Source organism: Manacus candei, unplaced genomic scaffold (assembly GCF_025592945.1).
Source record: "Manacus candei isolate 608988 ecotype Guabito, Panama unplaced genomic scaffold, ASM2559294v1 h1tg000049l, whole genome shotgun sequence".
Classification (NCBI taxonomy): domain Eukaryota; kingdom Metazoa; phylum Chordata; class Aves; order Passeriformes; family Pipridae; genus Manacus; species Manacus candei.
In genome coordinates, this window is record NW_026138097.1 from 7,103,742 (window position 1) to 7,247,920 (window position 144,179).

Below are 144,179 nucleotides of genomic sequence, written 5' to 3' on the forward strand. Positions count from 1 at the left end.
AATCTCAAAGGCATGACTCCAGCAAGGCTATTTAGTCAAATAGTACCAGATGGATGTGTGAGATTCACCTTCTGCTTTGATTATGAATGAAAGTAGTCACTTAGGAGTTTGCTGAAGCCTATTTTGCCTGAAGAAGTCTGGTCAAGTTGGGGTTAATGTAGCCGTGCTTGGGTCTGCTGTGCTTTGAGGGAGGGATGTGTGGAAATGAGAAGGAAAGGAAGCTCAGAGGAAGCCAGATAGCAAAATGACTGAAGTATTTTGCTTGGATGAATTCAGTCTGTGACCAGACATTTTGCTTTGGTACAAAATGCCATGGTCTCCAGGAGACACTGTGAATTTGTGACTGAGTTTTCAGTATTTTCCTCTTTCCAGGAGCCTCACCAACAACACAGCTCATGCTGTCCACATAAGGCATAAATATCACTATTTCCACCCTCCAGAGTGGGAAGCAGAGAAAGAGCCCTTTGACTGACCTCTGAAGAGCAGACTGTATCTGGGTTTGGATGGGCTTGGAGCATCTGCCTCTCCTTAAATGGCAAGGAGTTGGGTAGCAGCCCCAGGGAAGCCAGGTGTGATGGACTGAGCAGGGAGTGGCACCTCATACTCACAGGAAGACAAACCCAATGCAGAGCAAGGTCTTCTTTCAACAAAGGCTTTAATACATATTTGACTCCTTCTTGAGGAAGTTTGGAGAGGTGTTTAAATGCTCATGTAAACTCTGTGGTAGGCATGCTTATATACTTTCCAACTTGCCTTTTGTTCTGAAAAATCAAATCAGATCAGGTTTTCTCCTTTCTGTATGATTTGGCCCATCAGGTGTCAGATGTTGGTACATACAGATGCACCACCTGATGAGGTGACTAGAAACCCAAACCTGTGTACAGCCCAGCTTTGACTAAGCTGACATCCTCCTGCTGCCCCCTTCTCCTTTGGGGTAGAGCAGCAAGGGGATTCAGGGAGCAGGACATATCATACAGATCAGATCCATCAATCACATGTGTGGGCCAGTGGTAAGCCATCCCCTTTCTGCCAGCCTATGGGCAGCCGTCCCTTTGCAGGGCTACCAAAGCCTCCAGCCTAACAAAAATGTCTCTTCTATCTACCACATTGAAGACCAGAGATCCAAAGCCTATCCTTTGCAACCCACATATTTCAGAAATGGTTCCAGGGAGAGCAAAAGAAACTGCTGTCCAAGCAATATATACAGATGCAAGTACTTAGTTGCATGATTAATAAGGCAGTTTGTTTCACCACTTAAAATTCATCCAGAGGGCTCTTTTTAATAGTCAGAATCATCCCTGGCAAAGGTATTTTTGAACATACCTATTAAGACTATGCTCCAAGTTCAGAGTGTTCTGGCTTTTTGGTTTTGCTTTGTTTTCAAAAAGGGTTGATGAAAACCATTTTCTTAAACTGACAGCAACAACCATAACACACGTACAGAAACAAGATAGCAGTCTCATACAGGAAATATTTCTGCTTTCATTTTTATTTTATGAATACATATACAAGAGATGCATAATTTTCCATTATCCAGGCTTAAAAGTAACAGGTTGGGGTCTGTCTTTTTCTTTTTTCCTTTCCAAAAATAGCTTAAAGAGGAAAATAAAAATAAGAATGAAGAAGGTGCAACATAGCCAAACCATACAGTTGAAAAGTTTGCTGAAATTACTGCTGAAACATGAACACGTGGAGGATGTGCCTCTATGTGTGTGTATTGTCCTGTATGGTTAAAGCCTCACCCAAGGTATTTATGTATATGAATAAAAAAAATGCTTTGGCATAACCAGAGATTCCTCCATGCACAGTTTATTGACATTTCTGAAATACTGAGAGAATTAAATCTGAGGATTATATCATATATAATTTTCTCTTCTTGGCAGCAACGTCTTTAAATGCAGTGGAGAAATGAAGAAGAGTCTGTTGACAAGAGACTTTGCTTTCATTCTATTAGCAGAATGCAATCAGCTTCATAGAGAAGACATGGAGAGATAGATATATGTATATAATCTAAAAATGCTTATTTTTTATGAGAAAGGAAGATTTTCCAAGATAACATAAAATGAACCACTCTAAGACTAGCTTCCAGCAAAACATGTTGCTTTATTAGTTCTATTTTCTAGCTACAAGTCAAGCTGACATCTGTCAAGCTTTTTAATTTTTCATATGGCAGTCTATAAGAAACGTTTCATGCAACGTCTACAATGCTAAATACAGGGTAAATAACTGGGATTAAACAAGTGAGGAATACAGACTATCGTAAGGACCAATAACAGCATATTATGTACATATAGCCATATTATATTCTCATGTCTTCACAGTAATGTGCAAATGTGACAAATATGGCTTTCATTTTTTTCCCCCTATAGAAAGTAAGACATAATTTTACAGAATAATGTTTTAAAACGCTTAGGAGGATTTCACTTTTTTGTGAAACCTGTTCAGTCTTCATTGCATCAGGGTTAAGGAGCCACCGCAGCTCGGGGGTGTAGTTCAGGTGTATTTCCAGGAGGGGGCACAGATTCCTAAGGCACAATATTAACGTTAAACATTTTTAATTTAAAGTCATGCTATTTTATTTTAGTTTTGTTTTTTATTTTTTTTGGTTATATGAAATAATAGGTTGCTACTAGTTATATAATAAGCAGTTGATTGTAAAAAATACAATGTTAAAGGCTACACTACATGCCTACCTGTAGCTCCAGAAATATTAGCTAATCTGAAAACACACTATACAGTGCCGCATATTAAACCTCGGTGGTTTTTTGGTAATATCCTTTTTCATACATGTAGCAGAGAGTTATAAGGCTTCTGCGGAATAATAACATTATAACTGAACAAATATTTTACACTCTTCCATAATGGTATTTACAGTTACTATAATTCATATTTCAACATTTGGTAAATAACATGTATCTTGTATGCATTCTTCTTGCCTATCTAAAGTGCTTGCTTAAATGCGTGAGGAAAGAAAATGCATACCTGCTTTAGGTGCAACAAACCCTCAAAAAAAGTAGCTGAAATATCTGTTGTGGATTTGAAATGCATTCTCAGAAATTGAAATTATTGCTAAATTCAGTGCCCTTATCAGGCAATCATCTATATTATTTGTCATATATAAATATATGCATATATACTAGTATGTATGTACATGCATACACATTCATCTATCATGTAAAAGATAGATATCAATTTTTTGTCCATCAACCTTTTTTATTTTGTGCTATTCAACTCACTTGTGCTATGACAGAAGCTCGATAAAAATCAAAATCTTACCATGCTACTACTAACAACCCTATGATTCATTAGCACTTAAGAAAGACAATATGCAAAAAAAAGCTGAGATGATGACGAATCAGGAGGCTTTTGAAATGCACTGAGAATAAGGCAATAGGCTGTACATTACAGCAGAGGAAAAGCTGAAGAAATTCTGGAATTCATAAACGTGTCTTACTGGAGTTGGGATTGCTCTCCCTACTCTGCTGCAGAGTCCTACTTTTTTTTCCAATATCACTCTCAGGAATTCAAGCTCTACAGTTTCTGCACCTACCAACACTTTTAATGGTAGCAAATTCAAAGCTTATTAAAAATGCCCTGATGCCACAACCTGGTAAAATAAGGCACTTCCAGGGCTGTATTCCAGCGGTGCCATGCCAAAAAGATCAGCACTGGGAAGAAGCTCTCAGATTTTGCTGAGTTTCCTAGTTTTGTCCCATGAAATGCGCCATCTTGGAGCGTACTCCTTCTTCTCTCTTTTGAGATGATTTTCTTTAAAAAAGCTGTTTCATCAGTTGAAGCTGAGGAGCTACTTCTTTGTAAGCAAGAGGTAAATCTTCAGTTCCAGACATTCAGTAAGGTGGAAGGTCAGAGTGGTACCAGGCAACGTCTTCATTTTATTCGGTATTTCTCTACTCGAGCTGACACACCAGGCCAAGTCAAAAGTCTGTATTTCATGCTAAGCCCATATTGAAAGCTATGAATGGACATTGGTACTGGAAAGGTCATTCCTTATAATTTCATTTACTGCAAAGAGAGAAGACAAGAGAAAAGGAATCAATTAACATCCCACTGCTGCAGGCAGGTCTCTTCAGTACACAGCCCCCTCGAACTCGCACTCGTTCCTTGACAGTTTCAGTACAGCTCTGAACAGTGTGTAACAACATGAGGTAGCTTGTACAGGCTGATCACAGTGCAAAACCAGCAGGATTAACCAAGGTTATTAACATGCTAAATACCATGTAAAACCAGCCATCACAAGAACAGCAGCATCCTGGACCCTTGATTGCATCAGACATACTTCACATTTCAAATCACTTACAGATAAAACATTTCATTTGCTCTAGAATTGGCTCAGAAATGTAAAACCAAGAGAACAACAGAAGATCTTAGAATTATCTACTCCTTCCATAAAAAGAGCCATTCGGAAAGTATGTTAGCCATGGTAGGTACTGGTGTCAGAAGGCTGCCAATCACCGAACCTGGCTATGTACAGCTGCAATGCCTATATAGAATACAACTTCACATGCTGATTTTTTCCACCGTGGGTTGATTTAGGAAAAAAAAAAAACAAAAGAAGAGAGGAAACTGCTGCATGCTTGCCCATTCCCTGGAGCTGGTTACATGTTTAAATATATACCCTCCTTTCGTGGTGACCAACACACGTGGACATGCACACTTCACTTCTATCCACACAAACAGACAAGAGGGATAAACAAAACTCTCGGCAAGAGTCAGAGGAAAGAATAAACAAGGTCTGCTATCTCAGCATCAGCCAGTCAGACTGCATCTCCACTGATAAAGTGTTTTTTTCCTTATTCACAAGTTCTTCTTTCAATCTTTTCCCCCTCCCCTGAAGATCATCAAGCAATACAGTTTCCCACACTCCAATTATGTCCATGTGATTTTTGGCAGATGGACAGGAAATGACTGAACCTGGCAAAGGTCATCGACAGTGGACTACACAACATCCCTTTTATTTCCACTCCACCTCCCTACAGCAACTGCCACCACCTGATTTACACAGTGATAGACAAAATGCCATCACTGCTTCTGAGCTTCCCTAACATTGCTGGGAGTGGGAAACACATGCCCACGTCATGGAAGCACCATGGAAAAGCCCGCATTTTCCTTTCCTTGTGGGCTGCTGTTCACAGCAATCCAGATAACTTCATATGTTTACTGGAAAAGACCAAAACCTGTCTAAACCCAACTTCCTGAACCAGTCAGTTGGGTTCTTTGGGTGTTGGGGTTTATGACTTGGTCAGTTTTTATGACTTGTTTTTTTGTTTTGTTTGTTGTTCTTGTTGTCATTTTGGTTTGGGTTTTTTTACATGCAGACCTATTGCCCATATGTAATTAGTAATTGTAGCACATGAATCAGTCAATTTGTGTTACAGGTCCTAGTCACCAAACCCAAATATACCAATGGATATGCACACCATTCTTTGGAAAGGAAATATCAATTTCATCTATAACTACCTATTTACAGAAGAAAACTAAGAGAAATGTAAACGAGCTGTGAAGACAAAGCAGTTCCTTCACTTGAGAGTGCCGAGGAGTTAATCTTCAATATTACCAAACAGCAAACACAAATTCAAACAGCAAGCCCTGCACTGTGGCAAAGACTGCTCTGCATGCATCCAAACACAGCAAGAAGTGCCATCCTATTCACTTGTGTCAAGACTTCGTACAGCTTTTGGGACTGAGTCTTTGCTTTCAACGTAAACAACAGAGTTCTGTGGGATGATTCTTCCATGATGCTTTTGTAAAGATAGTTTCTGTGATAAACTTCTCAAAGCAATATTGGGTATGCAGCAAAACCACATAGCAACCTTGGTGTTGAATGTGACAATGAAAAAAAATCCTCATGTGGGCCAGGCAGTGTCACAGTTTTGCTAAATTACCCTCAAAGTTTCTGTTACAGCAAATAAAATCAAGATACTAGCAAGGCTATTGTCATTCTTTGTACAGTTGGTTAGTGCTTAGAAACATTAAATAATGAGTCTTTATGGTGCTTCTGTAAAATGTGAACATACACCGGTATCTCACAGATGGGGACAGGAAAGTGGAAACATGAAGGACCTCCCCATCTCAGTCGGGATTAGCACTAAGGCATCTTGAATCTCAGACTAATGCTACAACATATGCTTGATTCTTTCAGTAAAACTTTCAAAAGCAAGAGCCTGCCCATGCTTTTCCCTATTAGAGCATCTGGTAAAGATATTTTGGAAGCAACTTGATGACATGAGAGTCTAAGAGCCACAGGTTCATCTCCAAAATCATCTTAGAAACTTACAGGCTGCCCTTTCCAATCACGCTAGGTGCCCTCAGCTGATCCTCTGTCACTCAAGTGCTGTAGGACACATGACTTATCCTAGATATGACGTGACTTTTCCTTTCAGCTGAGAGCCCACCTGCCTTGGCTCAGGCCATGAGACCATGACACTCCTTCAGTCACACTCTCTCCAACTCTCAGCAGCCAAATCAGTCTGTCTCCAGCTGAAGTCACTTGTAATTTTGTTATCGACTTACACCACTTTATTTCTTGTTTTTATTATATATAGAATATATATAATATATACATATTATATATAGTATTTATTATATTTTATTATATTTATTTATTTATTTTAAAATATATTTCTATATTTTTTAATACACACACACACATATATATATAACTTTCTCAACAGAGGTGGATTTCTGCTACCTTGATGAGTAAGTCTGGTGTCCTCCTGTAACAACATTTGACAGTTGTTCAACAACAGTCACTAGACAATGTCTGCACGGACTTGGGAGACAACAGAACCTCAACCCAATTGTACCCATTGCCACTGGATCTCACAATCAAAAACACCAAGAGGACATTCAACATCTCTCATCCACAGTGGTACATGGACAGCATGGCTCAGACATGGACCTCTTTATTTCACTGTTGCTTGTTCCCTTTTAGCCATCGCAATGTCAAAAATGCAAAAAATTCCCAATAATGCAGTGGAAAAAACCTGCAGAGAGGGACAAGGGTGCATGCAAAAGGCCCAGGTGGGGCAATACGTGATCTGGCAGCGCAGCCGATCTTGCAGAGAGCACTAAACGCGAGAGCTGAAAGGGGAAGTGTGCTGAGAGTGGGCTTTCCCTCACTGCCCACCAAGGCACCTGAGGTTGGAAGGAAAACCCTCTAGTGGGTGGGAACAGGGGAAAACCAGGAGGCAAGTGCACATGAAGTGGGCTGGGTGATGCTTGCTGGGCTCAGCTAGAAGGATGCTCCCTGCCACCTCCAACTGCATGGTCCAGCACTCCCATGAAGGATCTCTCAACATTTTTTATTTTTAATTTCTGGAAAGTTTGCTTCTTTTAATACTCCAAAACATATTAATATTTTTCTTGCATGTTAGGAAATGTTTTATTTTGCATCAAATGGAATGTCTTGGAATGTTTTGTTTGCCCCCAAACTGATTTTTTTTTTCTTTTCTTAGGAAGATATTAATATTCTTGTTGTAGGTTGACCCAAGATTGTCCTTCCCAACAGTAACTCAAACATTCTGTTACTGAAGTATGGTTCTGCTAATGCATCATCTTTGTGATGCCCATCCACACTAGTGTCAAAACTACCACAATGGCCAGTAGTCAGTTCTTTGGGAAAGAGTTTAGGAACCAGTACACCTCCAGTGATGCTTTGTCTGGTACACCTTTACTCTGCTGGGGGTCTTCGTGAGCCAGAGGAGGTCTGCATTCTTGTTTCTAGTGAACGTTGATGAACTTTCTTTCATGAAGTTTTCTAATAACCTTCTGAACTTGTTTTGGTCTTTAAGGTTTCCTACAGCAATGGCTTCCACAGTTTATGGGTGGAAAAAGTGGATGGTGGAAAAAGTATGGTGGTTTTTTTGTTTTAAATTTGTTTCTTGTTAATTTATTTTATGTGTCACGTGAATGAGCTGACTGTTCCCTGTTCACTATCTCCTTTGCCATCTATTCCACTCCTTCCCTTTGGTATCCTCAGGGCTCCACTTGGTCCTGTAGGACCACTGGAAAACTTCCCAGAGAAGTAAGATATACCATTTGTGTAGATAAAAATAACTGGCATTTTTCTCTTAGTTTTCACCTTTCTAACAAAATATTTATTATATACTTAAGGAGATTCAGCCGTTTGCTGTCTTGAATGCTCAAGTTCTGACTTCTTAACCTGTTACTATTACAAGAAGATTGTGTGTGCTCCACAGAACAGCAGTATTCAATGCAAGCAGTATTTTGGCCTGGGTTTGAGTTTCATTCCTAAAGCAAATGCTGTTCTTTGACTCTGCTGCTGCTTGGATATGCATCCATTCATCTCTGTAGTACCATTCCAGGAGTAGCTGGGTTTTGAATAAGCACAGCATTCTTCAAAGGAAGATTGCAAAGCCTCTACACTCATTTTTAAAACAACGTAACCTGAGTACTTGAAAAGACCCATTTTATAAACAGGACAGATGAGATCCAACTAATTACCTGGCTTGTTGTAGGCCCTACATACAGCTTAGCAGCAGATCTGGAATAGCATGCAAGATGTTTAATCTTCAATGCCTAGAGTAGCACAACACTTCCCTTACAGCAATAGGTTGATCCCTATCAGATCAAACAGCTGAGTACTAAAATTTACAGTGCCTTTGTCATCAGATTTTTTTTTTTCACTGTTTTTCTGCTGGCTTTGGGGTGGGAGGCCACTGTCGCTTTCATAGCTAACACCTACAGTTCCCCACAATGCCTTCTCTCAACTGGTATTTTCCATTGTCATGTTCAGCTTTTCCACTGACAGAAAAGTCAAAAAATAATAATGCTGAGAAATGCAGGTAACACGTGACCTCTCTACCTGTCAAGGCTTCTGAAAGAGGAACCTTTCCTTTGCTAAACAGCAGATGCCACGGTAGCAGGATGTGGTGAGCTGTTACACCACATTTTAGTTTAATAAGTAGTTTTTTTCTCCTTGTATTTAATTTTGCTTTGAAATGCCCTTGCAGTGGAATCTTTTGCCTTACTAATTAGCAAAATCAGTGTCTTACCGATGCAACAGTTTGGGTTTCTGCACGGAACAGGACAACCAGATATATCTGAACAAATGTGGGTTCCAAATATAGATGTGAACTTCATAGGAAATGGAATATTTTTAACATTTAGTGGCTGTACACAGATTCCATCAACTGGCAAAACTTTAAATTTCTGCAGATTTCGGCTTTTCTTGCATCCGACTACTAATATGGATAACAATGTGGCTTTATTATTTATATTTATTATTAATAAAATACCTGTTCTTCTAAGACAAAGTTCTGCCTTCCAGCTCAGAGACTGATCCCTCTCAGATCAGAGAAATTACAAGGTCAGTGGTGCAGAGAGTAGGGAGAGGGCACATGCATGGGGTTTCTCCAACTGGGGAGCTTTTTGGAGATACAAATAAGAGAGATTGGAAGACTTCATACTCCTAAAGATGAATGTTACCAAGAGTCTGAAAAAATGGAATGTGGATGAAAACCATGGTCAAACCCACAACTGTAAAGAACTGAGTCTGCAGTTTTGTGGGGGAATGATATCAATTTGAAAACATCCCATCTCTGTTCACTTTGTAAGCAGTAACATTGTCTCCAGTTTCTGGCTGGGTTAAGCTGCTGTCTCCTCACACATCACATACCAAAGGCTGTGGAAGTCAAAGAGCATCCTTCCAATGACTTCAATCCACTTCAACAGGGACCCAGAAAGGCTGACCAGCAGAACTCTGGGCTGTATTTACTGCTGCGCCCCTTTACCACTGCACGCTTCTCCTCTGCAAGAGAGCTTTGTGGGTCTCCACTCTGTAAGGGGTGTGACAGAGTTGAAGCAAAAGGGCACTGAGAGGTTATGCACTGAGCTGACACCACGTGATTCACACGTCCCCGTTCCCCTGTAAATAGCGATGGTTTCAACTCAGTTCCTTCAGGATGGTTTTTGGTTTCCTTACCAATAGGAAGTGCCACATGATATGTCCCAAGACATCAAGGCATTCAGGGTCACATCAAGTTTCTATCCACAGTTGACTAACCAACTTCATGTCCACCTGTGTCCACTGGGGACCACTGCCTCCACCATGGAGCAGAACTGAAGATGGAAGTTGAGATGCCGTAACACTCTCTTGACGAAAATGAACAAAAGCAACCTGCTCTGACTGGTTCACGTGGCTTGGAAAATACAAGTAATACCAGCTGCACCTTTCAAGCTACATGTGTGGAAAGCCTGCGGTAAACTATGCTCAGATTTGGCCGCGTCTGGGCAATAACGCTTCATCTCTCAGATAAGTGTAACTGCTCAAGCAGTGCAGTGCCATGCTTGGATACTCTGTTTGGACCATGTTTGACATTGGTCAGACTGCACACCTTCTGTGTCACAACCTCCAGAAGGTTTGTGGAAGCTTTGAGTAACCTCCAGAAAGAGTAGCAGTCCTGAAAGCAAAACTGCCTCGGTTTGGCTCATCATTTTTGCCTTCTGGCAGAATTCACTAGCTCAGGTCGAGCCTTACATGGGTACAACTACAGTGATATCCAGGTCAGGGATCTTGCTACATAGCTCATTACACAGCGTGGATGTACCCACAAGTGCTCTAAATTTCTGCTGTCACTATTCAACATATGAACAGAGACAGGGACACAGAGCTCTGGAGTGAGCATATGAATTTGATGCTGAATCCATGCTACCTGTAGTAATGCTTTGTAGCATGATGTTCACTTTGCTGTCTATAATTACTGCCCTGAGACTTTTGCACCAGCTATGATGCCATATCTTGCTCCATCAGGCTCTTGTATGCGCTTCATTTCAGATGAAATGCCACGTGTTAGCCTCACTGAAGAGGAATTCAAAGTTGCAAGTGAATGCAGAGGAAGCAGAACAGGAGGAAAAAAAATGTTTTTCTTATCTCCATGGTCAGATTTTATTTTAAGAGAAAAATTACTAAATATAGACATATATAGAGCAAGTAAAGAAATTAGGCTCCTGGTATAAACTCCATCCCATGATTAAAATCCTACAGTTTTTATCAGGGTATCTATTTCCTCACTATTAATAGGCATCATTCCTTTCTGGCATATGAAAACTGCAACAAACAACATAGAATTATGACTCAAATCACTGAAAAAAGTAGAGTTGTCTTTTTCAAAGCTAGTAAGTATTGTCCTATGAGTAAGATAAAACATCAGAAAATGGTGATACAAATTCCTGAGGTGCCAGACTGTAATGCAAAACTATAGATTGCATTAAAGCTTACTGAGTTAAAAACCAAACAAAACAAGTCTCATGAAGCAATGGAAAATGTAACTTCACATGTTGCATAAAGAAGTCAGATCTTGTATTACCTCAGGTATCCTGGATGTGTTTAAATCTTAAACTTATTTTTGTCTGTTTAATCATAATAAGCCACCACCACAGGGCATGCTATTTTTGGAGACAGAGAATAGGACAGTGGAGCAAGTGAGTGACAACAACTAGCAGGTTTTAATAAAACATGATCCTCCCATAAGAACGTCGGTTTGGCGCGATGGATGGTATTGTTGTGCATGACAGCCATTAACATGGAGTCATTTTCCTACCTGCTTTACCCTCTGCCTTATTTAGCTCAATAACCCCAACTAACCCAAAATCTCCCACAGCGGCTGTGCTGAGGAGGGCTAATGGGAAAGGTTCCTTGAAGTGCGATGACAGCACTGTGCGGCAGCAATTTAACTGGGGCTCTTGACTAGGTGCCCAGACTAAATGAGTCCCATCCTATCACTCCAAAACTCCTGGGTTTGGATTTTTTTTATCCTTCCCATATGCAGCCCTGGAAAAGCCCTGTGTCTCTTGCTCTGCAAAGACTTAGGGATGAATTCCCTGGTTGCTGGAAATTAATGCAGGAAATCAGCGGAGCCACAGTGATTCCCAACACACTGGGGTCTAAACTTTAGCTTGTTTCTACTCTCAATCTGAGGCCAACCTTGCCTGGAGCGACGGGGATTTGGGCTGCGCAGAGGCTGCAGGATCTGCCCTGGTATGATGCAAGCCATGTTTGACACACGCATACACATACGTGTGAGGATAAGGCTGGGCAAAGGACAAATAAAACACATTTTAACCAAAATGACGTGTTTACATTCTTAAGAGCATCTGTAAGGGAAACAAAACAGACATATTTTATGTTTTACACAAAATTCCCAGATGACAGACAAACTACACAAATGTTACCTAAGGCAACCAAAACCTGAGGTCGGCACTGCTGGAAGCTTTGTGGGCACCAGTCAGGAAGGAGTAAGGAAGACCATGCACCGCTTTACCAGAGATACCAGAAATCTACCTCTGCCATAAGCACTACAGTAATGCAAAATGATGCTGGTTAAGAGTTCTACTTTTCAGTCTAATGACCAACAGTGAAATAGTGCTGTCAGACCCCAGTATTCAGAACTTATGAATCATGCCCTGAAGCATGATGAGACTGGATTCAAAACTGAAATAAATTTAAAGCAATTCTGCATTTGCCTATATTTTAGCCTCCAGATGACTCTGGCAGCATTTCTTAAATCCTGAATATAACCAAAATGAAACTTCCTCTTTTTCCTTTTTACTCTCATATTCCTGATCCCATCCCTCAAGGTTTGCTGTACCTCACAACCAGTAGTCAGCTACAGGATGGACAACACTTGAGACATGAGGGCCTCAAAGCATCCTATGGTTAGAAGAGCAAGGTTAAAGCCCATAGGATGACCCAAAGGGCTGGCAGCTCCCCATATTTACAGGCAGTGAATGGGAGAGGGGAGTAAATCTGGACCATGTTGCAAAGCTCTGAGCCTGACACTGAAGGCTGCTACTTGGGGACTTCATACCCTGCCAAAGGAGCATCCCATGTGTACACATCCAGCCAAGCACCAGTGATTTCTGTGGGCAGCTGACACCAACCTTTAGCATCTCACACAGCAATCTGTATCAGGTCAGGCCTTTCCACATAACACAGGAAGGGCTTTCTCCATATGCTGGAAAAGTGACAGATTAGCTTTAGAAAAAAAAAATATTCTGGGGGTACAGGAGGGAAGAAAACAGAGCAAGGGAGGGTCCATAATCTCCATAGCATACTGATTTCAGAGTTTAAAAAAAAGCCAAATGAGACTGAATTTCTTTATCGATTATACAATTATTAATCTTTTTAGGAGCTTTTCCAACATTGCACATAATGAGCAATTCATCAAAGTATATTAGGTGCCACAGAAGTTGCATTCAATATAAAGGGGTCATTAAGTTTCTTGTAATTGCACATTACTGAAGCTTTCGTTAGTTCTAAATCAAATCAATAGGATGTGCACGTATGCTCTTTAATTGACTTTATGTAATAATAGTGTGGCCCCTAGTGATCATCTGGAATCCTCCAAAATGAGCCACCTTGCACTGCTGTTCATAAAAAAACAGCTCGTGTGCAGCTGGGCATATCAAATAAAGCAACAGAATAACAAATAGGGGAAAGAAAAAAAACACCTTGGGTCACACTGCAGTATTTGCTGAGTGCTCTTTTCTTTCCATGACAGAGAACAGCCAAGCGACTCAACTCTTCTACTCAACCAGCTTCAAAGTCTGATGGACTTTAGCAGGAGTAACATGGCCTCAACACTGGAAGTGTCATGAAAACAAGGTTAAAACAGGTTCTATCTGATCTGAGCAAGAAGGGTTTGGTTTTGGTTTAGTGGTGTTTTTTTTGTAAATGGACCCTACTTGCCCTATTATCATCACCATCATCAACACCTCTTTCCTTTATAAACCTTTTCATCAGCAAAGTGTGTGCTAAACAAAAAAAAATCACTGCTATTATTCACACCACCTAGCAAAGAGGGCACTGAAGCAGGAACAACACTAGGATACTGCTGCCTATACCATAGAATATGTGCCTATGAGCTGCTTCAGGAAGCAACCACTGTTGGGCCACATCCACACTTAGGCTGTGGTGAAGGTTGAGCCTTGTTTGGTAACCTCTGATTCACAGGGGTTTTGCTCAGGCAGATAAAATGATGGTCATAAGATGACTCAGTGAGTGGCCACATGCTGCTGGATGGAAGACAAAGGCTAGGTGGAGCTAATAAAATTTTTATGTGTTTGATAAGGGAAAAGAAATCCACCTATGAGCTTGCTGGGGACTAGGCTGGGAAAGGTCACGCTAGCTGGAGGAAATCCTTAGGTGATGGAACACAGCTGCTAATCTTCAGCAGTGGGCACAGATGAAGGGCTGGCTCTGGGAATCTGAACTGGCAGCTGCAAACAGCCTGCAAAAAACCAGATGCAATAAAAAAAAAATCATGCAATAAATTTGCTTGTGGCATGATAACCTGGTCACCACCATAATGTGAGCTGTACGTAATGCCACAGGAGTTCATTTTAACCATGGTAGCATCTGTTGCTTGGAAGAACACTGCAGTTCAAAGAGGAATGCATGTCCTCTCTGCCACGGCTCCTTGGACAAGAGCACTGGCAGTGGTTAATGACATTCTTGCACTGGTTTTGCACCACACTAACTAGGTAAAGACCTTTTTATAACACAACTCTCATCCAGTTTGGCTGGGAAGGTTTGAACCAAAGGCTGATTTACTGGACCCACACTGGAGACATACCAATGCAACCTGGGCCATGGTGGGGAAACCACCAGGTGGGTGTTAGTAGGTGCTGTAACCAGTGCAGAGATGTGGATGTGAAAGCCACTGTGTCCAGACAGTTGCTGGACTCCAGTACTCCTCAGATGCTAAAATCGCCTATAGCAAGCATCTCAAATTATAGCAGCTGGAAGAATACTCTTATTTGTACATGGTCCCAGTGCGACAGAGCTGCAAACACAGCAAAATGTCTCTTCCTCTTTTCCACTCTCCCACATGCTGTGTCTAGCTGCAGAACGGCTCAAGCTTAGGCTGGACTGACAGAACAATGTCAACAGTAAAACACCAGATACAGTTGCAAGAATTCAGTAAGAATCACAGCCAGGCTCTCAGGGAAGACAAAACCTTCCTCCTTGCAGCTCAGTGCTTGACACAAGAACCCTGCTGAATCTCAGTGCTCTTGACTAGAGAGGAAATTTATTCCACCTCAAGAATGAAGCCTGTAAACCTGCTGCCAGCACTAGAGAACAAGGAAAAAGGCACTTGAGAGCAGGCATGCAACACTCATCTCTCAAACACACTTAAGGACCTGAAATTTTATTCAAAATGTTTGCATTACACTTCCCAAACAACCACTTGCAATGTGCAACAGGCTTCTTTTCTGCCTCTTTTGAGTACCCGGACTCCAAACAGCTCAATAGCTGAGAAATGACAGGGTGCTTCCATGGCCCAGGTTGTGAATCTTGCAGCACATCCAAACTCTAGTAGGAGTTGGCCTGGACTTTTGAGAGGTGCTCTGGGCAACAAAATGAGTGGAAGAACTTTAACAGTAATTCAAGAAGAGCTTTAAAAAATTTATTAATGCTACAATGAAGAAAAATTGGCTGCTTATATGAGATTCAGCCAGTTCAAGTCAGCCAATTCAGACCAGGAGGTGAATGCATGGAACCCAACACAAGGAGCTTTGGAAAATCCACACAACTACACATTGCTTAAAGGGGCAGGCAGCTCCCTGCTGCCCGGGGAGATCAGCCAGAACATGTACACCCCAGGACCTAGCTGTGGGCATGCAGATGTGCAATATCCTGCTCTATCTTCAGAAGCATCCTTGTGACAGGAGCAACCCAGCAAGGGTCAGCTCTTGCTGAAGATCCTGTCAGAGTCTTGCTGAAGACCCTGTAAACCCAATGCTTTTCAGGTTGAGGCTTTAGGGACATCAAAGACATTCCAATGATGGGATAAAAGAAAAAAACAAAGGTTTTGATGAAAGGCTGTGCAAGTTGATCGTTGTTTGCTCCACACAACAGCCCTTCTTGTGCAACCACACCTTCTGTAAAACATAGTTCCATGAAACAAATTATTATCTCCAGTAGCTTCCGTCTACACAAATTTCTGAAATACCTTCATTCCAAACTGTTTTGAGAGGAAACATTAAAAAGAATGGAAACCTGGCAATTAATCAGATGGAAACCTTTGTTTCCACTTTACAGAATAGGAAAAAAAGAAGAGAGAATTATAAAAAGAATACCCAACATTAACACTGAGTAGGGAAATGAAAGATAAGAAGAGGCCAGGAACTGGGAACACTGGTGCACTGCATGCATTTACCTGCATTTGGACGTGGTTCTAAAGGGTGGGTCAGATCTGTGTTTGCCATTCTCGTTCAAACCCACATAAACACCTAGCTAGGAGCTGGGTTTTGACAGATGAAAATCCTATTTTCTTTAAAACTCACAAAATAAAAACCTTGAAAATTTTTTTTGAAGTATGGATGAAAGTCTCTCCTGGTCAAGACACAGAGCAAATATTTACAGGTGCTGGGGAGACACCATTTCCTCTCTTTAGGCTTCAACCCAGTGTCTGCTACATAATTTCATCCATTCAATGAATTTTTTTTTCCAGACATCTGCCAAGAGGAAATAACTTTGCTGTATTGGGAGTCTGGGAATCCTAGAAAACAATCTTAAATCCATAAAATAATTGAAGTGCAGTTTTACTGAGCTGTTCAGTTCGATTCTGATTTTTACTACAATGTCAACAAGAGTTTAATTTGTTTTAAAGTTTAGGTTCTTAAATCTGAGTGATATACGGTAGTTTACAGCTTGCTGGCAACAGCTACTGTGGAAAAAAAAATGAAAAGTGCATATAAAGGCAGTTCTAAGTTTGACATTGTGAAAGCAGGGAGCAGTGCCAAGAGCAGCAAACAGCATGGCTTTCCCAATCCTGGCTGGCTTTAGGGACTGCTTGCTATTGACATCAGTCGCTATGGGATACATTTCCCTGCTCTAACAAATCTCATCTGGAGCCTGTAATTAAAAAAGAAATGTCTCAAAGTGTAATTTCTTTCCCTAAAACATTTACAGATGTTAACTAGATTGCTAAGAGTGTGAGATGTCTGTGGGTGAACATCTTCCTCCTTATCTGTTGTGTCAAAGAGGAAGATTTCTTACCTAAAACCAATTCTAAAGGTAGTATCTTTGCTGTGTACATCTTTGTGTATGGGGATGGTGGTGGTTTTTTTCTAAACTGCTTGCCAAACTGAAAGGTTTGGAGGTGTTTTTATAATTTCTTATTTTTATCTTTTCTTTCAGAAGTCACCTCCAGAGTCAGCCTGATTTTAAAAGTACTCAAAGGGACTAAAAATGTCTTTCCTGAGCAGATGAAGAAGTATCCCATCTGAGCTGTAAAATTATAATAAAAATAATAGTTGTAGTAAAAAAACTAATAATAATAGTAGTAGTGATGTAAGTTTCCTGCTCCAGTGACTTTCCACCAGTGTCTTTGGCTGGCATCCTTTGCTAAGTGCTGCTAAAAGCATTTACAGGAGCCGCCGGACGACCAGGGAAGCTGATCTGCTTTAGGTGTACACCAGACATGAGAGGGGAGAACGTGACAAAGGGATGGGTTTTTAGAAAAGCATGTCCCTTGGGAGACAAAAAGAAGTTTTCTCGGTTGTTGAGGGAAGGTGCTGGCCCCAGCTGTGCCTTGCCAGCAGCATGGAACCCTGCTCCCAGCCAAGCACTCCCTGACTACATGGTCATGTCGAGCAACTCCCCAGTACCCTGCAGGAGGTGATGGCTGAAACTCTCCTTCCTGACACACACAGCCCAGGGCCCTTCCCTCCGCCAACACCCTCTCTCTCCCTTTTCATTCCCTTTTTTTCAACCAGCTTTGATTGGAGCCAGAGCCTGGAGTAAATCAGAGGAATTTCTAGATTTTTCTGAGTGCTGTGAGCTCTTGCTGTTTTCCGGTACCTACTTCCTGCCATATCTAAAATAACAGCAGCTGCAGGGGCCTGATAGAGAAGAGCTCCAGGGGAGAAATTCTCACAAATGGGGTGGGAAAGAAAAAAAAAATAAAAAAAAGACAGTTATTAGGGAGACGATAACACAGAGAGCCAGCATCAGATTCATTGTTGGAGTTGATAGCACCACAGGCTGTGGATGTTGTTGTCAGAAGAAAACAAATCCTGTAAAATGGCCACGAGAATGATAAGTCTCCATGTTTGCTGGGATAACAGAAGTAGCTTTACAGTACTTGTCCTATTGTACGGAGTATCGTGCCTCGATTAGCTAATGTCTCTGAGGGCCAGATAAGCAACGATGAATGTTCTGACCTAGAAGCTTTCATGCTTTCTCTTTGTCATGGCTATCTATGGAGAGCCGCAACAGAAATCTTTGCACACATAAAGAAGGCCTGCTCTTTTGAGAAAAACATCACAGAGAGTGGAAAATTGTTGAATTACCTTGTTTTCTGTGGAGAACGTATGGTGCAGTGTTGTCATTGTCTCATTACAGACCACACAAGTACAGCAACTCAAGACTTCCAAAATGGACATGGTGCATTCACACAAAATATACTTATGTGCAAGAACACATTGAGATCTCTTTGAGATTCCTTGAAACTAACACAAATATTGCTTTAAATATCAGCACACCCCAACAACCAAAGTGAGGGTTCTTAAAATGCCACCAGTCAGTCACACTACTTGCACAGTACAGGCAGCATTTCAGATTATTGTATGTGCCATTAACCTTAACATAATAATGTAATAGAATCTTCCACAGTTACTTTGGGAACTATAAATTGTGTCTGCATCAACTTTTGGGCCCTGAAATTTCCACCCAGTATTAAGAGATTTTCATGTATTATTTGTTTTCAACATAGGACTTTTTTAAAGAGCATTAAATGATTGTGAGATGAAGGCTATCATGATTGTGAGTTGGAGTTTGATCCGAAGAACACAGAAGGCAACAGAAGAATTCCTACTTGCTTCAATGGGCTTTGCATCAAGTTCTTATGAAACACAGGCAGATATGTAAAAGTGGTCTACAAATGCACAATGTACTGGTCTGATGACTTGGCAGAAAAAAATCAGTCACTGCATTGTAAACATCCTATTTTGCTCATTATTCCCAAAAGATCATTTGAAATGTTTTAATGTTGACATGCAAAAAAGGCAAATAGATCTGCTCTCTTATTTTGCCTGAATTTTGGAGCATGCAAGACTTCTCTGATGTCAGCAGACTTACTTCTTATTTCGATCACTCAAAGAGGACAAGCATGTTTCTGTGTTTACTTCAGTATGTTGGTTTGAGTGCATATGCATGTGAGTGCATTTTGATCCTAGAGCTCCATCCCCTTTCTAGGGAACAGTGGAAAACCATACACAGGGGTTTAGTAGCAGCACGTGGTTTTTCTTTTCTAGATTTTAAACCGTTTCTGTAGGCCTAAAAATCCTTGCTTTGCTTCAGTACACAGCTGAGGTGCCAATTTTTAATTGTTAAAACAAAATTATGTTAAGCTACTTGGTTCTTCATATTCCCAAAAGAGGCTCCTTAAAACATGAACCATTTTTGGTTCATGTTCAAGTGATGACACAAATTGACCAAGTTTAGATAGACTAGACAATATTCTAGTCTAAACTCATAAAACCAAAACTAATTAAAACAATTTTTTCACAAAAATATCACCCTTGACAATACAAAGAAAGTGAATTTGTATTCCTGCAAAAGTAGAAGTAGTTAGAAATCATGAGGTATTGTCTAATCTCGTTTTAAGCACTGTTATGGCTGTGCTGACATATGCTCATGGAGTAGTACATTTATGGTAAACTGGTAAAGGAATTTGGGAGTAGGATTAATGAACTTTCCTTTCACACCAGACTAGATCAGATCTCAGGAGATCAATCTGCCATAATTCCCAGCTTTTGTACAAGAAAGGCGAGCATAGTGAAGGTCAGAGACAGACTAAAGTGCAGCATGGCAATTATTTACTGACATGAGACTGGAAAGAATATCACATGGAGCACAACTTGGACTTCAGACATGTAGGAAAGAATGGTTCATTTTATGCCACTAATCATAGCCAGGGATTAAGATATTTTGGAAAAGCCCTATAATTTCTCATTCTGCAAACCAGGATTTCATTACTGGTAAATCAGGAAATTTATGAAGTCCATTCATACAAATTAATTTCCTTTCCTGATTTCCATTGGCATGTGAGATACAGATACATAATAGAAATAAAAGTCTGTAAAGGAAAAGATACACAGAAACGTCTGTTAGCACTTAGAAGTGGGGTAATCTCAAGGAAGGGTGTAGTTAGAAGGATCATCACTGCATCTAGTACATTCAATCTTAAATAAATTGGTTTTGGGTCTGAACAGGTAGAAATCAGTGCAGTTGCACTACATCTAGATGAATCTATATTGACTTACTATAGTTGTCTCTATCAAGAATAACCTCAAGGTCTCCCACCCTAAGATTTTTGTTGTGCAGTAGCAGTGTAAAATCTAGATGTCTTTCCCATATTATAAGGAATATTCCCACCTAGACAACTTAACAAAGAATTCTTACAGCCATCTTAGTGTCACAAGTTATGGGGGTTTCCCCGTTAAGTGGTGCTTCCCCTTGATGAAAGTTTTTCATACGAAATGTAAATCTCTCTTCAGACAACTTTCTGAACACTGACATTTTTCCAAAAATAGGCACAAAGAGGTGGTGACCATATCCCTCAGGGGACCATGCACGACAGAAAGCATGATACAGCCTCATCTGGCATCACAAGCATCTGCCAGCTCCTCCCTGAAATGAGGTCTTGACTAACAGTAAAGAAATTGTGTTGGTCATTGCAGAAATCTAGATTTCATCATCAGAGAAACCATAAATATAGCCCTGAAATATTAGGTATATATCTGGCTGATTTCTGGCTGGCTGACCAAACATTTTTAGGGTCACAACACCTAACATGAGACACAGAAAGTCCTCTATCTGACCACCTTCCTCACTAAAATAAAGACAGACAGCAAGTTTGCTTCAAATTCCAAAACCAGATTATTTTTTCCGAATATTCACCTAACAACCAAAGAAATGGTCCACCCATTTGTAGATTTCTTGGTAGGAAATCTGGCATCTCTACCAAAGTCTGCTCACTTTTTGTACTCTCCTCTGTGCTGAGTGTTGAATCCAAAATATTCCTTATAATAATAAAATCTACCCCACAGTTTGCTCATGGTACTGTTATGCAAGGCCTTGGTTCCGACAAACTAGTTCATGGGAGCAGAAGGTGCTCTGGTTTAAGATGGTGATATTCCCTGTAACAGAATTCAGTGGAAGGGAAAGAATTAGGGAGGAGTTTTCTTTTTCACTTTAGCAAAGGATTTTTTTTTCAAAAGTGATTTTGGTCTGGAAACACTTAAAATTTTTGATGAGACACCATTCAGTCCAGGTGCTTTTCCTAAGATAATATTAAATATAGCTTTGGAAACTTCAGCAGATGTTCCAATTTCTCCTAGTTCAAAATTTTTTTTCTACTACTCTGCCTTTATGTAAATAGCTGACTCTAATTGATTCTTTAATACAGTGATTCATAATCTGTTGTGAATCTTCTGTTAATTTACTTGCAAGTCTGTTAATATTTCCCCCGGTTTAACACATCCTGTTTTAGAACATCCATCAAAGTTGATGGGAAAAATTTTCATGGCATTTGGATCACATCCTAAATGTAACATGAATGCCATCTTTCGAGAGTTGCAAAGTAAAGGGATTTCCTGTTTTATTCTTCAATTGTATAACCTTAAAAGCGAGCTTTTACAAAGCCTCCTCTGCCTTGTCAAGGTCTGATCACTTCTACTCCTTCTAGCACTACTTTTTCTGGGTAGTTTCCAACTGGGGAAAAGTCAATGGATAATACATTCTTATTTTTCTCATTTTTACTGAATGCCCTCTTACACTGTGAGTCTTAAAACTGATATGAAAATTCTCAGGAAGTTCAGGTGATGGGACTGTACTTATTTAGAGAGCACTTCCTACCCCCTTAATTTCCATATTATTTCTGAGGGTTTTTTGGGCTCCCTACAGGAGCTTTCTCCACCCGGTGGTAGCACTGAAACCCTTTCTTCATCTCTTAGAAAACTTGTCAATACAACACAGAAATAAGTTATGGGGTTATTTGAGGCCCCAGTGGAGCTGGGTCACCAAAACTTCCCATCTGCAGGCAATGCAGACACCTCACTGCAGATCGATACAGACAGACGGGTTCCTCTACACTCTCTCTTCATATCTATGTAAATTTAATGATCACATTGCTCATTTTATAATCTCATCTAATTTTTCTCTATACTTAAATTATTTTGGGGCAAAGTGAGGTATTCTTTAGGCACACTTTTCCATGGCAGTCAAATCCTGGGCTATTACTAATCATTTGTACCATTTTACCTTTAGACAAACTCCTCTCACAGTCACGCTCATCCTTTCCTCTCTTCTTTCAGAATTCATCTTTGCTTATCATTTTTTCCCTTTTTTTTCTTTTTTTATGGGGATGCTATATTTAACCTTTCTCTCATTTCTCTTTTTCTCAAGCCTTCTCTCACTCTAATTACACCACCAGGTAGTTTCACAGCCATACTCGAAGTCTGAAACTTTAAAATGCTTGCTAACTGTGCTACAGCTTCATGAGAAAGCTTCTATTTTATTTTTTTTAGTAAGTTTCCTAAATAGAATATATGTATATACACACATGCACTTGCCTGTACTTGTCACAAAGGGCCCCAAACCTTCAAATGTGCTGAATCCTCTACAGGGAGCAGCCCCATGCAGAACCCCTGTTTTGACTGAGGGTCCTGAAGTCCTGCAACACAGATCTGCCTCTGCCAGCAAACACAGACCAACTCAGCTGAGGGCTTCAGCTATCTCTGGACTTGTAAATTAGCGACTAAAATACTGCAAGAAGATGCTTTTGCATTAGCATGTCTTTCTGACAAACGTTTCCTTGATTTCAGCACTGCTGGTTCCTCTTTAAGACTATAGTTTACCATTGAAATAGCGTGAAAGGTAAGTCTAAACCCTCTAAACCGAGAGGTGATGGGCACCTTTATCTCTACAACTCTGACTATGTGCTGAACAGGGCAGAAATCAGCAGTCTGTCTGGTAATAATGGAGGTTGACAGGTTCCTATCAAGTGGTGATCTGACACAGTTCATCCAGTGAGTCTGTGGTTTAAATAGACTACAGTGTGCTTGTCTGACCTGTAAAGGTCCAGCATGGGTTTCCAGAAACAGTGAGAGAGTTCCTGGAAAGTTCTCTGAAGCAACCATTGCCACCATATTGGCCCGCTGATGCAAAAAGCAGTCTTCTCTCTGTGGTTGATGGCACTTTCTGCCCTTTTTCTTTTGTAATGAGTTGTTCCCTCATCCTAACATACTCTCTATGTGGAAGAAAAAAAACAAGAAGAAAATCCCTGAGAACTATTTCAAAGTAGAGCTCAGGGTCTGGAGTAGAGCAGCTATCTCCATCTCTGGTGGCCCTTCCAGAGAGATCTTGTGTACTGCCTGGCTGAGGTACAACTTGCCAGAACTTGGACCCATTATAACTCTCTGCAAAACCACAACTTGCATTGCATCAATTCTAGCAACATCAGGAAACTGTAGCCTTTGACCGCTGCGGCCCACGGACACCTCTCTATTGTGTGGTGCCATGGTTAATAGTCAATGAGCCAGGGAATTTTCTCAGAAGAAAGAAAACAAACAGGAGTGTGTAACTGAAAAAAATCCAGACCAGTTTCTCTGCTAACCTCTTTTAATATGACGATTTCACACACAGTCACTTTAGACTGAGAAGAACATTTGAACCTCCCAGTACTACTGACCCAGAGACATTACTGTAAGGAGAAGATGCCTGGAGAAGCTGTTAATGCCTTATGCAGATGCTCTGAGTTGAAAGCCCTCGAGTCAATAGCTGAGTACAAGTGCAGCGTGGAGCTTGGTGGAACACAGAGTCATCACAGGGAAAAAAAAGAAGCCAACTAATAGCGAAGAGATTACCAGTTGCTTCAGTCTTCCAAATGAATAACTGGATAGCAAAAGCTGGGATGCCAGCATCAGTGACAACCACAGCTCAAAGATGTGCAGCAGCATGGAACCAGTTTTCAGAGCTGCAATGGGTATTTCGGTTCAGAAACTAACTGTGCACAACACAGCATCCACAGGATGGGCTTCTCCACCTGACATCATGTTTCTAAAAGCTTCTACTCAGCACACACCAGAAAAGTCAGTCATGAGTAGAAGAGACTTAGATCACTTTTGCCCGTGACAACTACAAGGATGCAAAAGAATTAGAATACTAAATCTTACAGCTCATTTCATATATAGCTTATTTCATGCACACTATATATGCATATGGATTTGCTTATACAGGATAGAAATAAAGGTTAAAATAAATATTCTTCAGGTTTTTATTTTTGGAGGATTCTCTTGTGACCCAAAATAGCATTTTTTCTACTTCTTAAGTAATTTGCAGAAGATTTTGCTTATGAGGTGGCAATGAAACATATTTTCCCTGAAGTATTAGAAAAAGAACTGACTGCTGTTCCCAGACTATCAAAATGGATTTGTAATATCTATAGCAATACCTATTCTGCAATCCCAACGATATCACAAGAGTTATGAAATGGAACAAATCTTCACCTCTAGCTCCCACAGAAATCTAACATCAAGAGCAATCTTTAAAGCACAGATATAAAACATCAAATCTTGTCTTCTGCGCTCTCATATGGCTGCAGATGGGTCAAAATTAAGTAAAAAAATAATGTTTTAGTTGTGCAGAGGAAAGGCAAGTAAGGAATGTTCTTGTGCACACATGATGCTTGGATAACATGAGCTGTAACTACATAAGGACCAAAGAATTTAATCCCTTAATTATGGACTTTGATAGCCTATAGCATTGCTTTTTCAAGACTGTTCAAGTGCTCATATTGCAATTTACTTGTTCAGGAACAATGCAGCTTGGGAGTTTTGACACACTTGTAGCACCATCTCACTTGGCTTTCTGCTGTTTGCCATGCAGTAGGCTTCATAGCGTGCAAAATGTAGAAGACCTACTGACAAAGTGAGGCCTGTAAAGTAGGTAGAGGGCTGGTCCAGCTCCCCAGTTTGCTGACAAACCCAGCCAGCCTAGCCAATGAAGAATAGGACCATAGTTTTCCTACTGTACTTCTTACTCACCAATTGTTCCCAGGTATTTTCAATGCCCAGACTTTGCAGACTTCCTCAGTGACAGAGGAGGAGGGGAACATTTTGAGGGTCTGCTTTTTTTCATAAGATTCCTCCCTGCCTGGAGATAAGCCTATTGTGGAAAGCCTGTGCCCCCTTTGGTTGCAATCAGCATTAGCTCCTCAGAGAGGAGGAAAGACCTGGAGCCAGGTTATCAAGCAGCCTGCTCTCAGCAGCAATGGTCAAGACACTATCAGGCCCCTGACCAAGCCCCCAGATGTCCAGCAGACACAGATGAAACAGTGGTGCCGTGCAGAAATCTGCTAGGGAAAACTCCCTCTCTGCCTATCAGGGACCAGGTTTCCATGAATGCAGCTATTATGTGCACTTTAACTACCAGCCACACGCTTGGTCCCGTTCCCAACGAACCCAGAGGGAATGGTGTTATTGACTTAAGTGGGAGCAGAGAGGCAGGCTCTCCACAGCTTGGGGATCCAGGAGCTTGCCAGTGCCTCACCAAGAGTGCCATCTGTGAAGTCAGGGAGTCTGCTCATGAGAGTGCTTCCTCTGACACGTATGTGTTTGCTGGCAGCTTGCTCTAGCCCAGCTCTGCCGAGACGCAGTGGGGGTCTGTGTGATATTGTGCTCCCTTGAGAAGAGGAGTCTGCTACCACAACTTCCCCAGCAGCGTTTTGCCAGAACGGGTTCAGGACACAGGAGCATGGAGGCCGACCAGGAGGCACAAGGCCACACCTGACCACCTAACATTGCTCAGCTCAGCAGAAACAATTCAAACAAACAACATATTCCTAAAATATTTTGCATCGGGACAAAGCTTTCTCACGAAGCTTCTGCAAGCCATGTATTTTCCTTGGCACTGCTCCAGGCTTAAAAGCAGATGTAAATGTTGCCAAGGCTCAGATACAGCAACTTCTTCTCTCCCAACCACCAGAGGAAACTTACAGAAAATAACCAACAGAACCTTTACCATTTGAAATAGCAACGCCAACAGCCATTAATATGGAAATAGAAGAATGAATCGGGCATGGGAGTCAGTAGAGACTTCTTCCCAGCGAACTGCACAGCCACCAGCAGGGCTGCCGTGCCAAGCAGCTCTTGGCTGTAAAGAGGGGGAGCAACACAGCTTCATCTGAGCACTTAATGACTCCAAATGTTAACACGAAGGTGTGGGTGCAAATGCACAAAAAAGCAAATCTGTTTGTTCAGCACTAAAAATATTGCTTTCTGCAGCTTTCCCGTTGCTTGGCCAGCTTCCTGCTCCCTCTGCCAGTGTCTGCCATCACTGAATGGGGCTGGAGCCACCCAAGACTTCTCCGAAGGGACCGGACACTTCCTTGAAAGTCTGAGACTCCCTGGAAATCTAAGTGCTGATGTTGAAAGAAAGCAAAGTTCCCTACTGTATTTCACAGCATATCGCAGCTAAGAGGTAGGCAGGTCTGCCCTAAGAGCAGCTGCACACCTGGGGCTGGAGAAAACCAGGAGGAACACCTAGTCTGGTCATCTGCGCTTCTGGGGGCTTTCTTCTGGTGGGCCTCCTGGGAGACCCAATTCATCAAACCCACTAGAAACAGCAAAACACTATCCCCATGGGTGTGTGGTTTCGTGTAACAGGATACCCCTCCAACTCAGACACGCAAGTCCGCTGAAGGTCTGACTTGAACGCATTACTTCAGCCCTCCCGTACTCATCGCCTACAACCCAAGCCCCAAATGTTAACGACTCAGCATGTTTTATCACAGTAGCATGTACACTTTCAATCATCATTAGAGACGAGGAGGGTCTAGGCTCAGGCACTGTGCCAGGTTAAGCAAAACTTTCCATGAGGAAAGCTATTTGTTTTCTCCCAGAGCTGCGAGGCTTGGCCAAGAGGGAGGGAGGGAAAAGCTTGCCCAAGCCAGACCAAAGTGTAGACAGTGTTACTGGGCTTTGCAGACTACCTGCGTGTTGTTCTAATGACATTTGGACTACTGGAAATCACTGAGTGAACTCAGGAGTTTTCAAAGGCATAATTGTGGCAGAAGCAGACTAAACTTAGTGCCTCAAGAGCCAATTGCTTTAATCATGAAGCTGAGATGTATGAAAAAGGATACATTTCAGCAAAAGAATAATTCTGTCTGCTATGGTTCCTGTTCAAATAAACTATATCACCAAACCACGTGCATTTCCAGAATATAGAGGAGTAAAAAAAGAACATATGGTTTAGAGGCAAAAAAACTTTCATATATACTGCATAGGAGATATATGGACTTGTCAGACATCTAACAGTTCAACGCTGTAAGCAATTCATGGGAATGACATTAGCAATAGCTCATATTACATCCAGGAGTTACAGCTTTTACTGCAAAAGTTATTTTTAAAAGAGTCATGTTTAAAATGAAATGGCTGGCAGGGCTGCAGCTTTCAGTAACACTTTACCTGTGGTTTTGCCACTTTTACATACTTATTGGGGGCTTAGTGCTCCCAATTTACCTTTTCAGAGTAAAATAAAAGTCGCAATGAGTGCATTCATTGGCACAGTGCTATAAAACTCACAGCTGTGCAAAGACAATCACAAGAACAAAAGCCTCCTTGTTTTAAAAAAGATGATTATGTGGTTCTGATACTTTTTCTTAGCCACATATCCAAACATCAGATACCTTTGTTTATGACCTGTGTATTTTCATCTTACTACACAAAGATTTATAGATCCAATCAAGTCAAGATCAGGATAGAGACCTTTATGAAAGCATTCATGTGGAGAGGAGGAGGTTGAATTAATATACAAAACTTCAGACAGGAGATCTGTCATTCAGATATTGTTATTTCACTTCTGGCTCCTACACAGGACTCAGGACGTTCTGGAGAACATTTTTTTCAACAGCATGTGGAACCTTGGTCCCATGGCCAGCAATGGGAGCATGATGGTGATTTCAACAAAGTTGGGACTGCATCTCAGAAGGCGATATTACAACCCAGGAAAAGCTTGAAGAAGCTGAGATCTTCAGCTTCAGTACTCAAGCCCACCTTAAAGAATTCTCCAGGATGCTGCTTTGCTTTAATTTAAAAACTGCTTTTGTGAAGTTTTGTGCACTGATATAACAAATGGGATTACACATTTACAATACACCTTGAAATCTGCTGAAAATGTAAGTCACACATTTTTTCCTGTGCTTCCCCCTTGCTTTTTGAAAATAATTTCATTTTCATCTGTAATAAAAACTACATTCTTTGATGTGTCTAACAGCAGGAAATAATTTCACAACTGAGTATCATTCTGCTGCAGGAAAAATATCCAATAGCTATTGGGAGTGCCAGTTAAAAACTGAAAAATGTTTCTTGGCATTAGCATGCTTAATTGACCTCTCTCCATTCTGGTGAAAGGAAAGATTTGGACCTCAGTTCTGTGTTCCACTCAGGCTACACTAGGTACAGGAAAGGGAAATGGGTATAAGGAAGGTGATTTCAAGTCACCTTCAGCATCTCCTGTTGTAAGCCCGGCCAGTTCCCAGAAGCCTGAACATCCGGAAAGCTGTGTGAACTTCCAATCTACTGCCTCTGGCTGGGGGTTTCTTCTACCACTAAGAAAAGCAATGCTAATCCACTTCATGCCCCAAAGGGGCTCTACAGCACAGCAGATACATCAGTACATCAAATAAAATGTTTTCTCTTAAAAGCAATTACAGCATGGACTTGTACTGAAGAAGTCCCTCAAACCTGCCTGCCTAATGATTTTCCATGAGCTCCACCACCCTAGCATCCCACACTACTCCCAGGTTAGCTCTGAAACAGAAATGTCACTTAACCTTCACTGTCTAAGGCAGGGGTGGAATACACACACAGAGACATTGTCACCCTTGGCATCATCTACCAGGGTGCCCCAGTGTCCTGCAGGTTTCTGCAAGAGCTCCTGGCACAGAGGACAGGAGACACTTCCTCTCCCACTGCAAAGGACCATGGGCTCTTGCAGAGGACTAAAACAGGCATAAATGTCACCATTTCAACCACTTTTAATCAGATTTTCCCGTGAAAGCAGCAAAGGCAGTCAGCCATAATCTTTGCTAGGAGGTTGAACTCAAAATTATTTGAAATGGGTGCTGCTATACAAGCCAGATACCTTTCAGTATCAAGAGCATAGCCATAATATATCAGGTATCACTTTATGGTGTGAGTTTTAAATATGTTCTGTATGTGGAATCATATATTCACATACTGAAAGGGACAGCACATTTAATGAGTAGCCCAGGTGGCTACTGTGGATTTCGATTTAAAACAAATTGCCAAGACCGAAACTTATTTGTCATAATGGAAGTCACCTCGTGGGCTCCCTTTATATCACTTCAGCTGCCCACCATTACCAAAGCAGAAAAATGTCATATAAAGGATATTTATCTATATAAATTCATTGACTCCTCTTTTCCATCTATACTTTGCAGTGTAGATGGTCTATATTTGGACATACTCCAAAACAAAAGGAATGAATATTTCTTTGAACCCATAAGCTGAAACCAAAAAAATTTCTGTTTATACCTGGTCCAAAAATGCTATGCATATATTAGATGCATAAATCAAACCTCCTTAAAGTGGTAAACAAGCAGCCAAAATTTTATGAAATATCATCTGGGAAAACCAGCTGGGTATTTTATTTGTCTGGCAGTCCCATAAGTATGTTAGATGTCTATACCTCACACTTCTCAAATACTTTTAGGTAAAACTGGATGTATAAATAGCTACCAGCACTCTATTGAAAAAAAAAAAAAAAAAGAGGAACCCTCCTTACTCATGGATATGATATTCTGGATTCGTGGATTTGATATTCTGGTTTTCAGAATACAGCCATAAGGTACTACAGATATCTCTCCTCCAACAAGAAAAACACTTAGAGGTGGATATGATACCAGTAATAAACAATGGTGATGGCTTAAAAGTTTCTATTTTAAAAAAAAATCAGGCACATGAAAGACTAGTTGCTCCCATTTGGCATGAGCCACTTGCCAAAACCCATTGTCCCTTATTCCACAGTTATAGCCAGAGGTCTGAATGAAACAGTGCCAGGCACAAAGTCATTGCATATGTGCTTCCATGCCCATCTCAGTGAGCAGCACCTCCTGGGATACCAGGAGCAATTACTGGTGGTTTCCAGGCAGTCACTGTAGTAGCCAAACTGCCCTTTGAGACTGTGCCATGGAGCCCTTCCGTAACTGACAGGTGAGCATGAGAAGGGGATTTTTAACTGAGACAGGATGAACTGATTAGATAGTTGCTGGGGAGATAAGATCACATCAGATGTGTGGCTTCAACTCACACTTACTCTGGCCTATGGGTGGGCTGCTGCCAGCGGGAGCGGTCCTGTGGCACCCCTCAACTCACAGCGCCAGACTTCCTGCCCCTCTCGAGGGCTGGACCCAGTGCTTGGACAAAGGGCATGTGGTCCCATGAGCTGACCCAAGAGAAAATTATGTGAGTTTTGCTATTTTGGGCAGGCTAATTTTTCATTAGCCTGCTCTGCTGCTCCATAATCAATTGATATGACTCAAAGGAAGCAGCAAGAACATGTGACTGAGAGCAAGATGGATTGAGGCTACCCTTTTCACTGGAGCCTGCAGTTACATCAGATTAAACGGAATGTGAAACCAATGTCTGCAGTGGTGGTGAAAAGGCTGCCTTCATGAAATGCATATAGCATAGACCCAAGTAGGCTTCCAGCCTGAGCCACAGTTTTGTGCTCCTGTGCTAGGCATCTGTGGCATGACGGAGCTCTGAATGGTTTGAACAGGGTGGCTTGGCCACAACAAGTCCAACATGACATGCTTCCTGCCTTTAGCCCCTCTGCCACATACTTTCTCTCTTAACTGCCCAGACACTGAGACAAATATAAAGATGATAGCAGTCCACTCTAGATTACTACAAGGGCTTCATTTTGTCAACACAAAACATGGAGTGGATGACCCTTCCTTTCAGGTAGTGTGATAAGGTTCAGATATGAAAGGGCAACTTACGTGGGTGACACTCCATCAGTGTGAACCCTAAGACAAACCTAAATATCAGTTTAGCCATTTCTGATCAACCCCTTTAGAGGAAATTGGTGGTATATAATTTCTGGAAGTTCAAAAGGTTGGTTTTTTTCCTATTATATTCTGTTACCAGGACTGTTATATTTATGAATTCTTTCTTGGCCTATAGTTCTTGTAGAACAATTTTGATAGCCTGCTGGATGCCAAAGGGAAGTATATATCTGGATCTGGCTAGCTGAAGAGATCTCCAAAGTCAACCTCAAGTTTCAGGGCAGATGTACAAGGTACCTTCTACAATTACTTCTGATCATCTGTTAGAGGACTGGTGTGTATGTGTGTCCAGAAGAGGGGACAGAAGAGAGATGAGGTTAAAGGTTAAATTATTTATGCTTTGTCAGAGAGAATGAACGCTGCTGAAAAAAAACTAAAACCTCTCAGAACATATGGTAGCCAGTTCCTCTGTTCCTCCAGGAGAAACCTCAAGTAGACATGGCTAAGGAGCTTCATTCACCCTTCATCCGTGAGATGCAGTCCCATCTCTTGGAGAGACAAGCCAAAGGCAACTTTCGTGGTTCTGTCAGAGGAGTGGTTGCTGAATTTTTGAGAGGTAAGGCAGGAAGACTGCCCATTTCTCATGCTTTTCTAGAAAGACAGCTATAAACTTGGTTTATATTTTATCTGAATTCTCCTCCTTCCATATACAACTTCTGTTTTCTCTCAAAACCTAAATCTGGCCATGGCTTTTTGTTTTGGTTTGCATACATTTCTCACTTAGTTTGTTGAAATCTTACTTCTTACAGCTGAAATCTTACTTCTTACAGCACAGACAAGTGGTAAAAACGTCTGCTATATGAAAAAAACCTTGTCACAAAAATGTGTTGTGCATAATTTTAGTGAACTAAATTTCTGATTAGGAAAAATTCCTTAGACCTATCATGTAACCAATAATAACTTCTGTTAAGAAAAATAATTTTTCTAGAGTTGAAAAGCAAAGGGCTGCTATTCAGGCTCCAAAATATTAAGTTGCAATCCTAATTCAGTGAGTAGCATGCTGTTTAAAATAGAATGACAAAATGTCCTTTTTAAAAAAAAACAGTGCAATGAATTGTCTTTAAATTCTCCCTCGAGGACAATCATGTTCAGATGTTCCTTGGCACCAATTAGTTTCAATGCAGCCACTTAAGAGGCATCTCTTCTTCAAACAGAATGGTATGTTACATAAAGTTATGTGGCTACTGGAAGGGAACTCACATACTGCATTAAGGTGAAGGACCAGAATACTATTGGGATGCTTAGCAGCAAATGCTAAATCACAGTTCAGTGAGGTCACATAATCAAATTCCATATTATCCCTTTTATTACATTCAACTAATAAATCTTTGGAAACTAGAGTGTGACAAGTTTATCACAGTATTTTAGCTTTTTGGTGGTGCACGGAGACTATATATACATACAGAATCTTACGAAAGAAAAAAAAATCATCAGCAAGGCCATAAGAAGAATGGCAAAAAACCAGTCTTAATGCCAGATGCAAACAGACTGAAAAGTTATGCTGAAAGATGTGCCTCCATTTTCAATTTGAACCTTCTCAACTGAAGTAGAGCAGTTTATCATTTAGTTCCAGTGAACAGATTTGCACATCAGACATTTCACTGCATTACGAATGGGACAATGTTAAATATGTTTTCACTGCAGCTCCACAGGTCACTGGTGTGGGCATAAGCCAAGAACATACAGTTACGGTTATTACAACATAGCTGTCGGTCATGCAGCTAGCTCTATGCTAACTAACAGCATTTAATGCTTAGATAATGTGGTTTCATTATTGCAAATGGAATGAGAGGGCCCTTTCCTGTATAGAGACAGTCCAAGCGAAAGTCCGCACCATTCCACCAGGCTGTTAATTGAACTTTTTTTCCACCAGGATTCAAAAGAAGGAGGGGGTTAAGGGAACTCACTGATAAGAGCAACATGGTGAATGCAAACCTATGCTGCGGAAGACTTACCATCATCCAGGTACATCTGGTCCAATTCCTCAGGTTCTCGCTTGATCGTTACAGGAATAGGGGCCAAATTATGATTACTTTCCTCATGCAACTCTGGCAATGACAGTGGTTGGGTTGTTGGAGACTCATTTCTGTGAACCTTCGGCAGTTGCTGCTGCTGTTGACCCATTATGGATGAGTGAGTTGGACTGCAGGACTGCAAATAGGTTGGCTCTTGGGTAACAGATGGAACTGGAGAAGAGGGACTGTTGGGATAGAGTGTTTGTTGATAACCAAGGGGACAGCTACTGCTCAGATGTTGACTCACCTGCGGCTGCAGCATGATGTGAGATGATTGCTCGGAGGAGCTTGGGTGCACAACTATAGACCTTGGCACTTCCTGTATGGTGGGGACACCTCCAGCGGGCTGTTGAAGTCCGAGGTGACTGTGGCCCGGGTTGGGGATGCACTTGTAAGGAGAGGACGAAAGGTCGTGCAGCTTGGGGCTTGCATTGGGAGAGGGTGACATCACGGCGTTTCTCTGCTGACAGGAGGCAAAGCCAGCCACGAGGCATGAACCAGGATCAGGGGGCATCATGATCTGCTGGCTGTAGTATGGTTTAGAGAGAGGGCTTAAGCCTTGGTTCATTGGTCCACAGGTTTGAGCAGGCTCATAGTCATCTGTGGGTTCTGTTTTTATAATTGGAACTGTTAAAAGAAAAAAGGTTTTAAATAAACATGAGTTGCGTATTGGTATGATCAAGTTGGCTTGTGGCTAGGATACCCTTTGCAAAACAAACAACGTCGTGAATAAGACTCTGTGTGTCTTTTGCCTAGTTCTCCCACCCTATAAAAAAAATGAATGAGTCATCAGCACAAGAAAGTCACAGCTGGTTCTAATATTGAAAAGGACTATTTTCTTTGGACTCTCCTCCAGCACTAATGTGCTATAAAAATCTATTTGCAAATAACTGAGCTTCAGTGGAAGCTTTGGACCCAAGGGCTCCATGGATTTGTAGTAATCAAGGCAAGAATTTTAACTTGGATATACTACTGCAGTTCCACAGCTACTGATGGTTCATTTGATAAATGTCTGCACACTCAGTAAACTGGAGTATAATAAGGTAGAGATGGGGCTTTCAGAGTTCAATGAAAGTAAAGTTGCAATGATACATGACAAACTGCTATGTACAAGAAGTTTTCAATTATGGGGATATTTGTGAAAGATAAGATACGGTTTATTTAGTTTTTAATTTCTGCCAATGCCAACTCCTAAGAAATGTTAGTCAGTCTCTGTCTACCAAGAAAAACTGATTCCTGTTCTAGACATTTGCTTACTTGTTCCAAAAGATGCCCTAATGAGCTGTCAATTCTCTAAAAACTATGAGAATCTGGACAGAAATGACAGTCAATGAGCATCAACTCAGTCATGACAAGTGTAGAGCTGCTTTCTCAAATCAGAGAAGATCCTTCCTCAAATCAGTGTCTTTTCAACACTGGCTTTCTCTCTCAAATCAAGGGGAGGTGCCTTTGAAGCTTCTGCTACAACAGACGCAGTGTAGAGGTAAAAGATACCCACTATCTCTATCAGGAAAATTATAAATAATAGAGCCAGTCTGGTCTGTAAATGTATTTTTTTTCTAGACAGATGCAACGCTAATGCATACAATGCTTGAGTATGGATGCATTTATCTTCTTTCTAAAAAATTCCAGTGACACCAAAGGATATTTTTCAGAATATTCTAATAACCAACCCATTGTGGCACAAAGTTATTAACGAAACATCTTTGCACAACTCAGCTCAGAGACATATGTGTTGTGTGAGTGCCTCTGACAATATTTTGCTTGTGTTTTACAAAAACCTTTATACATTGTCCTGCCATTTACTATGTTCATGTATGAGTCTTTTTGAACCCCTAAATATGCACGTGTGCATGTGTACATATAAAACCTCTTTTAACACTCACAAATTTTGCTGGCGGTGAATGCACTTCACTACCCTTGTTTTACAGTTCCCTAGCCCCTTGTTAACTTTGTTCCTTTTATGTTCTTTTACATGTAGATGCTTGCAACACTTGTTTCAGGATTTCTAGCACCCCTAGTAAAAACAGGTCTATATATGTAACAGATGCACAGGTGCTGCTCAAGACAAATGTGCTGGGGATAACGGACTGCCATTGGATTCCTCATAATCTTATTTTCACCACCTTGTGTGCTGTACACTGGATAGCAGGGCTACTAATGCACTTGGTTGCAGAGAAGCAGATTCCAGGTTCACTGACAGCTTTATAAAACCACTATCACACCCTTTACGAAAATGCAAGACCAAAGAAACACACCTAGATAAACACAGCAGCTCAGATATTGTAAGAAAATACCTTCAACAAGTTCCTGAGCTAGCAAATATTCTCACATGTTTTATATTAGGTTCACTGTGCTAGCACTAACCACAGCACAGCTGGAAATATGATGGTTGTTGAACACTGAATTTTCCTAATATATCACTGTTATAGAAACACCTGTGCTAAATAATTCCAAGCTCAACCACTGCTAATACAACTCCAATAAACCCTGGAGTTGTCTGACTTGTTATAACCCAGAGAAGGGTTATAGCCCTGGTGGTAGGCAGGCTGGAGACTTTGCAGAAGGCAGGTTCCTGATCTCAGGCTGGTTTCTCATCGTAGCTCTTCTACAGCACACCTTTGCTACCTGATTTGCCAAGCACTTTTTTGTCACTTAACTTTGAATTATTTTCTTTATAAAAGCAATGCCATGGGGTTCATTTGGAGGTCTGATTAGTGGCCATGAATATTGTGAATCTCTTTTTTTGTGTTGCTACGCTGACATACATGGGCTGCAACCAACAGAGGATAACCATTAAGTCCTGCTCTGCACCAGGCAAAGGACTGATGGGTGGGCAGGACTCCATTCCAAAAACTCCCTTGGAGATGGTGACAGCAACCAAGGACACTCTTGGCTGCCTATAATTCAGAGTTCAGAGGGAAAATAGAGACTGTTGTTAATTACAGGGCCAGTCAGGGTAGGTCACAGTAGCTTGTTTGCTAACAGTAGGTTGGTAGCCAGAGAGGGAAGCAAGAAGAAGGGATATGAGACTAAAGTGGTACTTCCATTTTATATGACATCTGTTTACAGTGTTTTGCTCTGAACCGATACTCCTGAGGATCAGTTATTTCATGTAATGGGAAACAAACTGTCTTTAAATGGACAGATACTTACCTGCACTTAGGCTCAGAGGTGCCTGAACTCATTCAACTGAATTGTCTCCACTACCTTTTTTAATATGTTTTTTTCAGCACAGTAAAAGAAGTCACTCCTTGCTCATTATCATATATATTGTTTGTAGGCTAATCTCATAACTAGAACAGGTATCACACTAGAAGACAGGAAAAGTATTCATTCTGAAATGGTGAAGGGATTTGTATCTGACTTTTCAGGGCTCTCCTATTTGCACAGCCATTAACCCTGGGCAGAGTGAATGTATGCATCTTACCAAACTTGGGATGGCAACCACTCACTATCCTTTAAAAAATCGCAAATGTCTTCATGGGGTACCAGTTTGGAGAAGGAAGGTCTATAGGATATTTTTTTTTTCCATGAAGAACCCATTATAATGATCTGGAATCAGAACTGCAAAGCTGAGCATGTCAGAAGAAATGTAAGACATTAACACTTCTCTTTTTGGGCAGACCTCAACTTTAGTATTTTACATGAATTAACAATAGCACTTGACTTGTGGAGGACAGATACACCACGAATTGCCACATTACACCTGTTAACAGCTTATTTACACTACTCTGTCCTGTTACCTGCTTCTCCCTAGCCTATGTAACTTCACCAAATGGAGTAAAAAGGGCCAAAAATCTTTGCTAGTGTTTCTATTTCCAAACTCAAACTAGCTGTGGGTCTGATATCCTGAACACTCTGAAAATACAATGATTGTGTCAAAAGTTGATGTAAACCACCTTAAATGCTTTCTTTGAAAGGGCAACTATTTTCTTCTACTTTTCAAAGGACTGCAGAGAGCCAGAGCAAGAGCTGTGGGTATTTCATGGCACACCTTCCAAAACCAATGCATGAACAGCCTGCAATTGTGCTCAGTGGCTACCCACCCACCCTCATGGTGTCTGTGGTGTTACTCAAACAATTTAGAATACCTGTATGTAACACACCCTAACCACTGTCTCACTGACTTCTGGGGGACTGAGATGCTCAGCTGGGGTGAGCAACTGCAGCTGACATAGAATAGCTGAGGATACCAACCTTAGTGTCCACCTTCACCATTTTCTCCTAGGTAGGAACCTACTTGGTTCCTTCAGAAAATCATAGATATCTGGAGTTGGACAGGACCCTCAAGGATCCAGTCCAAATCTTAGACCTGCACAGGAGAACCCTGGGCAACCCATTGGACAAACTTCTGCACAAGGCAACACAGCAGACAGGGCTGTTCACTGGCCAGCTGGGGACTAGTGTTACCACTTACCTAGTGACTCATGCTTCATTAACTGCAAATCTTTACCAACCCAAGCTCAAAAAAGGGGTTTCGAGCCCTTTTCATAGATCCTCATGGAGGCACGGTAAGCTAGCTGCCATAATACACATCCATTTCCATCATCACTCACTTGCACAAGTGAATATTTCACACAATGAGATAGAGACAGTACCGTTAATTTTCTCAGGATTAATATTTAACAGAGAATAGTATTAGGATGACTAACCTCTAGCTCAAATATTTCAAATCTTAAATGACATAGTAAAACCCCACCAGCTAAAAGAGACACTCCTAGTCACACAGCAGGCCTGGACTGGCCATTAAGTGCAAAGCCCTACAGCTGTTCAGAACCTGCAAGCACTTTCAGCAGAAACCAGGCTATTTCTTAAATCCAGCAGAGCTATACCAAATAGCAACAAACATTCTGTCTCAAAACTGCTCCATGGTGCTGAGAAAGCACCCAGTCTTGCAGATTCTCAGCTGGCTAGAATGAAAAATTGTGACTGAATTTGCCATATGCTGAGATTTGCCCATAATAAACTTCAGCAATGAAGCCAGAATGTGTGAAGTTGTATACACAAAAGATGATACTGTTTTTACATGCAGTCAGGCTCAGAAGTAACGTTATTCATTTGGGAGACACTACTCTGCTATGGATCTGGCTCTTGCCATGAAAAGGGAAAAAAGAAGGCAAGTTTGGTTTGTATGGTGAATTTTTAAATGCCTATTACTTCACAATGCATTAGGTCAGCTGACAGACAATTTTAAACAGTGCTTGATTTTGAATATTAAAATATGACAGAGCTCACTGTTATAAATTAGTCTGATAAGTAAATTAATTTCTGTTAATTGGTGTTCAGTGGTTCGATGATGCCTTCTTAGATTCTGAACACATGTCATTATGTCATCTAATTTAATATGAAGTTCTGAGAACCACACATTGGCAGCAGCCCTGGCTATAAATCAAAGCTTCTTACTCAGAAAGACCAGGGTTATGACATCATACCGAGGTACTGGTGGAAGACAATGGTCCTTCTGTGTGTGTCTGAATCTGGGAGAAATATTTCAGCCAGTTCTGCAAGCCCACATTAAATGAAAGGCCTTTCTAGCAGGTAAAAAGTTAATATATCAAACCTAGAAGAAAAATAATAAATCATGCACGTTCAGTAAAGGGAGTCAGAAAGTGCTCAAATATAAATTATATGTATTTTTTGACAACTCTAACAAGTCTGTTTGCTTTTACACTTTAGCAATCCAGATGGGTTTTTAAACTTTTTTGGAGGGCTGTTATTAAAATATGCAAACTGAGAAAATAAAATCATATAAATTAAACAGATGTTTATCCTGATTAACATTTAACTAACAAATTCCCATTTTCCATGTAGTATCATCAATGTAGATATTTATGGCCCTATAATATATTTATTTTACCCTTAAGTTTGATTGAACCTATCCAACAAAATAGCTACCTTTCATGGTGTAGACTATGATGTAGTTCCCTGGCACCAGCACACAGATTTTGGTTAGAGTATGAAAATCAAAACACTACTTTTTTCATCATATGCACACACACATTTCTTCAACTTCTAGCATAAATGTCTTGCAATTGGTAAGAATTAGGGATGAGGCTTTCAAAGAGAGTTCAGGAGTTAGGTGTCTAAATCTTCATTACTGAGCTGAACTCTGACAGGCTGTTCATGCCTCTGAAATCCTCCTTTGTCAGTCAGTTTTGATGCTGGCAGCACACCTTCAGAAGACACTGCACAAGTCTCCCCAGCTCCTGCTGCTCCTTTGCTGCTGGTTGACCAGAGACATAGTTAGGGATGTGGACACATCTCCAGGTACAGCTCAGCCACTCTGGATTTGTGCAAAGACAAAATCCTGGCTGCTGCAGCAGCATTGGCTGGATCCAGCACGCTCGAGTGAAGCAAGGACCTCTCCCCTTGTTCTTACTGTGGAGCAGTTAGGGAGAGGCAAGGGGCTGGCTGCCCTCAGAAAATATAATCCCCCCTTTGGTAGCATCCAAGCAGCAGTGGCTGAAAAAAACTTTCTGAAATGCCCCACCAACATATCTGCAGCAGTGACAATCTCAGTGACGAGGGACAAGCATTCATCCCCAGGGATACTGTGAGACAGTCACTACAAGGACCTGTGCAGATGCTATCTGCGCACTTCCATCTATTAAAGCAAAACATTTTTAAAGGTTAAGCTACTATCAAGCTTTAGCTGTTAATTAATAAATCCAGAACACAGTGACTCAGAAACAAAGGGAGCCTCATGCTATCAAGAAGCTGTAGGCAGCACATGTGTGAATGCAGCTTTTATCTGCACAAGTATCTGAATTCACCCTGTCTTGCTAGTACACTGCTACTGTTAATGCTCACTGGGAGGGCTAACTCTAACATATGCCTGCCTGCCCTTTTTGGGTTTGCATGGATAGATTTTTATGGGATCAGATGCATATGTAAAGTTTTATACAAGAATAGCTCCAGGAAGATGGAAGCCTTGCGCATACATCTCAGCATATAATCTCGGACAGTGCCATTATCTGATTTGGAAATGCTTTCTAGCTAACTCATTTGCTAAATGCTTTTCAACAGCTGTTAAACTATTAGGTTATTCTACTCATATTTATAAGACAGAAGATTATATATGGTAGCTTGGTGCACGCACTGCTAAACCGGGTTGGGAGGAGTGGAAAGTAGGTGGAGGGCATTTGGGTTGTGCTAGTACAGAAGATGGGCATTGGCTTTCTTTCAAAAGAAAAAGGGGAAAATTCTTAAAAGGCACAATTTTCCATCACAACACTTTATTAAATCCTATGATGCTGAATATGAAAATCAAGTCCTGTGATATGCCCACTTGGGCTGCTCTACTGCTGTTCCCAGAGTGCAGTGCAGCACCTGGCTCCACTACTGCCTTGAGCTGGAAGGCTACACTGGCCAAGGCTTTCTATGTCATCTCTGTCAGATACGTTAAAATTCACTGGGTTGAGGTGTTTTTCAATGATGCTGCACAACATTACACCACCAGTGCTGACTTTACCCCTGCTTCAAGAGGAGAAGAATAGGAAAGCAGGGTCTGTGGGAAGGGGTCCTGCAAGGACAGGGGCAGCCTGATAGTCCTCATCACTGGCAGTCCTGTGAGATGCTCTGCAAGGACAGGTTGTCAGGAGGGCATCCTTACAGCACCAGTCCTATCCACAGATCCATCCTCTCTGGAGAGGTGTTTGGACTTGGCTGACCTCGGACATCTCAGCTCCAACATGGTCTTTGTCTTCAGAGGAATGCAGTTTCTTCCCCAGTCTTCACTGCCCATGCATTTCACTTCCAGCAGCCTCCACCACTGTTTCCCCTTTAGGATCAATTACTGGGCTAGATTAATTTTGATCAGCCACTTGAGGAGAACAAAAATAAGCATCTCCTGTAATTCAGCCCATGTAACTCTAAACTCCACTCCCTCAGACAAGTTTTACCTTTTGACTTTTAAGCTAATTGGAAGATCCCAAAGCTCCACACTTGCTAACATATGCACGTGAAATCACTGGGAAATAAGGGAGGGAGTCCTTGAGATGCTCATGTAGAAGGGTTTGGTGACCTAAACTACAGGTTGGGTTTTGTTATCTGAAGGGAAATATTTGAAAAGAGAAGTACTGCCAAAAGACAACTTTATGCACTGGAAGTTAACTGTTATGAGTGATCATTGCTGCTGCTGTGGACCCTGATGGTCAGACACAGCCAGGGGCTTCTATACAGTGCTTGTCCACCCCAGCCTGTCTCAGGGACATCACACAGGTAATGCTGGCTTTCCAGGTGAAGATGGAGCACCGCATAGAGAGGCAGAGTTCTGCCCTTAGAGATCAAGACAGACTGCATCTCCAGTTTGGATGTGGTTGGCTAAGCTCTGGCTGACTGCTGAAAACAGATGTCGCCTGGATGAAGTGTGGTACCAGCTGGGTATCCACTAGAGCACGCAGGGGTGTAATGCTGGTGAGTGCCTGCTCTACTCTGCCACAGACCTTGAGTGGCTGCTGGATGGGAGTAGAAGGGCTAATGCACTTGGTGATCATGAATTTTATGGAAACAGGACTGACAAATGGAAACAGGACTGACAAAATCTTACCTGCTTTTAGTTACTCTATTATATGTCAAAAGTAACAACCAACCACTGAGCAGCCAAAATGAAATAAACTGTGACAGTGTATAGTGTAAAAATGAGTAACTGTGATTCTTATTTTCATCTAAAATAAGTCCCCTGCGGTCAACATTTCTCCTCATCCCTTCTGTTGTCCTATGCTGCCCTGCACCAGCTTTGCAGCAGTCTGGCTGTTCCCTGGGCTGGATGGAAACACTTCCAGAAGGTGTGAGGCTCCAGGCCTGACTCAGCTGTGCTCAGTCCCCTTGTCGAGGTGTTGCCCTCCACGGCTCTGGCATGATCATGTTGCATAAACCACAGATTAGAATCCATTCACAATGCAGGCTCTGAATTAGGCCCTGCTTCCCCAACAGCCTCCAAATCATCATCTTTTTTCAGAAAGGACTAGGCTGATAATTTTGCCAACCTCAAGCAGGAAAATCCATCAAATACTGAAGAGGTGAGAGGTCTTAGGAGACAATCAGCACAAGCTGTGTGCTGTGTCCCATTAGAGTGACAACACTTTGCATCCTCATTTTGTTGTTTTCTGCCAAGGCGGCCAATGTCACCTTTTAATTCAGAGAGTGAGGTGTTGGTGCAAGAGTCGAGGTGATAAAGAGGCATGGCTGCTCAGTGCAGTCACCAGAAAAGTGCTGATTGCACCCATCTGTAGCGCAGAAAGGGGATAATTCTAGAGCAGAGGCAGGAAGTCAGGAGGATGCTGACAACAATGTGCAGTGGGCACTTCAGATGTACACCAACAGGTGGTCCTGCAAGGAGCAGGTAGTTGGACTTTTATGATCCTTATGGGTCCCTTCTAACTTGAGATATTCTATGATTCTATTCTACAGTTCTAAGACCTTCAATTTCATACCACTGTGCTGTAAACCACAATACTAAGGCACATCCAGTCACCACAGACAGGCTCTCAGCACAACTGCCTACATGCAGCTTTCAAGGACCTGCATCCCCACCAAATCACTGTGGCCAGGTTTTCAGAAGAGCTCAATGCCTTGAAGGCTTTGTGCAGATGACTGCAGGGAGGCAAAAGAACTGCAGAAAAGCTGGCTCTGCTGGAGGCTGTGCAGTTGAAAATCTGGCCCTATGGGTAGTGAAACGCATCTCAAAAGTTGCCCATAATATTAACACCATTTTAATAAATACTAGAAGCAATGAAATGATTTTTTAATAATGCTTTGACAATTAAGAAGCCTGACAGAAACAGAAACCAGAAATACTTTATCATCAACTGTTTGCAAAAGTGTACTTTTTCATTCCAGTAAAAGAAACACATCAACTTTCATTTTTCAATCTTATTAAATATTTTCTAGGCAAACTTGCCTGTCTTTGGTTAGTCTATTTTCCAAGAAAACTTTCTGGTATTCACCATTCTTGATATCAACATTCATTAGATATTAGAAAACATAGAGAACACTCACTTCAATCTGCAAATAATAAATTCTTCAACACATTTCCTCTATTTTGATGTACCTACTTAAAAGAAATCTGAACAAACAGACATCTAACCCTTATCATTCAGTGAGTTGTCTTCTGAGCAGGAGAACGCCTTCAGCTTTCTTAAGCAGATGAAAACACAGGTTTTGGAACCACAGCATACGTCTGGTTGCTTGTGTACTTCTTCAGGCTCTCCAGGTTAGTTTATCCCTCAAATGCTACTGCTTACATCTAGTGATTTCAGAAGACTGTTCCTCCTATTTCAAATGCATATATGGGCCAATGATATAATAAATTCATGGAAGCAAAATGATATGCAGTCATAAACAGAAATTAAAACCAACTGTTTTTCTACAGGGTAGGGTTCACAAAGGCAGGGTTCACCAATGGTTTTCCAAAATGTTCTGCTGCACATAATGGAGCCGCAGAGCCCATCTGCACAAAGCTGCAGCAATGGAGGCACTTTAAAAGGTGAATATCCAAGGGTCTGCTCACTGTGCTCTGCTCAGACTCCTGACAGCAGCGTCTGGTCCGGAGCCTTCCTCCCCAAATTCTGATGGGATGTGGCGATGCAAAACGTATCAGTACTTACCATATGAGCTGCGGGAATTCACCTGTGCCAGAATGGTATGGAAACTACTTATATTTCTGTACCAGGCATGTCTGGAGAGGAGTCTCAAGAGCCTACAGCCTGCAGGCTCCAGGACAAAACTGATATGCAGTTGCTCAGTGATGCGTAACATTAAAGTAATACTAAAAAACTGACATTACAGTCATTTCTGCACAATATAGGCTAAGACAGGATTCAGGGATTGCTCAGATTTAGAAGAACAATAAATCAAAATTTCAATTAAAAGTGGATTATGAGTACTTAGGTTTACAGTCTATACCAAGCCAAAGACTTAACCAAGCTCATTTTCAAGACCTTGGCTCCATTTGTGAAGTGTCTACTTTCTGTTTTGTTTTGTTATTTAAACTTTTCATTTACAGAGCAGTAAGATTTTCATTTTTGCAGCGTTTTTCTGTTTCTGAAGCAGGAACTCATCTTCACAAAGTAAGTCCCTGCTCTGCAAAACACTTGAGCTAACAGAGGAAAGGTACAATCCTGCCCTATCTCCGCAGCACGGGAGAAGTCTTATGGAGACGAAACCATAACACTCTGCTGGAGATGGCAGCTTGTGCTGACTGCATGTCACAGAGCTGTACTCCATGGAGACGCTATAGGACCATCCATAGGAGGTGGGATGAGTGAGGCCACGTGTCCCTGGATCCACTGGCTGTTTTCCCCTAGGGAATGAGGAGAAATAGGAGCTACAGGAAAAAAACCCCTACTGCTCTGCGGTCGGGGTGGGAGCTGCACAGCAAGCCCATGGCTCTCCCACTGGTCTGCATGTACCCACACCCACCCCAGGATCACAGCCAGCGGGCTCACACGATATTTATGCTTTAGTCCATATATGGTATTTTGCTTTGGCACAGTCCAGTTGAGCTGTAAAATACATCTAATGTGCATTATGAAGCTTTTAAAAGCTCCCTCATGCAGCAATACCTGCAAAACTACAGTAGGCACTGAAATAATAGCATTTTGATTAGCCCTAAAGCAAGGAAGGAGAAGTAGCTTACAGTATACTATCTGATCTGTGTGAAACCACATCTTACACTTGATGATCACTGACATTTGCTTCTCAAAACTCTTCACCTTCTCTGTTTGTGGGATTTGTTTAAACAAGAGACAAACTGTTAACTGGGCCAAAATCACTTATCTCATTTACATAATTTACATTTTTTACACCGGTCACCCAGTGGCTGTTGACTCAAGTATTTTTTTCCTTACGAGCTAAACTTTAGTTTTCTACAACGTCTTGAATCATTATGAGAATGTTGTGACTGAAAGCAATTAAGGCAGAACATCCTAAAATGACTCCTAGAAATACAGCAGCATAAATCACTGATTCAGTCACTATATATGGTTTCTAAATACATAGTTGAGGTGATTGTACGTATCTTTGAAAGGCAAGGTGGAAAAAAACACCAGCTACGTAAGGGCAAAACCTTAAAGCTCTAACACAGGCATTACAACACATGCATAATAAAAACATACTATACTATTAATTCTGATGATTGCAGAAGCACATTCACTCTTACCACTGTTATGAGAGAGATTGCAAAGAACATAATATGTTTCTCAATTACCTATATGCACATATACATGTGTATTAAGAGAACGTGAGTGGAGAACCAAACAGGAATGGGAGGAAGGCATATTTACTACAAATACCTTTGCTTTACCCTACCCTGGTGTTACATTTTTTCTTTCAGGTTTCCCTACACTGAAATGAAAAGATTTCCCGTGAATTTAAATTGGTACAGCAGACTAAACAAGATTCCCAGTGATTTCAACAATTACCATAATTAAAGATGTCTTTGCAGAATAAAGCCTAGGCTGTTTCTCTGTTAGGCTAGCCTGTCACTAGCTATATATTCCCGTCTCTTCACATCAAATGAAACATCAAATGTTTCAAACAGAGAATGGGGGTAGCATAAACCAACTCTGCAGCAGTGAGTGCTGCTCCCATGGTTTAGAATACAATGGTAAAAAATGGCCTGTGTAAAGGCTGGAGGGAAGATGCTGCTTAATAAACAGCAGTTAACATGAGGCATGAATCTGAAATATTTATGAGGGGAACTTGGGTGACAAGGCAATACCTGATTGCCTCTACAACTGATTTTTGTTGCTGAAAAGTGTTGTGGAAGAGAATAACAACTCTTTTTCTTTCCAATTTAAGAGATGAACAGTCTTTAAATATACACAGACATCCCCACTGGGGATGAAGTTTGCATAAGTAGGCTGACTCACTGAAGCATAGCTACACAGCACATATGCAGTAAGCAGTCAGTTGCCCATGTCAAGTTTCCTGTACTTTTATTATAAATTAAAGTCCTGATAAAAGTCCGAAGTGCATGCATGCTAACTGGGTGAAATTCCAAATGTGTACTTCAAGGGATTTCACCTGCAACAAGTTGGCAGGTCTCTTCAAGTCATGTGACATGACTTGAGTATTGCTTTGTGGGAATTTCCCTCAGAAGGACTATTTTCACTTGGAAACACTACAAAAAAAGCATAACCTAATAATTTTTCTAATTCCTCTTCCTTCCAAAACAACAACAAAACAAGTACCTTTTTATTCTTGCCTTCCCCAAAAGAGCGTTCTCAGAAAAAGAGCCATTTCAAATAACAATAAAAAAAAAAAATCTAAATGTATTTGCTATTAAAATCTTCATTACAAGCCTGCTTGGAATTCAGCTATCATGAGTGACTTTATTGTCACTTCACAGCTACCAATATAAGCTAAAAAAAAATACTGACACATGTGTTTCTGAACATTTCCCATACATAAAGCATTTTGTATGGAGCGCTTTGATCTCCATCCACGTTGCCCATCTCAACTTTCATCCCCTGTGAGACAGCGAGGTGCAGGATGACTGCAAGGAGAATCCACACATCACTTCCAGCTCAGAGCCCAGAATGCTTACAATGCTGTGGTGCAAATTCAGAAGTGTTATTCAAATGCAATGTATCTTCTGGGGCCAGAAATTCAGACTGAGGGTTGACAGCAACTTAGCAGAGAGTTCAGTGCCTTCACAATTTGTAACTACACATGTGTTTATGTTATGGTTCTTCAGCTCCCAAAAGCATAAGCCCTTGTTCCAAAAGGTCTCTGCCACCAACACAAATGGAAATAATCTGCAGAGGAGGTCTGTTGTGCAGAGAGCAGAGAGAAAGGCACCTCTCATGGGTTGATTCTCACTCTCATTTTAGAACACCAGGTATACATCCAAATTATTCAGGTTACTAAAAAATTACCAGAACCATAAATCTTTCTAAGTAATCATCATTATCTCAGTTTTTACTAGCAGAGATAAGGAACATGTTTTGTTACCATTAGCAGGGAGATACGTGAAAAGCTGGTACTGGCTTCTCTTTCTTTTTCCGTTGCAGACATAGAAGTTGACCTGAACAGGGTTGGTAATTCTCTGATTGCGGAAAGGTGGTATCTCGACCACCAGTGAATTCTGCAAAAGCAACACATCAGAAAGTCAAGGCATGACTAAGGCAGTCAAGCAGTACAACAGTATTCAAATGTCAACCCTGAAAAGGAGGTGCTTGGGTTCACAAGGAAGAACATCCTCTGCAGGGAAACGTAGGTTTTGTGGACAAAGATGGCCTCCCACCAACTCCTGTGTCCATTCCAAGGACTCTAGAAGTAGGGATATTATTTTAGCGTGGTTCAGATCTTTACAAAATCTCTAGCTTTCACTTCTTCCCTTTGGACAGCAAATATGATACTGCATATGGACAAGGCTCTATGCCTCCTGCCTCTGTCAAGAATCTGGGACCACAATCAAATTGTGGTCTCTAACTCAGCAGGAGAAAGCACAACAGCTCAGTTGGCAGGTCATCCCCAGTATATCTCAAGCTAACACAATTTCCTTTGAAAGCCATTAGGACAGGATTATTCAAATATTTCCATTTTCCACAGTGCAGTATTTTTACATATAACAACTCAGGAAGTTTTAAGCATGCTAGTTTCTGTAGATGGGAGATCTTGCAAGAACATCTAGTGATACAGGAAGAAAGGCTGGAGAGCCCGTAGATGATCTTCCACTGTCAGAAACCAAATGCTCCAGGTATGGGGTTAAGGAAAGACTTAGCTGCTAGGGCATCAACTTACACAAATGCACAGTGAAATCTATTATGACCATCAAAACCTCCCTTGGCACTTTTTGAAAGAATAAAATTGAATGCTCATCTTAGCATTTGGCCTGAATTCAGCTGAGATTTTTAAATTGTTTGCCTGCAGGTTTGCAAGTATTGCATATTGCTGGAGACACGGATTAGTGGATGTACTTCCCACTTAAGTCATGGCTGAGAGAGCCACACTTCTCTAGTGTGGGGTTAATCTCCTGTGAGGGTACTCAGGTTTCTTCTGCTGGAGTTAGAGGAAAGCCAAGGAAAACGATCAGAAATTGCTTTGGGAGCAGAGGAAAGAACTGACCCAGCAAGACAGAAGATGAGCAGACAGGGCTGGCCCATCCTGGACAATGAAAAAATATTTTCCAAATGGTCTCTCCTACTTTCGGGATAGCTTCCAGAGAAGGTTTTTTACCCCATGCTCACGTTAAAGAAAGATTTCCAGGAGGGGAGGCCTAAGTACTTGTTCTGTTTCAGTGCCAAAGCCTTGGAAATCCCTCTTTAGTAACAGTGCTGGAGAAGGCAATACGTATTTTTCATCTTGATGTTAAAATATTTAAGGCAGACTTACTGGCTTGCACATTTCTTTGTCAGTTTTGGCTTCCATTTCCCACACATGGTGACCATCTAAAAGACAAAAGAAAAAGATATCTACTTCTGTCCTTTTTTCCTCTCCCAAGACAAGAAAGGAATGACTTCTGCGAAAAAATCTCTTTGAAGGGGCACTACATATATGAAAAACAGCTCTCAAAACTCATTGCCCAAGTGTTGCCCAACTAAGAGACCATCTGGGTAACCCGTGGCAGGAGTCTGCTCAACTTTTCTGAAGGGGAGAACCACAATCCAGAGCACGTGATGCTGTGATGGGGAAAGCCGCTGTGAGTTTGTTCTGACACTAGTATGGTAAAATATGCGACTGTTGTACACTTTAGCTCCCTTCAGGCAACAATACTGCTACGTTGTGAGGCCTTTTGATTACTACCTATGCTGTACGTCATATTCAACATTAATATTAAACAAAACAACAAGAAAGGTAGTATTAAGAAACTCCTCAGCCATGCAGTATTTGATTTTAATATACTCCTAGTTTGGCTTGTCATAATTCTGCTGCTTGGATCAAAAGGCAAGGCCATAGGCTGGGAAACACTGCTTTTTGCTTCATTCTAAAGTTGGTTAAGCTTAGCTACACTTAGCTTAGCACTTCTGGAGCTGCTTCTAGTGATGTCTTGGGTCCTCCTAATTTACTGTATTTCTGTTTTCAAGCAAACATAGATTTAAGCCACAGCTGTAACTTTTTCTGGGGAAGAAATTGGTTTTGTCTAGTCATTTTTTCTGCACATCACTGATACAGAAATAACTTGTCAATAACAAGGTGGGCTCTTACTTCCTTGCGTCTTCAAACCTCAACAGTAAAGAAATTAGAAAAATAATACAGAACATAAGGTTTCCATTCTGCAGGCCTAGGAAAACACAAATTAAAGGCCATAAGCAGACTGCTGGCTAAGCTGGGCAGGAGAGACACAGGAGTGACACCATTGTCAGATGTTACTGAAATGAACAGGAAACTGAGACTTTATGTCATCTCTTTTGCACATTTGTTGTGGCATTGGGACATGCAAATGCAAATATTAGTTATTTTGAACTTCATCATATAGACGGGGTCTGCCTTAGGAAAACAGCTCTTTGAAAGGTAAAAGAGTGAGTGTACTTTTTCTTCTCTGTTCACTTTCATGGCCAGGATGGAGGTGACGCATTTAGAACTGCCTGATTTATTACAAATGTCTGTAAATAATATTTTTGTGTACAGCTGTCCTACTGTGAAAGGAATGCTGCTGAGGGACTAGCCCTGGCAATTGTTTTAATGTCCAGCCCCCCTTTTTTTTTAACGTATGGAAAGAAGTGCAATGTGAAGGCCGCAGCACAAATACCACAGTGGATTTGGCAGGTCTTTCTGTAGGAAAACAATTAGCAGACCTACCCTCAGTTTCTTCCTATATTTTAACTTGTGACGCTAGAAAAGGAATCCCTTTAATTGGTACTGCCACGTTCGGCTGTGGGGAAAGAAGGAGCAGCCAGACTGTGCTACAGTCTCCTTAACGAGTCCTTCGGAGAGTGCCAAAACTGAAGTAGACTTCTCGGGAGGACTGGCGATCACTTCACAATTTATACAACAGATGCTTCCCCTAAGCTGTCAGTAGAAAAAACCCGACCGAAATTCAGCAAGCCAGGACACATCCCCTGTCTGGGAGCAGCCTCCTCTATTGCCAGCCCTCTCCTCACAGAGGTCCTGAAGTCCTCCCTCCCTGCCCCTAATTAATTCAATCAGTTGTAAAAGCAACACAACTCCGACACCGTCACACATTTTGCAAAGTCTAGGAACTTCTGCTTTGTAAGGGGTTTGTTGGGTTGGTTTTTTTTAAATCTACAGACGTCCAGACTAGTAGTTAACATGTGTTCAATTTGCCTTTGTAAACGGATTACCAGAAGTTCAGGTTTTTTCACTATGGTTAATTTCTGCTTTGCAAGACGAATGATCTGATTCAGGTTTCTGGTTTTTATTTCCTGCCGATACTTCAGTAAAATTCAAAATTATTCCATCTCCAATTCATCTTTCAATTACTTCATGCAGCACTGCCTTTATGCATTTTTAAAATTTTTATGATGACAAAAATGCTGTAATCTAAACTATTAGGAAAATAAAAATCCAGAGCCATGGCTTGTCTTATGGAAGTTAATAAGAACAATACGGGCTTTGCTCCAAGAAATTCCCTTGAGAGTGTCCAGACCATCGCTGCTCAGCAATTGAGGGGAAAGGGAAGAGGAGGAAGAAGTAGGGAATAGACAACTAATTAACAGATAGCAGATAGTCACATTTCATTTAACGAAAACACTGGGAGGAAAAGTTGTTATGAAGCAAGAAACCAAAAAAAAAAAAACCCAAATAAACCAAAGCCAACAATTCCTCATATTACGTCTGGTGAACCAAGAGGGAAATCTCAACGCCCACGGACTGGGATCAGCTCCAGGAGGGAAACCTTAGACCACTACGTCAACCTTTTACAGTAAACATGTTTTGCAGGTTTATACAGTTCAGCTGAAATTAAAAGCAAAAAAAAAAGAATAATGGCTTCAGAATGGTTTTTGGGAGCCCTAAGCATCAAGACAATCTGCCTATGCCAGAGAAAATGGTTTTGCCCCAGCGCCCATCCACTGGGGAGCCTGGCGAGCAGGCGGGATGCCGCCTCCTGTCAGCGTGTGCTGGAGCAGCGAGGGCTGCTCGCCCACAAAAGTTTCCATTGTACGTCTGCCACATCTGCAGCAACGCGCCTGGTCTGGGCCCGAGGCAACTCCCTCCTGGCTGCCAGCCAACCCAAGTACACCAGAGCAATTTATACCTTTCCAAAATGCAAATAATTCAAATTACAGACATAACACAAAGCTGAAGCAGACACATTTCAGGCATTCCCGTTAAAGTTTACTCTCTGGAATTACCGTACCCAAATGGGCAGTTGTTCTACAGGGAGGGGGAGAGATGGAGTCAGGAGAGGAAGGAGAGGAGGAGGCATGGAGGAAAAGGGAGAAAACGGCTTTTCCAAAGGTCTTATTTCATTTCCTTTCATTTCACTATTTACTTTTACCAAGTAATAAGAAGTGTCTTCTCCAAACCAAATGCCTGGCTTTGTTTTGGCATTTTTAAGATTTATAAGTGCAATATTTTGAAGAGAAAGACAGTTCTTTATATAGCTAAAGAGTTGTGTTGAGGTATTATACTGGGTTTCTTTTATTATGTGAGGTTTTCTTTTACAAAATGGAAATAAAACCAAAACATCCGTGCACAGAACCGCGGGGCAGAAACCCTGCAGAGTCCCCGGCGGAGTGCCCTGCTCCCTCGCTGCCAGCAGCAACAGCCATTGACCCGACAAAGCCAAGGCTTCACGTGTGAACTGTGCCACGGGCTAGATGAATGACCCTCAAACCCCTCCTCCCAAAGAGGCAGTGCAGGAGCGTGGCAATGCTGGGGGAAGGAGAAATCCCCCATTCCACACAGGCTCTCTGCCTGCGCCCGGGCTGGACGCTGTGCTAACAGGTGGCCATCAGCACTGCTGCCAGCTGAAGACACCAGGTTTGTCAGGAAGCCTGACATTTAGACCGATCGCTGTTATTTATAGCTATCCCAGCTCCGGGTGCACTCCACCACCATCCGCTTCTGGCTTTTTTTTTTTTGTTGTTGTTGCTTAGACACTCGGAGCACCTGGGATTCCTAATGACGAAAATGCCATGAACCCACCACATTACGTGGAGTGGATTTTCAGCTTTGTAAAGCATAAACACCCTGTTTTAACATAGGGTGGCTGAACAGTGAATGGGCCTTTGTAGTCTGCTCTTATCAGCCGCTCACTCGGCATTGAAGGAAACTGCGCACAAGTCCAGAAGTAAAAATACTCTAATTCATCAGGGAATTCCCTGCAGTATGAGTCACCGAACGGCTTCCCCACCACACCCAGCTACAAGATTTCCACATAAAAAAGCACCAGAAAGGCCTGTTTTAACACAGAAGCAGCACTAAAAAGTAGTTGTGTAAATCTAGCAGCATCAGCTATTCACATATAGATCCTAGCAGACCATGACATACAGGTTTTCTTCATGGAAGAGAAACACTAAGAGCTTTCCAAAGACATTTTTGTAGCATCTTCCCCTCATCACTGCCCATCTGGACAGATCCCCCTGGGTTTCTAGGGCTGGATTTACCTTCGTGCCCCAGGGAACTCCAAGTATAGCACCAGGAGTTTGCAAGCTCACAACAATCAAGCCACCAGCGTAACTTTCATTCCAAACCAATGGATTGCAGAAAGGGGAAAGAATATACAAGAGCAAAAAGCCCCCCAAGCCTGGAAATGCAGGAGGGTATAACATCTGGCAACCACTTAAAACCTTACCTCTATGAAATGGGCATAATGGGAGCATGCAGGTACTTTACTACAGGAGGTTAAAACACTCTATACTCTTTAGTAGACCTGTGTTCACTTGAGATATGAGAAGAATAGATATTAGGTAGGATTTCACTGCCTGTACACAGGGTACATTTTATACTCTCCCAGCCTGCAATTCAACAGAGTTTGACTGTACTGGTTGCACTGTAAATCTGTATTTACATTCATATATTCCAAGTAAAATGGTGAAACAAGCCTTACTCTCCCAAAGGAACACACTACTTGATTAATGCGTTGTGAGATTACCCTGAACAATAACTCCTGTTACATCCCAGATTACTTTAACATGTCCAACACAGGCAGGGCACAGACGCAATGCAGCATCATTTTGAGGTGCTCTGCCTACTTTCCTATTTGGCCCTAACAATGCATATTTAAATCCCCGAGGATTGAAGGATTTACAAATTTTCAATTTGCACCCTAACCCCTTTTCCCTGGTAAGTACCCTCATGACATTGAGATGACTGATCTGTGAACACATTCAGAAGGAATGGATGGGTTTCCATGAAAAGAGGATGAAGACTAAGGCAAAGTCTCATCATTCAGACTCAAAAGCTATCTGTTTCTGTGCAGAGGGGATTCCAGGGGAAGGGCAAGTCGAGTCAGATCTGCACCTGGGCTGGCAATGAGAGAGGCAAGGAGGCAGCTCTACTGCTTGGAGGACAGCACTCCCCATGCCAGTCCTGGGTATGACCCACTGGTATTGTCTCACCTGCTGGCACATATTTGCTGGCAAGGGTGTACTAGTGCCGGATTTTGCAGAGGCAGCAACCTTTTCTCAGGTAGTCTTGCAGGTGTCTTGCTGTGAACAATGCTTCCCCAGCTGCACACCATGCAGGGAAGGGAATCCTACCAAGTGGGTGGGATTCTGTGCCTGTTCTGACACACTGGTGTACATCTTAAAGTCATTTACGAGGGTCAGACTGAGGGTGAACCAACACCAGCCAAGCAGTCTGACATGAGATGTACAGGGAAGATGGGCCAAGAGAGCAAGAAAACATGCAGAAATACAGAGGTAGCAGAGAGTAAGTATCTGCAATGTAAGTGGCCACTTACATCTCCAATGTAAATGACCATTCTCTGGATCTCCTCAATGGTACTTTGCTCTCCTGAGATTTACGTCTCTTAGGGCTCTGTGAGCAGTAATATGCCTCCTGGTTCCAGAGCCACCTTCAGAGCAGCTCTACCTCCTGCTGCTGCTCCTGCTGGTGTCATGGCCTGCCTACCTACTGCCCAGCACCTCATCCCTGTTTGCCTCTCCAACGACCTTGATCTCCCTACTTTGCTATTTTCACTACTTTTGCTACGAGACCACATGGCTAGTCAGATTTTTGCTTACTTTATTTTCCTCTCCCTTGCCAGGAAGTCCCGCAGCTGTTCTTCTGCCCTCCTCACAGCCTACTGTCCTGCTGCAGAGACTTCCCCTACAGCTTCGCTCCCCATCCCTGGCATGTCTTCTGGCATCCACCCATCCATGCACAGCAGGATTCAGGCATAACTGACCTATTTTCATTTCCACATCAAAGGTGCTGCATTTGTTTGTGTCTCCTCATAAGCATTTTTGCAGCATATGTATTTTGTCCCTTCCTTCAGCTATACATTTTTGCAGTACTGAGCTGAATACTATGTAGACTTAGGTGTACCTGTCATTAACAGGATGCTCTCAAGTTACTTTTTCTCTCTTCTTTACCTTAAATTAACAATAAAAAAGTCATGCAGCGACCAGGTGATAGAAATCCAGCACAAACTGCATCTTACAGTACTTTGGCATCTGTGCCAGACATGTGCTTCCTCTCTGGTTGCTCATCTGGGCAAGCCAAAAGCTGAGGGACTCACTTTGCCTAAATGGTGAGGCTTTTCAGCTGCTTTTACCACAGTATGTCTAACAGACTTAATTACTCTGAGTTCAAGTGTTTGCAAATGAACTGTAATTTTAGTTCAGGTAATTAAAAGGAGGCACTGTGCTGACAACTGACTGATTGGTGTTCATTTTGAGCCAAAACCATTGGAATGATTTGCCAGATACTATTTTCAGCAGAATGGAAGCTGGTTATGCAATTTGTGTTCTCTGGCACCTCCCTCTATTCAAATTATTGTTGGTCCGAGGGTTTTATTTAACAACTTTAAGTAATTCCAGGTCTAAGACACACAAATTCCAAGTAAAACTGAAGCTTGACATCCCTGAAAAATCTCTCTAGAGCAGGCAGGTCAAACAAAGCACACCCAGCACAGCCACCCACCAGCAGTCATGACAGTACTTCACTCTGGTTTTGATTACATTCACGTCATCTCCTTGTCTTCACAATTTTACTTTCCTTTGTGAAGCTCTAGTAGGCTGAACCTGTGACTCTGCAGCTGAAACTGAGTAAAATATTCCTGGTCCATCTTCTTCGGTCTAATCTGTATCATATTTTCTCAGACTATTGGAGTAACAAACCTCACAGCCAGTTTAAATCAAGTTCCAAATTTTTCTTCCATGAATAATTCTTTTCCTCTACTTCTGTGCTGGATGCCAACACCGCCGCCTGTACTATAGCTACTTCTAGTTCTTTCTGATCTTAAGGTGTAAGTTTGATCCAAATGCTTTCAACCTTCTTGATCACTTTTTGAGACTCTTCATTTTATTTTTATGACCACAACTTGACATCTTCCAGAAATATCCCATTATGGCAACTCCTTGTGACATTTTAGCAGAGTCTAAACAGCAGGCTTTTGAATAGCATTTTTATATTTTTCCATCTCATTGTCCCCCTCATGTCCCTTTTTTTGTCTCTCTAATCCAAGAACGTCAGGCTCAATCTTAGAAGTCCCTCCTCCTCCTCTCCTCTGATTTTCCATCTTGACATCAGCTTCCCAGGAACAAGGCATACTTTGAAAATGACTTATCTCTCTATTCCTCTCTTAAATGTAATTATATTTTCTTCCACACTGTTCTTGAAGGTGTAATCTTAGTTCCTTAATAGACCTAAAAGGAACATGATCTTCTTCCCTCATCTCTCTCCGCTTTTCCTGTGATGTCCACCTGAGTAAAGGTGATTTTCAGTTTTACCTTTTGTTTTTCACTATCCTATTCTATTTTTAATTGGGAACAAACTATTTTCCCCAAGCGGAGCCTGTTTTACCTATGACTGTAACTGATAAGCAATCACCCTGTCTTTATCTTCACCCATGAACTTTTTCATCTTATTTTCTTCCCCTGTCCTGTTGAGAAGGGGGAGTGAGAGAGCAGCTTGGTGGGCACCTGGCATCCAGCCAAGGTCAACTCACCATACTTCTTTCCTCCACTGTATGCACTGATCGCTTCATTAGACTCTCAGCTTTCTTGTAAGGGCTGTGTATTTGGACAGAGGGTCCTACTGGAACAGTAACAGTAAAAACTATTTGAAATCTTGTGCTAGTTGTAAAAGCTCAGAGACAAAGCTTTGACTGCACAGATACAGCTCTTTGAAGCCACTTCATTTGGAAGACATGAAAGAATAAACTTGCAGCATTCAGCCACATTTTCTATAATAAAAAGTTTACAGGATTACTCAGGCAAGTGACTTTTGAGACCACATGGTTATTCCCTATTTCTCTGTTGACCACAGTAAGTATCTGTGATTGACTGATCTCACTCTTCACTGTGAGAGCAACAGTCTGGATGAGGCTTGTTGCTGCTGACACCATCTCATGTGTATGGCTGCTGTCCCACTCTGTCTTCACCATTCCCTAGACTAAACAGCCAGGAAAAACTGAAACGTGCTGACATTTCCTACGAGCTGCAATCACTACTCCTTCGTGCACGTGAAAGGGTTCCACCATCAAATGACTCCATCATCTGATGACACTATTCGCCCAAGGATATCTATTTCTGGGCAGTGGCCAGAAACCCCTTCAGCTATCAATATATCTCTAGGAACTAGGTTCAAGTGACCTTCATGTGAACTCCATGCTCCCAACTTGTATGCCTTTGAAGTTTCCAGTTTATCTAGTTTCCCGAATTTTTAACCTCAATGCGCATGAGTCAGCATTGAATTGCTCACTGCCAACTACAATGCCGGTCCTGAACTTGGATAAACTGACAGATAATGACAAAATTATGTAGTATCTGCCCATCTGACTAGAGGGGGAAAGAGTTTTGCCACTTGCTTATTTATTATGTGAGCTACAGTATGATTACCCGTGTGAAACATGACCCCTTCTTGGCCAGTTGCCCCCCTAACTGTGACTGCTACTGGCAATGGAAAAAGCAATGGAAAGATCTCTGAGAATGTAAGATCTTTTACCAAATGGAGCTCTGCCAAGACTCAGGTCACCCGTCTCCCCATCACATCACATCACATCGCATCACGTCAAAACAGACTCCAAAACCTAAGCTCCACAGTGTATCTAAGTCAAACCAAAAAGCACACATGCTTCCCCAACGCATCTGTTCCATCCACAAGGCACTCAAATGCTTCGTCAACATATCATTTTCCACAACTTTTTATAAGTTCTCCTGAAGCTAAAAAACTGCATTTAAGTTAGCTGCCATACAACAAGGTAAATGCTGCTCACACGACATACAGGAAACAGAACTGAATTTATCAGACTGATGTATATCTTTAAGCAGCAATTGATTGACTCTAATCTCTTCCAGAGAAAGGAAAATTTGAGAGGAACAAAAAACTGTGAAATGCTTGAGTGGACACCTAAATTCATCCAGCTTCCTTCTTTTTCCATGTTGCATTTCCTTTGTGCAAACATTCAGCTGACCAAGCTTGACCACACATTTAACAAGAGGCAAATTGCAAGTTTTCCCATCTGAAATACTTAAAGAAAGATGATTTTCTTTGGCATATATACAAAAAAATAATTGCTGATTGCACCCAGTCATCTTTCATTTGCTCTAATATAACTATTACCATTACACATCAGTACCTCATGTTCTAAGAGCAAAACCTGTTCCAGCAGGGAAGAGGAACAGTTTTGACAGAAAAATCCATTTAACAAAATAAAAACAGGAGCAAAAGGAACAGTTGGAAGCAATAACTAAATCTGAAAAGCACTTTAATTGCTTGAAACTATTAAAACAGAGAAAAATCCCTAGAGGAAATGTTGCTTATGTGCTGTTTATTTCTCTGTCTTTCAGGAACTTTGAGTGTCAAAGGCTTTGGGCACAATAGCTGAGGATATTATGCAATTAGGTTACAGAGTGTGTAGGTGCTAGGATTACTGTCTATTTGAAGTTGCAGTAAATAACAACACGTTCAAAACCACTAAAGTCTGTAAGTCTGGAGTTATTCAGAGATACAGCATTACAAATTGTGAACTCTATAAATGTCCATCAGAGAGTGATGCATCCTCAGGGAGGGGTATTTGTTATAGGGAAGCTTTGATGCAGGCCTTTGACCAGGACAAAGTGGCCCTCAACATTTACAGCCCAGAATAAGAATTTCAAAGTCAGTATTATTCAAGAAACTAATCCCATAGAGAAGATGAATGTTACATTTCGGTCTTTTGGCTCCTTAAATCTCTTGTCTTGAGCTCTCATCACTAAGCACAAAAGCAAAGAAATGGGTTTGGAGTTCTAACTTAACTAGTGGTAGCCCAATCGAATGATAATTAATAATAATACATCAAACGACTATTTCTTTCCACAGATCACAACTTGATAATAATGAAGATTCAGTCAGTTTAACCTGATCTCTTAGGTATGTCTAGACTTGGTCAAATCCACGAAGTCCAGAAATACTTGAGTTACTTCCAGTGTCAAAACTACTCTAGCTACAGGAACAAGAAGCAATTTTTGAGCAAGGAGTAATTTGCAGGGTAGATTAACCCTTTCAGATCTCAGGATGAGGTTCTTTCTAAATCCCAAAATACCTTGGGCTATTCTTTCTAACCCAAAACATCCTACAGCATGCTAAGAAGACATACCCATAACTTTCTTGTGCTTTGTTTCTTGGGATATGGGCTTTGTCTCTCATCACTGAGCTTTCACTCATCTGTTACAGGATACATTTTGTGAACAGAGGGAAGAAAACTAGGATTTTTCTACCACACTCAGTTTTATAGATCTCTAATCATAATCTGATATACTAAGAGCCAGCAGTCTGATTGCTTCCGTTAGGCTTTTTTTCTGTTTTGTGCTCAGTAATTCGTATTACTTTTAAAAAAACAGCTTTGAAAACAGAGTGTTTGTAGAATTTGTTACCAAAAAAAGGTAACTGACAGATATAGTCATTAAAACACACTCTTCAAACACCTCTGCATTTTCTGATTTTTGTTGCCTGACAAATAAAAAGTTTTTAAATTATAAGGAACTAAGTCAGTCTTTTATTGTAATTCCAAATCACAATCCATGCAGATGCATGTGTTAACACGAAACATTTTGCCTCTCCTAGACAAACACTTCCTCCCGTAGCTAACAAACACCAACTTCATTTCATCTACTTTTGTAACTAAAATGCACACCTTGCCTACACAGTGAATCCCAGCCTACAGACATCAAGGGCCTTTGCCAGTAAGAAATTGCAGACTTTTTTATATTTTACAAAGTACTAATTCTTCTGGTGAAAAACAGATAGGTGATGGACATCCTAAACGTAGCATCCAACAACCATGACACACACACACCACTTTTGAATCTCAGGAAGAGAAAAGCATGACTACAAAGAGAAAGTGAAAGAATATAGGAAAAACAATTATTAGTGTAATATTTAAGAGACAAAGTAATTGTGGGGCTCCCCAGTCTAAGGAAATTCTGCATTTAAGAGTGAAACCTCTCAAAGTACATTTAGTATTCACATTTTCACTACCACTAGATTTCTTGGATGATCATTTTATACCATCATTCATCACTGGAAAATATGGCCTAATGTGTAAGCAACAGAGCATTGCTCAAAATCCTGTAAAATAAGGACTCACTTCAACACTTGAGAACTTTTTTTATGGTACTGTAAAAGGCTTGAGCAAAATTTAGTTCACTTCTGAACACTCTTATTATTTATCCAAAGGGGGGTCTTCTGCCTGAGCACTGGACCTCAACCGTGAGGGCTTCTCCTTCCAGAGGTCATCACAGCGCTTCTCCCTTGGTCCTTTCAGTGTGCCGTGCCTTCATCCCTTTCTCCTCTGTGAGACACAGAGTCACAGGCCTGCAAAGTTTGTTTTGCTCTGTTTCACGTGCCTCTGGGCTGAGGCAGCCAGTAATGGGTTAAGCTGAAAGCACCAAGCCACTGCCTCCGAAGCAGAAGGATTGATTTGATCATTCTTCAGGGATTCCCTCTTGTATGAGTCACTGCTGAGACTGACTCCCCAGGAAAGGAGGCCAGGATAATGCCATTCCTCCAGAGACTACAACAGCTGAGGGCTAGCCCTGAAGACTGAAAGCTTGGGACTCATGCTTGGAAAAACACTCAGCAGACTTAGAGAAATTATTCAATTATTCAGATGGGTGGGGGGAGGGGGGAGGGAGAAAGGCAAACAAAAGTGTTCTCAAACTCTTTGAGTTAACCAATTAAGTATGCAGACTAGCAGGAATTAGATGAGCTTCCAGAGACTGCCTCCTGGCTTGGGCACTCTGTCAGAGTGAGGACTGAAGACATGAGTTCATATAGTATAATATTTAAATTTTACACAAAAGATACGTTCTCTTTATAAGCCCAAGGATTCCTGTGATCTAATACTTTGTAATAGCTGTATTTGGCTGCTACCAACCAGGAACGTGATTAACATTCCAAATTCAAAAACAAAAGTGGTAAAAGCAGCAAAACTAATGAATGTCTCACAAAAGTTCATAACCAGCTCTCTAAGAGAAAGAGAAAGTATGTTGGTGTTCCTTCTCTTGACCTACTTTCACTGACGTGCAAGAACTGAAAGGCAAAGAAACATCTCGTGCTGATTTACAAAAGCGAAGGCTGCTAATGCTTGTTCATTTGACATTAAACACAGTGACTCTGTTCAAAAATCCAGACGGAGCACTCTGCCACTAAAGCAATGATGCATTGCTCTTGTTTGCTTTCAATGCATTGAGCTGTGTCAGGCAGCGTAGCACACAATTCACCACAGAAGTCTTAAAAATTGCTCAGCCCAGATCAGTCAGCAACTTTGCTTTTTGTGTGTCACTCCTAGTAACATGATTGCAGCTGCTGGAGACGCTACAGATTCTCGACTTTAAAGGTTCAGCCCCTGGACTGTACCTCCGTGAGGCTGCACTGCCCTGCAACTGCAACAAACCTACCGTGAGACTACTAAATCCAGGAAGGACCTTAAATTCTGTAACTTAAAGCTACACACTGAATATCTTGCTTTTAGGGTACTTAATGCAAAGGGAGACAGTATTCAAATCTCCACTGTGGTACCTGCTGGCGGGCAAAGAGCATCACCATCACAATCCTTTGGGACGTGATACTTCAAAATTTTCTAACTCAAAAAAGGAAGAGGAGACGAAATAAGTACGAAGGAAAGTACCCTCTAATGTGGTTTCCTTCCTGTAATGAGACAGATCGAGGACTCCACTCCTGACATGTCACACTAACCCAGTTCTGTGCAGCAAAGGAAGTTTAAATATAAAGTAGACAGTCATTTTCTCCCCCCCCTGCTGATCCAAGGAGAGAGCAAAATTCAGGTTTTTTAAATTGCAATACCACCTTTTTTCCTTTCTTTTTCAACTTTCTTAAGAAACAAAAAGGACATTCTGTTGATGTCGCAGTCACAGCCCAAGTGTGTGCAGTGCTTGGGGGTCACAGGAATAGTGCCACTGTCTCTCCCTGAGGAGTCAAGGCATTACCTCCATCCCATATGCGCACTTTGGGTGACTTAAACCTCACCAACCCAGGACTCCACTGGGAAACTTCAGGGAAGTCTTCTGCTCTTCTCCTGAGCTTGCTGAGCCCAAAGACCTGAAGTCTTGCCCTCTAGACCCTCCCCTGCTTGTCCTGCCATCCTGCCCCATGGCCTGACTGCCTGTGCTGCTGGTAGGGACTGTGGGCAAGAGAAAAGCGTGGGAACCTTGTGGACATCAAGGGTTAAACAAGCACATTGTCAAAGCCAGTGCTGTCGGCCTAAGGAGTGCCCAAGACTGTTTAAAGTTCGGGGGGGGGGGGTTCAGTCGGCAGCTGAGGAATCCGTAGCTTGTGCCAGCGCTAGGGAAACCCTTTCCAAAACAAGACTCAAAACTATCCTTAACAGTCTTGTTTCAGAGCCTGACTTTGACTCACAGCTCTGCTCCCACTACCTATTCCCACAGGGGGCATACACACACACTATGCATTTTTACCCTGTGATCCACTGCTCCTGCAGGTACCCCATGGCTCCTGCAGACACATCCCACTCCTGCTCCTGCTCCAGCCCCAGCTCCTACTCCATGCTCTTTGCCCTGCTTCAGCTTGGCCTGGGATCCTTCTCCAGGAAAATCAGTCCCACTATGAATGCACTGCAGGAGCAGGTGGGCACTTGTATCCTTTCCCCAGCCCCCTGCAGGAGCAGGTGGGCACTTGTATCCTTCCCCCAGTCCTAGGACAGACTAGAAACATGTCCTTCAAATGAACATGTGTGGGCTCCAAGTCCTCCTCAGCCAGCACCTTCTAAGTGCCACCAGTCTCCACCACCACAGGAGGAGACACATGTGCACCCACACCAGCAGCAGCGTCGCTCTCTCTTCCACAAGTTACAGAAATGTTTAAGAAGATGCACAGTATTGCAGGCTTTATGGGGACTTGGCACCAGAGGTTTCCAATGCCTTTCACAGGCCCTACCTGCTACAGTCATGGTTTGCTACAAAAACAAATGGCAAAGGTTGACTTTCAATGCTGCTATTGTCTACCTGTAACCACACTTGTCACAGTGTAAAACCTCAGCATTAGGCACAGCTGGGATTACTTCCACAGCTTTGCTCAGTGACGTGGAGAACATATTATGTACAGAAAAAAATGCTATTACCATATTTATGCTTTCATCATTTGACATAGACTTTAAAAAGGGGCAAAAGACAGACCAGAGTCTAGACTGAAAACATACCTGGCGCTTTCTCCACAAAGATGACTTTAGAGTCTTGCAGAAAGTTATGACCAGTAAGTACCATTTTTTTCCCTCCAATAACAGGAAAGCTGTCAGTACTTTGCTTCTCCACCAGAGGCAGTTCTTGGGCAGATCTCTGAGCTGGAGAGTTATACAGAAGATTAAAAAAAAAAAAAAGGTAACCACAAACATACACAAAAAAGTAAATACTGCACTAGTAAGTAACTTAATGCTTGCCCTCATAAGATAAGCTGAGTTTGATACAGAAACAAAGAAAGGTCAGAAGGTTTGCAGGAAACATGTTTTGTTTTCAAGTGCCCTGACTGTAAACAATAGGGTTAAACAGCAGTACAGATTCAAAAGACTCATAAAGAACAAATGGTTTAAAACTCAATTCGATCTGTACTATATTAAAAAGTATATTTTTATTGAAATTCATTTATTTTAAACAATTTTCTTTTATGCTGTGTGTTTACAAGGCACACATGACAAGGTAACCATGCATGTTCAAAATTTGTTTCAGTCACTATATCGTTTCCATCACTATACATTGTATTGTCAATTCCGCAAACTGTCTTGCAGCAGCAGCAGCCATGGCCCTTGTGATCCAGCACTTTAGTGAACATATTTCCAAAAGAACCTGAGTGCCAAAGCACACAAGGTTCCATGCAAACAGAATCTGGTATTCTTGTGGCACATTTTATGCCCCCTCAAGTGGGACATGAAGAAAGTGCTGCTTCAAGGGATGATGTGATACTTTATCCAGATTATATGGTTTCTCCCTGAGTTACATGCACTAAGAAATGTATGAAGTTTTTGGCAGCAGTTTATTCCACATTCTGCACTGGAAATAACACTATCACTTATTTTTTCTCCTGTTTTCCCCTTTTTTCAGCAGCCATGTGCCATGCTTTTGCTCATTACACAACACTCAAAGCTACAGTTCCCTGACACAAATCCAACTGGCTTCACGTTCAGTGGCTCTTTGAGCTTGGCACCTTTGCACAGACCAGTTCAGTATCAATTTAAATTGTGCCTTATCCTGCTATATAGCAACTGAAAAGCTCTCTAAACTTCAACAGCAGCAGGATGAAACCATGACTCCTCACATTTTTTGCTTTGCCCTCCAGCATGAATGGAGTTAGGGATGATTAGGTCTTCTTCTCCATCCCCTCTGCCAGAGCTCACCCCACACATACCCCCAGATGTTAAGTTTACCCCCTACTCTGTCAGCATCAGAAAGATCCCCTTTGTGAAATTCGACAGAACCTTAAAAAATTGTTTTGGTTCATCCAGCCGACCAAATTAGCACTGGGAGTTAGACAAAAATTCAGCTTCCACCACTTATCCTGAAATGTTAAAGCTACACAAAACAAACAGGTTTTGTTTTGAGTGGGGGTGGCTGATGAGGCTTACAGAGCAAGAATGATATAGGTGTCTTTGGAGGGTGTCTCAGTGTATCTGATAAAATGCAGTCTGTTCAATCAAAGAGACCCCAGTGCAGAAACCTGGTTTCTGGAGGTTTTCTGAAGCCGTAGGCAGCTTGTGCCAGTGTGTCAGCTCTAGTGTACTGGTAGCTCCCCATCAAAGGGTTTTGTTTGCTGGTTTTTGCTGTATGATAGGGAGACAGACAGTGAAAAGGGCAGGAGAGATGTTTTCCAGAACTTCTATAGCAGTTACCTTTAGGATAAGGAGTCACCAAAATCAAAGACCCTGTCACTCCCAGGTCTACTCTTGGTTTAACTGCTCTCTACTTTTGCTTCAAGTGTGTGTTTTTCTACAGCAATCAATGCAAGACAAGGGTATTCTATTCTCAATGTAAACCACGTACTTTTGGAAAGCAGTTTAAAGTTCACTGACTAGACAGGTAATGCAAAACCAATGTAGAGCATGTTGGTGGATAAAGACTGCCTATGGGGTTGAAGTGTTCAAAACTATTCAAAACGCGTGTGGATGTGGCACGTGGGGACACGGTTTAGTGGTGGATGTGGCAGTACCGGGTTAGCAGTCAGACTTGATGATCTTAGAGGTCTTTTTCAATCTTATTGATTAAATGATTTTATGATAATACCCAGCAAAAGGAGGATGTTTGTTGCTACTTACAGCACTCAATGGGGTTGGAGGCTACTTGCAAAGAGAGGGTCCTGCCATTGGCCTGTGGGATATGAACCCTGAAGACCAGCCGCACACGTGTGTTCTTCCGACCGATGTCCGTCTCTCCCTTGCGCAGTTCGATGTCAGAGTTTCGGAGCTTTAATATCCCAGCACAGTCGATGCTATCCAAAAGGAAACACAGAGCAATTCAATGAATTTCAAGCAGACTTCAGGAAGGCATGAGTGTGCAACATCTTCCCTCTCTCCTGTATGCTCTTCTTAAAAAACTGAGTCAGACGCAGCCCAATGACCCGGCTGAACACAGCACTTTGTTTAGCCTAGTAGTTGCATTCACAAGCAGCTAAGTTGGGGCTATCTGCAGTAACAGGTAGTAGGTGCAATTTAGCACACAAATTTAGGATGTTACCTCAGTTCTCAGAGGAAAAAAATCTAACAGACCCTTCCTCCTCAACACATCCTGTCAGGATGGTGCTTAAGGACTACCAAAAACCCAAAGAAATAGCAAGACTAGAAAAGTCAATAGAATGAGATGACGGTGCAGACAGCGTTACTAATGTAGAACGCAGGGTTACTTACAATTGCACTTGTTACAACTAATTTGGAGAAAAATCTGACATGATTTTTAATCTAGGGCAAAGTCCTGAAAATGCTTATTAATGAGCACAGCTGTCCCTGAGGTCAATTCTACTGTCAATGTGTTTGTATTTGAACGAGTTGGAAATACTCCCAAGCTGAGCACTGAGGTGAAGCTCTGCATGAAAAACACTAAACTCAGAGTCCTCCCTCCACATTAGGGAAAAACGTGCTTTTCATCAGATACAACTATTACTATTTCTGACCTCTCTCTCATTTTTTTTTTTAACTTTGGTTTCCTCCTGGATGAGCTTACAAGTAAGGATTTTTGTCAAAGAAAATTTCAACAGAAGAAGTTCCCAGAACAAAAGACATATAAACATACGCACTCAAAAACCCACTGCAAAAATACCTCTGCCTTGGCCATGACTACAAAGCCTACATGGCAATTTCTTCTGGGTACTGGTCTCTGGCATGCACTTTATTACACTGAATATGCATAGTTTAATTTTATTTTGCATTCAAAGAGTTTAATTCCCCCTCCAGACCTTTGAAGCTCTGTTCTGAAGCAAACTGCAAACAAGCACTATGGCAGCATGGTTTTGATCTGCATTTTTTCTGAAGTATGGATTTCAGAATTTAAAAAATGCCCTTGCTGATATGATCAAAGAAACTAATGAAAGTGTTAAAGCTCCTCAACAATGCATATTAGCAGGTGAAGCCATAAGAATTATGAAATATTTGTACCCATGTCAAAATTCTATGCAAAGATCCTTAAGCTATGGAAGAAACAGTGCATTTCTCAATATTGTCTCTCCTATAGCAACACTTGTAAAATAAATACAGTACTTAATGAGATTCAATTCAGAGCCAATAAAGCTCAGAGGAGAAAAAGCATTTAAATTCAGGTTTTTAAATCATGGATATGAGAATCTGAAGTAAATAGGAACAGCTAAGTGTGCAAAAACTTAAATGTGCAGATGAGCTTTGGTGTTTCCCTAAATCAAGGCCTGAACACACAAACTATGTTTGAGAAAAGTCCTTGGCTCCAAATTTCAATTCATTGTTAGTGCTACATGAGGTTTTAGATTACTGATGTGTAAGGCTTACATACACCAAAGCATTGTTCGTGGTTCTTGAGAGAGCTCTACTACAATCTGGCATGCATGCCACAAAAATATTCAGCTTGGCTCCTGAACTGTGTAACTACCTTTATTTTAGGGTGAAAGATGATTGAAATGGTAATAATGTTCCTAGATGGCCAAAAATGTGATTCGAACTGGATAAGTAAAGGGCCAAATAAATGTTGTTTGGGTACAAATTGGTGAAATTTCATTAATGTCAATGTAACTGTGTCAGCTTACGATGACAGCAAATGGGGCCAATAATTTTGTAGGCTTGTCATGACTTTTAACACAATGCACTGAGAGAGGTCCTTGGGTTTTGAGTGATCACTCTAAGCCCAGCTGGCAATGCAGCTAAACATATTCTGGCTGTTCTATTTACGTGAGGCACTCTGAGGCATGTTGTACATGACACTGCAAACCAGCTTCTAATAACCACTATGTGCAGAAGGACTTCAGGTGTCTGACACCATTTTCCACTTCATTAAGGCACAGAAAACTCTATGAATAACAAGGAGTGAAATTGTGATTTTCCTCTGGCATTTGGTTTGGTGGGGCTCAGGACTGCTTTTTGTCTACCTTCTACTTGTCTTTCTATCTCCCTATAGATGTACACAAAGGTGCATACATCTATATATAAATATGAATACATTTATACTTACACACACATTGAGAGTTGTACTTGCATGCAAGCACACAGAAATTCCTCCCAAGGCAGACACCTCAGATAAGGGTTAGGATCATATGAAGGAGGGGTGAGATAACTCAGAAAAGGGCTAGGATGATTTGAAGGAGGGGGACAAAGAGGACAGGATTAAATAATATGGAGTGTCTCGTGTATGTCACATACACAGAGGGATATTTCAACCTTTAAATACAATGCTATAATGACATTTACCCATGTGTAATAGAATTACACAGCATTTAATTATCACTCCTACTAACTCAGAAATCCACACCTGCTTTTTTGCATAGGACTAAACTTATCCCAGTTTAATGACTCCCATCGGTAAATTGCATCACCTTTGAGTAAAGGTTCTCAGAGGTAACTTTTCTTAGTTCTAGAAGACTTACTTCTAAACAAATGCTATAAAAATGCTGAGTTTTATTATGTGAGAAATGAGTGGTTTTATTTGTCTCAAAAAAACCAAGAGGGTACTTGGAAATGCTCTCTAAGAGTTTCCTTTGACATCCAAAGATAAATTTTAATAGGCTCTGTTCCTTGTGCTAGTGCGTATAGGAGCAAGAGGTGTCATATTTAGAAACTAAATGCAGGAGCTGAGGTAGGAGATATTTACAGCTTGGTAACTGAGATACTTATTTTAAATGGCAAATAAGTACATTGGCTGAAACTCTAGAATGAAAGCAATCAGTTGTCATAAATATTTGTGAAGTTCATTTTGCTGTTAAGCCATTTAGGGGCAATTTGTCCCAGTAAAGTTGTGAAAACCTTCTATTACAGAGAGAGATTTAGGAAAAAAAAAAAGATAGAAAAAGGAAAATCGTGTACAAAAAAAAAAAAAAGAAACAAAACCAAAAGAAAGTAAGCGAGGTGACCAAGACCAAGAGGAAACTGCTAGATGTCAGATATATTGCCTGACTCTTACATTGCTCTCATGTTGTTCTCTGGAAGAAGTGGAATTTCCAGGACTTTGGTGTTGGAAAGTATTGTTTCATGGCTGGTGGTGGAAACGGTCTTCCCGGTGATTCGGTGAACCTGGTAGAAAGCATGGGGTCGCAGCAGGCGGTCGTCTGCAGTCCCAATGAACAGCTGTAGCGTGAGCGGCTCGCTTTCTAAGTAACCATGTAGCTGGCAAGAGAACAGAAAACGCCCACTGAGCATGATGCACATAAACTGCTAGGAATCAATTAAATTTTTATAAGCGAGAGGGCCTAATTCAAGGAGAGGACTTGTGACAGGTGTGATGTGTTAAGTTCCCCCCTCCCATTTTTCCTGCAATGTAATATTAGTACAATAAAAAGGTGCACGTAGAAAATGTCTCATTATCCTAAAGGACCTGAGGCACTTTAGATGGGCTGCGCTTTTGAGCACTCCTGCTACATCCACAGAAAACTTTGCATAAATTCTGCCGCAGTGTTCGACAAAAAACCACGATGTTCCCTCCCAGTACTGAGGGAGGCAAAACTGATGGAGTTTGCAAGTGGAAAGGACACAGCTCATCCATCCCCATGCTTCCTGGGTCATCCCCCATGCAGCAGCAGGCTGCTGCTTGTGACTCGTCCCCTCATTAACCGATTTTTATGCTGGTAAATACCTCCCGGGACAGCATAGAGACAGATCACGTATACACAACCAGTAGCTCACCATGTGTGTCAAATTCTTGTTATAATCACACAGAAATCTCATTGAAGCTATTGGGCCTGACCATATTACAGTGACTGCTCTGATGACAACGAGTTATTTCTGCCACAGGCTAGGGGAGGGAACAGGAGCAGAGCCTGACCTAATCTCCACCATCTCCTGCAGAAGCTACTCTGGGTTGCCACTGCTGTGGAGTCCCCAGACTGGGAAATGAGTCTCACAAAATAGTTATCTCGTAGTTGATACCTGTGAAGCCTTGTCCCAAGGGAAAAGAGGACACAGTAACTTTAGGAAAGAGAAGCATGGACAAGGTAGGTTGTCCCAGGAGATGCCCCATCCCACAGCAAACCTGCTCACTTTGTTGTAGGTTTAGTTTCCCCACTGAATGGTTCAGGTGGGTTTGGGCATGAGTTATTCACCAACACTGCACCATCACTGAATCTGATAGATCAAAATTTATCATAATTTGGTGAGGAGCAACACTTTTGTTTTAAGGTGCATGCAAGTTCAAAGTTAAATAAATAAATTTAAATTAAACAGTGAAACTCATGTCAAATCCCGTAGGTAACTTCTGTATTGTATTTTGCCAGCTTTCACTCTACTTAAATCTTAAAAAATAATTTCTGGCTATTTCTCCAGTGTATTTTACCATTTGACATCAGGAGTGCTATTAAAAACAAAGATCTTGAGTCACTTTTTACTCCTTGAGCACTGCAAAATTCTGGTGGGTGCTAACACAGGCACGAAGCCTCCCCTCCATTATCAAACATGCTGAACGGCAACAGGAAGGCAATGTTTCAGGTACCACGATGACCAACACATGAGCAAGGAAGGACGCTGTGCTTAGACACATCTTCCATCACTAATTGGGCATACTGCGGATTTTTCAATGCTCACTTTGGTCAGAAGAGCCAAGAGGAAGCATTTCAATTTGTGTGGCAATTTTTATACCCTTACCTGAAGCACATGGATGTGGAAGGATGTAGGGTCAGGAGGAGAACAAGGCTCATTTCCAGCACTACAGTATTTTATCAGCTCTGCATTCCTGAGACACGACATGAAGGTAGCTCAGAGACAGGGAGTTGTGATGTGATATGATGTGATATATGAGGGGGTTCCATACCAGTATTGTCACATTGAAAACACACCAGTGGCAGTTTGGAAATCTGCAGTATCAGCAAAGTGACGAAGAGAGAAAAGCAGAGACATGCCTGTACATTGCCTTCAGCAGGGTGCCATGGGCTGCAAGCCTCAGTCCAGCCCCACTTGGAACACCCGCTTCCTACAACCCTGGACACCAACATTAGCACTACACTGCAAAAAGAGGACTTTCTGACTTTATACCCCAGAAACAGACACGCAGCCCGAGCTGCCGGTAGGTGATCACAGGTGTGCTCCTGGTACAGCCAGTGGCCATGGGGAAGCCACCATCCTACACATCACCACCCTACCCCCTTGCATGGTAGCCCTGCCTGTTTAGTAATTCCATCGGTGTGCATGAGTTGGGCTGGCAGAGTGACCTAGATTTGTCCTGGGCTGATCTTACCCTGCCTCAGCATCTCCAGAGCCTTGGCAGCAAAGCTGAGGTAACGGAACAGACTCAAGGTATCGTGGGGTATTTTTGGTCAAGAGCAGCATGCAATTTTTCAGGGGGAAAAGTAAGATAGTGTGACACGCCAGCCAAATAAATTTCTGTGCATTACTAGCGGTCACTTCTCCAACTCGTCATGGAGGGTGCTTTTTATGGGGAGTGTAAAATTAAAACAAACACATATTGAATTACAAGGCCACTTAAAACGTAAAAATAGACTAGCGAGTAACTCAAATCTCAGTTCAGCAAAAGCAAAGTTGCACACCAAGGTACCCATATGTTTTACTGAATGCAGGCAAAGGGGACCAAAAACCTTGGTCTTGCATTGGGTTCTGCTATTTCAGGCTTTATCTTGAAATCTGAACTCAGCTGCTGCCATATCTTGTAACCTACTGCTGAGTCTCAGCTTGTGCTTTTCCCACAGGTTTCCTACCAGGAGGCAATCAAACACCCACAGTCCTCAGCTTTGCACACCTGCCCTCCCCCGAGAAGTGTTCACATGCTGGAGAATAAATAATAAGATCTCAGATGCATGTTTTGCACTGTTTTTTAAGGTTTGTGATCTTCAAACTGAATTTATGTTTACTTTTTTCAAAGGCCCTGTCCTAGAGCCATTCTGTGCTTCGCTTTGGATCCATCACCCATAGTTACTTACTCTCTGACTTGGAAAGTGCCAGAAACATTCAGAAAGACTAATGTAATGACTATATGATTGATTTTGCTGCCTTCAAAACAGGCAAAACTCACACTCATGTCACAAGTTTTATGTCGTCTTCTGTGGCAGGAGGTATCTGATCTCAAATTTGTATTTCCATTTGAGCTTTACCCATTGCATCATATTATTTACTTTTATATTATGTCACATAATTGTGTATGCCAACAAAAGCAATAAAAGAAAGCAATGCAAGGATTAACACTTAAAGGAGTACATACTGTGAATTACTTATTTTAGATTATGCACCCAGCACACGATTTCTGTGACAGACAATGTTGCACTTTGGGAATTTTCAGAACGCTGAAGATGTCTGGAGAATGGGCAAGATCTTGCTTACTCCCTCAGCTGGGCACATCGAGAATATTGTACAGTACCCTCAAGACATCGAAGAGCAATATTATTGTCACATCATTCAACAAAATGTCAAGAGGAGTGGTGCCAGTAGAGGCAGAGCTGCAGTACTCCAGGCTGTTAGATTTGCTAGCACATAGAGGGAATATCAAACAAGATCAGTGTAAAATGGGACGAGGGAAAAGGGTGACTGAGCATTTTTCTAGGTGAGGAAAGATCTCGCATGTTCACGTCCATGCATATTTTCCACACATGCTCTGGGATACTGTACTTGGTGGTATAGCGATTCAGTTTCCTGGCGCGCAACATGGGATGCGTGCGTCAGACACCCTATTTTTATCTTTTTCTCTGTGCAACACAGTCCAAAGCTCTTAATAACTTAGTGGCTCAGTATGGGTGACAAAGGTGCTCTCGGCTATGGCATTCATAATAAAGGATGTGTCTTTCCTACCAAGCATGCTTTGCTTGGCAATACATAGATCCAAGTAGAAAGATCTGTACTTTCCCCTGCTATGGAAGTGTAAAAGGAATTACTTGCAAAATAGGATCAGGAGCACAATGTTTTTGAATGAGTTTCCCTTCCAAAATAAAGGCTGTGATACAGCAGTCACCTGAGTTGGTACAAAGGAAAGACGCAGGAAAAACTTAAGTATGCAGACAAGAGCTCTGTGGTCAGTTTGTTTGGTTTTGAAACTAAAGCAGGTCATATTGTTTTGTTCTGACCAACCACTGATTACTCTGTTCTTTTCCTTTTTGAGCAATACTCTTAAAAATATTTCAACTGGTCTTAAATGATATTTGCATTTTTATTGTCTGAAGTTGCTAAGATCAAAATCAGACTTAATTGTAGACATATTATATACTCCTCTAATTCTATCAGAAGCGATGCAGTCACTGGTAATTAACACCAGAACAGGACCGACTGCAGTCAAGCTTATCGTCACCTTACATCATCTTACACAAGAGCGAGGGAAAGGTTGGGTGACTGTGCCACCGCATCAAGCTTTCCCTGGGATTCCTACACCTCTCTGTCATCGCTTTCCCAACGCCATCTCCCACCAACACATCTTGATTCTCACCAGCAGATTGCTGCTCATCTCGGCACAGGGTGCCAAATCAAACCCCAGCCTTTCCCTGAGGAGATGCATTACGCACCATGCACTGGGGCTGGATGTTTCTGTGTGTTCAGTGCCGCAGCATGGAACACCACGCATCTTCCTCTGGTGGTCAGCAAAGTGTGAAGGAAACGGGGCTGTCACCCCTTACAGCCATCAGCTGACTACAAGGTACTACCCGATTCAGTCCTACAGCAATGACAACCTCACGTTTATCACAGACATGAGCACACCCAGCCTGCCTGGATTCCAAACGTGTCTGGTGCATATCTATTAAAGCTGGCAATCAGAATTAAACAGACTTGAAAAACGATGAGCAGAAGGAGGTGAGGTGTTTCACCTCAACACAAGGACTAGGGAAAAAAAGCAAAACCTCCCCAAACCTTGCTATAGTTACCAAATTTTGAGGAATTTTTGCAAATGTCACATCCAATAACTCAAATGCTATTTTGGCTTCGGTGGTTATTCTACAGTCTGTGAGAAAAATTTCTATTATTTAAGCCATAGCATTTATTTTAAGAAACACAGCTGAAATATTCTGCATGCTCCCTTCCAAGTGTTTTATGCTTTTGGCATGCCAAAGCATCTGTTGAAATGCTCAGAAAGCTACCTGTCATAACAAGGAGCCCTCTGTGCCCAGAGAGGCTCCTGGACGCCACCGAAAGAATGGTCCTGTTCTCCCAGGACACACCAGCCAGGTACACCATCTGCACCACCCATGACATCAGTCAGGAAAAAATGGAACTACACTATGTAATAGCCTTTAAGTGTACTTCCTGCAAAAATGCTAAAGTGGTGCATTCCTCCAGATACGGACTCTGCAAATATGTTAAATAATCATTAGGGAACAATTTAGGGCTTAGCCTTGCCCCAACACATCAGGGCAGAGCTCCCGCTAATAACAAAGCCAGGGCATGACCAGGGACTTGGTATTCCCCCTCAAAACTAATCAGCAGCTTGTGCTTGAGACTCTTGAGGCTACTAGGGGCTGCATCCTTAATGATAAAGATGTGTCAAAAAACCCCATAGGTAACTTCTGTATCAGCAATACCTCTAGAAATGTGTGTGCCTGTTCTTTGTATGTTTGGTATATAATAAAGACAACAAGTAAATACAACCATTTTTGCCTCTAAAAATATTAAGAACAATATCTACATTTTCTTACCTGACCATGTAACTGATGGCCATGCTGCTTGCAGCAGGTACTGCAGTGTTTATGCTCAGTAATGCCTTACACATCTGTCTATTCCATTTGCACTTCCAGAACATGTTCAAGGAATACCTGAGTCAGTCTGGAGAGAATCATCAGTGAGACTAACTACCCAGTCTGGGGAAAGAGGGCTTCTTTCCCTTTTTTTCCCATCAGTGTGTTGGAATGCAATTCCAATGCTTTCTAAAAAAGCTCAAAAAGAATAAAATCTATAAAATAGTGACAATTTTTATGTAATTGCTGCTTGTCTCTTTAAGCTAGAGTTTAGGGAGCTACACAACAGATAACTTTATTGCTAACTTTCTCAAAGAGCAGGTTTGGTTTTTTTTCCTGTTACAGTAACTGCACATGATTAATGAGAAAATGAAACAAATGGTCATGTTTTAAAAGTGTATCTAATATACAGCCCCAATAAAAGACCATCAATGAGTGCTCAGTATCCTGATTTTTTAAAATCAAATCGAAGATCAAGCTGTCTAAACTACAAAGAAAGTGCACAAACATTTTGGGTATTGATTTCAGCTGTGAGCATCAAGCATGCATAAAAATTGGGTCATCAATCTGATTTTCAAGAAAAAGAATTTAGTTATAGCTCCCACGTAGAAGCACTCAAAGACGTAAGATCATGGGTTTAAACAGCAAGAGGGAAAAGTTGATCTTGCAGGCAATGACTGTCATGTGAAGCGCAGGCAAAGAGGGTGAGGTCAGGAGACCCAGGCATCTATTCTCGTGTACACTGCAGAGATTCTGCCTGACCTTTGCCTGGGCAGTCCCTGGACTGCCCTGCCACCATGCCCCTGGGCTGAAAACGCCCAGGGACCTGTTGCTGAAGGCTCAAGGTACCAGCAACCTATGCCTCTGGGGAAAAAAAGTCAGGAAAAGACTGCCCTCCTCATTGCAAAATTCCCTCCATGTATTCCAATATATTTTCGCCCTGAATTCCCCTGCTAGGGGAGGCCTGAGGAAAAAAACACACCTCAGATGTCTCGAGGTAGGGGGCTGCAGAGGGTCTTCTCTCAATCTCCGCTCTAAAACCTAAGGGCTGAACACCAGGTGCCATGGGAGATGGCTTATGGAATCAGCTCAAACTCCCCTCAGCTCCTCTGCTTAAGAAGGAAGTTGGGCAGTCCTCATGCAGATCTAGGGGTGCTCCACATGCTGCAGGGTAGCAGCAGGGCACCAGCAGGCAGCTCTATGCTCTGCTACAGAGCAAAGTCGAGGCAGGGGCTGGCAGCCTCGAGTTTGGAGATGCAGGACCCCACAGGGCAATGAGTAAGCAAACCTGGCAGTGGCAATTCAACCAGACAGGCAGCATCCACAGAGCACTGATGAACCACTGAAACGCGTGTCTTGGTTTGGAGTGTTGCAGCATCCCTGTCTCTTTCCAGCTGTTTCTCTCCAGCTTCAACCTCACACACTCCAGGAGTACACGTTTCAGTCAGTGCCATACCACCCATGTGCTCCTTGTGCTTTTTAGATCTCTGGCCCAGAAGCACGCAGGCTGCTGTGCACCATAGGACTGAGGGAGGTAAATCATGCTGACCAGGGTGACCACGAACCTCTTCCCTTTGCCAGCAACCAGGCAAGCAATATGGGGTGATGGTTTTTGGATGAGGTGCAAAGCTCAGTTCTAGACTCCTGGTCAGTGTGTATTCAAAACGGAGGTGCTAAACTTGGGCAGCTTGGATGCTCCTGAGAGAGCAGAAGCCAAAAAAAGAGGAACATCTTATTCAAAACAGCAGAACAGACAGACTTCACAATAAAAAAAAACCAGTAAAACAAAGCAAACCCCCAAATACCAACCAAAGAGAAAAGAAAACACCTCCTTAGAAGCTGGGATGATTCTCTGGCTGTGATAGATTTTGCTGAACTTTATCTGACACAGTTAGGCAAAAAAAATGAATAAATTATGCTCTGTGTGACTAAACAGGGTACTACTCCTTAGTCCTTCCCTTACTTCAAATAAAACTGTAACAGGAATTCCTACAGTTTTTCGTGCTACTTTCAGGATTTATTTTTCCTTTCTAAAACTGATTTTCCTTGGATTCACTCGAACCCTGTTTTAAGAGCCAAATGTAGTCAGAGCTGGTCCACAAATAAAAATAAGATGGCTTGCTCCTGCAAAAGGCCAAGCCTGGGGTGAGGGTGAGGGCTGGATGGGAGAAAAGTGAATGGAAACAGCAGGAGTGTGTTTTATGTGGCACTTTCTAGTGCTGCCACTTGGACCTTAACTCAACAGTGCAGCAAAAGAGCAGCTGTTCACATCATGATGAATAAAACTTCCAGCTGCAAATACGCTAAGGAATTATTAATCTTAATGTAACAAAGACACTGTACACTCAGTCACTGGCTCACAAGTAATTTCAGTCTCTATCCAGGGAAAAACAGCCTTCGTGGCTTCTGGCTCTCAGCACAGCCATGAAATCTCCTTGTCTAAACAGCCGTAAGACGCTGCTCCCTATTTCTGGGAAGGATTTTCCTCCTCAAAAATATGCATACCTAGTAACCAGCCCAAGTCACACTCCTCCTAAAACTATTAGACTCACAAGAGGAATGCCCGTAAGAAAAGGAGTTACTAATAGAATGAATTTGTAAGTCCTGAGTACCTTATTGACCGGGACACCAGGAAATCATTAGTGCTTTCATGATATCTTCTACCACAAGACTGAAGAAATGTCCTTCCCCTAAACCTTGTTGCCTCATCACACTCCAAGGATTAAAATTCCGAGTCTGGGAATAGTGCCCTCCCTGAAACTACCCAACCCCTCACTTCACTAAGTTTTCGCTCAGACATTTGCCCTCAGCATCCGTAACAGCTTTCAGTTTGGACAGTCATATCCATGGCCGTGTATGAGTTAAAAAAAAGCACGAGAGCACTGTAAAAGGAATTTATTACATATGCTTAGGCAGATACCCCTGGCAAGCTTGTACTTGTGAACCTGCCTTTCGTCATGCCGCTGACGCATCACTCGCACCCAGCACGCTCCTGTTTGTGGGTGAGCACAGGCAGGCCTGGGATCCTCGGGCGTGTGTTGGGTGCCGTCAGCGCAAGTGGGATGGGCATGATGCCCTTCACCAGTGCCCATCCCAGCCATGGTGGAGTGCCACTGCCAACATCAGTGACTTCTCCAAGACTGAGACACACCCTCCCTCAATGCCACGTTTTAATTTGGTGGCTCACTAGTGCTTCAGTAGCTGCATGACTTTGAATTCTCACCTTTGCAAATCTGAGGACAACGGGGTGCCCATCAGGGATTATCTGATTAAGGGTCAATGCTTCTGAGGTGCACATCAAGACGAATACTGGCTCACATGGGACAGGGGCAACACAGTTCCAGGCAAAAAACCTTCAGGGTTCAGAGACAGCAGTGAGACCAGAAATGGCTGCCTTTCCCCTAAATTTTAACTCCTATCCAAATGACATTTATTTAAACTGCTACTGAAGACAGAAAGCTGGGGCTATGTTTAAAGGCTTTATCTCTGTAAATATTTGGAGAGTTATAAATACTGAGCCATATTCATAATATGAATATTGCACTTACTGTTCTGTTGCCATGAAAATTACTATAAACACACTTCCAATTCTTAATTTCTCTGATTTGCCAAAAACTTGTTTAAAAAGACCAAAAAAAATCTTATGTGAGACATTTTGCTATTTAATTAGCCATCGGAGTCAAAGGCCACAGCACAGAGCAGGAATTGAAAACTCAATGATGGAGGCAGACAAAGCACATAGTGCACTAGCACGCTGTAAAGCTCTATGTCCCAAATGAGACTTATTATAATCAGACAGTCCATGAGTCAAGCCCTGACTGCTTTCTGTGTTTGGGGAAAGGAGGGAGTGTGAAGGGAGATTGTCTGGAGGTTTGAAATAAACCTCCTCACTTCTTCTGTAAGTCACATGAATACAAATGGTTTCCAAATTTCACAGTACTTCTGTCCATTTTTGGTTGGGTTTCTTTTATGTAGGAATGAATTAAAAGAAGGAAACCATTTCAAGACATTTTATAAAAGTGTCTTAGCGGATGAAGGAGCAGTGAGCTGGGCATAGACTGATTGGGTTCCCATCTTCAGCTCTGCCAGAGTTTTTGCTTTATGAGAGATACATCACTTGATTTGAACATGCGGCAGTTTGAGCCAGAAAACAAATTCATAACAACTTCTTACGTATTTTCAGACTGCTTTATATTTAATCAATTTGTGCTTCAGCCTCCTTATAAAACAAAAGCCAGTAACCACAGTGCCATGTGGCTGGGTAACCCTTTCTTCATGAGGAAAACGCAGCAATTCCAGCCCTCGGTTTCCAATCCTTGCACAATTTACACTCGCATTCCTTGGGGAATACAGGAGATTAATGCTCTTCAGAGTCAGAGAAGTGCTGTCTGCATGTGTATGTTCCTCAAGTCAGGTTCCGCTTCTGTTGTTTCATGTTGTGCATGTTGTTGTGACATGAACAAGATTCCTAAACATGCTATTTGTGACTCCTGTCTCAGAGCAGAAAGGGGCAGTGGCCTTTGCCAGGTGCCATTACACACTTCTGGTCCTACTCTCCTTCCCCAAGCCACCTTTGATCCACCTGATCCCACAGCTCCAATTATGCTGCAGTTTTATCTGAGAACATGCCTTCCATGGAAAGCATCTTAATGCAGCAATAAAAATAGGTCAGGTATATCTTATAGCTCAGATTCAATGTTTTGACCTCCAGGACAGTCTGATTGAGTTATGAAAAATCCAGAGAGACTGCAGATTCCACACCATGAATTGTTTGAGAGCAAGGGTGAATGCCGTTAGTTGATGTCATTTTTTTTGACCAAAAAAACCCCTAAATGGATGGAACAGACCAGACTCTGACCAACGAGCATAACATGAACTGCTCTGCCACGAGGGCTTCAATGAACTGAAAAGCCTGTGATCTCCAACAGCAAGTAAATAAAATAAGCATGAAAGACTCCTAGATAAAACTTTCTCAACATATAGGGACTATTTTCAGTCAGTCATTCTAAATATTGTCACATTGAGTAACATTATTTACAACAGCTGTTGCACTAGAATTTCTGACTAGAATACTGACAAGCTAATACCACAACTCTGTTTAAAGTCAATAAGACAGCCAAATAAAATGTTGCAAATATTAACAGCAGAACTTGCCAATAAAATCTTTATAGAGTAGCTTTGCTGCTTCTGCAAATGGATGACACTTTGCTCCAGTCAATGGAGTAGGATGTCAGTGTACGACTGGGAATTGAGGCGGATGCTGAGGGTAACACTTTCTCCTTTGAAGGGAGGTATGATGAGAAGGTGATGGTGATCAGGACCTGTGTTTTTACACCCAAACCAAGACAGCGTCTCTATCAACCTGCTGACTTCAAACATGATGCTCTAGTACGGGTCAAGTTCCAATGCCAAGCTCTTTAAAGATGCTGCTCATCCCAATCATACTCAATCCTTACCTGGGTATGCAGTCTAAGAAGTACATCTCAGTCTTTGTAAACTGGTAAGATCTTAAAGCCTGTTGAGCACAGTTGCAAATAATTGTACAAAACACATTAAGTCAAAAGAAAAAGGGAAAAGCCAGGTGATTCATGACACATAACTTTTAACACGTACAGGTTGGACAACAACAGGGTCTAGTCACCTTGGCTGCCGTCACAGCCAGCAAAATGAGAGAGACACTCTGAAGGTGTGACTTACCCAGGCTGCTTCAGATGTTCACATCAGAATAAAATTAATAGCTCTCTAAACTCTATACTGACAAGCCTCTTCCTGATTACAGAGAGAAACTAAGGCAATTAAATCAGGTGCAGACATCTAATAAACCCTAAAACGTAGACTTGCCCCTGCCACCTGCCCAGACCGCAGTTCAAAGCATGAGTGTCCCACAAACCCAGGGCAGGGCTGCAAGAGAGGCACACTGTGCTTCTCCCAAAGAGACACGGAACAGAGCTCTTGTGAGAAGCCCCCTGCAGTGGCAGAGCCCACTGTAGACACAATGCTCTGCACTTCATGAGGTGTTTTGGTTTGGGCAGTCACCCAGAGATCATTGACTTGAATGGTGGTACTCTGCAGCTCTTTTCCCTCCCAGAAGGAAAGGTAAAGTCGGCTCCACCACAGCTTAAATTCTGTGCTTTGGCTTCTCCACCCTGACATTGGGGATCTGCTGTACTCTGGTCCTAGCGTCGGCCTCAACATTGGGAGGGCAGAATGTGGGGAGACAGACAGCTGGGAGACAGACACTTCACCAGCTCCCTCCACAGCCTCTCTCCCTGTGCCTCTGATGGGAACAATCACCCCTCCCTCCCTCAGAAGAAGGGAGGCACAAAGGAGCAGCTCATTTCCCTGCAAAGGCTGTAGCAGCACCCCTAACCCCAGCAGTGCTCCTGACCTCTGCTCTGGAGCACACAGGAAATTCTGGAGCAGCACCACGTGCAGTTTCAGTGGCCTTGCTGTTTCCACTGTTTCAAAATTGGACTGCACATTAAAATCATAATAAAAATACAACCCTGAGCCCTATTCCTCCTAATGACCATTTTTATATTAAATTCAAACGTATTACATACCTCTTTTTACTACAAAAATGGAAAAGAGAATTTGCTAATAACTGGAGAAACTAAAGGCCAAATTTCATCATATTTTTCTCTATTTTTACTATAACTGGAGGAAGAAGAATGCTTTTCTCACCAGGCCATTTTCCTACAAACATCTGCTATTACAGCTAGGCTTCTTGTTTAATGCTGCCCTGTGATTAGGGCGACTTCCCCTGTAAAATCTATCTGGGCTAAGAATTTCAGGGGTCTAATTTATGCTAGCAAAACAGCAGAGCCATAGCTCAGCGCCATCCTCACTGCACTGCCTTGTTCTTTGCAAAACCTCTCCAAGCTGCCTCCATCTCAGCTAGGGCTCTTGCAGCCAACAGTGGGGCTATGTCAGTTCACACATTTTAAGGTTTTCCTCACAACCTGGAGGGATTAGGAAATGAGGCTTTGATGTATTCCGGACATGTGCTTGAGATTGCTTGTGTACCTAGATACTAGCACATGTGCTGGCAAGTTGTGGTCTAAATTTGTTTGTCCCTAGAAGCTCATGTTTGCAGCTGGGTGGAGTTTGTGTCAAATTCTACAACTGTATGCCATTTTGTGGTCAATAATACTCTATAACCTACATTCAGTAGTAATATTCAAGTCTATATTAAAGAATATTCTATTATTGCAGAATAAGAGCTACAATACATAAGGCCCACATAATGAAAACATCATTGCAAAACAAGAGGCTGGAAATTAATTTGAAAGCCATTTACAAAATTATTGCAGGATTATTAAGGATGATTGATTAATAAACACAATCTGTAATATTTTTTTATATATATCACATTCCAAGCCATTTTATGAATTCCTTTAACTATGGAGAGAAATTTATATATTTTATGTAGCTTTTTTTTATCCTGATATGACAGGCACTATCTAAATAATATTGTACATATATGCCAGACTGCTCCATGCTGCATTGTGTTTCAACCAGATCAAATACTCTCCCACAGTACAGGAGCTGTTACAAGATCTTAATACAGAGTTCTGAAAGAAGTGGCAAGATTTTGGGGAGAATTTGCCTTTTTTTCAACAGGTAGTACCTTCTGCGAACTTCTCCCAAGACAAAAAGCAAGCTGACCCATACCAGTCACACTTCTTCAGCACTTCTCAACTTTAAGTCATGCTACTCCTGTTCAAGTCAATGAGAATTTTATGGCTAAATCTAACCCTGCATGCTTTGCCAATTTTCTCCAGTGTTTTTGTCCTAGATATGCAGGTACTTGATACATATATACCAGCAAGACTGTATTAAAAGCTAAGCAGGTAGAAAACAATACAGCCCAGGGAAGTTTTGTTTTTGACTCTCCTCATAATCAAAGCTATGCACAAAGCACAACGAAGCACAGTAAATACAGACATTTCACACAGACAAGCACGAAAATCTTCCAAAACAAAGAAAATTAAATTATCTTTCAACTAAAAAACACACTGCAGTGAAAGACTAAATGAGCAATTCTAATTAAAACCATGCTATGAATCTCCTACTTTCCAACACACACACAAAAAAAATCAGCTCGTGTTTGTGCATTTACAGCCACCCTCCAAAACCAGTCAAGCAGCTTTCCAGCCAAACAATGATAGACACAGCATCTCAGAAGTACAAAACATATTGAAATTATTTCCATAGCAATCATAACAACAACACGTCAGGCCAGGATATGCAGGGAAGGGGGGTGGCAGCAGGAGCTCAGCCCCTCACTGGCCCCAGAGCTGTGTGCTGCCCCAGGCACGCTGCCGGCAGCACCCACACAGTGTCCATCCCTTCGCCCCATGGCCGCACCCAGCATGCCACCCTGTGCATGGGAGCTCACTTTGGCAACAGTCCAGCTCATCCAAAATAGGCACCTGCATCCCTTCTCTGCCCCTCACACAGAAGCGAAGCGTTATATCCCCGCGTACACACGCAGGAGAGCCAAGGCGCTGGTAGTCCTGGCCGCCGGCAAGCACAGGCAACATTGTGCAAGCCCTGCTCGAGCTTCTTAATCCTGACACGCCGCAACCATCTCAGGCTCGGGTCTCTCTCTCCTTGCAGTGCTAAACGAAGTAGCTGCCTCAGGTGAAGACGCTAAGACGGGGATGAAAACTTGGGACTAACTCTCTGTGCCCGAGCTGCACTCAGGATTCATGCACAGCTCAGCTCTGAGCAGCTCTCCAGAAACGAAACGTGATCTCTCTCCCAACCTGCTCCCTTCTAGCTATTTATTTGTGCAGTCACGATATGCTGCAGGCTTCCTGAAAGCTAGCCACTGCCCTTTCATGGGTAGAGAGCTGAGGGGACAGAAACGTGAGTCTTATTAAGTACAGCGAGTATGGGCATCCATGTCCTGTGCAGAACATGCACGATATGCTGATACTGCTGTTTTGATGCGGGCACAGGGACAGGAATCGGCTAAATATAGCAGACTTCAGTGAACAGTCTAAATTATAGACCTAAATGACATGAAGAAAGGTACAGTTTGCCCAAAGACAGAGGAAAGTAATGGGAAGATCTTGGACAGGGATGGAAAGCTTGGCTCCAGTATCATCATGCCTGACTTGCTATTAAGACATCCAGTAAAATCAAGACATCCAGTAAAAGTGTCAGAGACACAGAGACTTCACAGCCATTAGATGTGGACAGGCACAAGGGTGGCAGAACAAAAGAAGATGCAGTCATCCTAAGGGATCCCGAAATCAAAGGGACCAAAGACAGAGGCAAAGGAGAGCCCAGTTAGTAGCATTCACCTGAAAACCATCAGAAAGAAGCGGTAACACATGGGGAACCTGCAACACATACCCAATGCATCAGATTTTTAAAAGGGAAAACTTAGTAAATCTCCTGAAAAGCAGCACAGAGGTCTGCAAGAACAGAATGCAGCTACTGCAATTGCTCCCCTTTATCACGCTATTTTCAGGCAGCTGGCAGCCCCACATGCTCACACCTGACACCCAATCTCTTGTAACACCCGTGCAAGGCAGTGAAAGTGTTTTAATCCAGATTTTGTAGCCAAATAACCTGAGTGACAATACACTGCACAATTAATTGCCAGTTAATCAACGTATTCTTACTTGGTAGAAAACTTAAGCGCGTATTCAACATTTAATCCCACTTTATGATTAAGTGCTCTGTTTCTCTGAAGATCGCTTTGCTCAATCTCTTACATTTTTTCTCCCTTATATTACACAGAATGGAACCAGCAATATTTTTACATGAGTAGGATTGCAAGTGGCAAGGGAGCAGTTCTCTTCCTGGTGAGGACTATTGGTTTTCTCCGGGATTCACATGTGGTTCTAACACCATGTTATCAGTGCCCAAAGAGCACAACTCATTGAGGACTCCAGTGTCTCCAACTCCCCAAAACGTACCCACGCTGTGCCTGCAAGTGTTTACAGCTTTGAACAGGACTGCATTTGAAACCTACGCAGCAGACTTTTAAATCCCAATGTACATAACGTCTGCATGCAAACCAAAAGCAGGAGTTCCTCCACTTTATTGGGTACTGAAACATTAAAAACAGGTGTTCAAAAACTGTATTACAAATCTGTCTGTAACCTATATTATTTTTACCACGTGCAAGTAAATTGATCACTAGCATGTTTAAACTGTTTCAGTGAAAATAGGCAACTCCTGCTAAATTATTTCTTGAACATGTGGAGGGAGGAGAAAGTTTATGTGATTTCACTGCACTAACAGTCTGCAACAAATTTTACTTATGTATGTACATAGCAGATGCTGTAATGGATTATCTCCCTTTCACGGCACGTATCAAAGAAGATCTTGAGCTATTCTTCACAAGGAAAGAAATTATAAACTCTGCTCATAATGAAAGCTGCAACATACTTCAAGAGAGCAACTGAGTAATTTGACATCTTATTTTCCACTGATTCAGCCTGTTAGCTGAAATAATGACTAATTAAAATGGAAAATCTATATTATAACCACACATACTGACATTCCAGATCACAAGGTATGTTACAGATGTAATTTTTTACTCATCTTGAATATAAAAATTAGAAAATATAAAACCAGAAATTCCAATGGAGTTAGGCTGGTGTGAAAGGGATCTGAAATTTGAACTGGCCCCCAGTACGTCTTCATACAGAATGCAGGCAATATAATTTTCATGATATATGTTTTATGTAATTCAGAGTACCAAGAAAAAAAAACCCCTTTGCCCTGAGATATTACTTTTAGAAATAGAGGACAGATGTCTAGTTGCTAAAGCAGACTTGTAAAAAATTAATCACCTGCCTCATGCAGGTTAGCAGTATTTGGCAGGTAGGTTAGCCCAGCTTATAATGAAGCATCTGGCTTCTGGTAAAGCTGCATTTTAATTTTAACTGTGTTTCATTTCAGCTTTTGGGCACATGTGCAATAATCTGACAAGTCTGGAGAAGATTTGCTGGTTGGTAACTTTGGTGTAGGTCTTCTCAACTGCAACTAAAACTAAGTCAAGTGACAACTGTGGCTCACGCCCACACCACAGCCCCGCATATCACCTGAAGCTCCCATTTTAAACCCAGTCGTCAACATCTTACCCACCCACACTCTTATTTTCTTAAAAACAGCTAAACCAAGAGTCAGCAAACCCCTAAGCATGTGCTTGAATTAAGCAGGCTAAGCTGTCTGACTGCAGGACTGCCCCAATACTTCTTTGAATGTAATTTGGTTTGAGGCTGGGTTTTTGGGTTGGTGGTCTTTCTGTTTGTTTCGGTCTGGTTTGTTTGTTTGTGTTTTGTTTGTTTTTTGTTGTTGGTTTGTTTGGTTTTTTTTAACTGAGGTCTGGTAATTTGAGGCAAGCAAAAGATCAACCCATGTTGTATTTTTCCTTAGAAAAGTGGGTACCCATTTCTAGCCCTACTGGTATCCTCTTTTGGCCAACCAGAAGCATCTGCAGCTTCTTCTCTGTCTTCTGATCCTGTGACTCTCATAATTTCTAGGTGTTCCCCCTGATGCATGCATTTTCAGTGTACGGGTGCTTCTACCATGAATTTACTGGGAATCCCCATCAACACCACCCCCACCACCATCAATTGTCAGCATCACTATGCATTTTTTAACATGAATAGCTCAGACATCAGAAAAATATTTCCAAAAGACAAAGATGTATTAGAGCATAAATTATGCAACTGCCAGTTTTTGGGTTTTACACGATGACCACATTTTAAGCTTTCAAATGTGCCCAAACCCTCAAAAATGTCACTGGCTGATGTTTTTTTCTCTTCTTAAGCTGAACTGTTTCTTTCTAATACTTTTTCTAAAGAGAAATATACGAGACAACAGATCATACTACAGGCTCCTGAGCTCTACAGATGTTGACAGAGGAAAGGAACTGGGAATATTTAGCTCCGAAAGCACATTCATAGCAGACTCCCTAGCAGTATCACGGATGTCTTTTGCCAGGCTGCTGTGGCTTGTGCAGGTACTTTTCCTAGTACACCACTGCAAAGAAATCACCTATTTCTGCTGCTGAGTATATTAATTTTTTTGTTTCCATCTTCATTGAACACCACCCAATGACAGATACTGATCAGGCCTATAGACACACTTAAACTCTATTCAGGTATGTAGAAAAAATAAGGCAAGGGGAATTCTTATCTTGATTGGGACCTACCTGATCACTTGTGGGAAAGGGGAATGGCAACTTCTAGAAAGAAAATTCAGAAACAGAGCAAGAGACACCACATCTACAACTTTTAGCAGGAGTAATGCAATATTAAGCACAGGGCAAAAAGGATGGAAGGGACAAAAAAAAGCATCGCACTCAAACAGTCAAGGATGAGTCCTGATTCCTCCCTGGAGAGCAGCAATATACATTTTGGAGGTATACTTCCAAAATAATGATGAATTGCCCTTTTAGACAAAGAAAAACTCTGCAGAATAAACTGTCCACAATGCAAGCAGTTCACCAAGTAAAAGGAGGCATCATGAGACCTTAGAAAAAGTAAACAAGGAATCAGAGAAGATTACTAAAGACTGTTCTTTTTTGACCTTGCACAGACTTCCATCACGTTGTTTCTAGACACTCAGGGTGCGTATGCTGCTGGTAACCAAAACCAACCTGACAAAAGCAGAAAGGATGGCTCTGTGAGCAGTGCTGGAGATAAAGACGACTTCTCTGCTTCCTCCCTAACCTAGAAGGTCTTTGCCTAATCAACCACTAACAGAGGACAGCTAGAAGATACCCCACACAGCGAGAGCGATGCCACTGACTCCCTTGTCTCAAAGAACAAGGAAGAAAGTAAACCTGGAGAGGTCAAGGAAGAGGAAAGTCAAGGTCTGTTATATCATACCCTTTCACAACGGAATGGAGACAGCACCAGTGGAGGAATGCTTTCCATCTCCGCCTCCCTCAAGGCCATCACCGACTCCTGCTTTGCCTGCAGCCAGTAAGACCAAACTGAAGGCAATCCTAGGGCTAAAGCCTTCAGGCTGGAAAGCCAGATTGAATATCTCAGCCTCCTAACAGCCGGGATATGTACTGCAATGTCCATCATACTGAGCGTGGGCGAGGTATCATTTTTAACAGCAGAGAGCAGAGCTGATGGAAACTTCGTTTTTCATTTGGAAAGGGCTGTTGCACCAAACAGAAGAAGCCTGTTCCCAGGATGGCTCATAAATCAGAGCTGAAGTTGCATTTTCAGGGTCATGAAATCTTTTCTGCCTGACAGCAGCACACTTTCCAGGATGGCTCCCTTCTGGACTTACCCCTCCTTGGGGAGGCCATAAGCTAATGATACAGTTGTGCTTGTGGAGCTACTCTGTGGGACCAACTTCACACGAAACACCAAAATATGCTCCCCTCTTCCCAAAATATGCTCTCCTAACAAAAAAAAAAAAAAAGTGATGAAAAGCTTTCAATGTGCATTCTTCCATTTGCTGGATTTATAGAAGCAATAGCAGCCTTAAAACATCTGCCAAATCATTGTACTTTTCAGTTTTGATTATGTGTCTGCTAGTTTGAGGTTTAGCTTTAACTATACAGATGCAAGAAGTGAGAAAGCCATTCAGGTTAGACTTATTTTTAAGAAGTACCGGCTGTCTAAAACAAGGCTATAAGGTGTAGGCTCCCTGTCTGGTTTGTTGTCTGATTGCATGACTTTGTGCTATTACTTGCAACCTGGCTAACAGGTGCTTGCCAATGTCTTTATAAGCCCACCATAAAAAAAGGATTATATTTTCATCTGAACAAAAGGATGATGCTGCCTTCTAAAAAGAAGTTAAGAACAGCACAGAGAGGAAGTCCACTGTGGCATGACAAGTTGAATCACTGCTTACTAACAAGAACATGCCCTCTACTCTGCTCTGATAGACTCGGAGAGGGAAGGGGAAAGCAGCTAACATGATTTTTTTCCACATCCACTCTTCTTGGTTAGGTGTCAGATGGCCATGAGCTGGACCCATGAGGGACTGTTTTTTCCTTCCCCTTGACTCACCTAGCAATGGTGGCAGCTCTGTTGCTTAAAACAAACTTGCAGCACTGGGAGACCCCTACCAAGAGAAGCATGTATGCACACAATGCACATATATGAGAAGTCCCTTACAATACACTAAAAACATAACCATGGGGTCACTCTTACTCTGCAGCATCACAGCATTGCTGCAAAGGACTTGCCCATTATCTGTCTGGAAAAGCCTTCCTCTGGGCTTCCTTATACCTTCATCTTCTTCCTGTCATCAATGGTGAACACCTCTTTCCAGTCTTTAGCTCTTCAATTTCTCTCTTCTTCTCATCTTGTCTTCTGGTTATTGCACAACCCTCTTACCTCATGCTGTTAAGCATTAGTGAAACTGGGTGCATGAGAAGTTCTGTATCAGACTGTGATGCCCTCTGAAGTTACAGTGCTTTGATGGATGAGGCTTTCTATTCCCTGAGGGGTTTGCAAAAGGTATTCATTGCTCATGGGTCTGAAAATGAAAGAACTGACGGATATCTGCAGTGGCCAGCACCTGGACCAGGACCTTGAGCTTGTTATCCAACAGCAAAAAAAACAACTGATCCATGAGAAGCAAACAATAACGTGCTCCATGTGTTACTGAGGTGCACAAACAGCTCAGGGGCATGTTAGTGCCTAATTATGGTGATGTGGAGATGTACAAAAAATACTGAGGCAACAATTGCTTTAGAGAGGAGTCTGACACTTGTTAGTCATAAGGGGATTTAAAAATCCCAACATATGCCTCAAGGCCTTTGAAAATCAGGCCCAAAGTGCCTACTTGAGATCTTGTCAAGAAATGACACAGATGACTCTTGCAAACAAATCTCCTGGCACAGACAACATTTTCACTATGTAAATCAGCAGACAAATTGTTGTGTTTTGCCTGTACAACAAGGGAGTTCAGACTATTCAGCTGTTAACAGGCTCAGATCAAATTTCGTATTGGAGCACAGGAGCCATACACAACCTCTACCACCTCACTGCAAAGTGATACAGTGAAAGGCAAGGCAGCATCCACTCTATCTTCAATGTTAACTTAATTTTCAAAGAGGAAAACAAATTCTGGATAGTATTGGTTACCTAGATAAAAAAGGACAACCCCTGCAACTCCTTTTCTTCCCTTCTTCTAACCAATTTATCTATGACAAGAGCAATCTTGAGGAGAATTCCTGGCATATTTTGTGTCAAAAAACTTAATAATAACCATGGCCTTTGAAAGTGCTTACTAGGCTGCTCTGTGCATTTGAATATTTTCTTTCACCATTGAGTACAATCTCCTATGGGAGTACATCATACCCTTTAATTAAACATTCCTGAGTATTTGGATTTTATCTCACAGATACACCGCACCCTGCTTGTAAAAATTCCATCTCAGGCAGTCAAAGTGCTTGACTTACTCCAAAGATGAGTTATTAATTAGAATATCTACAGACCATATATTTATAATCTGGTGCCATCCCTCCCCAGGGAGCCCAAAATTTATCTGCTGTATTACTTACCTGCAGCTGAAACAGAGCCATCACTGCCTGGAATGCAATCCCCATCTTGTGTAACTCCTTACCACCACTCTCAAAATGAAGAATGGGAGATAGGTCCAAACAGAGGACATTTTTAAGATGTTCTGGATGTAACCCCCTTGAATTAAGCTCACCTTGCTTAAAATATGGCTGTAGCCATCTAATGTTGTGGGTTTCCTAAGGCCCCTATTCACTTCATCTTGCTTCATTCAAAAGAATCCTCCCACTACCCATGAACTCTTGTGAAGGGAGAGGTGCCAACAGGATACATACTGGCAGGATTTCACTCCCCAAAGTGGTCCCAGGTTTAAGCCTCACCTGACACAGCCTGCAGCTTCACAATGCCTGATGCCAGCTAGGGCACCATCCCTGTTTTGACTCAGAGATGGGAGTACTCTTGTCTGAAATCACCAAAGGCAACGGCAACTCGCAAAATACTTCCCTGAGCCAAGGGATGAGAAAGTCAGTGCCAGCCGTGAGCTCACCAGCACCGCTCCCCAGCACCACTCGCTTGCCAATCTTCTGAGGCGTTTTTAGCTCACTAGGTGCGCCGGCTCATCCCACTCTCCAAACGTTTAGCAATCGGGAACAGCGATAGCTTGGAGCTGCCATGGCAGCCAAACACCCAAACAGGCAAAGGTGAAATGTGAGAGAGGAATATTGCATTACGGGGCTCATGAGCCTTCACAGGCAACTTGAAGCTCTGCAAACCATATCATTCTTAAGTGCAGAAGGGAGGGTGCAGCCATTCCACAGAAGGAAATCCACAAGAAATCCTGCTGGCACGAAATATGCCTGGGAGATGGCTCGCAAGAGCTTCCACTGAGCAAGTCCTATGAAGACAATGCAGAGATGATAAGGAGCAAGTGGAGCCTTCCAGCACTGTGTTAGGACAAGACTCTGCTGCCACAGGCAGCCACCAGCACCCGTCAGGCTTGCCATGCTCAGGTTTGGGAGAGAAAGGTAATCTCATACACCAGTGGCATTCCACACGGTGCCAGGTCTTCAGCTTTACATGTGGCCCTCTCCAGCTCCACAGAAACGTCACCAGCCTGGAGGAGCCAGTAGAGCAAAGGAAAAAATTGGTCTCCAACCCTGAGCTTCATGTCACACCCACACCCACAAGAGACTCCTGCCCTCCTACACCACCATTCTCCTCATCCAGCACATTTCCCTCAGAAACCTTTGATCCTTAGACATTCCATCTCCCACAAGAAGAGAAGAGATGGAGCAGCAGCAAGGAAGATAATAGTGCCTGGAAAAAAATAGATAAACATGCTCTGGCTGAAGAGACAGCAACCTCCTGGCAGTTTTCCTTGGGAACCATACCATAAACAGTGGATTTTTTTTGTATTTACTTCTCCTCTGCCTTAGTATGCCCTACAGATTTGTGGAGGTATTAGTGTGAGAACATCTCCTGGTTTGGGAAGCAAGATGCCAGCAAGAGAGGGTTTGAAGAGAAAAAGAGAGAAAAGAGAAAGACCTCTTCCACATTCTCTTCTTGTTGAAGATAAAGGGAAAGAGCTTTATAACACACACAGCAAAATTAAAGCCAGTTTCCCCAAAGTACCAACATAAGAAAGACTGTCCACATGGCAAAAGAATATAACACAAAAGGGTAGTGCAAGAGGCCAGAGCAGTTTTATGAGAGGTTTCCCTGAGTTAACACAATGGAAAACACCAGAAATATTAGAGGGGAAAGCCTGATGCAAAATCTCTCACCTGAAGACACTCAGATTCTGTCTGAGCTTACCTCTGGGTTTGAACTTCAAAAACTTAGGCTCCTTTCTGTATAACACAGGGGGATGAATCAAACCCAACCCAAACAGCCACTACATCTGGAAATATGTTTATTCAGAGATGCATTTTACAGGTTTTGTCAGTCACTAATTTATCAGAAGTTAGTCCCTAGATTTCCTCCTCCTACATTTATTTATACATACTTTTGTTTTTCGGGTACTTCGTTATTTATAAGTACTTACTATTTCTCTTCTAAAAATTATTTATAAGTACTTCCTCTCTTTTTGGAAGTACTTTTAATACATCAATCTATCTTTGGTCTAAGTCAGAAGCTTTTATGTATTTCCTCAGATAACTGGTCATGATGGTAACGTCAGCATGGAGCAGCTTTTTTTGGCCCCCTTTATGTTTCTGTTCTTTCTGGAGAAAAGGATGTCCAAGTCATAATAAAAAGACTGAAAAATACACTAATCCTTATTAAACCAGTAGAGCAAATTGACAGGGCTAGGACTGTCTGCTTCCTCCCCTCTCCCTTCATGCCTTCCATAGCTTCCTCTCCTCTTTTCTGACAAGTACTTGTTTGTGCTTGGAAGCAGTATGCTCACTCCTGACAGACGGGGACAGGGAATGAGAGGGGAAATGTCTGGACACATTTAGTCCAATTAAATGCTGGCATCACATTCAGTCTTTCCAAAAAGCACATCAGAAACTTTAAACGCCAGGTTGACCATTGCAAATTGATTGCCTCCCCATTTGCATTTCCTTGCATGAAGCCACAAACAGAGTAGGCATTGTCATCACACGTCTGCCACAAGCCCCTCTTTAATATCGTTGACAAATGCTCTGCTAAAACCTTTCAACTTCCAGCAGACGACTTCCATAATCCTGTGTCACTGATGAGTCCTGGCAGAGCTAAAGAGTGAACTGTGTTTGCTGCTGACAACTCTCCTCACTTTCCTTTTCCAGCTGCCACAGCAGCACACACATTCTGCAGCAGCATTCTCTGACCAGTGTCATCTCAGCCTCCCATCCTTCCTTCTAATGATGTGTTTCCTAACAAGCTTTTACACCAAATAAGCAAACACGCACGAGCCCTGCACGTGTAGTCCGTACATCATCTTGAGCCGTCCGGGCTTTCAACAAGCCATTGCTCCTACAAGAAGGTTTGTGGCACAGACCCAGGCAGTGTGAGCACAGCGGCAGTGCCCTGGCACCCATGGATCCTGTGATGTCTGAGCAGTGACAAAACCCGGGCTCCGCTGCACAGAGGGTCACAACCCTGACAGACAACACTGGAAGTTTAACTGCTGGGTGAGAAAGCAGCAGCTGAAGAGGGACAGGCACTCAGTCCCACACTCTCCCACTACTTTTTCTTTTTTTGTTTTAAAAAACTAAATCTTGTTTTTCCCACTCCTGAGCAAAGTCCTTTAAAAAATGAATGAGACTAGTCATATAAATGAATTAAAGGTCAGTTTAGAGTGTTATTAAATTAAATGCTTTATACACAGTAACCGAAGAGCTTGATACAATTCATAAGACTAGATTCAGACCTCAGATGCTTTCCAGAGCAGCTGGAAGGGGTTTAGGAACTGAACAGAACAAACTTTAAGTGCCTCCCTTTGCTCAGAACTCACTGCAACATCCAAACCAGTGACATACTTCTACATCACTGCTACAGCTCTGCACTCCAACATGTGTTCACAGTTCTGATTAGATCCAACTGCAAGTTAAGGACTAAATGTACCGAGGCACATCCCCAGCTGATCTCAGTATAAACTGTGTGTCTGGAATCTGACTGCACAGATAGGTTTGTGGTCACTGCTTGCCAGCTGAACACTCACTGAGTCCTACACAGACAGAGTAGCAATCCTCTTGCTCTGTATTCACATTGCTAAGAGCAAGTGGATGCTCTTGCCTTGTTTTTACCAAAGGCTTGGTCCACCCAGTTTAAAATACGCTCTAAGGCACACTCGTGTGCAGTAATCTTTGAGGACAGGAAAAATCTCCCATCGCTTTTTGGTTTTAGAGAAGAAAGCGTGTTCACCACAGAGCACTGAGATAAACAACCTGTGCTGCTCATTACACAATTTGATACCTGCACAATAGGGTGGCCCCCTGCAGACGCCTTCACAGCCCCTCGACTGCCTTCCGTCTCGTAATGGGCTCGGTGGTGGGATTTCGGCTGCACTTCAATACGTAGTTCATAAGGTCCTGAGTGAGATGGCAGCTGCCAATCAAGGGCAGGGAGGGATGGGCTAAAATGGAAAGGAAAATGGATTAAAAATTAACATCAAGGGCACTAGCACAAACCACAAGCATCCAGTACTATTACTTTAGAGATCATGTTTTGCAGTTCATCCTTCACCATATTACATTTAAAATTTCATCAATAAGGATAATGCCATGACATAAGTAATTTAGAAGGTAATCATTATTTTATGAAGATTTATGGGTCAAGCATATCTGATGGTCCAGATGGTATCTGATTTGTAACCAAAATGGAAAAATTTTAAGACATAGCTTACAAATATCTCATTATATTGACTCTTGAACCAAAAGAAGAAAGGTAGGCAGAAAAACACAGACGAATTTTAGGAAGAGGCTTTCTGCTGTGAAAGTGAATGTCAAACCAGCCTGTCATTTAACAAATCTAATGGATTTCAACAAATCTGTTCAGTTTACACAGGGCGGAAAGAAGAAAAAAAGCCATTTCCCTGCTTCCTTCCCAACACAAAACACATCCTAGAGCCTCAAAGCAAAGCTGATCTCTTTGGGGTTAATGCACTGCAGGGGAGTAAGCTCTGAAGTCAGAACTTGCTTATGAATCCTGATGGTGATGTTCAAGTCTGAAGAAAATGCAGCTCACTCTTCTGGCTCTGTATTGACTCTGCAATTAACTAAAATACTAAGGACTCATTACCATCACAAAAGCAAGCAGGCCCAAGAGCATGTGATGGTGGGAAAGTGTCATTCTTAGAAATCCTCTTCCAGTATAAAACCACACTTGAAAACAGCCAGGAGACCTGTAAGAAACGCCAAGTTGATGCTTTGGGTTGAAAGAAAAGAAACAAAAAAGCACCGTAGAAACAGTAGGCCTGAGACAAACTTATCAATGTTAAAATAGAAGTAGAAAGCTTCACAATTAAATCACTAATTTCATGTCAACTCTATGTCCTTTTCTTTGTTGAATTCTCTTCACTGGGTGTCCTTCAAAAGTCTTTATGAGCAGTTAAACGGCACAAGTGCAACATAATACCCTGCCCTCTTACATTAAACTTTACTATTTCTCCCATCAGCACAGAGAAGGTGACCAGCAAGCAGAAAATCATGGTCCTCAACCCTCTGTAGGCTCCCTGCCACCCCAAGAGGACTTGTCCCACCACAGCACACAGGTGAGGAAGTTGAAGGGTTTATTAGCTGTCCCCAGCCTGGGAGAAGGCTGGACACTGGGGATTTACTGGTCTCTCGCCTCACTGCTGGGGTGCAAGGACAGTGTGAGCTGCGTGAATCACAGCTGAAACAAGCTCCCTGAGAGGGAAAGGATGCACAAGAGTTTCCACACTGGATGTGTATACTACAAGCACATGTTCAGCTAGAGACTGAATACTCCATGTTACCATCCCAGTGATCCACACTTCAGTGCACTTATGACTTCTCAGGCATTACAGCTCTCACATTCCCCAGGGTACCCCTGTTGTCTCCCACGGCAGGATAGGGACTTTGATCACTAGCACCAGAATTTTTTCTGCTTTGCCTTTTAGGTTTTTTGGGGTACTTATCCAGCCCTGTATCACCAGCATATTTAACCTGCACCCACTAGTGCACATGTGCCTCTGCACTTATGAGACTTCAGGTGGTGCTAAGTTTCTCTATGTTATCTTTCCTCATCGCTTATAAATCTGAGCTATGTGACTTGCAGGCCTATGAACACACACTACACACATTACAGGGGTCAGCTGGAGCTGCCAAGTCCCAGCCCTGGGAGAGGACCACAACCATCTTGCTCCCTGGGCACCTCCTGCAACCCCAGGACAGTTTGCTGACAAGTTGCAGGCTCCAAATTCCCACCTCTTCTGCTCTCCAGCCCTCAGGACATGCAGCCTAATAACAGAGGAGGAGAGAAGAAAGCAACCACACAGCTCCCAGCTCTGCCTAAATGGGAGCTCATCCAAAAGGAAGACGTTGCCTCTGTGCAGGCCTCCACCTGCCATGAACATCTGGATACAGCAGAAGCCAGCTGGTCACTCTTTCACAGTGGCAAGATCCTGCCAGGGACAAACCCTGAATTTGGCTGCCACCCCTCCACACATGGAAACCCCAGCCTTGGCTACAGGCAGGATGTTACACCTTCTTAGTTCCCGTGCAAACCTTTCCCCCAAAATGGCCAAGACCCATGTTGAGGGTGACAGGAAGCTCTTCTGCTACTAGATACTCATACAAAGAGCAAAGGAATAGCAAAAAATTACAGTCAATTGGCCACGGTATGTAGCCACTAGTCTTTGCCCAGCACTTTAGGTACACATACTTCAGTCTGAAAAAATCTCAAAAAAAATTCTGGATAAACCATATTTGACTAATGATAAATGACAAAGAGCAGAGCAAAACAGCTGTGTCTCTCCTGGTGATGATCAGCACACATTTTTAAACAGATTTTTCTGGTTTTAAGTAAATTCTCACTTGATGGATCTTCTTTCTTCTGAGGACACAACATCTATCAGATTAGAAACTTTTAGCACTTAATTAAAAAGGACAACTTTGACCAGCAGCATGTAGATCTCCAGTGAAGAGCACTGGGTTTCTTTTAAGATACATGGAAGCAAGCATTAGTTTCATAATTAAATACAGCTCTTAAAAAAAAAAAAAAGAACAAAAGAAAAAATGCACAAAAAACCCCCTTTCAAATCAGCACCTGAAAATGTCAGTATAATTAAGTTGTAAAATTCATGTTTTCAAGTAAAGCCTGAAAATAAAAATACAGTTTATTGTTAGCCTGAAACCTACCATCAAAATTCCAAAATGCTACCTGTCTGATTATAAATTGACAATTAATGGGAGTTTTCCTGATAAAGGAAGCAGAGTGATGCATTTACCAGTGTCACAGACTAGGGCTGTCAGAGCTATTTCCTATGTTAGGTTATCTTCATCATGCACTTAATTTCCTGCAGCTAAATGTGGTTAAAGGAAAAAGCCACCAAGCAAATGGTGCAGTGGTAAAATCAAATCTGGTTGCTGCAAATAAGCATTATCAATTTGAAAAGGCCCAAACTACCTCATCTAGCTGGCATCACATGGGGGAGAGAAGAGCTCCTCCACAGGAGTCACGAAGAGAAATAAAAGGTCTTCACACAGCCTTCCTATCAAATATACATCAGTGTACTTCCCTCAGGTCGCATTTTCTACCAGTTGAAAATATGTCCCATTCCTTTCTGTGCCCTAATAAATTTCACTCTATTCCTCCTAAATGCTGTAATGAGGTATAGTTGCTTCAAGGTGGGTCACAAAACTTGGTGCTAGGCTGTAGAAAACTGGCTCAATATAACTCTGTGCTACATAAATCAGATTAAAAACCAGATGAATAGTGATTTATTTTGCATACACCAGATACACAATATGATTAAATCAAAAACAGATTATCCAGTCTGGCTGACTTCTGCCTTTAGCAGAAAGATTTATCAAGTTACCAAAAAAAAAAAAAAAAAAAGAAAAAAAGATACTAAGCAGCACACTGAACATAGACAGGGAGGAAACAAAGCCAAAAACTTACGCTAAACTTTGAAGAGGGGTTTAAGCTCCATTTTCACATGACTGCTATGCATTTGGGAATTAAATTACCATTACGCTTTCTAAGCCACTAGATGCCCAAGGTTGCTTGAAATAGAGATTTGTAAACATTTTTGTCCCAAACTAAGCTGCTGTGCAGAGGAGGCATCAGAACAACCGCCAACCTCACACTGGGGCTAATCTTGCTCCTCGCCCAAGTACCACAGCACGAAACCATCTACCCCAGACAGCTGTCTGACAGTGGCATAAGCCTGGGAAAGGAAGATGGTAAGTCTCTTTCAGCACTCAAACTAAAGCAAGTGACTTAGAAGGAGTGTGGCTGAGACTGGGTATCCTATGCTAAACTTATTTTTTCTGAGAAAGAGTTTTCCTTTAGAAACAAAAACACAAACTAGAGAAACCATAGGGCTGCTGAAAGTTTTACCAGGCTACTAGCTTGAATCTGTTCCAACTGTGCACCAAATGCAAATATGGTTACCATTTATTATTCATTACCCGGGTCTCACATCGAAGTGCGTGCCTGTGAAAGATCCCTGTGTGTGATTTTGAAAGAGTAAGAAAACAACAATGATGGCTACGTGTCCATCAACTTGACTGTGGTCAGAATAATACACCTGCTTTATATTTCACCTATGAATTAACGTGGGTAGATTTTGCTCTCTCCTTTTTTGCATTTCCTGTCTGACAATTGAGCAACCTGGCTGCGAGCTGTTAAAATAGATACTCGGTTGTATTTTGCTGGCATGTGAAGCAAGTAGCTCCTCTGTGAAGTGCGTGCATCGCACTGGAATTCCTCAGGCTGAGGTCTGAAAACATGAGTCGTTGCTGTCATACTCCCAAACAATACTTCACACTACTGTCCTAAAAATTCACATTCAGAGATTGATTTGCATGGGAAGTTTTGCATTTGTTGTCCTAGAGAAAGAACAAGAAACTATCGCTGTGGGAATGGAGATAACAAGTGGCTGGCATCGCACGTCTGCTCATTCTGAATTTAGAATCACAAGGTGCTAAAATGAGTTGGTGAAGGAGGGCCATTAATAAGATGCTCACATGGGCGTTTGAATGAACTGAAAAACAGTCAGGAGAAAGCGTGGGGAGGATTAAATCAATCAATCAAACAAACAAAAATATATCAGTTTACTGAGACAGGCTTCCAAGTAGTCTTCAGCCTTATGGTACAGCAACAAAACGTAACTGAAAGCCGCTGCTACATGGTGGCAAACCAAACTTGTTGAAGCATCCAAATATCCCCATCCAGCAGGAATATAGCAGGAAAGAGAAAAACGTTAGAGGCATTTCAGGCTCTTCCCTGTCCACTCCCAGCCCCGGCCCCTCAATTAACACTAACGAGTCCCAGGAGATGGTCACCACCACACAAGTCTCCACTTCACTGAGTCTTGCCCAGACAGCCCTGCCTTTGCTTTGTCTGAGGAACTTCCTCTCACTTGCCATAAACACGCAAGTTCGTGATAAATGCACAGGTCAGCAAATCCGGTGCTGCTACACCGGTGACTATCTCATCTTAAGATTGCTTTTTTCCACCTTCAGAAACTCCCAGCTTCTTGTGAAACTTAACTTCTCCCAAGTAAAATTGTCCTCTATCTCATGATCTGGAACAAAACATCTATTAAAAATAAATAAATAAATAAAAAGGCAAAATCAAAAGCATCTGAAAGGTCCACAAACCAAAAGAAAGAACTAAAAGGTCTGCAACATTTTAAAATCATGGTTTGTAAGGAAACCATATGGTTTGGGTCTCAATTTTTGCTTGCTTCAGTTTAATACTGTCACAGTCCCAAAAGGGGAATGCAAAAAATACACAAAAAAATGAACAAGCTCATTGATGCAGACGAAGTTAAATGTGCTTTTGCAACTCGCAGACAGGTATCCAGCCATACATTCTCTAGGTGCAAACTTCTGTCTCCATACGTAAAATTACACGACCACGCGTCTGTGAGGACAAGAACATACATGTATATTTTTGAGGTTGAAAAAGAGACTGCAGCTAAAGAAAACGCAGCTTTCGACGGTTAAAAAAAATAAACTGCTCAAGAAAATACAGTCGAGAGCTTTTATAAGCCACCTGTCTATTCCTGGAAGCTCCTTTTGGTGTGGTAGACCTCATATGTGCCGTACGCCCAACCAACAAACCCAACCATTTCTGTTCCCCTTCCCCCTGAAAAACACTACATTTAGTGCAAACTAAAGTGTTAAAGACCAACACACTTCTTGGATTAATCTGACGACACTTGAAATAACTACAGTGCATTACTTTTCAACGAGTAGGAAACTGCCTCCAGAAAATTTCAGGTTGTGTTTAGTCAAATACAACAGGTGATGAAGAGGTCATGTGAAATGTGTAAGATACTCAGAAACATGGCACTTTGGTGAGTGCCTATACTCTCTGTTGTGATATAGGGTGATTCAGGACCTGATAATGAGTGGGCAAAGAATAAACAAATAGGATTTTAGTTTGGAAATAGTCACTAACAGTGCACCCATAGCCGCAGGCAGAAGTCCAGTCCTATACTCCATTTTGGGTTTGAAATTTTTGCCCATGAGAGATTCTGTATTACACAGCACTGAGGAGTGATAGAAAAATGGTGCAGAAGGAACATCACTGAGACAGCAAGGGTTGGAGAAACACAGAGCATCACCTGCTCATACAATAACTGCCTAGTAGAGTACTTCTTTTAAATCTATTTGCCACGTTAACTCTAAGAGACAGAAACTTCTTGCATTTGAGTGAGACAGTACAATGTATAAACACTGAAACAGAGAAAGGCCTTGGAGATAAAAGCTACAAAAAAATTTCAAAAAGACCATCTCTTGACTCTCTGCATCATGATTTACCTCCAGGATTTTCTGAGGTAGATTGGTATATTCAGGTAACTCATTTTAGTCTAGAAAAGGTACAATTCTCATCACTACCTCAGGGTATGTTGCAAAGCCTTTTCTGAAATCTCTGCTTGGTCTCTAAGTATTTTCTACATCCCAGGATTTGGTGTGAGGCCCTGGGCTGCAACCAATGGACCGTGGGCAAATCCCCAGCAGCCCTGAGTTTGCCTGTGCAGTTTTTGCCTTGGCTGTAGCGTCAGGTTCTACCCTCCCATCCTGTCTTGTGTTCCTGTGAACATGTGTGCCAAGTCCCATGCAGGTACGTTTATAGTTTTTGAGGGGGATGTGTGAGCCCAGATCTGAACCAAAGAGCCCACAGCCTGGGGACTGGGCTGAGCATCCAAGCTCACAGTCCTTGTAAGCAACTAAAGAAAGCACGAAACAAATAAAGACTCTATTTCTGTTAAGGCACACATTATTATACTCTCATTATATACTCTTACTATTGCCCTGCTCCAGGACCCGAAAAGCCTAAAACAGAGTGAACTTCGACTATGACAAATTAAAAACATCATCAATTTTAGAAAAAAAGCAGTTTCCCTTTTAAACTGGTGCCCACCATAAAACCCTGGGAAAGGAGACAGCACCTGGGCCGATGGTCTGCCTGAGCCTGCTCCCTTCTGCCCCCAAAGAGAAGGGAATGCACGAGAGGGAGGGAAAGGCATCAGTGATTTTCCAAGGCATGCTGGATTTGATGAAAACTGTACCGTATATTCAGGAAGAGACAGAGGAGGTAATCAAATCTGGTTATCTCAAAATCATTATGACCGGGTAGATTTTGGAGCCCGAGTTGTTTGCTGGAATCCACCCCTTCAGCCCTCGTGTTTGAAATAGAACAGATGTGTAACATAACAGGAAAAAAATCCAGCTCTGTTGTGACAAATTCTTAACCAATTTTTTGGAAAGATTTAAAATAACAGTTTCTGTTGCGTAGGCTGTGATCCTGTTGACGTCCGTGCTCAGTTGCCCAGCACTTTCACATACATAAAATGAGAGGTATTTTTGGTGGAAGGAAGCACAGCCAGTGTATCTGATTGGTAAAATAACTTAAAATCACATTTCAACAGTAACTTCCAACTGCCCTAGAGCACAAGTTAATGAGATCACATGGAAACATATTGCGAACCAGGAAACATATTTTATACAAGACCAAAACAGTGGAAAAAAAACGTTAAATACACAACATAGTGGGGCTTCGTTTTGTACACTTCACCTTTCTTGTTTGTGTTAGCGCACAGGCACACCGGGTGCCTCCTGACGGCCTACGGCCGCTCACTGGAACGGAAAGATAAAAGCCTGTTTGGGAAAACTGTCCTATTCCTGCCCTTGAAGTCATCGGCAAAAAGCTGCTCCCAATGCAGCAGCCAACGGCCAGCCTCTCTGATGAACGTGGGCTACTTGGCATGGCAGTGGGAGAAAATAAAAGGCTTTTTTTAAGTAGGTGAGAAGGCTCTGAAGAATTTGCCTGGTGTTAAAAGTCTCCATCTCTGCTCTGAAAAGCAGTGAGTGCCTAACTCTGGGTGGCTCAACCAGACCCAAAGGAGTTGCTGCATTTCCCAGCACTGAAGTGAGACGGGATCTTGAAAGGACCTTGGGAAATGCAGAAAGGAGGAAGAAGGAGAACGAAGAGGAAGGGGAGTGTACTGTAACACAAAAGGCCACAGACTGTTCCACCTCAGTTTTGGGAGATGGCACATGGCAGAGAGGTGCTGGCTTGTGAAAAGTGAGACTGACAAGTTTGAGAGCCAGGGAATTCATTGCTAATTAAAACATTTCAGCTATGTGCTCACTGCTTTCATTTTGAGAAAGGCAGCTTCGCTGTCAAAAGCAAGAAACCAGGTGTGCTTGGGGAGGAAGAGGAAAGGTGACCATCACCACCAGGGACTGGGAACAGCCTGCAAACCTTTGGAAAGCCTAACTATTTTCCAGCACCACATACTTCTGCATATACAGCCTTCAGAAGACTCCAAAATAAAGCCTGTAATTGAGACGGAAAGAGAATGCAAGAGATGTAACTCAAATTCTGGCTATTCTGTGCTGCTTCCTACCCAGAGTCTTCTTGTGATAAATAAATGTGACTAGTGTATTGACTCCTACAAGCTGAATAGGTTTACTTCTTTAAATATAAAAATAGCAGTGAAGAGGGGAAAAAAGAGAATCACTGTCCAATATAGACAGGAAAAAATTGATAGACAGCCTTCAGATCAACTGCAATAATTTCAGATGAACTGAAATAATTCACAAAAGAACCACATTCTTACTCTATTTGTATTCACTGTGTATAAAGCATACATGTAAAAGGCCCTATAACAGCCACCATAGTGAGAACATCTCCTTGTCCTGCAATATAAACATACTGAGACATGGTGAACTTTATTAAACTAAAGCCAGAGGTTTGACGGCACCAAATTGTCCTGCTGCCTGACAAGCTTCCAAATACCCCATTTCAGGACTGATTAGCCTGGGGCTCATCCCCTGAGAAGCTGACGACCAGTTACAAGCTATGCATGGCCAACTTCTTTTACCCTTCAGGGCTTTACTCATGGTCACACCAAACCAACAACAGAGGCAGCATCACAAGATACAGCTAAGCAGAGTGAGTGGATGGGTAGATTTGGCAGGAAGCAGAGACAGGAAGGGGAAGGAGGAAAAAAAGGCATGCAATGAAGATATTACCAGGATTGTCCTCTAAGTCAGGGTTCCTTACCTCATGTAGGATGTCGGAGACAGAGACTTTGGTTTGGCCCACTGGTATGGATGCTGTGGCACAGACAGGTACTGCTCACAGAAGTTTCCTTTCCTGATGTGCTGAAAGCTGGAGAAGTCTTCTGGTGACAAATCGGCAGTTGGCGATACGGTCCCATGATCCTCGCCAGCTGGTTCAGTTTTGAGAGTCATGGATGGGGTGTGATCAATGGCGGTCTTCCTCGACTTGATGGGAATCCCATCGTTCATATCTATGGTGCTGTCAGTGGTGAGGGCATTGATGGCAGCGACGATGGCGGAGCTGGTGTACTGGTTGGTGTTCCCCAGCCACGTCTCGTCTGTGACACTCACCCGGGGCGAGTTTTGTGGAGAAGGCGTGGGGGAGTGGTGTGGGGAGTAGGAGGTCTGCCGGCCGTTGAGGCTGTACTTCCTCTTGTTGCAGGGAGACGGAGGCCTGGAGTTGCGAGCCCCCAGCCAGTTCTCCTCTGTGATGCTCGTTCTGGGAGAGGTTGATGGAGAGTGCCTTGGAGAACTGAGCAAAGTACAGGCCACCATGCTGCGCTGGTAGCCCTCCTCTGTGTCGGTGGTCTTTGGAGAGACACATGGGGACTGCCACGGAGAGGTCTGAGGTGAAGTGTATGGATACGAGTAGTTGGACTCATAGGAAGACGCTTCAGAGTTGCAGCTTCTGGAAGACAAGCTACTCGCTGGACTCAGGCAGGATGGGTCTCTGTATGCTTCGATGTTCGGTAAGTTCAAAGTGGCAGTGGAAGGTGAGCGCTTGGGGTTTGGGATGGCCTCCTCAACCTCATCATGGAAAAACTGGTTGTTGTTATGATGCAGTCCCATGTATGAGGTGATTTCAATTCTAGGGCTCTCCAGCGCTGGAGCTCCATTAGGTCTCATGTTTGGCGGTAGGTAGTACTCAGAGGCCCCGCTGTCAATGTGTCCTCCATATCCAGAAGGATGGTTTGTCGATGGGACAACTGAAATGACGGGATTTGATGTCTGCAGGCCATGACATGGAGTTGACAATGAGGAATGTGCCACATTTAGAGGCAAGCCAGTATTTACATTTGAAGATGTATAATTATAGTGTTCTGGAAGAAAACAAACAAACAACAAAGAATGACATGAGGTGCTGCACAAATATACTCACTTTACAACATACCTAGCTGAAATGGAGGGACATGGCACAACACACAAAAGCACAGTCCTCCTTAACAACCCAGCCCACAGGCATGCCACGCTGGGGGAGAGGCTGCAGACTAGCATCACTGAAAATGTCACCAACTGAACAGCACAGGACAAGATATTTCAGGAGGCAGATGTACACAGAGTTTGTCTTGAGGACGTGCTTCTTACGTGAACCTTCAAAGCAAAAAAACTTCACGTAATGTCGCTTCAGCATTGAAAGACTGCAGCACTGCTCAAGAGATCTGTTTTTATGTAAGCGAGCCTAACTCCCTCCCTGAAAAGTTGGAATACAGAAAAAACACAGGACAAAAACCCAAAAGTGGAGGCAGACTAAAGCAAAGAACACGATCAACTGCGTTCTGTTAAAAAAAATCATACACAACCAAAATTTCCATTACAGCAAGTTTCCGACTGGTTCCAGTTAACTAGGATTTTGGAACAAGATGGATGTATTGACCTGCTGTGGTTTCTGGGACCACTTATCCTCCAGCCCAACTGGCAGAGGCCAGGTAAAGGAAAAATACGGATGTCTCACTACTCAACGACAGCTGAAATTCCATTGAAATTGCTGGTTATTGCGCACGCCACATCAAGTGCTGCCAGCAGCACTTTCTCTGGGCCAGCACTCTAACCATTTAACAGCTCTGGGTGTGTAAAAGCAACAGCAGAGTTGCACAGCCACTGTGGAAAACCTGGACAGTGACAGATCACACCACTGTCTTGTGCCAGTGGGGTCCCTGACTCAGCACAGTGAAAAAACCTGCCTTTTGCGTGCCTCCATCCCTGTTGTGCTACAGGGACCAGCCTCTCAAAGCTGGTCTACAAGAGATCATCCCTGCCTAGCCTCACTGTCTGCCTGCTAAGGGACTCCTTCAGTTCTGCTTCCCTCACCTCAGGGATGCATATGTGACTCTCTCTGCTACCCAGAGATACTGGTGGGCTGCACATGGGGAGATGGGCAGCCCTCAACCAAGGATAACGTGACTCGGTACTGTGAGCAGTGCTGGGATGAGGAATCAACCTCCCCATTCTTTCTTATACACAGGGGCTCTGTGTCATCAGCACATGTGGGCCCTAATACCAGTACCTTTGGCTTTACTGGGAAAAGACAGCCAACCAGGGACAATGGTTGCTGACTTGGGTAATGCTGTTGTGCAGGCTCTTCTCAGCAGTCTGGAAATGCAACCAGCTCCAGCCCCAAGAAGTACATCAGTCTTCCCTGAGGTTTATTAGGGCAGCAGCAACACTTTCCTGCAGGACAGAGGGAAATTCTACGTCCTCCGTCCTCCGCTGGCCACAGCCAGTCCACATAGGGAATCTGTCCCTTTTCCTCCCAGGAGGCAATTTCCCTTAGAAGTCATCCTTGCCTACCTTCCCTAGGGAGATAAGGAAAAGCTGTGTTAATTACTGCAGCTGCTATTCCCGAGGCAACCCGCTCCCAGGAGTGCTGCAAATGCAAAGGAGCCTCCAAGCTGGTAACCAGCATAGCCAGCTATTCTCTTTCTCTTGTTTATCAGCTCAGCCCTCTCTGGTGTCATCCTCCTGCGATCCCGCGCTCACCTTTCTTGCTGGCAACAACTCCAAGGCAAACGGTACTTAGGAAAAATTAATGTGCTGTGGCAGCTTCACAGCAACTCCACGATGTTCCAGCTGATGTATGTCACGGCAGGTAACAGTCAGGAGCAATGAGCAACAACACCTTTTGAACTCACTCTCTAGTCTGCCTTCAGAGATCGGCCATTTGCTAAGGAAGGGTCATTAAATTACACTGCAGTGTGCCACAAATAAAACCGGATTATTCAAAACATGCCGCAGCTTCATGCTCTATTCGAACAACCACACAGGCAGGAAATATAGAGAAAGAAGTAACACTTGACAAGACAATCCGACTGCAGTGATGCAGCGAGGTGCAGATCTGTCTGGGGGATCAGAATCTCCTCCTTCCAAAATCAGTCCCCTTTTGTTGCTGCCCTGCCACACCGCTCTGTCACCACACCTGCCATAACTTCCCTCTCATTCTTCATGGAAAAAAACCTCTGAAGTGGTACAACAGTGGTAAGATCTTCCCTGTCTCAGAAATTAGCTCAGAGAAAGCGTCGAGAGTAGCGCCTTCAAGGCAGCTTCAACTCCTTCACTGCCTCCTCCAGCTCCAGAGGAAGGTGATGTCTGTGGCACCACACTGCTGCCAGGACACTGGTTAGGCTCTTCTTCCATATACCCTTCCACAGTCTCCTGGTCAGGCATGTAGATGGATAGCACTGGTGGCGTGGCACCTCTTCCAGCTGGTTCCCACTACGCAGTCGGACAGCCCAGGAAGGGGACCGAGGGCTCAGGAGGCTGCCCCAGCTCTGCACCCACTAGGTGGGCTTTGCCTCTGCTGACTGCAGAATCTGTGCCTTTGGATCTTGTATCAAAAATATATAGGTAAACAAACAAAATAACAGGAATGACTACTACCTGCGAGAAAAGCATTGTGGAACCCAGCAGTTCATTTAAAGTCTAATGCATGACTAGTGTGAAGTTCAAAAACTGCAGTCTGCTGGAGATCTGTGGCCCAGGCTGAACAGGTAATATAAAAGTTCAAATGAGCCTTTGTAATCCAGTTTAAAAAAAATTAATTAAAAGACAGGCTCAAGTGCTACAAGTAACAAGTTCCCTAATTCACATGGCAAAGGAATAGCCACTTTTAGAACTATTATGCATGTTTTGTTAAAGCCAGTTTTTAAAGGGCCAGAAAAAATAACGTCATACAACTCACACAATAACATCCAAAACTGAAAGATGCAAGATCCAAAGCTTTCCAAACATATTTATGTATCTTAAAATTACAGGCAGCGTGTAAAAAGTATGTCCACCAAATATAAAAGCCCCAAACCCAGGACTGAGCCCTTTGTTTGTGAGCTAAAACCTACCAGCTACAACTTCTGAAAAAAAGACATTCTTCTCCAAAATTTCTGTATTTACAAAATTCATTAAATGCATATCCCTATTCAGCATTTATAACACGCTGACATTTTCCTCACTGGGGTGAATTAGACAGGTAGAAATAAAATGCTGCACCACATAATATAACTGCGTAGAGTATTTTTACAGTCCTGGTAGAGACAAAAGGCTAAACATGGTGTCACTGTTACAACCGTGATCCATAGAGGCTGCCGGGACCAGTGCACTAACTACCAATACACTTCTAATAGTGTACTTTAATATCCCATTACAGAATAGACCAGTGGAGGTTTGCAACAGTTCTGCTCCAACAAATCCACACTTATGCTAGGTGTAACTAGAACAAGAAATTGGACCTCTGGATTTGTGAGCATGCCCCCACATATTACGTTTCACTTTGTAACAGTATAAATTTTTTTTTTCTCTAGCCAATTTCACAGCACAAAGGTTTTATTCCTTTCTGTCATTAACGGGTTGATCCCGCAAGGCACTGGACACCACTGGTTTTTATTTACATACCTTAAATAGGAATGCAGAACACCTGCAGCTCAAAGGGGCTTCAGAGAAGATGAGGGCTGTTTTACATTTCTAAAGATGAAGCCCCATCTAAGTCTATGTTTAAACTCATGCTTTCAAAATTGCCTAGTGGAGCTAGGTACTTTTCTCACTAGGACTTTGAAACTCAATTTGCCCCTCCACTTTAGACACTGAGGTGTCTAATTACCACGACACTCATCTGATAAGCTTGGTGTGAAACTCTTAAAACTGCCTTTTTCTAAAAACTAGAAGGTCATAACAACGATTTGGACACTGATAACGCAGCAGAGAGCTGGGCAATTGGGGAGCGCTGGGAAGGCACAAACGTCTTTACCCACATCCTGGCAAATTGCAATAAGCAGGCAAGGATTTGGGAACCTGCTTCAATTTATAGGCAAAAAATAAAGCACAGACACAGCTCTCCTTTGAGGCAGCGCTAAGGCATCTACTTCGAAGAGAGCATTTTACAGTGACCCGCTACCGCCAACACCACTGCAAGTCAGCCCCGTACCAGGAAGAGGCAACTTTTCCTCTCTGCCAATTCCAGGCTTGTTCACCTCATTTCCACCTCAAGTATTGTTAGAAGTCATAAAAACAGACAGCCAGACCGAGACACCAGAGTTGGGAACAGTTGAGACCCGTGACACATTCGCGCCCGTTATTTTTATTTGCAGATGACCTTCAAGCTAAACCCTGAGCCTAACTCCGGCTCAAGGGGTATGGGGAAGGGGGCTGAAGTGCGTTTTGAACCGGCCCATCTCTGTAACGGGCAAGACCCAGAACCTCACGTCCTCAGCCTGGCCGGTCCCGGGCTGCCTGCAGGCGGGGGCCAACGCGGGAGTCTGCAGAGCTCAAACAACACCAAAGAAGTTATGAAAACTCGGCTACCCGGGTCGTCTCCCCTTGCAGGCTCGTCCGGCTGCAGCAAGGACCCCGCGAGAAGAGCGCCGACCGCCCGGGCAGGACCCGCTCCCGGCCGCCGCGGCCCCGCTCGCCTCTTCCCGGCCTGTCCGGGCGGGACTGCCGGCTTCCCCGCCCCGCTCCCCGCGGTCGGGGGTAGCCTTTCCCCTCCCGAAGCGGTCAGCGCAGGGAGGGCTCCCCGCAGCATCCCGCCGCCAGCACCCCCGGAGGTACCCCGGCCGCCCCGCCGCGACCCACCTCCTCCCTCATCACTGTGCTTGAACTCGAAGAGGAAATCGAAGTCGAACTCCTGCTCGGTCTCCACGCCCGTCATGGCTCCCGCCGCGACCCCCGCCACGCTCCGGCACCCAGGCAGCGGCGACGGCGCAGCCCCGACCCGCCCCGTCGGGCTCGCCCCGTCGCGCCCGGACAGCTGCTGCCGGCGGGCCGGGCTGTGCGGAGCCCCGGCACGGCGTGGGACGGCGGCCGCTGCTGAGCTCGGTAACGTGACCCCGGCCCCGACGGGCGGCCTGTCTCGCTGCCGCCGCCTCCGATCCGCCCTCCCGCCCGCTGTTGATGTTTCCGGGTCGATGCAAACAGCCGCGATGCCCGGCCCCCCTCCTACCCCCCCCGGGGCTCTGCCCCTGCAGCACAGCCTGTGCACCGCGGGCAGCCCCCCCCCGGCTCGAGGGGCCCGGCATCGGGGGGGGGGGGGGGGGACTCCAGACCGCCGGCAGCTCGCCGGCTCCCCAGGGGCAGGATGGGGAGCCCGGGGTAGGCGGGCAACGGGACTTCACCTGCTCCCGACCGGCGGTAACAGCGCGGAGCAGGAGCGGCTCCTTCCGCGCTCGGCGAGGGGGCAGTGGGGAGGGCTGCTCAGCCCACTCAAGGGAACACCGGCGTGTCCCCTCTTCACCGAGGACTGCTAAGGTTTCTTCCGTGGGTGCCCACCACGCCGCGTCTGCGAGGCAGGAGGCTCCGCTTTCATTTATTCATTATTTATTTCACTTAGTCGCAGCACCCACTAGTGCCAGCTGCTATAAAAAGCGCAGTAAAGCGGGACTCGGAACGCTGCCGGCCGCCTCTGTGCGCCAGGGAGGGAGGGAAAGGTCCCCGGGCAGCCGCCGCGCACCGGGGGAGCGCCTGCAAAGGTGACGATGCGAGGCAGGCACGGCGCTGCCCCGGCCTGCAGCCCTTCCCGCTCGTACGGGATAGATATCAACTAGGGGAAAAGTAAACTAAGACTTTTTTTCTGTTTCTAAGTTCAATTCTGTCAGGTTACACCAGCCAGTCTGAAGGTCCCTGCCAGGCAAAGAAGGGCCCGCCCGATAAGCTCGGCTCGGCTCGGCTCCGCTCCTCAGTTCCCGGAGCTTCAGGCCGGGTTTCAAAAGGAACAGTTATTTAAAGCAGTTATGGAAATAGTATTCCCTTTTAAACTCAGGGAATACCATTTTCCAGGCTTACGACTGAAATCTCCGTTACAAAGTGCCAGGAAAACACAATTTTTTTCCATCTGAGCCCATTATGCTTTTTCCCCTCCTCGCCGGGATAGCCGCGCTGCAGGCTGGGTTCTCGCAGGAGCCCAGCTGGGCTTTGCCCCGGAGGGGACGGGTCTGCCCGGGGGCGGCGGTGAGGCAGCTTCTGTGGGGCTGCCCTCGGTGCTCGTAATCGCTCGCAGCCCCCGGCTGAGTCACCCCAGTGTGCTAAAGGCCTTGGCTGCAGCGGAACCCCTCCGCCTGTATCTGCCAGCTTGCCAGGACCGTGCTCGCCCCGGGATGCCGGAGCAGGCCGGGGGTGGCCCGCCCTAGCCGGAGACAGGGGCCTCTCCTCTCATCCCCTGTCCAGGGACTAAAGGCAGGAGAGCCGCCTCATCCTGGCCCCCAGGCTCTCGGTTTCCCTAGTGTCACTCCCTGCCGCCTGTCCGCGCCGGATGTCCATCTCTTGGGGCGCCCCGGCAGGGACGCGAGGAGAAGCTCTCAAGCTGCTCTTGATCCTTTGCCTCTCCCACAAGTGGCACCTTTAAGGTGGGTGAATTGTCCCAGACTATTTACAGACAGCTTGATTTGTCGGTGCCATAAATATGAGTCCTGTCAATGAAATATTTCAATTGGCACCCTTCCCTTGGAGAAAGAGGAGACATGTGCTATGGAAAAGCTAGAACCGAAGTGATACCACGTGTGGGGACAGAATTACAGCGCTTCTCCAGTTAATAGTCCAGTTTAAACCACTGCCATTAAACTGGGGAGAGCGAAATGAGCGATGGGAGGACGATGCAACCCAGCGAGGCCATTCCCGTGCTGCCAACGACACTTGCGTGACCCATGGACCAACCCACCAGCTCAGCTGCTGCCCACTTAGCCTCTCCTTGGAGTGAACCGGAGCTGTTCCAACTCCACAATGCAAGTTCGACAAGGGACGCAGCAGGCAGGCTGCTCCAGATGCAGCCCCCCAGCCTGAAGGAGAATTTAACTTGTACACAGCATTAAACCTGGTATAACCACTGGCATTCTTAGAGTCAAAGGACTCCATACCTTGCTACCACTCAAAAAAAAAAAAAAAAAAAAGGCAGGGTCCTCCCACTAGGACTCTTTGCAAGTTTCTTCCCAGACTTAGCAAGAAATAAAGTATTTTCTTGGATTGTCATAGTTTGGTAATCAAGTGGCACCTTAATTTGCAGGCAGCGATCCTGACGCGCAGGGCTCCCCTACGTGTTTCCTGGATTGGGTCACGCTTTCTGGCTGGACTCATTTTCTTAGTCCCTTACAAACTACATCAACAGGGAAGAGAACTATCGACAAGGGTTGATGCATTTCAACACAGGCATCAGAAATGCCACAGAAATGAAGGAAGGGGAATTTTTTTTTTCCTTTACAAGAGGCTGCAGAACGCTTTTTGTGTCAGCCGCCTCTGGGTGTAATTTTTACAAGTGGGTGTATGCAGTGCCCTTGGAGCCCAGAGCACTGGAAGAGCCGTGTGTGCAGCAGGCGGATGTCCGAGCGTGCGAGAGGAACGCCAGCCGCTGCTACTAAATACAGCGTAATTAACTTCCATCCCAAAAGGTGCTCCATACTTCACAAGCGGAGCCACAGTCACAGCCGCGCTTGTAGCTTTCGCACTGGCAGGATCCTCACAACTGAAACGAACCCTTGGGGTGAAAACTGCTGTTGTAATAAATAAATAAATATATAAATAAATAAAATTAGTCCTGAGCGCCCTTCCAGCTTTCCGGACAAGCCTGGGGAATGGAGTCACGTTGTCAGACGTTGCGGAATAAACACAGCGGACATGGACGGCCCCCCCGTTCCACATCCTCACAACTTTCTCTGCCCGGGACGCGCGGGCTCGCTGCACTAGCAGCAGAAGCGGCGGCACCACCGGATAGGGAAGAAACTTTGGAGCAGCCAGGAGAGAGGGGCAGGGGGGGAGCACGGCAGAGGGCAGCCACCGGGCCTGCAACGGGGAGTCAGGAGCTGCCCCGCACCTGCCGCGGCGCGGAGGTGATGCCCGGTGGGGATGCCTGCGGGGTCCCGCTGCCGGGGGAGGCGGCGCGGCGAGGCCGAAAGGTGCCGCAGGGAAAGCGAGGTGCGAAACTTTAGCCAGTGGGCAAGAGCGGTGCTGGGTAACGATGCTCCAGGGGGAGAACAATGTCCCGACTGGCAGAGGAGAGGCTGAAGCCGGTCCCGGCTCCAGCCAGACGCTGCCCCTGGCAGGGCCAAATTCAGCTCCGAGGGGCAGAGCCCTTCCTGAGCCCCGCGCCCACCATTTTTCCCTCTAGAAACTTTGCCGCTGTCTTTTCAGGGCACTCGTCTTTGCAGGGGCAGCGAAAGAAGACGCGATAGAGAGTTGGGATAGCGAGGCAGGCGCTGCCCCGGAGCCAGGCCGGCGGCGGCAGGGCTCTCGCTCCCCGGCGGGGGCGTGGGGCATGCGGGGCAGCTGAGTCCCGCAGCCGGACACGGCGTGCCCGCCTGTCTCGATGTGCGGGAGCGCCGCTATGGCGCCTGGCACTGCCCGGGACCCGCAATTTGAGGAGACTCCTTCCTTTCTCCGGGAGCGTGGGATGGCTGCAATGACCTCCTCTAAAACGAAGCCTGGGGCTGGGGAGGGAATCCCCAAGCCGCCCCGCAGCGTGTCCCCCTGGCCGGACCCCAGGCGCTCTCGCAGCCCCGCCGGGCCGTCAGCGGGAGCGGGCCCGAGCCCAGGGCCGCCGGGAGGCGGCCGGGAGCAGCGGCGGCGCCTTGCGAGAGGCGAAGGAGACACCTATTGGCAAGGGGCCGCCGCGGGGAAACACCGGGGGACACCGCCGCCCGCCGCCCGCCCTCCGCCCCCCGCAGCACCGCCCGTTACCTTCCTCCGCCGCCTTCATGGTGCTGCCGAGCGGGCGGGCGCCGTCCTGCGGGGCCGCCGCCGGCCTCTGTCTCCCGCTGGATGGGTCCCGCGACGGCGGCGCGGCGGCGGCCGGCGGGGCAGCACTTGGCATCCACCCGGCGGGGCGGCGGAGCCCGGCACAGCGCCCTGGGCCTGTCGCCTGTCCCGCCTTGTCCCGCGCCCCCCGCCCGCCTTCACGACCCGGCGACCGGGGTCGCGCCGCCCCCGGCGTGGTGGCCGCGCCCGCGGAGGCACAGGAGCTCCCCGCCGCCGCCCCCCCGGGGCCGGGGCATGGAGGGGAGGGCGGGTGTGCGTGGGGACTTCGGAGGCACTGCCCGCGCTGCGCGGCGGGACGGGGCGGCGGACGCTGCCGCCCGCCGGGAGCAGCGGGCGGGGGACGGGGATAGTGAATGTGCGGAGCGTGGAAGTCTCGCTCTGACGCAGGGCTGCGCGCCCGGCGCCGCCTTTTTAAAGCTGGAAAACACCCCCCCACCTCCCTTCCCCTCCCGGCCCCTCTCCCCGCCCCGGCCCCGTGATGTCAGCCGGGCTCCGGCCCCGCCGCCGGCGGGCGGCCAGCGGGAGGCGGGCACCGGCGGGCATCGACGGGCCCCGTCCGCCTGCCCGCCCCTCCGCGGGGCACAGCGGCCGCCCAGCCCCCGGCCCGCCCAGCCCTGGCCCCGCCGCCGGCGCCCGCGGGGTCCCCTCAGCCTGCGGGAGCCGGGTGCCCTCCTGCGGGGGAACGGGCGGCGCGCCGGGGTCGCGAAGTGAAGGTGGGGAGAGAAGGGAGACGAGAGACCGAAGGAGGCAGGCAGAGAGAGGGGAAAAAAAAAAAAAAAGCGAGGCAGCCTCGCATGCTGAAATCATTATGTAAAAAATCGCAGGCTTCCCCCGCTGTGGAAATTTGGAAAAGAGCATCAATTGGCAGGCGAGAGAAAGGAAAATCCCATTCTGCTAAATTACTAACAGACCCGGCGGACTCGGTTTCAGTCGGTTCAGATTTATTATTATTTTATTTGTTATTATTCTGTAAATATCTCAGCAACACAGTTGTGTCTCATCACTTCGTAGCGGGGGGAAGGAGAGATTTCCAGCCCACAGCGACTCCTCCTCCCACCTCCCATCTTCGGGATGCCCCGTCTGGGCCCCCGATGCGGCCGTGACACCCCGGCCCAGGCAGGAGTCTCCTGGGCGGGAGCGGAGAGAGGGGCCTCGCCGCCCCCGCTGCTGCCGCTTCCAGCCCCTCTCCCCTCGCCCCCCGTTCCCTCTTCGTCCTCTCTCTGCCCCCACAACTTGCAGAAGGGGACCATACTTTCCTGTTGGAATTGGACGGCGGCGCGAGGGGAGTTGTGGTGCTTCTGAGCATATCTGGTGTGTGAAAAAGAAGGGAAAAAAAAAATCATAAATCTAGTGCCTGTGACCCATGTGTGCTTGGAAATAAACCCAATATAAACGAAATCCTGTCGGCTCCCGGGGAACAGGAGCCCGCGGCCGGTTATTCGGGGCGACCTTTTCCACTAAACCGTGTTGGAAGACGATGCCCGCCTAAGAGGGCGCCCGGCGAGGAGCACAGCAACCCCCGCTAATCCCGCCGCCCCGTCGGGTGGGGGAAACACAAACCCAAAAGGGTGACGCTTTTCTTTCAAGGAAAACTGAATGGGAGAACAGAGGGGAAAAGCCCTCAGCCCCGCAGCAGCACCGTCTCAACCCTCCCACCTCCCCTCGGGCCCCCGGGGCGGGCGGCCCCGACGTGGCGCTCACGGAGCGGGGGAGCGGAGCGGCCCCCGGGGCGCCGCCAGGGGGCGCCGGGGGCGGAGCGGCAGCAGCGCCACCGCCCGACGGGGCGGCCCCGGGGCGGCGCTCGGGGTTCCGAACGCCGCGATCCCTGTGCCCCGGCCCGGGGGTCCCGATCCCCTGTGCCCCGGTCCGGGGGTCCCGATCCTGTGTGTCCCGATCCCCTGTGCCCCGGCCCGGGGGTCCCGATCCCCTGCGCCCCGATCTCGTGTGCCCCGGTCCCCTGTGCCCTGGTCCGTGTGTCCCGATCCCGTGTGCCCCGGTCCCCTGTGCCCCGGTACGTGTGTCCCTATCCGAGTGCTCCGGCCCCGTGTGCCCCGATCCCGTGTGCCCGGGTCCGTGCGGGCCTATCCTGTGTGCCCCGGTCCCTTGTAGCCCGGTCCGTGGGTCCCTATCCGGGTGCCCCGATCCCGTGTGCCGCGGCCCCGCGCCCACCGGAGCTGCCCGGCGTGGGTGTGGGACGCAGAGGAGATCCCGGCACCTTCTCTGGAGGCCGGGGCGGGGGCGGGAGCCGCGTTGCTCTCGGCGGGACTCTCCTTTCCTGCCCTCCCCCTGCCCCCCCGCCCCGCTCCCCGCCGAAATGACGGAATCCCCCGTCTGTTTCCTCCTGTTTAATGCCGTTGCCCGGACCACCGTGGCTCCGCTCCAAGGTCCCGCCAGCCGCCGCGGGCAGCCGGCGGTGGCGGCGCAACGCGGGGCCCGCTGCCGCCCCCCGGCCCCTGCCCCGGCCCCGCCGCCCCGCTCCCGGTCCCGGCCGCGGCCCCGCCGCCCTCGCCGCCTCCCGGGGCCGCCCCGCCTCCGCCTGCCGCTCCACTTCCCTCTGCCCTACGCCTCCCGCCCGCCTTTCCGAGTTTGTTTACAGCCGCTACTAGGAGAGACTGTTACACGGAGCTTATTTTGGGAGCGGGTGATGACTAACGAAGTTAAAAGGAGCTTAGTACAGAAAACAACCTTATTTTTAGACGGCTGTTGTTTCATTGTAGCAAACGCGCCCCCGCCGTTTCTAAAAGCCACGTCCTCGATGCCAGGTCCCTTCTCCTGTGCTGCCGCCGAGACTTGCACACCGGCTGGCCCCTGCCCTGTTTGCTTCCCTTACTTACGTCTCCTGCCCAAACCCTACCCGTAACTGCTACGGCCATTGCTGCCCTTCATTAATTTGGACTTTACGACATGTTCTTTAAACAGAAGAAAAACCGAGAGGAATAGATAGATAGATAGATAGATAGATAGATAGATAGATAGATAGATAGATAGATAGATAGATAAAAGTCTTGGGAGTATTAGGAGCCACTTTACAGTGACCTCAAGCGCTGGGTTAGCAGGGACCAGTATCGGCATTCCCCTTGCCTTTCGAGGCAGGGCTAGTCTTCTTCGCCTCCCCGGGAAGATGACAGAGATCTCCACGTTCAGCCTCATCCCAAGCAGCCCCCTGGGCCGCAGCATGACGGCACTGCCCACTACAGCCCGCATGTGGGGGAGGTTGTCAGTGGACAACAGGGAGATGTGGCTGCTGCTGCTGCTGCCTCACTCCCCTTCATCCTTCTCCCCGTGTGGGAATCACTGCATGTCAGTTCAGGCACCAAGAACAGACACGGGGCTCCCCCTGTCCCAGGCCAGTTCCTCGCTGACCAGTCCTAATCCCTCGTGAGTAAATCACAGCAGAGCTGGTGAGACCTCAGCAGGCTTTGCTCCACTGGATACACAGGACTGTGCAGATGTGCACCTCAGCAAGAAACCCTCCCTTGTCATCAGTGCTGTGCCAGGCCATGTCACTGCCATGAAGGCAGCCAGCCTTCTCCAGTTTATCATGGGAATGCTTCTGCTGGCTTGTATTTTCTCACAGCCCATCTCTGCCAGGAGAGAGTTGTGTGGGCTCCCTGGGCAGCCCTTCTCCATCCATGTGTCCCATAGCAAGAAGGAGGGCATGAGGTGGTGCTTCCCTTCCCCTCCACAGAAGATGCTGTGCTTCAAAACAAAGCGTTTTCTGCACTTAGTCAGTAATTAGGTTAATTGCCACGAAGAGTTCGGCTGCCCTGCTCTGCTGCCCAACTCTACGTTTCCTCCTTTGCTGAGACTGAGTGTGCAGTGGCTTGTGTGGCCCAGGTCAGGCTGAGAAACTTGTCTGTGCGGCTGCATGTCGAGGTGATATTTGTGGGAGGCAGTGCAGAGTGGTGGGGAAGCAGCTGGACTGGGGAGAGAGTTTGGTAAGAAGGGGAACATAGCAGGCCACAGAGCTTCTGCTTTAGGGCATATAGTGTTTTTGGGTTCCCACCTATCTTCCCCTGCCCTGACAGCAATCAGTTTGTACTGGAGAAATCACAAGAATTAAAAAATCTGTATACTGTAGAAGGAAGGAGGGTAGGAGTAGGAAAGGAGCCTCCCCTCCTTCTTCCCACCCAGATATAGGGTGTGTGAGTAATACTGCCTCACCATGGCAGTACTTCCCACTGCCAGTGATTGTTGGGCTGTACCCCTCCAGAGCTGGAGCTGTCTGTGGACCCCAGAGCCCATGCTGGCATTCCCTGTGCAGCTTGGCCGTATGACACATGCTTCCTCTGAACCTCACACACTGCTCCTTTGCTGCAGCAAGGAGCCAAATGATGCAGGCTTGGATAGGTACTATTTACCCCTTCTGCTCATCTTTGCAAGCAATAAATTTCCCTCCCATCCTCAGCTCTTGCATTTAATGCTATACGTTAAAAAAAATACTGCAGAGTATTTATACAGGATGTTTTAATAACTGAAGAATCTGATTCATGTTCACAAGATTAGTTTCATATTATGTGAAGTTGTGTGTGTGTGTGTGTATTCCCTTCTGCGTTTCCCTTTTCTCTCCTTTTTGTTGGGGCTCAGCAGTCTGGGATGGACAATTTGCATGGATCTTCGTACACAGTAGCTACAGTATTTCTCAGGGAAGCTTTAATTCAACCCAGATGCCTTTGTTCTCGCCTCAACAGAGGATATAGGTTAGTAGCACAGCACAACAGGCTGTGCCTGACCTGCACCCTGAGCTGCTTGTAAGACTTGGGGCAAATTGTTTCTTTGCACCGTGTTCTGTAAAATGAAAACTTGCAGCTTTGTCTACACAAAAGTGTTTTGAAAACAGGGCGGTGGGAACCTCTCTCTGCAATGTTTACCAGTGTCAAACATTTTCTTACAGTAAATGCACAGAATCCCACAATCCAAGATGTGGATCAGAAAAAGCCACCCATTGCTCTGCATGGAAATTTTGTTCTGTTTTGGGCTTCTTGGCCTTATATCCTTACAGCCTTTTATATCTAACATTCGTAATAGTGGCCATCTTCTTAGGGTTTGCACACCCATCTTTTGGGTCTTGGCAGTTTCAAAAGCACCAGCATCTGTTCAGAATTTCATTCATTGTAACAAAAGATTTATAAGTCTCAAGCCTCCCTAACCAAGTCCTTAATTAAAGTCTTTCTAATCCCCTGCTTTGAAAATTGTAACAATATTTGCTGGAAACTGAGACAACACATGGTCAGTGTTTATGGCTGGTAAGGCACCATTTTGAAAACACATCCATGAACCTTTCAAGCAAGGCAGGGAGCACACCTGAGTGGTGGCCAGCTGCTGCCTGAAGCCCCCCCCAGAGTTAGAAGCTGGTGCAAAAACAGAGGCTGGGCTCATCCCCCAGACAGCCTCTTTCACAGGCTGCCAGAAATCATTTCATCACTTTTAAGGTGCATTGCACTTAGCAGGACAAATGCCAGAGTAGTTTTGTGTGCTTGAATAATGTTGTAATTTACTTTGTAACTGGTATCATTACGACGTTGAGTGCTCTGTTGATTTACCTGGCTTTTGATTTAGTGGACTCCTTTTAAACGACAGTTTAGGAATGCAGCCAGCGACTGCAGGCAAAGGACCTTAAACCTTTTTGGAGCTACAGTCATTTGTTTAGACACTGACTTTTTAAAATCAAGACAGACGTCAGACAGCCACACCAGACCCATATACAGAAAGCTGCAACTGAATTGAACTGAGACATTAGTTCGGAGAAATAATTTCATAACGATACACGCTGCGTCAGTGCCATTTTGTTTTCTTTTGCGTTTGTCTCTTGTGCAAACCCAAACTGTGGGCAGGTACAGGGTGGAACCCTCGCTGCTGTCAGGGGTCGCTCTGCAGCATCTCCCCTCCGCAGCTGGTCAGGCTGAGGTGGGTACCAGCAGTGGGATGAATTCCGTCTCTGTTGCGTGATCCTAGGGTCCCACCACGGCAATTCAGGAACTCCCTTCACATGGCAAAACAACCATCAATAATGAAAATACTGATACTCTGCATTTTTCCCTGGACACTGCCAATGGAATGTGCAATACAGTGGGTGGTTAAAAAGTAAGAGCATGCCTACCGCTCTATTTGTACTTGTACAGTATTGACAGACTTGCAAAGAAACAGTGACAAGGTTTTGTGCCAGACAATGTGTTTTAGCTCTGGAAATATCTGAAGTTTCAGAATTCTCCAGGTGCTGGTACAGAGGGTGGTAACAAGTTTTTTTACTCATTCAAAAGCACTTAATAAAAGAAAGGCTGGTTGGGTACACAGGGACTCAAGTTGGCAGCAGAGCAGACCCTTCTTCTGGGGAAGGGAAACATCAGATTTATGATGTCTGTGGCAGAGACTTGTGGTAGGTATCGGTTCCTGCACACTGTGGGGATGGCAGCTTCCACCTCATACATCCTCCAAGGTGCAGGATCACACCTTCATTTTCAGGCAGTGCAAAGCAGTTTTTTCCAGATGTCTGTGTTTCATCTGAAGGAGTGGGGTTGCTACAATAGGCTTTGTGGAAGTGGTGACCCAGAAGGATGTATGCAAGGCCTGGGCTGGCTGCATGTGCAGCAGTGCTGCTTCACCCAGTAGTCCAGGGGCCAGTGGCTGAGCCTGGTATGGTCAGGAGTCAGGAAAGGTTGTGCATGCTCTTCCACTGCAAAAGGGGCCCCTTTTTCTCTTGCCAATAAGCTCTTCATCCCCTGGAAAGTCTGCTTTTAGCAACAGGCCCCTGTAACTCCATCTCATTCTCTACCCTCTGCCGGTAGTTGGTCCCCAAGAACATTTCCCCACCCCTAGACTGAGCTGATTTACAGCAAAGGCAGCATGTGTTGTTGAGCTGTGGTCACGGCCCAGTGCCCTGAGGAACCCAAACATGTCCTTAGCTGCCTTCACTTCCGTGCATATGGAAGCAGCTCCTTTTAGATCCAAAGCTCCGCGCCCCAATGCACAGAACAGGGCAAGCAGTGAAGTAAGTACCCTTTGTAGCCTTCCTCTTCTCTGTAGCTGGGGACTGGCCTGTTTCAACTTCAAGTTCAGTGCCAAGAGCACCTTCATTGCTACATGAAATGAGTGACCCAATATGAAGTCCTGGGCTCTCTGGCTGCAGCATGAGCCCTCTTTTCCAATATCTCAGCTGTGCTATTATTTACATGTCAGACTGCTGCTATCCCTATTGCTCCCCAGCACCAGCTGAGTCTTTGCCTTCATTAGTTTCCTCCTGCTCTAGTCTATTAAACTTGCATTTAAATATGCTATTGGTTCTCCCAAAATGAATAACCTTCCATTGTGTAATACTGAATTCCTTTGTATTACCCTGTTCCCCCAGCGTCTCCAAATCCTCCGGTAGTCTGGTGCGTTCCTGAAATTTATCAGCTTCCCCTCCTATCATGATGTCATCTGCATCTGGACACCTGGGATATCGCACCAACCTCAGGCTCATTTGTACAAAACTCTTAAACAGAACAAGTCCCGGTGCTGAGCCCCAGGACATCTGGCCTGTAAGCTCTCTTCTTGTGCATGGTGCTATTTATTGCACTTCTCTCTTCTCTAACCCAAGTTTATCCTTCCAATATTGATACTCCAATACTTGTATACATTTTACTGATCTCATTTTCTGATGCAGAGTCAGTGACCTTGTTAAACTCCAGCAAATACAAAATCATTGCTTTAACTTTTCTGGGCTCACCTTCACAAACTTTATGAATAGGATTTGGACTACTCTAGCAGCAATTTTGACTATGGCCCCTTGTGCCAGATGCTTACAAACACCAGTCCCTGCAGCATGTTCTTGCAGCATGACAGGATGACCCAGGGGATGAGAGGTATTGAGGGAGAAAGGAAATATTTTCCAGGTGATGAAATGAGGTGCCGAGGTTTTATTCCCTCACTTGTGGCTATGCCTGATTGAGGAGCATCCTATACATTTGATGTAAAGTAGGTAATTATGAACTACAGCCCAATGGCTTAAAGCAATATGCTCTCTTTTGCTATTACTTTCACCAAACATTGAGCTGCTCAGCCTTTCCAAAGACAGTGGCCTTGAACAGGGATGAAACTTTGAGCCTTTCAACCTAAAAAATGAAATTATAGGAAACTGCTTGCTATTGGAGATGAAGGGTTATGATGGAGATGGTGATGCAGATGTCTCTAGGTGCCTGCAGGGCACTGCTTCAGCAGCAACGGCCAGTGTTCAGTGGTACCAAGGTCACGGCTGAGCTGCACCAGTTGCGGAGTTGGGAGCACCTTGGTAGTGGGTTGAATTTGATCCTAACTCTGAGCCCAACTTTGTGCTATTTTGCCTGCTCCGGATGTCCAGGGGCCCCAGCTAATGCTTGTTTCTCACAGAAATGCCGCATGGATGGGGGATTTCTGAGAAGCACTTTGATCAGCTTGGCAAAGACAGAAGCTTCTCTTTGCCAGATGAAAGGCTGGCAAGAGATTGGACTTTTAACATATACATTTTTCACATCTGGAATTGTATCTCCCTCATTCTTTCCACACCATATTTCATGCACAATGAGAGTTTTCTTTATAGGAGTGATTTGACTTGGGGAGGTGGGGTGGGCAGCAACCTGAAAGAAATTGCTGTACTCCTCTAGTTTGGTCAAGGGTATGTTTGGTTCTTTGTGTAATAAAATGAGGTACAAGCCCAATGCCTTTGTTCCATTAACTAATGGCAGCATTCCTGTTTTGTGACATCCCTGCATGCTGAAGTAGCTATCTTGAAGAACAAATGCTGAAAATTAAAATCTTCTTGAGTCAAGCTTCCTCATTAGCAGCCTGCCTGGCTAGACTCTACCTTATTATTTTTTTTTGCTGGTGCGTAGCTGTAAAGGGAAAACCAAGGAGAAAAATAGGCAATTAAAATGCATTAAATTGATTTCCAAATGAGTATGCAGGACTAGAAAGTCTCAGGAAGAACCCCATCTCTTCTTTTGCATCTGTTGCTGTATATGAGAGTACAAATTCACTAGCAACTAGAACAAGACACATTTGCAAGTATTAGTAGGGTCAATCTTCTATCTGGGATCCCTCAGTTGAGTCCCTGAAAACCAGATGTGCTGAGTCATTGCAGTTTCTTTGCATGCATTGCAGAGTAGGACCTTTCAAAGGCCGTAAAAAGTTTTTCAGGATGAACACCTCAGCACCCATAGTTCAAACACAAGACCCTCAGCTCTGCAAAACCAGAGAATCCTTTTCCTCATTGCTAACAAAAATGCTGAAAAGCACTTCATGATTCCTCTGCTCTAAACTGTGTTGCAGCACAACAGTGAAACCACAAGCATTATGAAACCTTCAAACACCAGGCACTGGGTCTGCATCAACAGACTCTTCCACCTCAAGTTAATGCAGATAGATCAAATGCAAGCCTGGAACATTTATAGAAACCCATGAAGATGATACAAATTAATTTCTTCCTCTCCTTTGCTTCCAGGACTTTCTTCTCCCTACTCTCTTCCTCTCAAGAGTCCAATTAAATTTATTTTCAGGTTGCTTTTAAGCACAATAAGTAAATTATGAAATTAAAGAAGCCTCTTAACTGTGGTGTATGAGAAGGAGGCTGCCCACAGAGCAGCCTCTGGTGGTGCTCTGTGGTGGTGCTCTTCCCTTGCATGTGGTGCAAGGGAAAACTGCATGGGCAGATCTGTGCAGACAGTAATGCCTTTGTTAAGCTAAGAGGTAGAGCCATGGCAGAACAACCTCCTCGACTGATCAATGCAGACTGGATCTATCCACCAAGCTTATTCTGGGGAAGGCAGGTGTGAAAAGACAAACTGAAGAATAGGGCTGAAAACTGGTTCACGGAACACTTTGGAACTTCAGCTGAAGAACTCTTCACTAGAGGTGAGTCTTTGAGGTGAAAACTACTTCCATTTACTGCTGAAGGGCTGCTGCCTGCTTGCTGCCCAGCACTGATGCACTGAGCAGTCCACAAGGGCTGTGCCACAATGCAATACTTCTCTTGGTGTTTCTCAAGTTACATGAGTCAAAGCTGTCAAGTCTGGAAGTCTGGGATTTGGCTCCAAGTTTTGTTGGCTGCACTCCAATAAGTGGATGCAGACCAATTTCACAGAAGCAGCCAGCAACCTTTAGCAGGACAAAGAAAGGCCATTTCCACCCACACGAGCCTCTCTTTCTCCTCCTGGAAAGCTCCTTCAGTTGTCACTGGGCCACAGAGGTCCAGCACTGCATGGAGCTCTGGAGCATCTTGTCTGGGTGCTGTCACTGTTCTCTGAATGCAAAGAGGTATGGAATGACCCACAGGATTAGGCAGAAAGAGATCTCAGAAATTCTGCATGCATGGGCATATACACACACAAGTATCCCCTTTATTCATGGTTAGCTGGACTTGGTGACCTCAGAGTAAAACTTTGTCTGGAGCAGGGATTTGAAGGGTGACTGCTGCCTGGGTACAAAGCCCAGTAAAAGACCTCTTAGATCCTGTGACTGGTTTGGATTAAGAGGGTTTAAGGCTGGTATCAGTGGCAGATCAGAGGAGGGTAAAGGCAGGGTAGTAAGAGATCAATTTGGGATAACTACGGAGGGGCCAAAGCATGAGCTCCCAGCTGAGCGATAAGGGCCTTTCCGAAACATTGGTGTGAAGGTCTGGAGTGGGGCAGAAGGTGGCAAAGGAAGGGCTGCCAGGATGTTGGTGCAGAGACCCAACCTATATAACACTGGGTCTGGCTGAGCAGTCCTATGGACTTTGTTGATTCAGAAACTGCTGAGATGAAACATACTGTTCTACTTGGAGCATGGGAACATGTTGCTTCTGATAGTTGGCACTAGTGGTCAGCAAATGTGGTAGAAAGTGGTTAACGAGGGCCTTGATATGAAATCTGTCCTGACCCAGCTGCCTCCATCATCGTGAGGATATCACAGTAAACACTACTTGGGGTAGTTTTCTCTTAAGGGCGTTTTCTCCTCCCTTCACACAATTAAAAGTTCAATAAAAACCACAAACTTGCCTCAGAGAGTGAAGGCTCCAATTCCCAAGACTTTGGTTTGAAGCCAGCCTAGATGGACTGCTGTCAGAAACCCCTCCACCTTTCAACTACTGCACTGATAAATAAATTAGCCTGCCAAGGGGAGACTGCATTCCCAGCAGCAGGACTTGGAGTGATGGTGTTTGACAATGACTGAACTGGAAAAAAATCCTTTCTGTAAGATTTAAGACTAAACCATTCAAGAGGCTTTTCTTTCCTGTACTATGGAAACACAGTTTTAGAAAACGGGTACAGTGTATCTTAAAAGACGGGTATGTCTTTTTGGTTATTATGCCCGTAGATGTGGGATTTTACTTATTTATTGGCTTTTAATGCCCCCTTCTGGCTTTTGTAAAAACACCAGCTTTCACCAGAAACTTTCCCTTGGAAATAAAATAATAAAGCAAACTCCCCGCATTTATTGATATTGACTCTCACCTACTTAAATGCCTCAGTCATTCAAATGAAACCCGAGACCGTTTTTTGGAAAGCACAGATACTGACTAGAAGAATGCAGGTGCTGCTTCTGACTGGGTTAAAGGGGCTGGTGGCTGTGAAACAGTGTTGGAGATGGCATGGAGAGTTATACAGATGTTATCTCTCTCCACCTTCGACTCCCTAGCACCAGTTTACAGCTATTTCAGTCATAGTGCTGTGCTAAGAAGCCTCAGTTCTATCGCTAAAGCTCCACTCCAGTCACTTCCGACAACGTGACTGTGCTTTCCATCGATGGGATTAACAAGAAGCGTTAGAACAGTTCCTGTGCTGGGAGACAGTCGCAAAGAAGAGCTGATCATCAGGCTCCGGCAGGGGAACTCACAGGGCAATGGTTGGGACCTGCTCAAATCTGTACCCAGTCACAGTACCAAGTCAGAGCTTTGGGCAGTACAGAAGACCCTGTGGATGTCTTTCCCACACTTGAAAGTGCACATATTTGTGTAAGATCGCAGTAATCTGGAGGATGAGAAGAAAACTGGAATTACACCACAGTTAAGGGACTAATTTCTAGAGTGATCACTCCTAAATATAGCAAAAATTCACACTGTATTTTCATGAAAAAAATACAAACACAAGTGAAGCAGTCCCTAAGGTGAGGTGCCACTCCAACAAGGAGGATGATCAAGTCTCAGGTTAAAAGTAAAGAAGTCCTTCCTTCATACCTTGTGTAAATTACACTCAAGCCCCCATATGCCCAAGATTTTAAGTTAGCAAATTTACCACCTTGATGAAAATCCTGCCTCCTTCTAAGGAAAAAGGTACCATTTCTTTCCTCCCAAGTCATGTCTGGAAGATCCTAGGACCTTCCTCCTCACAGACTGGTTCTAGCCCTACCTCACTATTATTGTCATATTTCCTCAGTTCCATGCATTCTCAGTGATGGCAAAACCTTTTCCCTTGTCAGTCTCTTAATTAATGGGTAAAGAGGCTCTTTCTCTGAATAACCTGCATCATCATCTCCAGCATCCTGCTCCAGGTCCATAATGTGATACCAATAACAATTATCTATTTGGTGCTCCTGTACTATGCTTTTATTCCCTTCCAACTGATCATTTTGATTGTCCAGCTTGAGATTTATCAAGAGACTGAAGGTTTGTACAGTGAATATTTAGCATGTTTTGGAAACCAGGCTCCTACTTAAAAATAGTAGCATTTAAAATAACCAGTCACTCCTGGGGAAGGCTGCCTCCAACTGGGAACAGAAGCTTTTGTATGGGCAGAACGATGGAAATTATTAGTCTTCCCCCTTCACTCGCCTCATGTCTCAAGTTCTTAGTTCCTGCCTCAAATTTTGATATTCTCATTGAAATTTGTGCAATATGAAGCTGACTAACTGCTGTATTGTAGACTTGCAAGCAGCTCCTGTTTTTTCTTTCCTAAAACAAGATAAAGTTCCTATATTTTTTATGTCTTAGAAGAGTATCAAACCAGAAAAGGAGGGATGCAAATCAGAGGAGCTTGGAGATGTCTGCAACTCAAACAGGACTGGCAGGTAATAAGAAAGACTCCAGAGAGGTCTTTGTTTTTCATGTTTTCCTTTAGTCGTCGGAGGGTGTCTTCCTTCCAAAATTTCTCCCTTAGCTGAACTGGCAGGGCATATACTGAATTCACCTTGCCTGAAAGCAGTTCAGCCATGAGAAGCTGCTTGGTCACTCTCTTCACATGATCACCAGATGAGTCTCTCTCATGGAATTTGTGTCCCATCTTTAAAAATAAATACAACACAAATAAATGAAGTCTTGACTGTAGTCACCAGCCCTGACCCACACGCAGATGTGACTATGCTTGAGTCAACAGCTACAAGATCGGCAGGCTGCAATTTCAAAGAGGCCCCAGACGCCCAGGTTACTCAGAGAAGAACACCACAAGCAGGAATGGCAGGTGCTGATGAATAGCTAGGGCAATGACATGGTCAATCAGATGCTCAAAACACAAACAAGATGGTTTGCACGAAGACCAGCTCATGAGGGAGACCTCCTGATGTTCCTGGGGTGATGCAAACTGGCTTGCTATGAGCACAGGGTCACAGCAGCACTTTGTGCTTAGGGGTTGTACCTCCATGCCAAGCATTGGGTGGCACAGACAACCCCACAGTCTTGGCTTAGGGCTCCTTCAAGATAGCTGTGTTCTGATTTTCACCTTATGGACTGGGAGTCATTAACTCCCTCTGCACACCAGGGCACCAGGCTGCAATGGAGCTGGGTACAGGGTAAAACAAAAAGATCAAGAATTTAACACCTTCTACACCCTTTCCTGCCAGGCTAGTGAACTGCAGGTGGAAGCTGCAGAGGTTGCCCTGATCCCACAGCATGGCACAGCCTAGATGTTTCATCACACTAGGCAATGTAGTACAGGGTGAGGGGCTGAGAGTATGTTTTTGTTGGGCCTCGGGTCAAATAAAGTTTCCCCATGTGCTTTCATTTTCTCCCCCAGCCTTCTGCCTCTGAAGGCATTTCCTGTGTCTGACCAGAACATGTGAAGTTCTGCAGTTTTGGACATCTCTGCTGCCATGTCCCAAGGCAGCTGCCTCCAGGGCCAGCTTTGCTGTAAGAAGCCTTTCCCTGATTCTTCAGCAGTGAACTCCATCACTCACAGTGATGATATGTCTGAACTGGCAGAGTGAGTTACCTGCATGTCAAGAAGACAGACTCCTGCACTGCTGAGCACCAGATCAGTGACTCTGGCTGGCTCTGCATTACAGTTGAGCTATAACCTTGTTCTCCCGCCTCACCTGCCATCTCCAAGTAATTGCATTTGGACAGATAGTAAGCTGGTAGCGTGGTTATGTGACTAGCAGCTTGTTTTTTTTCCCCACTTCTCCCAAATTTGCTTCAGGTTATACAAAGAGAGCTTATTTTTCTCTGCCCTGCTGCCCCTACAGCACTCCAAACAAGTTTACACAGAAGCTGATGGCTTCAATGACCAGACAACTGCTCAGGCTGGGGACTACTTACACCCGTGTCTCCCAACATTCCAGTGGGCACAGCTGGACCAAAGCACAAAGGCACCTTTTCACGGCTGCCATTCTCAGGATAATGCAACAACGCAAGTGCAATGCAACAGCCCATCCTGGTCATTCCTGTTCAGGAAAAATCTCTTCTGGCAAGCAGGGCCAGACCTGAATAGAAGAGCTGGGAAGAAATGCATAGCCTTTTGACTGTCTGAAATTGCTTCTTTGAGGCTCGATGGGTTGTTCAAAATGTGATTTCCCTCCAGTTCCAGACATTCAGGTGTGAGCCTCACAGTCATCTTAAAAGGTTTATTTTCTTAAAATGTTATTGAATTTTTTTTTTTTTAAGATTTGCCATGTAGGTGTATTTTGATTGTTTTTGCTCTGAACTCTGCACAAGTTAAGGGCATCTAAAACCTAAGTTAACGTGAGCAGCTCTTCCTTTCACCTTTGATTTCATAGAATCATACAATAATTGTAAGATTAAAACACTTCAAGATACTTACTTCTCAAATCTTGGCATCCTTTCCTATAACAACCAATTCTTAACAAATGTACAGATATTTTCATATGTTGCTTTCAACTCTCACTCTCCTATTATAATACCAAAAATAATATAAAAGGAACTGCAACTAGCCATGCAAAGGTAGGAAAGTAATGTGAAGGCTTCCAGTTAGGATATTTTAAAAAATCAGATTAATAATTTAGTAACTTGAAATATTTTACTATCTTCTCACATGAAGATAATGCCAAAAAAGGTAACTATCAGCAAGCCAAAACCACTACAGCCACAGGGTAAAAGTTTCAAAGCCATTAAATCTTGTTTCCCTTCACCTCCTTCCTAGAATTTGATAGAACTGTACATGCTTGGGTTTGTTGTGGTGGGTTTGCTGTTGTTGTTCTGGTTTTGTTTTTAAATCACAAGACAGACTGCAATTGGTTTAGTTGCATTTGGATAGGTGTAGGTATGTACTAGACCATGACTGCACCATCTACCTTGCTCATGACACATAAAAAATTACCTCCTACAGCTGGGATAAACTCCGCTCAGCTGAGATCAAGATAACCAACAGACATATATTCAAGTGACTGTCATGGAAGAGTCGGTATTCTGATGAAGGGAAAAGGTACTCTGAGAAGCAGAAGCTGTGGGAGGAAGTGCATAACTAGCTGCGTTCCTGCAGATGAATTTGGAATTCAATGGCAAGAGAAGGCGGCAACCAGAGACTACATGCAGGGGGAACAACAGCTCGTCTTCCTCCACTGAGCACATGCAGCAAAGAGCTTTTCCCCAAGGGAATATCTTGACTGAGAATTACCAGATCTCTCCTTCAAATAGGCAATAGATGATTGCAATAAATACAAAACATATGTACATACACACTTACCCCTTACAGGTCTATTCATCCATTAACAACCCCCAGCATTCCAGCCAGGAATTAATTTTCAACAGACTTTTGAAGTAGTTATCTATAATTTGCTTCCACATAACGTGTGTTTACTTTGCAAAATCGAATTCATGCTTAGAACTCGGAGCAAAACACAGCAAAACACAGAGGCCCCATGGAAAAAACTAGATGTTTATGTTATAGAGAAACAATGGAAAGCAACTCTACAAATAAGAATTACAGTGGTCTATTTTGTGTACTGCTTGCTTAAAGCTACGTGAACATTATAACCAAAGCTCTTTTTATTCTTGGCAGTTTTGTCAAGAGAAGAGGAAATATAGATAGTTTACTGCTAGAAGAATAAAGGCAGGGACATAAATACTTACACATCACAGTTATAGAACACAGTATCTCCTCTTCTCAGAGCAGATAATCTCTTAGTTCAGTAATGCAGAAGCCTAAGTATTCCTCAAGCCTGATTTTTTTGGAGCAATTCAGAGGTTTACCATGGCCGATTACAATTTCAAGTGGAACGCATGCTGGAGGACAGGAGGAGACTACAGTAAGGACAAATTTCGGTTGCTGTTTTGCTAAAAACCGGTCAGGAACGAAACAATAAAGCAGAATTTGTCAGCTCCACTGCAGAGTGCTCTCTCATTATTCTGTTCATGGCATTCAGTTTTCACCACCTCTGCTGTAAAATATTTTGATCAAAACTATGGTTTTGGTCGATGAAGTAGTGAATAGGTCTTTCAGTGCAATTGCCTATTTGAGGCGGATTTTGTCAGCAATTGGCTGAGCAAATTCCCGCTCACAGTAATAGCTGTGAACCCTGCTGAGGGCATCTGTTGGGTAGTTAATACTTGTTGGGAAGTATCTCGCTTTAAGTGTGTTTTGTTTACAAAAGAAATTCCAATGCTTTTTAACACAGTGTTAAAGACATTGTGCCTCCTGTTTATTTACATATAATGTTCAATCCGTGTTGTCTTTGTTCACTCGTACTGATTTTCCTCCCTACAGGGGGCTAACATATCGAAGGGCTTTTTGATTGCCTTCAAGTTTCAATTGAGTTATAATAATAACAGCCTAGATACAGAAAGGTTATTCAATTAAGTGTTATAAGAGACTGCTGGCCCAATTCTTTCCTTTCTAGCCAGCAAAAATAAGGAGAAACTCCATGGAAGCTAAAATTCAAATGGGTATCAGGGTTAAGCAGGACTTACAAAAACAGTTTCTGCATTGGTGGCAAGACCCGAACAGCCACTTCTCCTCCTCTGGCTATCACTTTTTAAGTGATCCAGAGACCACATATTCTGCACTAAATCCCTTTGCCCCGCAGGAGTTGTTGGAACCACATTAATAGCTCTGGACACATGGAGGGATGGCAAGTGTGAAACAGATGCAAGCCTCTTTCATGTCATCCTGCCAATATAAAACCCAGGAATACAAAGCTGTTCAAAAGCAGAAAAAGAGATCGCATCAGAGTATCTTTGGTACACATCTCCAAAGATGTGTACCTCCAAAGTACATCTCCAAAGCCTCTAAGGAAGTCTATCCTGCCACTTATACAGTGAGCCCTTCCCAAGGCCTGACTCACGATCACTCACGTGGTAAATATGCAAACCAGAGTGGCTCAGGTTTGAACAGCTCCAACCTCCAGTGGTGAAGGAACCGTCCACTGTACCCTGTATGAGCAGGGTGGAGGTGCACATCAGTTTAGGGATGGGGGATGATCCCAGGAATGCACTGCCTAGTTCACCAGCAGAAGATTTAAGGTTGGTTCTTTCTCCAAGTAGTCTCAATGCCTTGAGCCAGAAATAAGGTTGCAGATGAGTATGGAGACTATACCGCGTAGGCCTACTCTCTAACATGTACAAATGGGCATAAGAGCAAGCAATATATACGGAAATCATCTCCTGATTGTCTACAGAAGCTGACCCTCATGACTAAAGCTGTTTTAACTACATATGTGGCTATCAACATTCTTGCTAAAATACCTGCAGAACTGTTGTCCAGTCTGAAAAGGTACCCAACTGCAGAGCTCTCTCTTGCAGACATGTTTTCAAAGGAGACTGAAGGAAGTTTAAACTCACAATCTCTTGCAGACAGAGGGTAGGAAGACAAGTTGAAGCTGCTCATCAAGATAACACATACTTGCTGTGTACATACAAAAGCAACGGCACATTTTCTGTCAATCACTCTGAAAGTTTAGGAAGAAAACAGGAGATACCACATAGATGAATTCTGATGGCATCTGTCAGCAAGCTCAGTTGGAACATAAAAACATTGTTGTAAAACACTTGCTATAGAGTGCTACATACTTAATGTTAAGTATGCAAGGATTTATCTTCCATTTGCAAACTAATACCTTGTGTAGTAAAATGTTTTCTAGCAGTTACATGAACACATAGATTTAGAATAGACTCAGAAAAAACCCAATACAATTACCAGTAGTCTTCTGCAGGATCTCTCCGTTTCCCTGTGTTCTTCCACTAAACTACACTGGAAATCTAGCAGATGTTTAGCTCATGTGCTTCTTAAACATGGTCCAAGTGTTGTTAAGAATGTTACTTTGGTGAAGATACATTTCCTGTTAACACCCTGCTCCTCCATCCTATCCCAGTTCTGAAACTGTTTTCCAAATATGTTTTCAGAGTCATGATTATCATTTCAGAAAAACATATCTGACATAGCAGCTCACAAAAGTAAACATTTATTTAATACCAAATAAAACTAAAGGTCATTCTGGGTCTAACTTGCAGATCCAAGGTCTGAAGCTGAATCCAAAAGCAAGGTAAGTCACTTGAATCAGGCTTCCACAGTCTTCAAAACAAAGGGCTAGCTGAAACTGGACCTTTTCTGTATATTAAAAATACGAAGAAAGCAGGCACTGTAGAGAACTGACTCCACTTTTGAAAGGCTTATACCTGTGTGCAGAATCTATACATTTGCTATCACACTAACATTACAGTTTTAATGTTGAGATTTAATACACATATGCTATAAGTTCTGTACACATGGATACAAATGTACCTCATACTGCTGTACTGCAGTAACACCATCACTTTCAATGCTACTTCAATTTTTCTCATTGTCTGCTAATGTCAAAGATGTGAGGTATAGATGAAAGATGACCAACTGTAAGTGCTTTTGCTTATCTCCTGAATCTTATGCATATGGTTGTAAGCTCAAAATGTGTAAGAAAAAAAGGTCTGAAGAAATGCCACCAATGTTTCAGAATAACTGCACACTAATGACTTTCCTTAATTGTTTAAAAACAATTATCACTTATTGATGAAAAGATAATATTAAAGCAAATCAGCACGAAAAATATCACAGGACTAAACTAAAAATAAAAATCAGGAGTATCTTGCCAAAACCACACATGATGCAGAAAGGCTTCTGTTAGTATGCAAGAACAGTGACATCTTGTGGGGGTTTTACAGAAGTGACAGAGGGATAGAGTAAACTAGTCTGTGATGCTGGGTAATTAAAGGAAACACTACTTCAATAGTTTATTTAATACATATACCCTTAATATTTGGTAGAAATTAGGTTTTATTGCTTTTATAATGAAGAATGAAAATTAAAAAAGAAAGCAGATAAACAGCTAGTAAGAAAAATTTCCAAAATAAAAATTAATGGAGTGGGGTGGAGTCCAAATAGCTCTGCAGCAGTTTCTTCTGCTCTCCCAGGAAGTAGTTATATTTATCACTTATATATTACTCATCCAATGTAATAATGGCATAAGGGCAAAGTTATAAGAGACTAAAATAGGAATTATGTTGTAAAGGCATACATTCGAACATAAAAATGACATCCATATTAAGCGGTTTTTAAAAACACACACATAAATATTTAATAAATAAAGCATGAATAGTTTTGTTGTTCCTTTCCACTGATTAACAGACTATGCCAAATTCATTATATGTACTTCTTGAGAAAGCAAAGTTTTATCACAATGGAAAATTAACATATCCTACTTGCCAGTACAGTATGCAATATTTGGACCCTTCAGATTGCATCAGAGTATATGAGTTTCTGGAACAAATCATCAACTGCTTTGAAGTGTCATAACTCAGCCAAGATACTCAACTCTGACAGCTTACAAAAAGCAAAAATGTTTTGATTTTTTTTTTTTGACAACTTTGCACCCAAACTAAGTTACAGAAACAAAACATTTACAATCTGGAAGATGACAGATTTTTCTACCAGAATGTTCACGTGTTTCTCTTATTTTCTTTTACCTGAGTAACCTAAGTAAACAGATTACAAGGCAATTTAAACATATTAGCTAATACAAGGTTTACTGGACTTCTCATATATAGAAATGTACTTTGACACTATTTGCAGTTTTACAAATAAAAAATGAATAAGAATTTTAAAACATATTTACCAAGCAGCCATGTCTTTGATATCTGTACAGATCAATAGGTGCTGTGGAATTATGTACAGAATTTATCATTTTAAACAGCTTTTGTGCAACCTGGCTGTAATGTGCATTTAAAGAACTGCTGTCAACATCACACATCTGTAATTTACTGGTGCCAGAAATGGAGAGTACAGGATAAGACAACAGCTCCTAAAATAAGACTGTGCTATGCAGACATCTGTACATAATTCAAATAGTGCATATTAATCAATGTCTGATGAGGAATAATAGCTGCTAATACAGACACGGGCATTTACAGGTATTACGTTTGTTATAGTAAGCATGGACGATTGACCTTTTCCATATAGAAACATTAAAGGAAAGGGCTTGAAGTAGGAAGTTATATAATAATTAAAGAAGGGAATTTATGTAATAAATAACAAAACTTTTGATTTAACTTGCAGAAGATAAATACAATAGGAAAAAAATCCTTTACAGTAGCAAAAGATCCTTTACAGTAGCAATGAAAAGTTCTGAAGCATTGTCAAATCAAAGGTAATTCAGTTTTACTTTATAATTATAGCAAATGAAAGTAAAAAAAAAAAAATTATTTTATCTCTGATAGTCTTGTTAGTGTACTTCCGTGTTATTGTATCTGTCAGATGTTTCCTCCCTTTTGTGCTCTATTCACACTACCACTTTTGATTTTTGAATTTCTTTTTTTGAAGTTTCTTTAGTCCAACATAAATCCATAGACTCTAAAGCACAGTGAATATGCGATTTGCAGACTGGTGTGAGTGAAAAACCATAGGAATATAATCACTTTTATGAGGTAAGCTTGGAGTAACTTGGAGGAGAGAACTTGCGCTTCAAGTACTTGAGAATGTAAAGTGGAAGACAGCTTACAACAGTGATTGCTGACACTTTCCACAGGAAGGTCACAGTTGTGATAAAGGCAACATCTGCAGAAATAAAAAGGGAAAATAAGTAATGGAAGCTGGTAACATGGGAAGTGGAACTTCTATAGTGCAAAGTCAATAAAACTCTCCTCATTGTTTGCTTATGCTATTGTCCAAGACCATGCAAAATTAAAAAAATAAAGGGCAACAAAGCAGCAGAAAGAGAAAGCTAACCTCAACATTTTGGTTTTGCCAACTATTTTCTCTAGACAGGAACTTCAGAGTTCCTTTATGGTGCTTAAAAAACTGTGCTTTGCAGCACAAGTAATTTTAGGGGAAACAGAATCTCAGCTTAAAAGCAATACTCTCTCATAAGAAAAAGTTAAGTCAGTTCATTTTTCTACTAGTAAGAACGATTTTTATCTCCTATAATGCAAGTTCCCAGTCACAAATTCTGCTACCAGTTTGGATCCTTTATTCCATATTGATTATTTTTCTCTGAAAGAGTCACAGCAACTAGCCTGAATGATTCTTAAAACTGTAGAAATTAAATTAGAGCCCAAAAATTTCAAGGGAAATTTGTAGTGATGTAGTTACAAGCCACACTGAAAAGTTAATTTTTTATGACAGACATCAACAAGAATGGTGACAACTCTGCACTTGCTACTGAATTCTTTTGACCATATTTGTTATAATCAGGTCATACTTAATTATCATGGGAAGATCCCTGAACCCAGGTAACCCCAAAATTTTTTTTATTATTTTTTCCATTATTTACAAATGTGTATATTAAATAATTTGCTAGTCTTTAATGAATTTTTAAAAATTTAAAAAAAATTCACGGAAAGTTAAACTTCACCTACCTAAGAAAGCTCCAAAAGACACTCTGCCTATACCTGTTTCACAAAGAGGGAAAATGAAAGATTTACAGAAAATACAAAGGTTATGCAAAGAAACAAAACCCTAACAGTTTTGGTACACAAATAAGGAAATAAAAAGATGTTAGCAGAATTAACTGGAATAGCATTGCCTGTCACATGTCAATCAGAATATTTTAAGCAGTAATTAAATCAAAACATTTTGAAAACACAGATTTTACATTTGGTCATGTTTTAAGGTCATAAGTACACTGGCACTTCTCTTACGTTTGACTTCAAGGTATAATGTATAAACAACTCCATCAAAACTGTTTTAATGTGAACTAAAAGTCACTTCAGAAAATGCAATAAAGAAATACTTTACTGCTCCAACTTTACTCATTAAAATACTTTGCCTATTAAATTTCAATGTATAAACTTGTTATACAGTTTTAGCTTAAGCCTGCTTAGACCTACTGAAAGCTTATGTAACATATCATAGACAGGCCTAATAAAGCCACCGTGTGCAATTAACTCAGAAACATAAAAACTGATTACTTTCATGGGTCAGAGCTGTAGAAAAGTCTCAAATATTTTTGCCTTTCTAATTTAAATGCCATGTCATGATATAATTTCTTTGGGAGGAGATGATACTTATAAGTAACATCACTGAAAGAAACAGTGAAGTCAAACTGGTCTGGATCATGGATACATGGAAGTTTTCTACATCTTGAACTGCAAACCATCACTTAGGTTTATGCTACATCACATACACTAAAAAAGACTCCCTCCCCCCAAGTTATAATGCGACAGATTAATTAAAGCATTAAGCAGAAGTGAGACTAACAAAAAGGCATTTCCTCAGATTAACTGGTGAATAACACACAGTGAAATATGTCTTTACAGAATCCAACGAAATTGCAGCCCTTTTCAGTACCCTTAATGACAAAAAATACACAAGTTAAATCCCCAGGCTGCAAGAAGCCATGCAAATATTTACAGACTCAGTTGTTTGGGCTTGTCCAGCAAATACATGAGGACAGAAAAACACTCACTTTATGGAAAAGTTTGCAAGAAACAAAGTTCCTGCAGCTTTTACACATCTGTGAACACCACCTAAAGGTGTTTTTCACGGAACAACACCAGAAAGGATGAAAGGACCGGCTGTCACCAATACTACAGACTTACAAAGGTGAAGCAGCAAGTTCTGCCTTATGAAGTTCCTGGAAGTCTGGACTCAAGTGAGAATACCTGTATCTGCTCTTGCTTGTTCCTCTCATTTGTAATCTGGCTGTGGAGATTCAGAAATCAACCCAATAATCTCTATTAAGGAGTCTGTGTATCAGTCTCAGAGAAAATAAAAAGGTACTCTGGCAAACCTGAAATAATGTACAACACAAGTACCAATCCCAGCGGGGTTGTTTCTTCACTAAAATTTGACTCCTGAGAAATCTGGGAAGTAACAGAACACCTAGGACAGGCAGTGAAGCATTTACTGATTAAAAAATAATTATATAATGTACATACACTACCCTAGTGTTGAACACCTGCGACATGAGAGAGTGAAAGCAGAACTATGAGACTCCTGGAAACTACCATGTAACATTTAATTCTGCTGTGATAGAGAAGAAGGAGCTGTATTCTTAAAGGTATAATTAAAGTTGTTACATATATTTCTGTAAATTACATTTGTAAAATCACACTGAGGCAGTTGTTTTTACTAAAAGATAAGCTGATACAAGAAGAAATATGTATTATTTTGCTGCTCAGTTCCTGACTGTTAAGATTTGCAGGTAAAATGTGTTCTTTTATCTTGTGTCCTATAAACAATCAGAACCTTAAGACACAGTATGGCATACCACACCTTAAAGCAAGCTTAATATAAGCTTAGTATAATTATGAAACAGTGATTCTTATATAAGGTATCTATCCTAATAGCCTGCTGCCTCACTCTCTAGCAATATTTCAGCTATTTTAACCTGGTCGGTTAGGTCTAATGAGGTCCACTTGGTCTGGCATATAAAATAATGCACCAATTCAGTGAAAGATCCTGATTTTTTATAATAATCATATATATTTTCAGTAGTGCAGATTTCAAAGCCAATTTAAGGTATGCAGTTTGGACTGCCAATATTGGATCAAGGATGGAAAAGGCATGAGTGGTTTGAGTAAAGTTTATCATCCAGATAAATAATACTAACAGGAATAGAGGTTGTCAAAATCTAGGAAAAAAGTGTAAGAGAGAATTTAACCCAACATTAATTAGACCTAATTTAAACTCAGTCATATTTCTTATAATGAAAGCTGGATTTCAAATCATCATCTATTCTTAACTGAAAAAAAACCGAGAAAAATATATTAAAAATATAAACTGGTTCTTTGCTCAAATACTTCTACTATTACTCACCAAAATATTCATTTAGAAATGCAAGAGAGGCCACATAGCAGCCAAGACTGAGGAATTCAGCCACCACCATTAACCAGTGCCATGTTCGTATGGTCAGTGCAACCATCAAGAGCTCAGTCAGGATTAGGGCAGTGAAGGAAATGGCAACAACATGTACAAACTCAGATTCAAAAAGCAGCAGGGCTCCATACATCAGAATACCACCTAGGTAGGGTGGAAAGGCACACAAAGTTAACAATACGCTCTGCAACAAAATTCCACTGTACCAGTTTTCACAAGTGCACACTGAACATTTGATTACTTATGAAAATATGCCCAGTAATTTTTTAATAAGATAACAACATAGATATTTCTAAAAGAAACGAGTGGTATTTACTGTATTTCGTGCATGTGAAATAAACCAACCAAAGTAAAGCCGTAAAGAAATAAAACTATTAGAAAATTAAACACTTTTTAGTGCAATATATCTGATGAACTGTTAATTAACCTCATTTTGTCAAGTGTTGCAAATAAATGAGATATTGTTGAAAGTGTAATTACTTTTAACTGATTACATAATTCAGATTTCTTCAACAGTACTTCTGTCATTCCATGAAAGAAAACTACTGTGTAAATACATGCAATGTGATAAGCACTCATTAAAATTTTTCTGGATTAGCATTTAATTAAAAACATGTCCTTTTTTAGGTGACATGCATCAATAAAAATACCAATCCATGCTGTGTTTTGAATAGGTCTGGCACACCAGAGGAATATCGATTTACGAGATAAACAGAAAGCAATATATATAACTGCTGATGAAATGTTAAGCTTTGGGAATTCAACCTGCAGCTGAAAAACAATATTGCTAATAGCAGACAAAAAATTCTCAGTTCAGTAAAGTCAGGACTCTCTCCTACCTTGGTAAATACTGATTAAAACCCAGATGAGGAAGGTCTTAAATGACAAAGATCTTCCCTAAGGGAAACACATGAGAGGACAGTTAAACATGACTTTAAAAAAATAACTCAGATCATATATTTTTAATACTTAAGTCAGTAGAGAGACATTTTATAAGTAAAGTAAGCAGTATTTGAAGTGATATAGGCTACAAAGCTTCTAGCTGTTTTTATGATTCTTCATTACAAACTTGTATAGAAATTGTACAAAGTCTAAATTTGGGATTTAGCTTGCAATGCACTGGCTGGTTTTCAGAAGGATAAATACAGTTAAATTAGTCTCTTTTTTATTTAAAATATTTTTGTGTCTGTTTTGTAAAATACAGTCTTCAGAAAAACAACAGCACTGTGTACCTACTGACCTAATCCTCAAGATCAACTGTTACTAGTAACTTTTAAATGTGGGATAAACTGCCCATTTGCATTCACAGAATGAGTCCTTCAAGTTTTCAGCAAGTAACTATTACCAAATAAATCTGAAATATTCTCATGATTGTGAATATTTTAGATTAAAACATATGCACAATCAAAGAATAAATGCTGTACATGTGACATAACTCTTGCATTCTGCGATGGTACTGCTGAAATATGTTAGAACTGCAGAGTTGAAAGGATACACATTTTAAAGAATAAAATGACAAACAAAGTAGCCATTTTGCCACAAAAGAAGTGATCAATCTAGAACAGACAAGAATCAGCACTTTACAAAGAAATGTGCTTGACTGCTGCAGCAAGTGATGAGCTGACTATTACTTCAGTGGAGGCTAAAACAGATTCTTGGATAGATAGGAGTTCATGGCAAGGTTCTAAGGATATTTTCATAGGTCTCTATATAGTCTTGAATGTTAGTGACAGGCTGAATGTATGGGAAAAAGCACAGTACAAAGAAACATCAGATTTTTCTTCTCCTGTGAGTGCCTACTCATTTTCCTTTGAGTACTGGACACCACCATCACCTTCAACCAGAGCTCCTAATTAGCAAGATTCGTGAAATATGAATGAGCTTGAGTTTTGATTCACCCTTATGGATCTAGAAGGGGTAGGTCATTCCTGAGCTTCTATGGAATGCTGCTCAACAGGCTGTGAATCACTTTCAGATGAAAGCAGGGAGCACTTACTTGTACTTCCTTTCAAAATTTCATCAGCTTTCCTAACCTCCACAGAAGCCACAGAAACAGTAATACTGAGTCATCGTGTCCTCTGGGGTATGTGATTACACCTGTCTCTCTGAACCTCACTAATTTTCTCTTCTTGCACTGAAGCAAGTGTGTTAATGCTATTACCTTTTATTCTTCTAAAAATCTAAAAATTTTCGTCACTAGTATATCTAAGAAAATAAACCAATTCCTAGGAATAAAATCATAGTCCATGTCAACATATGTTTGAATAACACTAGCATTGGTAGAGCATTTAAGAGTCCTTAATTTGAAAGATGATGTGCAGAAATAAGTAGGCTTCACAGCGTCATGACTAAGGCAGCATGATCATAAACTGTTCTAATAAACACAGTAAGATTAACTTGTAATAGTGAAGTCAAACGTAGCGTGTAACTTTTTGTACTAAACATCCATAATCATTCACTGATCATCATCTGCCCCATATAATGGACTGAACCTTCACGTCCTCCAGATTATCTTTTTTTTCTCCTGAAGATAATTATTTGTGCTCTACTTATTAATTATTCCTAGATGTACAACATCAGCTGGGAAAGTCAGCGATTCAGCATCTCTGAGAATTGTCACTTAAGCTTAAACAAAAAAACCTCAGCTGTTTATTCATCTGCCCATCCTGGGCATTTTCCAAGTACAAGTTAACTTCTGTTTTCGGAAATAAGATGCTTCCACATTCCATTAGCCGGTTTCCACAGGCAAGCTTACAACTGTCTTTAGCAGGTGAAAGCCATGCTTTTTAGAGATTAATCAGGGGCTGAAATCTCAAAGATTCTCAAGAGGAGAAAGAAAGAATCAAGATCTCCAACAGATGAGAAAATATCCCAGACTAACATAGCTAATACTTAATTTAGTACAGTTAAAAGACAAAGACTGAAAAGTTTGGACTCACTTCAGCTATAATCTGCTTCTGAATTTTTAGAAACATCTTTGAAGAATATACTATCCCTAAAAAGACTGTCTGCTTCTGCCTTGTATCACAACTTTTTTAGCTGACAATTATGGATGGAGGAGAAGCACTTTTCGAAAAACTTGCTAAAACAGAATGTCGACATTTGTTTCACTTTTGGAGGGTAAAAAATTTATACATCTTGACTGTTTGCAGATATGTGCAAACACACAGAAAGCAACAGATTACAGATGATGCAGTTCAGACATATCAGTGTTGTGAAACATGATATCAATATCTATTATTTAAAGGAAGACAGTTTTTGCAGAGGTCAGTAGTAATTTCTGGGTGTTAGAGAAAAAAATAAATCTGTTAATTAATCTATGAGTTAAAAAGGAAAGAAGAGTTGTGAAAATGTAAGCATAAATAACTCCACATCAGGCATTTTGGGGCCAGACTGAAAGCAGGTTATATAACAACAGACCTTCACATTTGAATTATTTCAGTCCAACCATTGGTGACTTAACGAATGTAATGATAAAACTGACTAGAACATTTAGTACCATGGATTATTTTCACAGTACGCACAACACTGCATTAGTTGTGGAATCTGTCTTGCTTGGAATACCTTAAGAAAATGATTGCAAGAATTCTCAGTTTTGCACACCAGAGATTTCATCAGTTGTTCATATCTGAGCACTGAGGATGTTCATACCTTTGTGAGATCCTTATAAAGTTCTGGATATAGCAATGCCATTTCTGGTTTCACATCCTGATCCAATACTAGAGAGAAGACTGGAAACATAGTATATATGGTTGCATATCTAGGTGAAAGGAAACATCATAAATTAACACTTTTGTATGATATAATTTTAAATTGATTTGCTGAGTTCAATTATTCTTTTTACGTAAGTGGAATTAAACTGGTTCTTTTTTCCAGTACTTAGGCAGCTTACCAATACAGCTTTCATACACAGCCTGCTCTGTGCTTCTGGGAGCTGTCAGTTGTGAGACTTTACAGAGGTTTTATACACTCAAAACCAGCAAATACATTTCTTTCTTCTAACACCCAAGCTTATCACCTGTTACCATATTCCCTGTGCACTTGCACTTCGGACAAGTAGTTCAAAGACTGGACATTTAAATTCACCTACAGATGGGTGCATGGAAACTGAAGAAAAAACAACCACTGTGTTCTGGACATCATGGTAAAGGTAGGTGGATGAATAAAAGTTTTAACACTTCTGTATTTGGATTTTATTATGCACATGCCAGATGTATACTTTTGTATGTACTTTCCTGGAACTTAGCACAACTATATACAAATATTTTAGTGAGGTCTACTGCTTGCCTCTGCAAAGTCTGGTATAATCAGACCATGATTTGACTATGATTTAAGTTACTGTTGACTTAAGTTGTTATTGTTTACAAGGAGTATAAAAGAAAGCCCTTAAGTCAGAAGGGAGAGAGAACAGGGACAAATATGAATATATGCATACCTCTCAGCTGTATGACTTGGGAAACCATATTGCCAAACCAGCTTCTGCAACAAGACCAAGAAGCTCCTAATCCTACATACATTCACCTGAAAGGAAATCTATGTGGCAGACCTGGGTACTGCACTCTCAGAGGAAATTTCATAGTAGCTGCAGTTCCATTTTAAACAGAAAATCTGTGATTCTCACTGAGGTTTGTACAGCAATCCATGTCACAGCTGAAACTGCTCTGGGAGATTTCCTATTGTTTTCACCCAATATGTGAAAAAGGTTCTATATTTGTCTAAGACTATGCTGATCTCTCTCTCCAGAGATTTGATAATGACTCCTCCCTCATATAGTACATATCCAACCTACTTTGACTTTTTTTTGTAGACTCATTCCAGGTTTTGGTAGTATATCAATGATAAATGGATGATGTTATTTAACAAGTTAGTCTGCTCTATTTATTACCAGATATCACAACTGTTGCTTTTGACTTACCCTACCATTAAGAATCCTTGGTACAAGGGAACAGATGCAAAATAGAAGACTGATGAAAATACAGCCTACAAAAAGCAGACAATTATATGTATTTAATATAATTCTATATACAAAACAATATAATACAGAAAAAAACCCAATACTGGTTGATTAAGATTTTATGACATTTCAAAGACAGACGCTGTTTTTAACTATTCAGAAAACAAAGTTTTAAATACCTGCATAGTTGAAATAATAAGGCCTCTGTGCATGACAAATTGACCAAGTGCTGCTGATCTTTTGTAACTGTTTCGACCGTGTACCATCAGCAGCCTACCTATGTGTTTAAACTGTGTGATAGAAAAGTCAGCTGCTAGGGAAGCTTGTTTTCCCTCCTAGAACAAACCAAAAATATTCCAAACATGAAACCCAGTGTAAAAGAAGCACTTCAAGTTTCAAAATTCTAAGCAATAATTAATTTGAAAAGATAAGTTTGCTCCTGCTTTGAAAATTAACCCTGCAATAAGACACAAAGGACAAATTTTGTGCATATTCTAAGATGCAGGGTCAGTAACAAGTAAGTTTAATTGCCTCTCCTGCTTCTTTCAGGTAAATGCTACACAGAACTATTGTGTTTTCTGCTTTTCTTGTTTTTTGTATTTAAAAAGATAAAGCAGAGATCATAGAAGCAAAGCAAATATTAAAGACTAAGCATTCTTATCTTACAGCATACTGTAATTAGAAATGATCAATTCAATACTGTTTAAGAATAAAGCTTCTAATCATGTTACTATACTGCTATGTGGCACACATTTGACAATGAAACTGTTAATATTACCTTGCCTTCAATTCCAATTCCACAGTCTGCTGCTTGGATCATGCTGACATCATTTCCTCCGTCACCTGAAAAATGTCACTGCAATATTCAGTTCTTCAGAGGTTTTACTCTCCTGGTCTTACATTATTTTAGAAACCTCTTACATACCTTTAAATTCTTACAATTAATCTATGGCTTACGATTAATTACTTCAGCAATCAAGACCTTTTCCTGCAGAATAGAGAAGATAACCACACCTTTCTCATGGAATGGCTTTTTGTGCCACAACTACATAATACCTGGCTGTTGGTAAAGAAGTCTTGTTTTATATCAACTATTTCTCAATGGTGCCATCTACTGCTTAAATTTATTACAGATTTTAGCTACGAGGATTGTGCCGATAGTTACCTATTGCACACATGCGTTTTCCAGTGTGGTGCTGCAACAGTTTCACAATATGAGCTTTTTGGGTGGGAGAACAACGGCAGCACACCACAGCAGGACACTGGCAAGACAGCTCTACAAACTCGTGCTCATAATACTTCAGACAAACCTAAGAAAAAAAGACACTTACATTTATTTACAGTTAAATATTACTATATGTAGTCCAACACAAAAACATAGTATAAAGGGTTTTTTTAATGAAGTTTTCCCTGCACAACATTCAGCTGGGGAAAAAAAAAAAGGCAGATTCTTCTGACAGTGGCTTTATTAGTTTTAAAATCAAAGAGAATGTCAGTTTGAGAGCCAACACACTCTGAGGTGAAGAGAACAGATAGTAAGGCACACTGCATACAAATTCCATTCTGTTACTGTACAGGAGACCAGAAAGCCAGTAACACTTGCCCATCTAGAACATATATCCTCTAAACAGCAATCAGCGATAAACAAAAGTATCTCTAAAGACAATTTAAAAGTATGTACAAATACTGGGAAAAAAGCATGAAGACACCAATACCTTACTTTCTGAACATAAGCATACAAATTAACATAATTTGACAGAAACCAAGTTCTTACCTCAAGTGAGTCCCCAGATATCACCAAGGCACAGTCATGCTTCCTCCTAAAGGCATTTAGTTCTAAGTGAGCCTCTCCTCGAGTGGCAACCTTCAATAAAAAACACTCACTTTAAAAGACTTTGTTATATTCTTTAAAAAACCCTTACTAAACAAATCAGGCTTTGAGAACTCATAGCCTTGGTTCAAGTGTTTTATCCCAGTGCAAGTCCAACATCCATGGGATGCTACTACAAGCCTCAGATCTTATGGAGTGAAAAAGCAATCCTCAAACATGGAAAAATCTATGTAGTCAGGTTAACTGTTTCCCCACAAGAAGTTCACAAGGGCTAAAAATATTAATAAATTAAT

The 144,179-nt window shown here is 43.0% G+C and overlaps 2 protein-coding genes across 8 annotated transcripts in view; both read right to left on the reverse strand.

The window, feature by feature from the left end:
* Nucleotides 1-2,083: 2,083 nt before the first annotated feature.
* Nucleotides 2,084-113,035, reverse strand: NFATC1 (nuclear factor of activated T cells 1). Of its 5 annotated transcripts, none has more exons than XM_051798883.1 (11): nt 112,587-113,035; nt 102,667-103,765; nt 93,373-93,532; nt 68,320-68,522; nt 65,004-65,176; nt 62,901-63,041; nt 48,503-48,558; nt 47,120-47,252; nt 33,408-33,787; nt 33,101-33,296; nt 2,084-4,023 (listed from the first exon to the last, which is right to left on the reverse strand). In XM_051798883.1, exons 1-11 carry the CDS (start codon nt 112,717-112,719, stop codon nt 3,974-3,976), a joined length of 2,724 nt encoding a protein of 907 aa, XP_051654843.1. In that variant the 5' UTR covers nt 112,720-113,035; the 3' UTR covers nt 2,084-3,973. The 5 variants fall into 5 exon arrangements, with proteins under 5 accessions (XP_051654843.1, XP_051654844.1, XP_051654846.1 ...); XM_051798884.1 differs by lacking the exon at nt 112,587-113,035 and adding an exon at nt 108,501-108,723; XM_051798886.1 differs by lacking the exon at nt 33,101-33,296.
* An 18,168-nt stretch (nt 113,036-131,203) lies between these two features.
* ATP9B (ATPase phospholipid transporting 9B (putative)) overlaps nt 131,204-144,179 on the reverse strand; it is a 157,160-nt gene continuing 144,184 nt past the window's right edge. The window contains exons 21-30 of one of the 3 annotated variants that reach the window (XM_051798875.1): nt 143,830-143,919; nt 143,221-143,365; nt 142,834-142,898; nt 142,235-142,390; nt 142,017-142,081; nt 140,753-140,861; nt 137,941-137,998; nt 137,042-137,245; nt 134,641-134,673; nt 131,204-133,840 (exon numbers count right to left, since the gene is read on the reverse strand). In XM_051798875.1, the coding sequence (XP_051654835.1) occupies nt 133,704-133,840; nt 134,641-134,673; nt 137,042-137,245; nt 137,941-137,998; nt 140,753-140,861; nt 142,017-142,081; nt 142,235-142,390; nt 142,834-142,898; nt 143,221-143,365; nt 143,830-143,919 (1,062 nt within the window). In that variant the 3' untranslated portion in view covers nt 131,204-133,703. The remainder of the gene's footprint in view (nt 133,841-134,640; nt 134,674-137,041; nt 137,246-137,940; nt 137,999-140,752; nt 140,862-142,016; nt 142,082-142,234; nt 142,391-142,833; nt 142,899-143,220; nt 143,366-143,829; nt 143,920-144,179) is intronic. The other 2 variants (XM_051798877.1, XM_051798876.1) reach the window with 2 other exon arrangements.

Bases quoted from the DNA above. Each gene is read 5' to 3' on its own strand.
- NFATC1 (XM_051798883.1), bottom strand. From the start codon at position 112,719: ATGCCAAGTGCTGCCCCGCCGGCCGCCGCCGCGCCGCCGTCGCGGGAC. The intron at 63,042-65,003 runs GTAAGTAGCAAC...ATAACTCTCCAG, and splicing joins CTCCAACCCCATTGAGTGCT to CTCAGAGATCTGCCCAAGAA. The intron at 4,024-33,100 runs GTAAGTCTTCCG...CTCTCTTTGCAG, and splicing joins CCAGATGTACCTGGATGATG to TAAATGAAATTATAAGGAAT.